The 144,179-nt window shown below is 41.4% G+C and overlaps 2 protein-coding genes across 5 annotated transcripts; both read right to left on the bottom strand.

Moving 5' to 3' along the window:
• Window positions 1-19,268: 19,268 nt before the first annotated feature.
• On the bottom strand, window positions 19,269-36,431 carry Irf4 (interferon regulatory factor 4). Its single transcript, XM_026398930.2, has 9 exons — window positions 36,401-36,431; window positions 34,787-35,065; window positions 33,456-33,642; window positions 32,534-32,622; window positions 31,725-31,869; window positions 29,562-29,669; window positions 25,725-26,078; window positions 21,854-21,966; window positions 19,269-19,412 (listed from the first exon to the last, which is right to left on the bottom strand). Exons 2-9 carry the CDS (start codon window positions 35,000-35,002, stop codon window positions 19,269-19,271), a joined length of 1,356 nt encoding a protein of 451 aa, XP_026254715.1. The 5' UTR covers window positions 35,003-35,065; window positions 36,401-36,431.
• A 20,470-nt stretch (window positions 36,432-56,901) lies between these two features.
• Window positions 56,902-136,333, bottom strand: Dusp22 (dual specificity phosphatase 22). Of its 4 annotated transcripts, XM_077801575.1 has the most exons (9): window positions 136,007-136,330; window positions 122,606-122,639; window positions 113,600-113,682; window positions 91,293-91,342; window positions 80,209-80,283; window positions 76,922-77,093; window positions 76,080-76,152; window positions 57,087-57,230; window positions 56,902-56,998 (listed from the first exon to the last, which is right to left on the bottom strand). In XM_077801575.1, exons 1-9 carry the CDS (start codon window positions 136,025-136,027, stop codon window positions 56,958-56,960), a joined length of 693 nt encoding a protein of 230 aa, XP_077657701.1. In that variant the 5' UTR covers window positions 136,028-136,330; the 3' UTR covers window positions 56,902-56,957. The 4 variants fall into 4 exon arrangements, with proteins under 4 accessions (XP_077657701.1, XP_077657702.1, XP_026254713.1 ...); XM_077801576.1 differs by lacking the exon at window positions 122,606-122,639 and having other exon boundaries at window positions 136,007-136,333; XM_026398928.2 differs by lacking the exons at window positions 56,902-56,998; window positions 57,087-57,230 and adding an exon at window positions 73,975-74,059 and having other exon boundaries at window positions 136,007-136,327.
• Between the last annotated feature and the right edge of the window lie 7,846 nt (window positions 136,334-144,179).

The raw sequence follows: 144,179 nt of genomic DNA, 5'->3' as shown, positions 1-144,179 counted from the left end.
TCTGCTCTGCTGCTTGGCAGCTTGACCTTTCTCCTGTGGTCTCTCTGTCTGCAGGCTGGGATGTGAGTGTAACCTCTGGTGGATGTGGTCACACCCACTGTCTCTTTCTCACTTCTTTGCAAACCCATGGCTGTTCCTGTGAGGGTGTGGTTTGAGGTAGCTCCTGGATTTGACACGGACTCCATGAAGCTAAAGGTGGAGCACTTCTCTGGAACTCTCCTTTGACCCACTCCACTGCCCTGCAGGTAGGACCCAGATGTGGAGCGTTACCTCTGCCATGGCTGCCTCAGTCCTGCATTTTTGTAACTTATTAGGAAAGATTCATATGGTCATGGCTCATGGTGGCAGCTCGCCGTGACTCTGAGATTGACTTAGAAAGCCCAATGCCTTGACATGGAGTCCAATGGACACCTGCTGGGAGTCAGCCATCTTTAAAACGTGTTTCTATGGGCATCTGGGCACAAAGTTAGATGGAGCAACCCCAGGCATCCCACACTGAGAATACAGCTCTGTTTGTGCTGTGCTGTGGGCAGGTCAATGGATTATCTCCCGACAGGAGCCAAGAGTGCACTGCTACTGGGGGGAAGACTCACTTTCTGGCATACGTGTTGCCCCAGGAGAGTTATAATGAAGCTCAACTCAAGAGCTTCACAAGATCATAGGGTTCCAATGGGGTATCCTGGGTCCTTGGAGATAGGCCCAGGAGCCCATCGACAGATATTCAACTCACAGGAAAGAAATGCCAGCACATGGAAGAGCCACCGTGGCCAGGGAAGGGCAAAGTTGGTGTCTGACACAGGAGACTGTCATCCATTCCATTTTCCCAGGTCCCCCATTTCTTTCCTGACATCTTTCATTCCTTTTTCTTCCCAAGCTCATTTCCTTCTTTACCCTCTGCCTTCCCATGTTTTATTTTTGTTGTTGTTATTTGTTTCCCTGTTAGTGGAGTTTTTTCATCCTATCTTTTAGTCTAGAAACTGATTTGTGTGTGGCTCCCCCAGTTGGACTGACAGTGCCATAGTGCGGCAATGCACTGTTGTGTAGGTTTTATACTGCACAACTCTAGGGTCACCATCCACACTGTAGTCACTGTATATGTGACTACATATATAAATATATGCGTATAGATAATAGTTATATATTTACCTAGAATGACTCTTTCTGGTTGTTAACGATAAAACTGCTTTAAGAAAAAGGTGACTTCATTTTGTTTGTACTAAAGTCCAGTCAGGCTAATCATGGTGCTGACTGTAATCAACCAGAAGAAAATTCTAGTTGTTTTAGAGTTTATGTCTTAGAGTAGTTTTAGGTTTATAGGAAAAAAAATATATGCAGAAAGTACAGCATGCTTCAGTGGCACTCTACCCAGTCCACGTGTTTCTTTAAACCTCAGGCTGTCATATCTAAGCCCCATCTCTGCTGCACAGGAGATTTTGAATGCATTTTTAAAAATTGAATCAGGTTACTAACTACTGGTGATTTCTACCAGCCTGTGGTCCTAAATTACCAAATGACAATCTGAGAAAGGATTTATTTCCCAGAAACCTTGGAAGGAATTTTTTATTATGTATTTAATTATTTATTTGGTACTGGAGATTTAACCCAGGAGCCTTTTACCGCTGAGCTACATCCCCAACCTTTTTTTAAATTTTTGTTTTATTTATTTTTAAAATTTTGAGACACAGTCTCACTGAGTTGCTTAGGGTCTTGCTAAATTGCTGAAGCTGATCTTAAACTTGTGATCCTCCTGTCTCAGCCTCCCAGCCTCTGGGATTACAGGCTTGTGCCACCATGTCCAGCTGGAAGGAAGTTTTGCTAATCAATTACACTACTTCTAACCGACAGTGAGAGATTTAGGCACTTACTGTGGGCCAGACATCAAGCAAGAGGCTTCCTGGACATCTTGGACTTTATAGGATTTTTTTTTTTTAATTCTCACATTTGATGGAATAGGTATTCACGTCCTCATTTAATGCTCAAGAAAACCTGGACTCCAGGAAGATAGGATATTGTCTCAAACCACAGAACCCAGGGCCACAACTCCTGACCTAAAGCTACATCAGTCCAGCACGGCATTCACAGGCCCCATGTGACCACTGAGCGCTGAGATATGGGCCAGTCTGCATTGAGAGATGCAGTCAGTGTGAAATACACACTCAGATTAGAACAAGGAAGAAAATAAAATGTCTCATCAGCAATTGTTTCGTATTGAGTATATGTGGAAAGGGCCATAGTGGCTTACATAGAATATATTATTAAAATGAATTCTGCTCATTTCTTTCTACTTTTTAAAATGTGGTTACTAGGAATTTTAAAGTCATGCATAGCACTGGTTCTATGGGGCAAACTAACTGCTAGGAGACCCCCAGAAAGAGTTCCATATTCTGAATGGGAAGAACATGATAGGGATGCCGAAGACAAGACCTCAGTCAGCCCTGGGGTCCTGGGCAGGCCCCTGTCCTTTTCTGTTCTTCAATTTTCTTTTTTAAGAAAGTGAAAGGATGCCCTGGGTAAATGGCAGGAAGCTTGCTCCCGACTCCCAGGCTTAGGCAAACCAAAGAGACATTGTGCCCTGCTTCTGGTCCTTCCTGAGAATATCCAGATAGGCCAGCGGTTTGCGGTTCGGAGATGTGACTGTCAATGAGGCAGATAACCCTTCTCTCAGGGTCATCTTAGAGGAGCTAATGTGATTGCTGTTCCTTTAGTCCCTGAGGGAGCGAAGTCCAGCCTTCACGGGGAGGATGCTTGGGATGAAGGAATCATCCTACATTGGTGCCAAGTGGCTTTGGTTCTCAGTGACTTTTAGGATGTTTCTCTTCTGCTCTTCATTTCTTTCTTGTGGTTTATTTCATCAACAGAGGACCTTGATGTAATCGGTTCCCTGTAATTTGGAGATAACATCTCTTTCACTAAATATAGAATACTGCCTGTATCAATGCATTTTACAGGCAGGCCCTATCTTGCATGGAAATTAAACAAGAGATTGGAATTACTAATAATGACATAACAGTGGAGTTTAAGAGGTCTAAATTAAGAGAATAACATCATTGGAATAAAGATGTAAAACAACAAATTAAACCCATTGCAACATTTTCCATTTGTTTCCAATCACAGATCTTCCAAAACAGTGCCCTGTCAATACACAGTCCTTTGCATGTTATCTTTGCTGCCTCAGTAAAAATATAGTTATTTAGAAAACAGCAAGGTCCGTACAATTAACACCTGGAGAATTGTCTGATGACAAGTGGTTTAAGAACAGGACACACAGTTTCCTTCCTGCAGTCCACACACCTCACTTGATGATGGCTGCTTTTCTTGGGATAAAGGACATAGGTCTGAGACCACTGTCTCCCCCACAAAGGTGTCATTTCAGTGTGACATCTATGGTACCAAATGAATTTTTCCTCAAGCTTGAGTGACATGCACACAAAAGAGAATAGATAAAATATTCAACCAGGCAGGTTAATGGAGCCACAGTGTGATGGTAGCAGCAAAGGGAGGTGGGGGAAGAGCCTACCATTTGGGTCATCTTTCGCTTGAATATTATTTTTCATTGATTCCTATTGCCTTTCCCTTAATGAGGTTAAAATGTTAGGTTTGGAGATGAGGAGGCTCTGCCAGAACAGGAGCATCAGGGACAGAGTATTTGAAGGGCTGCTCTGAGGGGAAGAATTTGCTGGGGCTTCCCTCTAGTGGGTGGAATTTCCTACCTAGGTGAAGCAGGTATATCAGCAGGTAGGGAACTCAAGTCTTTCCTCCCCCACCCCACTTTACCTGAGATTCTTGACCTATCAGACAAAAGCCCAGCTAGAATCCTTCCTCTTGGGCTGCTGAGTCTGCAGGAATGTGGCTATGTGTGAGCTGTGTGCACAGAGAATGAATGGGTGAGTGTTTCCTCCCAGCTGTGTGGCAGCATGGTCCCTAAATGACAGAAACAGCTCCAGGAACCTGCTCAGCATTTACCCTCTCCCAGAGGGTGCACAAACAGGGCCTCAGCTTCCCTTAGCTCCCCTTTTCAATGGCAAATATGGGTAAAGTTTATTGTGAACTTGCTCTGTGCTGGGTGCTGTGCAAAGCCCTTCCTTTGGTTCCGCTGACTAAGCCTGGGGCAGGGCACTTTGTATTCATGTCCCCATTCCCTGGAGTGGAAATGTAGCACACAAATTGCCCAGGCCCCATCTTACCATCACTGACTGCGTGGGCAACTCCGTGGCCCTGGAAGGCAGGGGCTGTAGGCCGGCCCCGCGCAGAAGCAGACACAGCTGCACTCCATCACCCCTGAGTCAGTCCTATGTTTGTGCTGGGACGGTGCAGGAGACTCAGCTGTTGCTCAGGAATCACACACAGTCCATGAAAGCCATGGCCAAAGCCAAAGGCGCAAGGAAAAGCCCACATTTAAGACACCTGAAGACTGTGGGAGATCAGACCCCTTCTCAGACCAAGTGTCAGCACCTGCATCCTGGTCAGTCCGGGAAGACGGCTGGAGAGGGGAGAAAGGGCTCGGAGTGTTGTGTGGGTGGCATGCTCCTTCTGGGCCACGCCAAAGAAGAGTGCTCAAGGTGAGACACATGCTCCTCTCCTTGGCCACTGGCTTATCTGAAAGTGGGAGAGGGGGACTGGAGGAACAGGCAGATGTAAGTGGCTGCAAAAGTGGACCCAGCAGAAGTCATGGGACCAGCCCCACAACAAGTACCTTGGGTAGGAACTATGAAGACAGATTCCCAGAGCTCTCTTCCCAAGCCCCAAACAAGGTCATGGTGACCTTCCTCCCTGCTCACCTGGGACTTATTTTATAGGCCAGCATTTGGGAGCCTGTGGTCAGCCAGGGTTCACCAAGGAAAGGCTGCGCTGCACTATCTCCTGAGAGCAAGGGTCCCTTGCCATCTCAGCCAGGCTTCCTCTCACCCAGAGACTCCAAAAGCAGCTAAAATCAGAAGTGGGAAGACCAGGAGTGAAACAGCAAACCAAACTCCACTCAGTGCTGTGCTGATAAGCATTTCACAACCAGCAGTCAGGAGGAGGAAGGGGGAAGCCCTGATTTGTGGTGGCTACTGATCTCAAGCTGCCCTGGTGACGCCACTGAACGCAGGACTGGAGACACAGGCAGTGGCTCAACACTTTCCCACCCAAAGGCTGTGTCTGCAAGCAGCCTCAAAGAAAGGGTGAGGTCCTATCATTGGCTACCACAGGGATGGAGCTGAAGGATGTTATGTTAAGTGCAATAAGCCAGGCACAGAAAGACAAGTCCCACATGACCTTACTCATATGTGGAATCTAACAAAGCCCATCTCACAGAAGTTGAGAATAGAGTGGTGGTTACCAGAGGCTGGGTAAGACGGGGGAGGCAGGCCTGGGGCAAGACTGGTCAAGGGGTACTCAGCTACAGTTACAGGAGAAATAAGTTCCCTTGTGCTTTATTACCCAATAGAGCAACTATAGATAATGTACCACATATTTCAAAAAAAGCTAGAAGAAAGGATTTTGAATGTTTCCATCACAAAGAAATGATAAATGTTTGGGTAGACAGATGTGCTTTTCCTGATTTGGACATTATTTCATGTATACATATATTGAAATATCACACGGACTCTGTAAATATGTATCGTTTGTGTCATTTAAAAAATTAAAATTAAAAAAATAGAGATAATAGTAAAATGTAATAAAAAACTTAGGAAGTCATGAGTATTTTGAGTTTGTTACTTGTGTTTCTAATATAATTGATTGTGTTTATATAATTTAATTTTTATAATGACTGTTGAATAGGTACTGATAAAGAGACTTATCTCCAACCCCTAGGGGGCCCTTCCTGATGCATGCTGCAACCGGGCAGGCAAGATGCAGCTGGGTCACAGTTATGTCCAGTATTTTGGCTGAGGGCATTTTATGTGGTCAGGCTCCTCCCGCTGTGTCCTCCCGGCCACACACACAGTGCAGAGCTCAGGGGCTCTTCCCACCGCAGAACAGGAGGCACCTGACACATGGGAAACCCTGCTTTGCAGCCATCTCTTTTTCTACCTGCAAAGAGTCCCCACTGGCACTGGGAGAGTTGCAAAGATGCACTCTAGGAAACAAATCCAGGAGTCTTCTGATTTCTGTTCAGCAGAACATGCTTCCAGAACTTCCACATGATGGCTTTCAGACCTTGGCCCCAAATGTTGTGCTTTGCCTAAGTCCATCTGCCCTGGGATCCTCTACCAGCCCCCTGTAAATCCACCCAACATGTCTCACTTATATCCAAGCTTCAGTCCCTCTTTGGAGCTACCTTTGTCCTCTCCAAAGGTCTTTCACTTCCCCTATGCACATCCCCACCAAGCAGGGCTCCCTTCTGTCCAGTGCCCCCCACAACCTCCCAGCCTTTCAGGTGTGAGGGTTTCCTGCTGTAGCTACCAGGAAAACTGGAGCCAATCGAAGCACCACTGTGGGAAGCCACAGAGCTGGAAGAAGCCTGAGAAGTTCCTCTGACACTTGCTACCTCTGCAGGAGGAGGTCAGCTGACACGCTGCCTGGAGAACAGCCCCACAGGGAGGGAAGGAGGCATTGGCGGGGTGGGGGGGGACCAAGAGCACCTTGACTGGAGCATGCTTTAGTCAACAGGCAAGGGAAGGGCTGACTCTGGCCCCTGGCTTAATAGGGGCCAGAGCAGTAAACCTGCAGCAGTAACCCCAGGGACGTGAACAGAGCAGGCATCAACACCACCACACTGGAGAGCCCCAAGACCTCAGTTGTCAGATGAGTAAAGGTCTGTTTTTCCCCTGACCAGAGCTTTTGCTTTTGCTGGTGGTGTTGGGCTCTAATTGCAAAGCGGTTATTCATCGTTTCTGGACTAGTGGGGACTTTTTTGCTGGGCTTACCCAGAACTTGCTGGCTGTGGCTCATGCGCTAGCCCAGGCCTGCAACAAGATGGGGCCCTGGGAAATCTTCCCTCTTCCGTGTTCAGGACAGGTAAGCAAAACTCACGTAATTCCATACCCAGTAGTGCTGTACCCTCCACAAACTGTTACACACTCTGCACCTCCTGTGAACCCTTTGGGAGCACGCTGATGAACTGGTTGGAGAGGAGTGGCATGGGGCCTGCCCAGGTCTTAGCTATCATGAGTCACAGCTGCCAAATACCTCCCACCCTGTGCCAATGGCAAATACTGGACGTTCCATTGAACTCAGGATGCAAAATTATGGGAAGGACAGAGCTTGTCTTGGAAGCCCCCTTTCTCCCACAATTGCCCCAGGATCCCTCCATTCACTACCCCACACTCAGTTTCCCTTGGACCATGCCCAACCTTCAGGGGACACCATTCATTCACCTTCTAACATCTCCCTGACAAAACTTGCCATCCTGAATGTTCACGATCCACCCAGTTCTCATTCAAATGCCTTTCCCTTCTCTACCTCGTAGCTGGGTTTTCCTTCAGTGCTTCAAAAGGGACTTTCTGAGGGCTCCTGCCTTCATCCTAAAGAGTAGGTGGAAAATAGAAAAAAAATTAGGGACTAAAGAGAGAATCTGGAATCAGGAGCAGGAGGGCATTAGTATTTCCCTGCTCCTCACCATAGTCTTTGAACAGAGCAAAGACCATACTCAGAGCTACAAACCTGCCCCTAATGAAGAGCACAAGCCAGTCTTCTCCATGCATGTTACATCCTTCAGTGGGAAAGAACTTGTTTAAGAAATTTCCTCCTTCTGTTATCCGTGTTGGTTACCACATCATAGTGATCACAGGCATGACTACAATGTCATAGTCTTTTGAGCCGGAAGGAACTGCAGATCACCCAGGCAGCCAGCCTGCCTCAGGAGACCCTGAATCAAGTGGTTGATAGGTCAAGGATATACACATACACAGGGGGAATGTTACTCATTCCACTGCTTTTCCCTTTTTCTTCAAAAGTAGAAGATAAAGGTATGTTTTTACCTCAATTTAAACATTTTTTTTTTCAAGTTTAATATTGGGTATGATGACTGAGGTCCTGAATGTCAAAATCCCATAAGTTGAGCCTCACTCCTACTTATGCCTGTGATGGGGAGAAGGCCACAGAGCTGCATCACACAAATGTCTAAAGCACCAGCAGGAGCAATGGAGCAACAAAGTAACCAGGTGGTGATTAAGCACTGTGCAAGATTGCCCAAGTCCATACAGGCATCCAGGAGACTAAATGTTGGAACGCCTCTGAATTGAGCATCTCAGCTTTAGTGTTTGCATTTCTTCTCTCTCTCTCTCTCTCTCTCTCTCTCTCTCTCTCTCTCTCTCTCTCCTTTTCTTTTTTGGTGAGGAAAAACGCTCTAACATGTAACCATTTACGAAGAAGCATCACATTTCAGCAATATGAACAACCCCAAAGTCCACATGTATGAATTCTCTCACTTGATGTTCCTTATCAGGATGGAAGGCAGAGTTTCCCACTGAGACTATGACATTGTAGAATGAAATCTAATTACTAGGTGTCAAAGAGGAATTTGCATGCATATGTGTATATGTGTGCACGTACACACACATGCACACACACATATACACACACACCACACACACACATATGTGTGTGTATGTGTGTATTTTGTACTGGGGATTGAACCCAGGAATGTTCTACCACTGAGTTGTATCCCCGGTACTTTTTATTTTTTATTTTGAGATGGAGTCTCACTAAGTTGCTGAGGCCCACCTTGAACTTGAAATCCTCCTACCTCAGCCTCCACAGTCACTGGGATTACAGGCTTGAGTCCTCACATCAGTTGGAGATATATTGTTATATTGACTGTTCGGAGAGAATGTTTCCTAAAGTGTAAATTCCTCCTTCTAGCTGAGGAGCTGACCACTGGAGCTGACCACTCACAGCCGGCCAGCCAGTGAAAACAGAATGAATAGTGAACACTCTGGTTTTATCTGACAGGGACCCTGCTTGGTCTTCATGTAGAGGATTCTCTTCTGGACCTGCATTTTTCATTTTGGCAATTTAATCCTTGAAACTTCTTCAAATTTTTCTTCTTTTAAAAAATGTATTATACATTACATCATCTTCATCAATAGAGTTTACATATTACTGATTAAAAGTAGAGGATAAAAATGGAAAAATATCTCTCAGAAGCCAATAATCAATTAAGAACTTCATTCTTCTTAATTAATCAAATTTTCCATTCTTTATTTAAAAGACCATGACTGCAAAGCACCATGGAAGACAAAGGCATCAATCTCTCCCCAAGGAATGGCATCCCTGCCACCTGTTAGAGTAGAAAGGATTTTAGATGGCACATCAATGGGTGTTTTATTTCAATTGTTATTCATTTAAAATGGATATCAGGAAATGCATATTATTTCAGGCATATCACACTTTGTAAAACAAATTACAAATTTTTATTGCTTAGGACGATGCTAAAGCAGATATTTAAATCTAAAAAGTGATCCAACTTTAAGGTCTCAAAGAATAATTCTTTTAAAAGTATTTTATGAATAATATTTTCAATAGTTAATAAATAAATCCATTTACTTTAATTATTAAGTAAATAATATTGTTGTACATTTTAATCACATAACGTTGAAATAAATAATTAAAAACAAAAGTTTTGGAGGCTGGATATATGTGACTAAAATGGAGAAGACACAATGAATAAGATAAGACTCTTACAATGAATACCAAGTTTTTACTAATAATAGCCAATATTTATAAAGCACTAACTATGCCCCATATGACTTCAGGACTTTCCTCACTAATCCTGACAAAAACCCTATGAAGTAGGTGGCCCATATTACAGGAGAAACTGAAGTGAAGTACAGAGAGTTTTATAGCAGGAATAGAACCCCTGGGGAGCACCAGCAGGGATCATATCACCTCCCCAACACAGGCTGCCTGGAAACCCTCAGGAAGAACTTAGTCCCTGCCTTCAGTGTGCCATCTAGAAGGTGTGAAATGCAATGTCAGTCTCGAGGATTGTGTCAAAGATTACATGAATAACACTAATTGTTAAAATATGTATTCATTTAACAGACGTCTTGTGAGGACCCACCATGTTCCTGACCCTCTGCTGGTCAAAGCATTTAGCATCCAATACATTTTTATTTAAAGCAGATTTAACTGAGCGTTAACCAGACCTTAATGCCTTCTCTCAATCCCTTGGTTCTTTTGCTCTCTTTGTAGAACAGTTCTGGGCTCTCTGTTTCTACTCTCAGACTCTTTCCCCATCTGAGTGGATTGACCTCTTTCCAAAGAGGCTGGGCATCTTAGCAAACCTGAGCTTGATGCTGAAGGCTGCTTACCAGCACACTGTCCATCTCTCTTGAGTCTCAGTCCCCTCAGCAACAGAGGAGAAGGCAGATTGGCATCAGAAACAAGAGATGAAGATTTGGAACCCAGAAACACCTGGATTAGAATCCTGATTTTTTTTTTTTTTTTTTAGTAGTTGTTCAGCCGTAGGCTAATACTTTGTTTCTGAGCTTCAGCTTCTTCACTTTATAAGTAAAGAATGAACGTATTTCCTTCTGGAGATGTCCTTCCCACAGCATCTGTCTCAGTACTTGCTCATTCCTGCACTAGCCCAGGAGTAGGGCTACAGAAGCTAGATCTCCTTGGAGACACACAGAAGATCATGGACACAGTGGATCTTCAGTAGATGTTTCTTAAATGAATTTTTTTTTTAAAAATTGTACTTCTTCTTTCTAGTTATACATGATAGTGGAATGTATTTTGACATATCATACATACATGAATTATAACTTCCTATTCTTGTGGTTGTACATGATGTGGAATTACACTGGTTTTTATATTCAGATAGAAACATAGAAAAGTTATGTCCAATGAATAAATACATTCTTTAAAGTCAATGTTCTTCAGAAAATAGCAAGTTTGGGTGAGTGTTTGAGTCAGCGATTTGCTGCTGTGAATAAATAGCCTGACCAGAACAATTGTAGAGGAGGATAAGTTTACTTAAGGGCTCAAGGTTTCAGAGGTCTCAGTCCATAGAAAGCTGATTCCATTCCTCGGAGCTTGAGGTGAGGCAGGGTATCATGGTGGAAGAGTGTGGCAGAGGGAAACAGCTCATGTGTTGATCAGGAAACAGAGAGAGGCCTCCACTTGCGGGATATAAATATGTACCCCAAAGCCACACCCTACCATTTCAATTACCGATCAGTTAATACCTATGGGGGATTAATTCACTGATTGGGTTAAGACTCTTATGACCCAATCTTTTCTCCTCTGAACCTTCTTGCATTTTCTCACATCCAAACCGGAACAGTGAGGATGTGGAGAAATTGGAGCAATTGTGTTCTGTTGGTGGCAGTGTACCATGGTGCACCATTAGGGAAAAGAGTGTGGTGGCTCCTTAAAAAAGTGACCTGTGCGCTCCAGCAATTTCACTTCTGAGTATGTAGTCCAATGGATCGTTAGTACGGTCTCAAAAAGGCTTCAAACACCTACCAGCAGCGTAATTTACAAGAGCCAAATATAGAAGCAACTTGATTGTTCATCAGTGGACGAATAGATAAACAAAATGTGGTCATGCATATAACCAAATATTATTCAGCCTGAAAAAGGAAGAAAATTCTGACACAGGCTACAACATAGATGAACCTTGAGGACATTATGCTGAGTAAAATAAGCCAGTCACAAAAGGACAAATACTGTATGATTCCACTCATATGAGGAACTTGGGGTAGTCAAATTCATAGAGACAGAAAGGTGGTGGCCATGAGATACAGGAGAGAGAGCACTGGAAAGTCGGTGCTTAATGGGTACAGAGTTTCAGTTTGGGAAGATGAGGAAGATCCAAAGGTGAATGGTGCTGATGGTTGCACGACACTAAGAATGCACATAATGACCCTTAACTGGGCACTGAAAAATCGTTAAGATGGCACATTTTATGTTATGCATATTTGCAAAGAAACTCAATGTTCCTGTCCTTCCTCTGTTTCCAAGCAAGTGCTGACATTAGCAGGAAGCGAAAGAGTGGGACCAGAAGCAAAGACTGGGCTAACAGAGGTAGAGAGAAATAAGGATGACGGAGGGAGTTCCCTGCATGGGGTGAGGGTGGATGAGGGAAATCTGCAGGCCCCAGAAGGTCCCCACATGAATGAGACTTCAGCTAGAAAACCAAGAGAGGGTTCATCTGCAATGTGCTAGCTCAGAGGACAGAGAATCCATCCTGGAAAAAAGATGAGCTAGCCATGATATCCATGGAGGAGAGGGCAGGGAAAAGCAATTAGGCCAAGGAAGAGAGGGAGGTCCCCTTAGCCTTTATCCCTTGGTCCCTCCCCCTCATGTTGCAGAGGAGGGTGACCCTGATTCCTGGGGACCCTATGAAAAAACCTAAGAAACTGGAAAAACACCAAAAAAAAATTTTAAAGGCACATACGAACATAGGAATATTACATTTGTGCTTTTTCCTCCCTTCCAGCAACAAAATCTGTGGTCAATGCAGAAATTTTGAAAAATACAAAAAAAAAAGACATACAAGAAAATTAAAAATCACTATATAACCTGAACATTCAGGGTTATAATTTATACTGTTGATGGTTCCTTTCAAAAGTTTTAGGCACAAATTTCATTAAACTTTTAAAATATGTATCATGTTGTTTTGAGACCTTTCTTTTCACTTAAAATAATATCTATTGTCCCATATCATAAAGTTCTTGTATATTGTGCAATTTTAATGGTCACTCAACCTTTCATTATATAGATGGACCCTCATTTAGCCAGTCTTCTTCTTGACACTGCTATCCATAAGAGAGTTCGACAGTTCCGTCATTTCCCATATATTTTTTTGTGTGTGGTGCTATAGACCAGGCACTGTTGCAGATACTAGGTGTATAATGTCAAACCTAGTTCCTGTCCTCAAGGAGTTTATAGTCAGAAGGACGAATAATAAACAACAAACAGACAATTCCAGTAAAGAATGACCAGTGCGATGCTACAGATGCAAGTTTGTACAAATCTAAGTACATAGCTACTAAGGGTTTGGATAACTATTCCCCAAAGGCTCACGTGTTGAAGGCCACCAGTCCCTGGCACTCTTGGGAGGTGGTGGGATCTTCAGGAGGCAGGCAGGCTGTTTTAGTTAGCTTTTTTTTTTTTTTGTCTCTGTGATCAAAATACCCAAGAACACTTATGGGAGGAAAAGTTTATTTTGGGCTCACAATTCCAGAGGTCTCAATTCATAGAAAGCTGATGCCATGGCTCTGGGCCCAAGGTGAGGCAGCACATCCTGGGGTGGAGGAAAGCACTTCACTCCATGGTGGTCAGGAAGCAGAGAGCAGACAGAGAAGGGGCCGCTGCCCCAGGGACACATCTCCTCCAGCCACACCCCACCTGCCTATAGTTCACACTCACTCTGCCCTTTCAATCTAGGATGATCTGATTAGGTTACAGCTCCCATAATCTAATTACAGGAGGCTTGGGGGGATACCTCATATTCAAACCACAACAAGGACCAAGTGGGAGGAAGTTAGGTCACTGGAGATGTGCCCTTCAAGTGGATATTGGGACCCTGCCCCTTCTTCCCTCTCTTTTTGCTTTCTGGTAGTCATGAGGTGAGCAGCTACTCTACTGCTCACTCCGTCCGTGTTATGCTGTCTTACCACAGGTCCAAGAGCAATGGGCAAACAATGGACTGAAACCTCTGAAACCATGAGCCAAAACAAACTTTTCTTTCTTATGAATTGATTCCCTCAAGTATTTTGTCATAGTGATGAAAAACTGACTAATAGCTCAAATTTTCAAGAAATATTCGTATTTTCTTTAACAATATAATTTTTATTTTAATCTCTATTCTACTAGAGTGATAGTTAAATTCATTTTGGATCCCTCTCCTTTTCTTGAGTTGGGAATAAGTTTTGTACAGCTTCTATAACACTGGGGCCTGTGTGTGTTTGTGTGTGTGTGTGTGTGTGCACCTTTATTTTGGAGAGATCTTCCCCTCCATTCTGTCTGTACTCAGACCTCACTCCCAGGGTCACTCCATGTAATACTCATTGGTCCACCTGAGCAACCAATGGGGTCACCCATCATTCTTCTGTGCCTGTCCCCTTCATAACCTGTGTTTCTCACCATTCCTTCCAACAAATTTTTCTCAGGTTCACTGTCCCTCAAGTCTTTTCCCGGGAATCAATGACGATCCTCCTATTAACAGGGAGAGGCTAGAACTTTCTCACTCATGACTTGTGAAGATTTCTCTTCTCTCCTCTGCTCTCCCCAGACTGTTTCTCTAGTCTCAGGAAGGAGACCAGGTGGGCACAATATTTGATGCCTGGGCCCCAAAGGCCCCAATGCATGGGGAGGAAGTGTAGGGACGGACAGAGTGGGGAAATTATTCCTTGATGCCTCAGAAATGTCATTCTTCATAGAGTGTATGCATGAGAACTGAAGAGATGCTTCTAGAAAGAGTGGACATACCAGCTGAGACTTCATAGAGAAGGGCACTAGCCAGGTGAGCAGATAGCAGCAGGGGAAGTCTCCCAGGGGAGGGGAGGGGACTTCTTCTGAGGACATCTGAGGACAGCCATTTGCCCATACATGGTCAGACTGGTGGAGCCAGAGTTTAAGGAAAGTAATATCCTGGATGCTCTCAAATACCATATAATTCATAGATACTGACTTAGAGGCTATCTGTTATGCTGGGTTAATTTAGGTATAACCTGTCCTAGAAAAAAAATGAGGTACCAACCCTCAGTGTTTTTCTGGCATAGATGAGCATTGCCCATGTGCTTGATATAAATGTATTGAATTGTCATGGCAACAACCGCTTGTAGAAGACTGAATACAACACAAACTGGCACTATAAAGAAAGGTGGAAAACACTGGTACCCAAAAGAGGCATAAATTACTTAAGAAGAAGCTCAAGGGTTCAAAATCCCTTGGAGACATTTTTTTAGATACTAGTAAGCAGTCAATATATTATTTGAAAAAATATCGCCCATGTATACTGGCTTGAGTCGTCCATATTTGTGGAGAAAATAGAGTCCCCCCCCAAAGTAGTGTAATAGTTTATTTTTCATTATTTCTTTTTGATTACCATTTAGCAAATTCAAAATTACCCCGATATTCAAAATTATCCTATGTCCAATCTATAAGCTCTCTGACAACTCCATGTGATCTTCAACTAGTATTTTTTTTTTTAAAAAAAATTGATACTGGTGATTGAACCCATGGGTGTTTTACCAATGGGCTACATCCCAGCCCTTTTATTTTTGTTATTTTGAGACAGGGTCTCACTATGGTGCTGGGGCTCTTGCTAAATTGTTTGAGGCTGGCCTCGAACTTGTGATCTTCCTGATTCTAACTCTTGAGTGGCCAGGATTACAGACATGTGTCACCATGCTCGGGCTGCAGCCTCGCTGCTTGGCAGTCTTCCTGTTAGACTGAAAGTGAGTGAGTCCAGAGGGGCCCAGCTACATAAGTAATGAACAATAAAGCCAAGAAAGGAGACTCCCATGCCCAGCTGCTCAGAGCAGAAGAAACTGCATCTGAGCTAAAAGGACCCCCCAAGGTACTCCATGTACTCCCAGAGCCTTTACCCATAGTGGTTAATCTATATGTCTTCCCCTTTAAGAACAACAATAACAACAACAACAACAAAAAAAAAAATCCGAGGAGTTTTGAATATAAAAGGAAACAAAAAACAAATTTCTGGGTCCTAGTGGACCCTTAAAAACATAGGTATAGGGAAGAGGAAGCAGATGCAAGGCAGGCAGGCAAAGTGTGATTTAAAACCTATAGCTTTTTTTTTTTTTTTTAACAAGCGGAGCACTTTGAGATCTGATTTCAGGGACACATACAACTACCAGGAAGGAAGTAGGCTGCTGAAACAGCCTTACTGAAAAGACCTAACAGAAGAAGGAAGTATTTAAAGAGCTGTCTTGATGAGTATTAATAACACACATGTCCCATAGCAGATTTTTTTTAAAAAAGTCTTTATTTATTGACTACTTAAGAACATGCCATTATCACACAATCAATATTTTTAAAAAGGAAATTTACATAAAAATTCATGAATATATATTTACAGAAATACAAGAAGGATTAACTTCTTTTTTTTTTTTTTTATTGGTCGTTCATAACATTACATAGTTCTTAATACATCATATTACACGGTTTGATTCAAGTGGATTATGAACTCCCGCTTTTACCCCGTATACAAATTGCTGTATCACATCAGTTACCCTTCCATTGATTGACATATTGCCTTTCTAGTGTCTGATGTATTCTGCTGTCTGTCCTATTGTCTACTATCCCCCCTCCCCTCCCCTCCCCTCCCCTCCCCTTTTCTCTCTCTACCCCTTCTACTGTAAATCATGTCTTCCATTTGTATTCTCTTGACTTACCCCTCCTTACCTCTTATATGACATTTTGTATAACCCTGAGGATCGCCTTCCATTTCCATGCAATTTCCCTTCTCACTCCCTTTCCCTCCCACCTCTCATCCCTGTTTAATGTACATCTTCTTCTCAAGCTCTTCGTCCCTACCCTGTCCTTGTTTACTCCCCTTATATCAAAGGAGTCATTTGGTATTTGTTTTTTAAAGATTGACTAGCTTCACTTAGCATAAAGGATTAACTTCTTGACCTTTTCTTTTCTCCTCCACATCTCCATTCTCTTCCCCTACATTTCCACTACATTCATGCACATATTCCATAAAGCAGTGAAAATAAATACCAGGAAAATTGACCTTTACTGCATTCACATCATAGGCTAGTCTGCAATACAAAAAAGAAATGTTGGTCCAAAACCTATATCCACAAGGCTTGATTCCTGGGCCAGGCAAAGAAGCAACTAGCCAGATGATGAGTATGGCATAGTAAATGCAAATAGTATGGGAGCCTTAATGCAACTTTAAAATGGATGCAGCCAACTACAAATAATTTAGGGAGATGGGTGATAAAAATAGAGACCTTAAGAAATCTCACTATATCAGTAAAGCATTTGCTGGTGGGGAAGAGAAAGACTGTCATTGGAGAGGAATAAAAAGGGATTTAAAACACATCATTTTTACTAAAACAGTAACTAATACCAAATATTATTATTATTATTATTATTATTTGGTATTAGTTACTGTTTTAGTAAAAAGATGCTGGGGTTCATACTCAATGACACGGCATGGCAAGGAATCCTCATTTGTGCCTTAGTCCAGGACCCACTTCTATCCAAACACAGACTGAGAGGATGGTTCAAGGTTTCTGTTTTAAAGGAGTCATTCACTTGGTTCTCTATAGTGTTCCAGAACACACTGTCCCGAAGTTTTACTAAACAAATGACACCCAAGAACAAGAAATACGATACAAACATGCACCAATGGGGCCTGAAGATTTCTTACTCTGCAATCCAGTGCTCTTTAGCACACAACAAGTATCTGAACCCTTTAACAGGGTCTTCCACTGAGGACAAACTAAATATATATATATATATATATATATATATATATATATATATATATATTTCACACAGCAATTAAAAATCCAGTATGTATTTCACTTGAGACAGAGTCTAAGGAGCTTCAGGGAGGTGCAGTGGGTTAAATATCATCCAGTGAGCAAGACCACAGGCTGGGTGCCCTGGAAAACAGCAGTTTCTAATTTTATTTCATATCCTCCTAGGATAATATATCCCAAAATACTATGCATCTATAAGATGTATAAATTGCTGCAGTTTGTGGAGCCTATATTGGCTGACCAACAAATCCTTGCTGTGGGGCTACTGAGATATCTTAAACCAAACTGAGGACATTGCACTGGAATCCCACAACGATTCTTAAGTTTATGTGTACTTATAGAAAACTGAAGTGTGTTGGAAGAATAAATTGAATTCTTCTTTGTGGCTCCTTCTAGGGAGGGGGATTTGGTTTGAAAAAAAAAAGCTTCTGTTTTTTCTTCTTCTAGATTGCTCACATTTTCTGTAGTTAATATGTATTGTTTTAGTACTAAAAATCCCTTTGTAAAAATTTTTAAAAATGCACCCCAATACTTGATTGCTTACTGAACTTGATAAATGCTATAATCTGTGTAACACAAGGGATACAGCAGGCATTTTATATGTTGTTGAATGAATTAAAAGACTAAACATTAGGGGAGGATTGGCACATTATTTGAGAACTATCAACTCTGAGCCTGGAAATAAAAGCAATTATTTTGTAGAAGGAGAAAAAAAATATTGGAGTACTTCAGTCTAATGAAAAAGCAAGAAAGTAAGGAGTGAAGTTTACAAAAGCAAGTGGGGATCTTTGGAATTCTCATTTAAAAAAAAAGTATTTAGAAAAATCTCAGTGATTTTAAGGCCTTGTCAAACTACTGTTGGCATGAGGAAGCATCTAATACACAAAATAAGCAGAAAGAGCCCACTGAGTCTGCAGTTATGTAATCAGTTGGTCGGGTGTCCTGACAAGTTCACAACCTGGGCCACTGGCTCCTCCTCCTTAGGATCGCCATGGATACTACCCAAGAGCCAAACAAAACAAACAAAAGAGGGGAAATGTCGTGGAGTTTTGAAAATGTGTCTTTTTTGGCAGTTAGATTATTAATAGTCTGCCTTTTTTCTTCTTCTTTAAGAAAAACGTTTAGCAATTTCTAAAGAATGAAATACAAAGAATAAAAAGACAAACTGAAAAAGAAATGTAATCTGTCATTATTACTAGAATGTAGGACAGACAAAAATCTCCCACCCAAGAGTAGCCCTAATGCTTTTTGTCTCAAGAAAATGGCAACAGAGACTACCAACTGGCTTCCAGGGGAAGCCGGGAGAGGAAGCAAATGTGATGCAGGGTGGAGCCCACCCTGAGAAGACCCCATGCAGATGGGGAGATGGGTCAGCCCAGAGCACTATGGCTCAGCCTCAGGCCAAGATTCTGGTCCATTCATTCAGCAATCATTTCCCATGATAATTACAGCTACTGCACACATGAATACACTTCTTGGGGGAGGGGGGAAGCGGTTAGAGTAGTCTCCAATTTAGACTTTATTTCCCTGAGAAATGATAGATTACTTAAGTGCTTTTCTCATAAGAATTGGTGGTTTGATGCTGAAATACAAGTTTTCTCAGTCTTCAAGTAAGAAGTAACCCAGCATTGAAGTAAATGTAAACACATTATTTGGTAATTTTCACAGTTATTGCCAATGATGACAGTCAATAGGAAAAATCTGCTTGTGGGATCTGGTAGATGCATAAGTGCATCTGTCAATCAGATACCGCTGGGTTGCTGTACATATTCTTGATGAGCTCAAAAGAAGAAAAGGGTGGTCCATCAGCTGTCCTTGTCAAAGCTTGGTACTTATCATGAAACAAACTTAGTTGTTTTGACAGTTTTTTCACTCCTGGATGGAGGAATGGCGGATAGATCTGTGGTAATCCTCTGGACTGCTAATGTGTTCTGGTAAATCATAGCCCCTTAGGAAATGTCCACTGTTCTGTTGAGCAAAATAATATAGTTGTCTGGCTAGCAGAGGTTCCACCTAATAAGATATTTAAAAAAATATTACTGAGATATTCGTTTTAACATCATGCAATTGGCTTATCATGAAATAACACTCAAATCCTAATGGTTAAATTCTAAATAAGTCTAAAGTTATATGCTATAACACATCAAAGCATTTCATATTTGGAGCTATCTGAATTTTTGTTAGTTCTTATATAGAGCAACATGTAAACAGAATCTACTTAGTTCTGGGTTTCAATTGAGACTAAAGTTAAAGATGATACTTTCGAATCAACTACACTTGCAATTTACAGATTTACATTTAAGAATGTACATTATCTGACAAAATAATCAAATTAATAAGTCAGGTAAATTTCAGGATAATGTAAGCTAGTGAATTTGTTTTTCCACCATTGCTCTTTGACAGTATGAAGGGATTATTCTGAATGACTTAAGATTTCATTTGAATAATTCTAAACCAAAGGTAAAGGAAAACAACAACAACAACAAAAAACAACAGCCGCAGACTGCCTTTATGGGAAAAGAGAGGCTAATTTGCCCCAGACTGACATAGTTTGGTTATTAGTGTGAATCATATTCACCAGAACAAAAGTCAATAGTCAGCTTTTCCTGACTTTATAGAATTTAAGATAAGATGAAAGCTCTCATCAATTTTGCTATTTTCTATTAAGTTGAACCATTTTGATATTTGCTATACAGTCACTTGCATAACTCCTTTGTAAGTAACTGAAATGAATTAAGTCCATAATCAAAAAGTAGATTCATGTATATCTTCCCTTTATGGGTCATACAGTACCATTTTGAGGGGTGTCTTGCCTGGGCAATCACCTACTCTAGGCCATTCCCTTCATACATCCTGCAAATCAGATCCATGTAGTATTTTAACATCTACTCTTTAAATGTTGCTTATCAAGGCCAGGTTTACTTATTTATTTATTAACACTCTCTATTGAAAACAAGAGATACTAGTGACTCTATCATTAGCATATCAATCACTGGAGATAATTCATGAGAAAATTCTAAAGTCTATGGGCTTATATTTCGGTTGGTTGGTTGGGTTTTACAATCAAGAAGGGAGATTCATATGTTCAGGATTAGAGGTGTATTACTTCAATTTCTTTTTCAGTACTGAGGATCAAACCCAATGCCTTGTACATGCTAGGCAAGCTCTCTACCCCGTGAGCTATACCCAGAGCCCTCAATTTTCAATACAAAATATCATCTCAGAGCTAAAAATTTCATCTGAATAGGTACTGTGGAATGTGACATTTTTCCTAGTAATATCTGGGTGTGTAGTAATGTAAGTTTTCATATTAAAGCATCTTAGTATTCAAGATGGTTTTCTATGATGAATGAATGTTAAATGCTATCTATAGAAACCTGTGTTCTTTTTTTATGAAAACAGTGTTTACTTGCCACAGTGGCACTCCTCTTGCTGTGTTAGAGCCCATAAAGAGGGATCGATCTACTTGGACTTCTTGAAAGATATACCCTCTTTCAAATAGCACATATTCATAATCAAATAATTCCTCCAAAATCTAGAAGTAAAGGAGCTTGGGCAACATTTGGAGGGGACCTACAAAATACACAAATGAAGTCCGTCATGGTGGCCCACGCCTGTAATCCCAGTAACCTGTAAGGCTGAGGCAGGATTGTGAGTTCAAAGCCAGCCTCAGTAACTTAATGAAGCCCTAAACAACTTATAGTGAGACCTATCTCAAAATAAAACATATTAGGGCTGGAGATGTGGCTCAAGCGGTAGCGTGCTCGCCTGGCATGCGTGTGGCCGGGGTTCGATCCTCAGCACCACATACAAACAAAGATGTTGTGCCTGCCAAAAACTAAAAATAAATAAATAAATAAAAGATTAAAATTCTCTCTCTCTCTCTTTCTTTAATAAATAAATAAATAAATAAATAAATAAATAAATAAAACATATTTAAAAAAGGGCTGGGCATGTGTCTCAGTGGTTAAGTGCCCTGGGTTCAATCTCTGGGACCTAAATAAGTAAAATTTAAAAGATATACAAATGAAAGAAAGCTTCCTAAATGGAGAAAAATTTCTCTCTCTAGGGAAGATCTACTAACCTGGCAGTATTTTTAAAGTCCTATTAGGCATGGAGAATTCTGAAGGGCAACTTTGAGTATCAATACTTTAAAACCCCTATAAAATGAGAGTATGACAATTTGAAAAAAAAGGAAAAAAAAAAGATGGGACAAGTGGAGCCCTTGGTCTGAGCTTTGTGCCCTGGTTCTGTGATGAGTGGGTCTCAAGGGTGGAAACAGCACGTGGTTCCTTGGGCTTTGCTGTGCACCGGACCATGCTTCCTCCTCTATTTTAAGGGTTCCACTTATTTTCCCAGGTGGTTTGACATTTACTTTTCAGATTTCTCTAAGTAGCACTTTGCCCTCAAGAACAGGAAAACTCGATTCAATGATGATGTAACTGCAGACTCACGTGGGCTGTGATGAGCTTCCTTTGCCTCTGAGGGTCTGGAAACTCCTCCCCGAAGCACAGGGTCACTTGGAATCTTGGCAGGGGACGGCCATGGTGCGCGAAGGCTTGCAGCTCTGAGAAACCCACAAAAGCAAACCAGGTTAAACAGGAAGTAAGGGCTTTCTGTGATTCTTCACTATGAGAAGAACAGTCACTCTTCATTTCCCTAAATAGGGTTCCTTATCATGCAGACTCCAGAAACAAAATCACATGTACAAGTTCACATATGTGTGGGTTTCGTCATTTTCCCTCCATTCTTTCAGGGGAACATGGCCTAAGCTGAAGAGCATTGCGGTGCAGCACCAAACCCATCAGGATGCAAGTGGTTGAAGAGAGGAGAGAAGGAGGGTGAAGAAGAAAATGAAATGTCATGAAAATGAAATGTCATGTTGAAGCAAAAGAATAATGTCTTATACAAAGAAGACAGTTTCATTTTAAAAAAAAAATCAGAATGTTTCAACATCCCAGAATTATTTTAAAAACTCATGCCTTGACTATGAAAGAGACATGAATCCAGTGTCTGTGCTACTGGTGACATCTCCGTGGCTCAGACACTTGCTAACAGCAGCTTGTCCCACTTGGCACTAGGTGTGAACCCCAAACTGTGGAACGCTGAGCAGACTTGAGCACCCCTTGAGGACAGAATGATAACTTGAAAAGGGCATGATGATGTTCCACTGGCCACCCCTCTTGTGGATATACATGTCCTGAAGCCACTGCTCCTATCTGAACAATATAAAACAGATAGGAACACTGTTGGAAAGACATGTGTCCAGGGTTGGGGTGTAGCTCACTGGTAGAGCACTTGCCTAGCATGTACAAGGGCCTGAGTTTGATCCCCAATTCAGCCAAATAAAAAAAAATTAAATGAAGAATTTTTAAAAAAGAAAAGACAGACATGCGTCAAATCATCCAGTCCCTGGCATTAACTCTTTTCCCCTTACCCAGACTCAAAGAAACACTCTAGAGTCTAATGTCATGTCTGAAAAAAAAAAAAGTGAATTTACACAGGAGCTGTTAAGGCTTCTGCAGAGCAGCAAAGCAATGCATCCTTATCAGATACACACCCTTAGGCCATGCCTTTCGGGACTGTCCCTAAGCAGGGTACAAATCCTGAATGGGTAGATATCAAAGATTTCCACTGCTCTCTGCAACTAAGGTTTCTAGCTAACTCACACAACTATTTTAACTTCCTGCTCTGTTTTTTTCCCCCTTTCTTCTTCCAGAATTCTAATCAAACTCAACTGACTTAGTCAGAATGTGTAAAACACATTCACACTGTTGTGGCCTGGGAGCACACCTACACAAGTTAATCAGAGTGGCAAGTTGGCATAATTCTCTGAAAAAGTCAGGCCTCAAATGATTGCTAATACAAGAATGTTCAGTGGGAATCCTTAATTATGCAGAAGCTAGTCTGCACAGCTGCAGTTTTAAAGTTCATAGCATCCTTCCTGAACCTCAGTGAACCTCAGAGGCTGCAGTGGACAAAAAGCACAGGCTTCTGTTACAAAGGAAGACAAAAAAAAAAAAAAAAAAAAAAGAACGATTCTTGCTCACAGATAAATACGAAATATGAAATTCTAGGCAAGAAAATTCACATCCTCAGGACACCCACTCACTCGACTCTTGCTCCAGCTTCTTATCTGTGGCCACCTCTCACCTGTCAGCTCTGACTCAAAGTGTACCTTACAGCTCACAGTGAAGACATTCCACCTCCCTAAAACAGGCATGGCAAGAGGAACCGAGAGAAGCATGTGCCATTTTTTTTCCAGGATGCCTTAATTAGAAAGCCCTCACCCTGGGGTAGCCTCTGAATCTAAAGATGCCAAGATCTGCAATCTCTTAGGAAAACCCAACCTAGGGAGCGCCAGCCTTCCAGGATACATGACCCTTCAGACTACAAGATGGACATAAGAGATAGACAGGTGCTTGTCAGTGGCTCATTGTATTTCCCCTGCCCATCACCATGAATACCATGCCAGACCCAAGACAGTGAGGATGGTCCAGCCTGGAGACATTTCTGCTCTTAGATCAAAGGGTATCCCAATCTCATGTGTCTTCTTCATCATCCCGCAGCTACCTCAGACAACCAGAGATGGTGCTTCCTCTTCCTTGTGTCCCACCTCTGTGGGAAGGGTGATTACCTAGGGATATATTTGTTTTGGGTACCAAAAAATAATCTGGATGGGTTTATACAAATTTGGGCCTCTTTAACAGAAAGGTCATGTAAATGGCACATAGGTGATATATATATATATGCTTATATGTACATATACACATATGTAAATTTTAATATATTTATATTTTAATATATGTCTTTACATATATATTTTTATATAAATTACATATACATTATATATACATATGTATATTTTTTTTTCAAGAGGCAGGTTCAGCATTTGGCAATCCACTACTTCTGAATAATATCCAAAGGAATGAAATCAGTATGTTGAATTCACTGCAGATTATTCATAATAGTCAAGATAGGGAATGACCTGTCCAACAGCAGATGGATAAAGAAAATGTGGCATACTTATACAAAAGAATACCATTCAAGCATAAAAAAAAGAATAAAATCCTGTCATTTGTGACAACATGGATATGCCTGGAGGAAATATTAAGTGAAATAAGCCGGGAACAGATAAGATCAAGAACCCCATGACCTCACCTATATGTAGAACCCCAAATAGCTGAACTTACAGGAGTAAAGAGTAGAATTGTGGTTCAGAAGCTGGGGGAGGGGAGGGAGATGGAGGTAAAAGGACACAAAATTTCAGTTAGGAGCCCTAAATTCAAGAGGTTCATCGTACAGCACCATGACAATAGTTAATTATGGTAGCTGAACTCTATCCTTTCCTGAGTTCAACTATTTTATATACAATGTACTTGAAGTTTTAAGTAGAATTCGCACCAGCAAAAAAATGACAGATATGTGAGGTACTATCTATGTTAATTGGCTCAATCTAGCCATTTTACAATGCGAAATATTTCAAAACAGTGGGCCAGGCAGGAGAGTCTGCTTGGTGAAAAGGGAGGCACTTTAAAAAACAAAGACATGAGGTATTTTGAAAGGGGGACCTAGTGGAAGAATAAGTTTAAGATAAGGTAAGAGAAGAACCATCAAGGAGTTGGCAAGCAGAGCAGCCCTCCTGTCCCCAAAGCATCCTCCATCTAGACAACAAATAGAACACTGTATGAGGTCCCCACAATGACATGTTCAATGATTTCCCAAAAATCCACCCAGGGCTATTTTAACTGACATGAAATCAAAACTAGGAAAAGAAAACACACTGGTTCTGGAAAATATGATTAGAAACACTCATGGGACAGAGAAAATACAAAACCTTCCCATCATTTCCCCCTTGACAAATCAATTCAGTACACTCCTATCCTTGGTCCCACCTGCAGGGCGGCATGTGCTTAAGGATGACACATCTCATAACCAAGAACAGTATGCTTCTAATCTTCACAGTTTTTTCTAGGAACCCGGAAACATCACCAATCAAGCTTATTAAGATCAACCCGGCCCCCCCAAAACGGAACCTTGTTAAGAGGTGACTACTTTTGAAAACCAAAACCCTGAGATATCAGCCTGAGCCACTGTCCACCTGGGCCTTCTCATCCAGACGTTCTTTGGCAATGAGGGGGACAGATGATAGAGGCAGAGAGGACCTGTGAACCAGTCAAGTCACCTATTCTGGAACAAAGCCCACTGGGCTCTGGGGCTAACAGGAAGAAGAACTCTGCTTGGGGTAGGAGGCACCTGTCATTTCTGACTCCTGCGGTCACATGCCACCACTACCTCCATTCTAGAAGACATAAAGTGCATTACCTGACAGAAACTGCTGCGTGTCAAAGAGCTTGCAGGTCTGATCTCTCTCCAGTTTGTTGGGCCGGTCGCTGCACAGTGCCAGGGGCCCGTCCCAGTAGATCCTGCTCTGGCATAGTCTTTTGGCATAAAGTCCATCTGGAGCCATCCAGAGGACCACACCCCTCTCCAGGTGGCTCAGCAGCTTCTCAATGTTCTTCCTCTGCCCATTGTCCTCTGGGTAGGGGAATAGGACCTGGTCCAGGTTGCTGGCATCGTAGGTGTGTCCGTGGGAGATCCTGCAGCCTTCAGGGCTAGAGGTGGTCAGCTCCTTTACCAGGATTTCCCGGTAGTACAGGCAGATATGCAGTCGACAGTCTGCGAACACAGAGCTCAGGAGTCAGTACTATCAGACCCACCAATCGACTTGCCCCAAACAAAGCATATTGGGTAGAATATGAGTCTCCCCAGATGTACCATGAACAAGTATATTTCAGGGTCAAGAATATCTAGGAAATGCTGCGTGTCTTTCTCTCATTGCTGGAGATTCCCGGTGAGCATGTTTTACTTAGAGAAGCCCTCAGAAAGACACCTACTTAATTTGTCTAACCCAGCAGCTTCCAAATATATGTGGTCATGGATTCTTTTTTATTTCAAGAGCTGGAGGAGCATATCCTTCATTAATTTTCTGCAAAATATGATTAAGTGATATCTGAAAGCCTCTCTGTTATGAAGTTACAAACTCTAGGCTGGTGATGCAGCTCAGGTTGCTTAGCATTTGAGAGAGACCCTAGGGTCAATTGCCAGAACCACAAAAATTAAAATATCTTAAAAGAAAGACTTACAAAAGTCATTTTTTTTAGATGAAGTTGATTATGATACTGATGACCATGTTTACATCTAAAATACTGAGTCATGTGTCACTGAAAGAGAGGAGGAGTTGAACAATATGTTTAATTTCTACTAGCAAAAACCAAACAAATGTTTGTTTGTGAGTGTGTGTGTGTGAATTTAAAAAAAAGCAATTACATCCAACATCTGAAACTTCCTAAATTATTAATATGACATTTTTTAGGTAAATATATATACATAGACACTTGGAAGCATCAGCAGGAAGGCCCTAAGTGTAGTGATTCCTAAGTGATAGAAGGTGATTTTCATTTTCTTTTTTTGTTTTTCTAATCTTGAAATTAGTTTTCTACAGTGGGTATGTACTTCTTTTATCATAGAATTAATTCTTGTGGCAAAAAAAAAAAGCATCTAGGCTGGGGAGGTAGCTCAGTGGTACAGCACTTGCCCAAAACACACAAGGCCCTGGATTCAATCCCCTGCACAGCAATTTTTTTTTTTAAAAAGGAATCAATGAAAAAAAAAATTCTCTAAGAGCCAACAGTTAATGTAAAATCTGCTTAAATTCCTCTATTCTTTGCATTTTTTAAAAAAGAACTCTAAATCTGTGTTTTTTGAAACTAAAAAATTAATTCATTTACAAAAGTTTTACTGCTTTCAGAACCCTCTTTAGAACACCACCCAAAAGGTTAAAGGACCCAGTTAGTTTTGCAAAGAGTTCCTTAAATAAAATATAAGAGGGCAACCCAGGCAGGAGACAGCTTCCCAGAGGTGACTGCCTGGGATTTAACAATGACTGGGATCATAGTTCTCTGATAAATGTATTCAAGGTTGATCATTAATCTGTATTATGCATACCAAGAAAAAAAAAGGAACCCACAAAACCCTCTTATTCCTCAAAGGTAGATTTTGATTCTTAACCCACGTCACTGTCTCTTCAATTTCTGCCACTGTAAACAGACTGAGTAAGGTGGTGCACGGATGAGAGTGGGTGTTGGCCATTGGAGGTGACTGGCAGGGCAGGTTTCATTTCATTTAATGTCATCAGAAATCACGGGGTGGCAGAGATATAAATAGCTGTTTATTTCCTACTCCTCAGGCACCCACACAAGTCTGAGGTGCTCAGAAAAAAATCTGAAAGACTCTAAAAACAAATACGACTCTTGCTGCTTAGAACTGGCTCCTCCGAAAGGGGATCCTCAGTTATTCATGAGCATCTCAGAAGAAAGGCACACACCTCCCTGAGAACTTCAGAACTGCAAGGAACTAGACAGTAACACTGCAGCTTTTCTGTGAACAAGGAAAGCGCCTCAACTCTGGTCTCCTGAATCTTTAGAAGTTCGTTTGTATTTTCTGTCACTGACTTTTAAAGATGTCAGAGGACAAGGTGAGAACCCTGAAGCTTAAGCTATTTATTTTTAATGTAAAAACAAATTCCATTTAAAAACAATTAAAATATTAAGTGCTGGAGAGGATGTGGGGAAAAGGGCACTCTTGTTCATTGCTGGTGGGACTGCAAATTGGTGCAGCCAATTTGGAAAGCAGTATGGAGATTTCTTGGAAAGCTGGGAATGGAACCACCATTTGACCCTGCTATTCCCCTTCTCGGTCTATTCCCTAAAGACCTAATAAGAGCATGCTACAGGGACACTGCTACATCGATGTTCATAGCAGCACAATTCACGATAGCAAGATTGTGGAATCAGCCTAGATGCCCTTCAATAGATGAATGGATTAAAAAAAATGTGGCATTTATACACAATGGAGTATTACTCTGCATTTAAAAATGACAAAATCATAGAATTTGGAGGGAAATGGATGGCATTAGAGCAGATTATGCTAAGTGAAGCTAGTCAATCTTTAAAAAACAAATACCAAATGACTCCTCTGATATAAGGGGAGGAAACAAGGACAGGGTAGGGACGAAGAGCTTGAGACGAAGATTTTCATTAACAGGGTTGAGAGGTGGGAGGGAAAGGAAACGAGAAGGGGAATCGCATGGAAATGGAAGGCGATCCTCAGGGTTATACAAAATGACATATAAGAGGAAAGGAGGGGTAAGACAAGATAATTCAAATGGAAGAAGTGATTTACAGTAGAAGGGGTAGAGAGAGAAAAGGGGAGGGGAGGGGAGGGGAGGGGGGATAGTAGAGAATAGGACAGACAGCAGAATACATCAGACACTAGAAAGGCAATATGTCAATCAATGGAAGGGTAACTGATGTGATACAGCAATCTGTATACGGGATAAAATTGGGAGTTCATAACTCATTTGAATCAAACTGTGAAATATGATGTATGAGGAACTATGTAATGTTTTGAACGACCAACAATAAAAAAAAATAAATAAAAATAAAGAATAAATGAACATAGACAAAGAGTCATGAAGCATCTTCCTTAAAGAGCTACATTCTCTGTGGTGTAGGAATTCTTTAGAAATGGAAGTTTACAAATCAGATTGAATCCGTATTTGTTTGGAAGTCCTATCAAAGTTCAGAGGAAGACCAAAATATGCATTCCTTCTGGACATACGAAGCATCATGAGACCAGGGGCTAGAACCAATGTCCTCAGGAAGCAAGTTAGGGACAACAAGTTTACAGCTAAACATAAAAGAAATTAACAGCTTTTTGAAATGAGAAGCTTTTATATTTCCTAAGAAAATGTTCTACATTGTGAGAATGTCAGCTGATAGGGGACTCTCAGTAAAGAAAAACAAGTATTTGCATATTCCTGGAAATTTGGAGAGGTGCCATTGGAGAAATCAAAATGCTTTCCATTCAACCTGTGTTTGGATCTGTATCAGAACGACAAGCTAGCTGGCTTTCTAATAATGTACCTTATTCACTTCAGTGTCCTCAATGTCTGGTGATAACATGTGTCCACATCTACTCCTGACTCAAGTGGGCCCAAACAAATGTCTAAATCCCCACCAAATCTACCCAAAGGTGAGTGGAGCCAGCAGCAGAGACTGGCCTCCTGCAGGTGCCTCCAAAACCCAACATTGCACTCACCTGAGAGCGCCAAGGCTTCAGCAGACCTTATGCTTGGCTCTATGGGGATTCCAGGAGCCTGGGACTCAGGTGGGGCACAAGCATAAAAGGTTCCTGTCACCTGGCAACCTGCATTTGCAAATAAAAATCAGATGTCTAAACACAGAGTCCAATAATTAGGACGCCACCTGAGTGTGCAATGGAGTATGGAATGGAGTCACCTTCTAACCCAAACCCAACAGGCTCAAAGCAAGCACCCTCTGATGCAGGGCACATACTCATGAGGCAAAGATAAGCCAAAGTCCAATCGAAAAAAAGCAAGTCAAAGGAGGTATGAGCCATTGTACAGCCTTGGAAGAAAACTCAGAGCTCTCCCTCTTATTCATAAACAGGGAAAGTGAGGCTCAGAAGGAGGTTAAAGGATTTGACCCTGTTCACAAAGCAAGTTCACGGCTGACTGAGAGATTAGGTCTGCCTAAGTTTTGATTACCAAAGACCCAATTAAAAACTAACAAATGTTTAGTTCATATTTATTTTACTAGCTACTTCTGGGTTCAGGAGAAAACTGAACCCATCTCCTGCCAGCCCAGTAGCAATGTGTCACATTAAAAACATATGGAGAAAGAATATGCTGGGATGGGGATGTAGCTCATTAGTACAGTGCTCTGTCACTGAGTAGATCCCAACACCACAGATACAAAGGGAAAAAAAATGAGAGAGAGAAAGAGAAAGAGTATGTCACAGAACCTAATTATGCTAGCACTTCAATTATTGTTACCCATGCTTAAAAATATGTCTAGACATTCCATTTTTTTTTTTGCCCAGTTCAAAACATTGCCTCGTGTTGCTATGCTTATTAGTTCAACAGAGTCTGATGCATTGGATACAAGTCTGAATTTCAGAAATCAGTTTAATGTTAGCCGATTCTTTACCTACAGTTTGAAAAATCAACCTTTGCTGAATATTACTCTTAGAAAGCCAATATAATCGAATCCCAAGTTTTTCTTTAAAGAACATGCTACTCAACAGACTTTATTCAGTACCAAAAGCCAAGAATGACTTGAACACACTTGGAAAAGCAGGGATGGAAAGACCAAATTGTAAAAGAGTAAATATTCCCAGAAAACACAAAAGGATCAGAGTGTGGACCCATCTCATGACTTCTACTTAAATAACTAACTCAAAAGTCCTAAAAGCTAGTATTTTGCTGCACTGAACATACTTTGTGAAATTTTCTCTGTACATAGCTAATGAGTGCTTCTGCTGAAAGATTTCACTTTTGATGCCTGAGGAAACCCTGTAGTCACAGGAACACATCTAATCCAAATTACACAAGTCTTTTGGGACCCAATACTAGGCAGGCTCCTGTAAAGACCCATTAGGTTTTTTGTTTGTTTGTTTGTTTTGTTTGTAGTGTTTATCTATTCCCTTCTTATTATCATTTTTAATACCAAGAACAGCTCCAACGAACATAATTACTCTTCAAGGGACACAGAGTAATCTCCCAGTGTCCCTGCAGAGGAGAGGATCTGGGCATGACTGTAGTATGCCCATTTTACAGATGGGTAAACAGAAACAGACTAGTGAGATTATGTGACCTCAGTCAGCTATGAGAAAATTCAGGAGGTGAGATGGCCAGAATCTATCCCTCCCCCTTTTTTTTTGCCTAAGCTTACAAATAAAACTTAAGGTTACTCAGGATGAAAAAAAAATTGTTAACCCATTAACCAGATAATTTAAAAATATATAGATGACCATTTTGATATATGACCTCCCCTGTCTTTTATACAAGGTTGGATTTGGGCTTAGGATATCTGACATTGAACACCAGCCCTTTACTCTTACTGAGTGACTTGGGCACATTATTTACATTCTACGAGTTTCCATGATCTTCTCTGTTAAAAAAGTGGGGGGGGGCAGTTTTTGATGCCTGGAATAATCTCTGGGGTATTTAAGGCCCCACATAGGGTTATGCCACATGGGTCCTGAAAAATCTGGTTCTGAGGAACTTAGCATCCTATAGGACAGAGAAACCCCCCCCCCCATCTGATACACGTGAAATCTTTCTAGCAATCTCTGAGAAGGGGAAAGCCCTATGGTGTTGCTCAGGACAACCACCCGGAATTCCCCATGGACACATGTCTAGGTCTGCTCTTCTGTCAGATGCCCTGGCACATGCCTTACCATTTTCACAAGCTGGGCCTTGCCAGTGATGGCTACGGGGACCAAACGTCATTGGACACTGATACGGGATTTCTGGGTGAGGCTGATCGGGGACATAATCCCTCCAGCTTCGATCATGGGGTGGCATCATGTAGTTATGAACCTGCTAAAGGAACACAAGAGGAGTTAAGATGAAAAACATTGGCATGGGAAAAGGGGGTGCTTTTATATCCTCCCAAACTCTCAGGGAACCCCTTCTTTGGCCAGCAGCCAACTCATTTTATCATTCGAAAAGACTGGAGTGAGCTGTTCATTACACTAGGTGGAAAACAGTCACAAAAGTTCAATAAGCACAATGAAGACAGTGTTGTAAAGCGATGATTTATCTAAGGCTTCATCATATGGTTAAGACTGGCACCAAAAATACTGCAAGGAAATTTGCCTTCTTTTACCCACCAAAGTGAAGAAAACAGAGCTGTAATTCAAATCAGGAAAGCCTACAGAGATCAGCTGCCCTGTGGTTTCACATGATAAAGCACAACTTCCAAAATCTTCAACTACTACAAAAGGTCTGGTTTCCAGAAGATTTGAGAATCAATAGAAGAAGCATATTCCAACAGACAAGACACACCCAAGCTCTCCTATTTAAACTAACTGGTAATCTAGGCTGTGTGGTGAGACATTCACTCAGCCACCAAGGAAATTTGTTTAGCTGTGGGACTTGTCAAGGAAAACATGAAGTCCTGCTGTTTTGTGTTTCTTCCCCTCTGTGTGGGGCCAACACACAGACCCAGGCTGGACTTCCAGAGACTTAGTGCCCTCCCCTGTACCTGGGCCGGGAGTGGGGTATAAGGTGCCGTCATGGGGTAGGGGTGGCTCATGGTCATCTGTGGGTCCTCCAGGGTGAGCTGCTTTGCTCCTGTGTGTTTGAGGAAAAGAGAAATGGTACAGAGTGAAAAAAGGAACTGATTCAACTAAACGTCAAATCTTGGAAAAATACCTGAGGCTTTAGTTCTTAGAATGCATAGCACACAGTGTTGACAAATAAGGCATTTTTAGCAATTCCTTTGGGCAGTTCATATTATTTGAACAGATGTCAACAAGATCTGACATACGTATGACAGGTAGAGAAATAAATGAGATCCATGTGCTAACATGCCTTGTGACCAGCTAAGGGGCTCTTCTGGTGAGATATATCCAAGGTGGGGTCATGATTTGTATAAACTGCAGATTTCTGGGCTCTGCTCTGGACACACTGGTCAGAATCTTGGAAAGAATTGTCCAGGAATCTGACTCAGTAAGTACCCCAGCTGACTATATTATCCTCCAAAAGTGGACCTTTTTATTACTGTAAGCAGTAACAATTTAAGGATGTTCCATATGCTTTCCTTTCTGGAAAATGCCACTTACCAAAGTCTATTAAGATAAGTAAAGTTTTAATGGGTCTTCAAGTTTGGAAATTTGGTTCATACTATAATTGAATGGACTAACTGATAAATACACAGTTGAAGTGTGTGCACACACATAATGTTACAGGGTTAGAGCCTGAGAAATTATTCCTTAGTAACATCACAGGGTTTTCAACTTATAACCCAGAGAACTTGGGGAAGGAGCCTGCTGGGCTTGACCATGGGACAGGAGGCAGCAGGCTATATAAAAGCAAAAATAGAAAGTGACCTTCAGAATGAAATTAAGGCATTATAAGTATCAGGCTGTCTCTATTCTGTGACCCAAATTCAGGAAAGCCCCTACCTTTTTTGGCTCCCTCAGGAACAATCCTGTACACTTTGTATGGGTCAGAGATATCCAGCTGGCTCCTCTCAACCAATTCCTCAAAGTCATTGCTCTTGTTCAAAGCGCATCGCAAACGTGTCTTCCAGGTAGGAGGGTCTGGTTTATCAATGCCTTCTCGGAACTTTCCTTTAAATAGAGCCCAAGCCTGGTGGGAAAGAATGAAGAGAATGAAAAGTCAATTTCTTTCTTTTTTTTTTTTTAAAGAATCTTTCTAAAAGAAAAAAAAATGTTGCTTAGTGCTTCAGATTTATACTGTTGCTCAAAATGTGAACGGTAATGACACCAGGTGTCCTCCAGGTAAAATATTCTCACCTAGAACCCTACCATTGTCAAATTGAAGGTGAGTGGTTTCAACATTTCTGGGTGTTTATAAAAGGTGGGATGAGGCTTGGAGGCCCCTGAAGCAAGTGTGGCTGAGATTAGGGACAGAGCTGTACCACAGGGTACATCTGGACAGTCACAAGGTCTGAAGTACTCTGTGAACAAATTCCCAGAGGAAGTCCCCTTCCCCTCCCTGCCCACAGGTGGGGGCTGGGTCTCACAGTTCACCGAGTAAAGTGCTCTAGGGGAAAGCAGTCATGAACAGGGGCACTCACACAGAAAGAAGGAGAGAGAGAGAGAGAGAGAGAGAGAGAGAGAGAGAGAGAGAGAGAGAGAGAGAGAGAAATTTCCAGAGTCTTAGAATAAAAGAGCCAGACAGAGATACCCTGAGACAGAAAGTGAGAAACAGAGATGGATGCATTCAAAGACAGCTAGAACCAGAGAGCAGAGACCAAAGGGGTGGGGGAGTGGGAACCAGAGAAACTCAGAGAGAAAAAAGTGAAACAGAGACAGAAAAACAGGGAGACAGATAAGAGCACCCACAGATGCACAGAGTCAGAGGCTTACACTGACCAAAGGAGACAGGGATTTGGAGATAGGGCCTGAGATTTGGATGAAAACAGAGGAAGTCACAGAGAAGCAACCCAAAGCCCTCTAAAGGCTGCCTCCTTCAAAGATATCCCTACTTCTGGAGCCCTCTGACTGACTCCCTGGGAATTGCTCATGCCACTTGCTCAGGATTGGGGCCAAGTTCCCCATTTAAGCAATCACCTGAGAACTTCAAAGCTCCAGCCACTTATCCCGCAGGGCTCATCCCATTCTGTCTCCCCTGCCAGTCCCTTTCTTTGAAAACCGCTGCACTGGGGCCACTGACTGGACTCCGGGCCAAAGACTCTGGATGGAATCCGGGGCCTCTTTGTCACCCCGCCCCCCCAAGCCTGCCCACAAGATTCCCGCGTTCAGGTGACCTTGAAGAGGGCGGCGTCCTCCTCGCGGTTATAGTCCTGCTTGCCCGCGTGCTTCCACGGGATACGGAAGATGCTCTTCTCTTCGTTCTCCCACACAAGCCCCGGGTACTTGCCGCTGTCGATTTGGTCAATCAGCCACTGGCGGAGTTTCCCGTTGCCGCAGCTCACCGCACTCATGCCGAACTCTCCACCTCGGCCGCCGCCCTCTAGGTTCATACCCAGTTTGCCGACCACCGCCCTGGAGCTCACCCAGAATTAGCCTCCCGTACTGGCTCCACGCTGCAGGGGAGAAGAAAGCTGCCCTTCAGTCACCGCTGCACAGCGCTCGGGCACCCAGTCCTGAACCCTTTTGGCAGTGACCACGCTGTGAAGCGCGTGCGTGCAATGTCAGTGTCACCCAAGTCCCCTAAGGTACCTTTGCGACAGGCCCCGGAGCATCCCCTTGGCGCGCACAGTTCTGCGGCTTCCTGAGCGCGCCCTCCGTGCAGCCCGTCTGCTCACCCCACCTCCCAGCACTCTATTAATTTAACTCATTTCACATCTCCAAAGCTCCCCAGGTACACAACTTTTCGTACGCTCCCAAATCCAGTGGCCACCAGTCTTGACACTGCGTTTGCCCGCTCACCTGTCATTTCCGCTGCTCTCTGCTCGCTCCCAAGCCATTTCCACCTCATTTTCCCCTTTTACTATTAGTTTCCACTCTTTTTTCACTCCATTCACACCCCCCTTGGTGGTTCCCATGCGCGGAGGACCTCGCACGTGGCTGTCCCGTGTTCGGGGTTTCCAGGTGCATAGCACCTACTTCTCCCGCCGCTCCACACCCCCACCCGGTTTTCTTCTCCCGCAACCTTTAACTCTGTCCTTTAAATAACCCTACCTCTCTTCAGCCAACCAGGATTAAGTGGGCCCTCTGAGCAACAAGTGAAGAGTGTGTACTATTGGAGGAGCGCAGCCCAGCAGCTGGAGATTCCCGCGCGTTGAGAGTCAGAACGCTACCCAAACCAGTGAGGGAGAGTTGGGACAAGAAGGGTCCCAGGGAAGGCGAGGCCGGCTCCTGTGCCTGGGCAGCGAAGGAGTGCACTGAGCAGGGGTTGAGGCGGTAACGCTCAGGCCTCCCAGCTGCCCAAATTTGGAGCTCCTCCTTCCTCCTCAGCCCGGTAGTTACACACTGACGGTAGTAGAGTTTGGGACCCTTAAGAATGAGATTCAGGGGAAGGAGCCAATAGGGTCAGGGGTTGTCCTCCCGCGGAGGAGCCTGCTGCTCCGTGTGGTTTCCTTTGACCGCTCGGCCTCAGCCATTCCTGGATCCCCGACAGTCCCGTTAGCTCGTCTGGTACCTCGCCTGGCATTTCCAGGGCGCAGGTCGGGCTGTCCAGCTAAGTGGCAGTGGGGTCCAGGATCTGAGGGAGCCCGCAGCAGGACAGGCAGTACAAACTCCCGGGGTCCCATGCAGATGGGGTGGGAATCTGAGCTCCCTAACTTGGCCCCGCTCCCTTCCCCCTCCAAAGCTGGGGTCCCCTGCGTAGCCTTGAGATGGAATCTGGGACTTCTAGTTTGTGTTCCCTGCCCTCTCAAGCCAGCCTCACACTTCTCTTGACCCACTCCAGTCCTTACCTCTCCCGGTACTAGGAGCTGAGGGCAGCGGTGTGTCCCAAGTTCAAGTGGTGAAACTAAGAGAGTGAGGTGAGAAAGAGGAACTTTATAGAGCTTGAAAGCCGCGCTGGGGGCGGGGCGGGGGCGGGGCGGAGGCGGGACGGGGGAGGCTCCGCCTGCGGCGCGGAGGGGGGCGCCTGGCTAACGGAGACCGAGCCCTGGAGGACAAGCCCCAGCTTCTGGATGGAGGCGAGGGGCAGCTGGTGACCCGGTTGGGGACTCTGGTGGCTCTCCGCGACCCTCTGCTCCTCTAGTCGGAGAGCGCACTTGGAGCCTGGAGCGTCCCATCTCTGGGACTGTCACTGCAGACCGTTTCCCGCGAAGGGCGAGGCGCGAAATGGGGATCTCACCTCCCCGCCAGGATCTGCCGCGAGTCCCGTCAATAACTAGTGACAACCAAACGGCAGCAATGTGGCTTGGGCGGGAAGTTGGGGGGGGGGGGAGTGTAGTAGTAGGAATTTGGTGAAAAGAGAACTTTTGTTTTCAGAGCAGGTAACAGGGTTGTCCACATACTGAAGACTGGAGTGAGGAGTGGAGGAGCATCTTTGTCAAGAGAGAACCCTGCCTCTCCGCGGTGTTGAGAGAACATCGCACTCTTTTAAAAGAAAATAGGAAATGGCCAGGATCCTTGGAGCCATAAACCGCGGTTCAAATACTGTGTACATCTTTGAAATGCCTGCATACTTTTTCGTCTATTAAACTGGTGAATTGAGGTGATTCAGACCATGCAAGACCCGCAAAGTTTCAATTACTATAACATGAAAGAGATGGCAGCATGCAGGGCGGGGGGGATCCCGAAGTATCCAAGTACCCACATAAAAATGATAAAGTTTAAACCTCAGCCTGGTGGAAAGCAGTTTAATAGTCGGGTATAAATACCCCAAATGAGAATAATATTTAAGTGGATCTAGGCTTTTACTTAATTTTCCAAGCTGTCTTTGATTTCCAAAACTCACTCCCTGAGCTTTCACCCACTGAACTTTCACCAGATTGTCTTGGATTCGCTGAGCATGTTTATTTACTTAGCATTTTCAGGTAAACCGTCAGATCTCCACTTTCTATATGATTTTAGATCACCACCACTCCAGGACAGTGTGCAACTTTTGAAAAGCTTTTGATTTCACTTATTTCTCAGTTTTTCTTTTAATCTTATATATTGGGTCAATGTCTCCTAACTGAAGCAAAAAGTAAGTTTAGGCCAGAGCAAGACTGGGAGGGAGGTACAGATAGATATGCTTTTTTTGTAAAACCAAAAGACTTTCTCAGAAATTTACAGGATGGCATGTTTTTATTTCACTCAAGTAAGTTTTCCATTATCAGAGTCTAGGTAATAAACAACAGGGTTTCATTCAAAGAAAAAATTCTGGTCATAACCTGTTTTGCTTCCTTTCTTCTTTCAGAATTATTCACCCACCAAATTTTTTTTTTTGAGTACCTACTATTTGTTAGGAATTATTATTAGGCACTTGGAACACCTCTGTGAACAAAGCTAAGATTGCTGCCTTCAGGTTGCATTACATTTTCATCAGTGAATTACCTTTTTCCAAAATATGCACTAACATACCAGACAGAAGGAGATCACTAAGGACAAAAACGGCAAAGTAGAGCTTTTGGCACTTTCCCACATGTGTGCTGTGCATTGGGCTTAGTCAGTTTCAATATGTTCCTCACTTATCCACATCCTCTGTTTTTAGAAGTTCACAACAGTCATTTGATGAGACTTTCTGAGACTCTACACAGCCACCTTCTTTAAAATGTGATTGCTAACCTTCAACGCCATCTTCTGGTTTACTTGTTTATCATATTGATCCCCTAGACTGGATTTTTTTTTTTTTTTTGATGATGATGAGGAGGAGGTGAATACAAAGTGTAAGCTATTTGAATCACTAAAACTCTTGATGTCCTCATTATCCCTGGAAGAGAGGATTGAATGACCAGATAGGTACTGCTAATTGCTCACCAAAGACTTACATATCCTAGTCATAGTTGAAACAAAAATATGACAGTTTTTTTTAGTTAGAGCTTCCTCTTACACTAACCTCCAAACTGAGACTTGAGAAAATCAACATGTTCCATAGTAAAAGACTAGACCTTTGTCTTCAAATGCAACAACTTGCTGAAAAACGAAAACAAATGGGAAAATCAGTTAATTAAATTTCTACCCCCAAACAAAGGCTGATTCTTATATTCCATAAGAAAGTTATTTCATTGAGTTATCCAGATGAAGTGCTGTTGAAAATAGAGCCTGATCAGAAAGGAATATTTCAATTTTCAATTCACATATATCTTAGACTGTAAGAGAAATGAATGTACCCAAATTCAACATTTAAAAAAGTCAACCTTTTAAAACTATACTCTCATGTGTAAGAAAAATACTTTAGAAAAAAAAATTAGACACATAAAAAATAAGTGATTGAGCTGATGGTGTGGCTCAGTGGTAGAGCACTTGTCTAGCATGTGCAAGACCCTGAGGTTCCATCCCCAGCACACACACACACACACACACACACACACACACAATTGGAATCTTGTTTTGGATAATATTATTTTCTCATTAATTTATTCTTTAAAAGGGAAGGGAATTAATAGTTAAAAACAACACAACTCTATTATTAAAAGAAATTTAAAGGACATTTTAATTTATTGTAAAAAATCATGAAAATACTAAAAATGTTCTGCTGTTTTAATAAATTCATACAGGGTAGTGTCTCCTCTAATGCTCTTTGGTGAGGCCTTGGATGGGTTACTTGTTCAGTGAGGGGGATATTGTTCCTGCTTCCGAGCAGTTTTATGGTATTAAAGTAATGCTTGCATAGTGCCTTATAGGTGTTCAACAAATCGGGACTATTATCACTTACATCATACTTCATCACTTGGGGAAGTGTCACAGAATTTATCTAATTTGATTCCCCCAATGGTATCTGCTTTGTGGGCAGGATGGCCAGGATTCAGCCCTGTTGAACAGATAAGGAAAGAGATCCTGAGAGCACAGAGGTCCAAGAGCTTGCCCAATAACTCAGCCCTGAGGAACTGTTCTTTCTGGGAGTACACAGCCATTTGGCTGTCCCTGGAGTTAATATTTCCCAACCAGCCTCTGAGTGCATGGGAAGTGGTATGTTTGTCCAGGCCTGGCACTCAGTGGTTCAGTTAGCATGGATAAGATTCCCTGTCTGTGAAGCAGAGGTTGCCAGGAGGTGACCACGGAACCCTCTTTCCACCCTAAATAATTTTCTTTCTGTACTAACTTGCAACCATTAATGGTTTCCTGGTGGCTTTATTGTTTATGATAAATTTGGAATAAGAAAAGCTGAATTTTTTTTTTAAAGCCACCGACCTAACCACTGGTCTTCACTTCATTCTTCTTCACGAAGCTATGTTCATTTTGAGGAAATTGGAGGAAACGGGTGCAGTTTCTCAACCACTCCCCTTAACTATTTAATCCTCTGATGGGGGAACAAAATCTAACCTTATAAGTTACTTATATAAGAGAGATGTTGAAATGGAACATTCTAAGATGAAATTACATGTTCAATGCTCTCACTACACACTTAGTTAAAAAAAATTGAGTTGAACGTTCTTTGTAAAGTGATGTACTCTTTGGTAATACTAATAAGATGTGTAAACCTGGATTTTTTTTTTCATAAAAAAACCTGTGTGTACTTTCCTAATATAATTTGCAAATGCTTTGAGTTTTTTTGATGAAGGAATTTGCAGAGCTCTAGCATTAAGCATTCCCAGAGCACAGGTTATTGAGAAGAGTTTGTGGACTCCTTTGGTGCACAGAGTTCAGGTGCATGTTTTTTTTCCTAAGCAGGGTATAACCCAGTCGGGGATTTTAATCAATTTTGAAATAAGAAGTCGCAAAGTCAAAAACACTAGGGCAATGGTGCCTCCTTTCTCCAGTGTTTACAAACAACTCACCATTCCCTTTTTGCCTCCTCTTGTTGTCAGCATTCTAAGAAGTCTCCCTGTAACACTCCTTTCTCTCTGAATCGTTATGTTCCCTACATAAGCAGTGACGTGGCTTTAAAGGAGGAACCACTTGATACTGCCAACTCTCTCCACCAAGCCAACAAAAATGCAAATGGTTTGCAATCACTTTGGGCAGTTTTCTGAAAACTGAAGCAATAGGTGAAAGGCAAATGGCTTTGTCTAATTTCACGCATTTGTAGCCGTGCACAACATCAATTTTTTTCTAAAAAAAAACTGTTTCTAAAAAAAAACTGTTTCTAAAAATCAACTGTTCTTTCAGCTAAGCATTGTGTATTATCACTGTCACACACACGGTGTTACTCCTGAGACTCTGAGGTACTTTGAGTACCCCAGAAAAGGGTACTCAGGAAAAGTTGAATTGTCCTGTGGTACCAAGACACCCCTGAGAATTGGGTGTGTATGTGTTAACGTCTAGCTCACTTGAGCTTTTCATGGAGACTCATCATTGCCCTGAGAATTCAGGATGACAAAGGAGGATCCATGTGGAACATCCCTGATTATTTGGCAAGAGAAAGGATTCAGGGAGAACCATGTGATGGTTTTTCAAGCTTGTGCTTGGAAGTGAGTTATGTCACCATAACTCATATTCCCCGGTAAGAAGGTAAGGAATTTAGCATGGGTGTGGTGGGAGTGAGAGTAATGGCCAAGAGTCCTGGGAGGACTGGGAGAAGAGGTGACAAACCCTCAGGGGCAGAAGATGGGTCACAGAGGAGGTGATAGAAGAGGACACCAGAGTATGGGTGGATATGGTGTAGTGAGGTTGGAGTCAGAGACTCCAGGCTCAGAGATTGGAGGGTATCACCAAGACTCAGCATAAAGAAATTAGGAAGAGGAGCAGGTTCGTGTGGGACTAGACAGGTGAAGTTTGAGAGGATCTTGCAACATCCTCATTGAATTAATTACTTATCCAGCAGGAATTTGAAAACAGAACTCTCTTGATCACCTTTGAATCATGGTTCCCAATAATAAGTTCTAAACACAAATGTGTTTAGATTCTCAGGTCATGCTTTTGGTGACAAGAATACAATGGGATCCTAGTCCCCTCTCAGCATCTCAGGGAGGCAGTAGCAGACTCTGAGATGGGGACTAGCTTGTACTTGTCAAATGTCTCTATCTGAGATGTTTGGGACCAGAAGTGTTTCAGATTTTAAATTTTGTTTCATATTTCGGAATATTTGCATACACATAATGAGTTTTCGTGGGGTTGGGAACTAAATCTAAACAGGAAATGCTTTGGTTTCCTATATGCCTTATACACAACACCTGAAGGTAATTTTATACATTTTAAAGTAATTTTTTCTTATAAAACAAAGTTTCATGGGGTAAAATTTTCTACTTGTAGCATCACTTTAGTGCTTCAAAAGGTTTGGATTTTGGATTTTAAGATTAGGGATGCTCAACCTGTATTATTAGGAAGTGCAAATACCTATGAAGTTAAGGGGAAGGAAGCAGTATTGGGCTTAGATAAGCCAAGAAGCAATGCTGAACCAAGAAGACTCAGTTACCACCACAGAGTTCTGGAGGTAGAATGACCCTACTGTACTTTCACTGACCAGTCACACCTACAGGCTGCTCCTGGAGGAGGTGTGAATTGAGAATGGTGGTTTTCTTCAGCTGGAGAAATATCCACAGAAGGCTGCCTGCCGAGAACCATCTCCCCAAATAATCTCAGTCTCTGGGGGAATTAGTCTTTCAGTCCCAAATTGGGATCCGAGTAGTGTCGGACACCCGCATCTAAGACTCTCCCTCCAGAATAGGGTTGCCAATTTTAGCAAACAAAATTGTGGATCTCCCAATTAGATTTGAATTTCAGATAAACATTATATATAATGTTTTGGAAATTAAGAAAATTGTACCTCATTAAACTTTGTTTTATAAGAAAAATCACTTTAAAATGTATAAAATTACCTTCAGGTGTTGTGTACAAGGTGTATATGAAACCAAAGCATTTTCTGTTTAGATTTAGTTCTCAGCACCAAGATAACTCATTATGTATATGCAAACATTATATATAATGTGTATGTGTGTATATATATGTATACACATTTGTATAAATATGTTCCATTCAGTATTTGGAAAGCACTTATACTAGAGAAACAATTCATTGGTTTTTCTGAGACTCAAACCTTGGATGTTTTTAGATTCCACATAGAGTAAGATATGAATGTGTCCTCTAAAAGTTCATGAGTTGGAAACTAAATTTCCAAATTAAGGTATTAATGGTATTTGAAGGGGGTGCCATTGGAAAGCAATTAGGATTAGATAAAGACCATGCATGATGGATTTAGAGGAATTATAAGAACAAGAAGACCGACCTGAGCTGCAGCTTGCTCTATTTGACCATGCAATGCCTTCTGCCATGTTATAATGCACCAAGAAAGCCCTCACCAGATGCCAGCACCATGCTTTTGGGCTCCTCAGCCTTTAAGACCATGAATTAAATAAACCTTTATTCTTTTAAAATTACCCAGTCTGTTGTATTCATTTATACAAACAGAAAACAAATGAAGACATCTGGCGACCTGTCCCGGAGAAAACAGAAGAGGAAGGTCAGTGGAACAGAATACAGCCCTGGCCCCTGTAGCTGGTCTTGGGGCCCCAACTGAAACTCATTAAGGACCTCCTCTTCTCTACTTTCTAGAGTCTTCCACCTTTAACCAGTGCCATGGTTTGATAGGGGTGAGTGTGTTCCCCCAGTGTTCTTGTGCTGGAAGTCTGGACTTCAGTGTGGTCAGGTTGGAAGTGGTATGACATTTAAGAGGTGGGGCCTAATGTAAGAGAATTAGGTCAGGAAGGAGCTGCACTTGGAAGGAATTGATGCAGTTCTTGTGGGCCTCTGAGTTGTTGTTACGACAGGGTTTTGATCAAAGACCAGCTCCTGCCTGGTTTGTGGCTTCCTGTGTGATCTTTCCCTCTTATATGTATCCCTGCCACTGTGATGCCGTCTACCGCAAGTTGCTTACCAGAACAGAGTTGGTGCTGGCGCCAGCCCTTGAACCTCCAAAAACATAAACTAAATAAACTTTCTTTATAAAGTATCCAGCTACAGGTGTTTTGTGGTCTCAGTGAAAACTGAGCTAGTACAGCCAGCATTTGTCTCTGCGGGACCAGCAGCAAGACCCAAGCCTTCAACCTTGCAAGAGCTGAACTCCTGGTCACCAATCCCTTCCTGATTTAAAAGTTCTGCACTCCCACTTACTATTTTCTATCAATACTGCACAAGGGAAAACTAAGGGGTGCCCAGTGGATCACCAGGCCTTGCCACATGGTAAAACAACCCCATATCCCCTGATGATCAAGGTCCTGAGGGTGCCTTCTCCCAGCCAGCTCCCACCTAAGGAGCCTCTCAGATGCCTGCCTTAGCTTCTAGTCCAGTGGCACCCTCTTTGTGTCTCTTAGAACCAGAACACAAATTCCCCAGAGGCTTCTGGCAAGGATGTTAAATGGGACAACTCATTCCTCCATGGCTCTCTGAACTGTAGATCCTACTGAGGATGATTACATTGTGAAGATTTTTGATTCAGTGTAAGCTGCATCCTCCCATCCCTTCTCCTGCCACCTGGGCTGGCTGTTGCACCTATGCCCTGATGTTCGTGGGCCTCTGTTTTCTCATACTTCTGAGAGATATGGAGCTGCGTGTTGCCAGCATCTCCAATGGTCTTGCTGGATGAATATATAATGCTGTGTCCCAAGAGTGTGGTCACACAGTGATCCTCTGTTATGTCAATCTAGAACCCAGTCCCATGAGGGCTCTCCAGGATTCTACGGACACATCTAGGCAGCAACAGATGCTCCTGTACTTCTGATGGCGTTACATCTGGATAATAAACACATCAAAAGTTAAAAATATCAAAAATCAAAATGCACTGATACACCTAACCTGCCAAACATCCTAGCTTACCAAAAAACACACTGTAGAGTGTTGGCTGTTTCCCTTTGTGATCGAGGGCCTGACTGGGGGCTGCCCAGCATGAGGAAGAGGATTATATTAGATGTGGCTAGATCAGGAAAAGATCCAAGTTCAAAATTCAAAATACAGTTTTCTTTTCTTTTCTTTTTTTTTTTTTTTCATACCAGTGTAAAGAGTTTATTCAAATGCATCTCATTACATCATCTCTGAAGCATTTTGCTCCAGCAAGTAAAAAAGCTGGACCATGAGGGATTCTGTATTCTAAACAAAGTTATTTCCTGTTACCACCATTCAGAGCTATGTGGACCCCAGGATCCCTCCCAATGAAGGAGAGGAGAAGGAATCAAGATGGGAAAGAGGCTGGTTTGGAATGTATTTTCCTCTTTTGATCTTTGGTTTGCAATGTTCAATGTTTTGAGATAACTGTAGTGCAGCAAATAAATTTTTCTTATGCACAATATCTAATGACACCCTGTTTGAACTGAATTCCTTCAATAGCAAATATTGGTTCAGCAGTACATGCCACTTTCCCATGCCCCAGGGACAATAGATTTTGTGACTGTCATTTGTCCCCAAAAGGGATCATCCTCTCTGATGAAAAAAATAATAATAAACAACATCTTTTAGGATTTTTTTTAGTTGAGAGTTACATCTCAGAAAAGTAAATAAATGATACTATAATATTTTCTTCCAAGTTCCAACCAAAAAATCACATTCACAACAAAATAATAAGAAACTAGGATCTGGTATGCACCAATTAATAGCTTGTTTCTGTTCTTCAGAAGTATTATATAAATAAAAATTACTTTTCTTTTTTGGAAGGCATTCTAGAATACTCCCCGGAGAAAAGATTGGATTAGCAAATGAAAATCTTTTTCTCATCCCAAATTCAAATGGGACTTACATATTTTGGGAACGTTAAAAGATAAACTTAGGTGCATTAAAATTTTAACTCACTTGCCATCAAGACTCATCAATAATAAAGTAAATTCAGAAACATCATAACTAGGGAAAAAATCTGAATTTACTTGGGCACATAAGGATTCATAAATTAAGCAGTGCCAGGCCATAGCTGCTCAGGTCTCCAAGACCAGCTTAAGGAAAAACTTTTACAAGATGCTGTAAAAGAAAGACAAAGAAACAGTTTTCTAAAGTCAGAAAATAAGAAGTCAAGCCATTGTTAGTTGGGGACCCCTTTTCTTCCTGGGCATTCATAACATGACCCCAGCTGCACCATCTTGTAAGTTGACCCTGGCTGTTGGCCTAGAGGCCAGCCAGGAGGATTGAGGGGGCAGATGCAGTTGACTTGAAGGAGAAACCTCTGCATCTTCTTCAAACACAGCCTTTAAAAGGAGGGTGAGAAAGTTCAGAGACTTCCTGGGATTCCCACACCCTCTTCAGCCAAGGGAATGAGCCCTTCTTTCCCCAGGGCTACCTGGGCAACGTTTCCCAGTGTCCTCTTAGGACCTTGTGCAGGGTTTGTCTTATCTGTGCAATTCATTGGCTTCTTTCTTTTCTTTTTCTTTCTTTCTTTCTTCTTCTTTTTTTTTTTTTGCTAGCATTGAGACATAGTTTATTAATGTACAGCTTCCCCCACATCAGGACACAGAAAGAAAAACTGCTAAAACAGTCACTTTAAAAATTATGACTCTCACATCTGATTCTTTATTAATCTTTATGAAAAGAAACTGTCCACTTAAGGTGACATTGAGCCCTCCTAGGAAGAAAGTCAAAGTATAATTATTTTTTTTTCACTCCAAAGTATTATTAGCCCCCACAAGGTTGGAGCAGACTGAAAGTTACTTTCCATAATCAGGGGCTTTTATGTTTTAAAAATTAAATTTAGGGCTGGTGTTGTAGCTCAGTGGTAGAGCGCTTGCCTGGCATGTGTGAGGCCCTGGGTTGGATCCTCAGCACCACATATAAATGAATAAATAAATAGACGATCCATTGACGACTAAAATATTTTTTAAAAATTAAATTTATTCTTATCTGATACATAAAAAGATAAAAATTATACATGTTAATGGAGTACCATGTGATATTTTGATAAATGCACACATGGTATAATTGCTTCTTTTAGGCCAGTGCTGCTGAGACCTATGGCATATGAAGGGCCAGCCTCATTTGAGTTCATTGCACCTCTCAGTGAGATAAGAGGAGAAAAAGACCCCGTCATTGTTTGGTAGAACCATGCATGAGACTGCTGAGAGTTTACAAAGAAAACGTATCATGCATGAGAAGTGACATTTCAGCAGGGCTTCTCCAGGCAGGTCAGGGTGGAAAAAAATCCCAGGAAGTGACCTCAGGCAACAAATGACATACAGGTCAGCAAACCAGGGACTACTCTAGATTCTGGGTTCTGGAGTTACCCCTTTGGCTGCTTGAAGAGGATTCATGGGGAACATTTTAGAGTGAGAACTGTTAAGTCATGCTTGCTCCATGTTTGTGCTACTGTGGAACATAAATGTTTTTAGCAAGAGAGTTGTGACATTTATTTCAATTTCAATATTAGCTGTTTCATAAAACAATCCTCTTTCAACTTCCCTCCATACATATTTTTAAAACCATGGACATGTTTTAAAAGTCTGAACATACAGATTCTTTTTGATGTTCTAAGAATCTCTTTTATGAATCAAGCTGATTTTTTTCCTCTTTCAGAAGCATGAGGGGATTGCTCAGGACAAGTCGGACAGCAATTATATTTGGGAAGGAGCTTAAATTTATGATTTCCATCGCTCTGTAAAAATACCAACATCCATGGAAATGAATATCCTTATAAGTTTGATGTGGAATTCCTGCTTTGGATCTTTGACCTCCTGTGGAGGGATCGCTCTTATAGAGCTTTCCAGGGTTTTTTTCCCCCCTTGGGGTTGAGGGGTGGGGTTGGCCCCACAGTCAGTTGGGCATGGCAGTGCCCACAGACTCATACAGTCATACAAGCCTGGACATTTCTTGGGCGAAAACACAGCATGAATTCTGTCCCTCTCCTTTGGATATGGGACCTGCTCTTTAGATGTGGTCTGACTTTGGATGGGAATCTCTGCCCTTCCTTATCTCACAGGACAGGCATGGTACACATTCTCCTACTCTATACCTGACCTCTAGCTGTAACCTGGAGGCAATGCCAGCCCTCAGTTCTGATGCTTCAATGAGACATTATAATGCATTCAACCATCGTTTCCTCCATAATTTTTTCCCTATTATTACCATGTGGGAAAGTGAAGCAGATTTTATGATTTCATTTTAGAGATGCTTATTAAGATTAATGAGGTTACTTAGAGTCAGAGGTCAACAGAACCTGCGGGGGAGTGAGGAGAGTCGTGGTCACTTGCCTTGAGGGTTGTCCTGCACCCCTCAGCCCCTCTGAGGTACCCAGCCAGGATCTGTCCCTTTCCACTTTTCTCCTCTTCCCTCACTCAGGTTGATCCTGAAGAAGCACGTCCAAGTGGACATGGCCTGGCTGGTGCCTGAGCACTCCAGCCTTGGCCTGCCAGCTTGGATCCTATTCTCTTGGTTTCCTCCCTTACTCTTTGCAATCCACAGTAGCCTGTGCCTTTGCCCTAACTGCTTCTCAGCTCCACCTCCCTTGCCTATGGAGAAGACTGACACAATGACATGTGACCATCCAGCTTCTCCCCTCTCCCTCTCCCAGTCTCAGAGAAGACTTCTGCCTCTACCTTCAGTTAATCCTAAAGGCCAAAGGGGTGAGCGAAGGAAAGATGGAGGGCATCGTACAATGCTTATTCCGTCTATCTCTCTGACCCATTGCAGAGTCAGACCCAGGTGCTCAGCAAGACTTGAGTTTTGGTGTCACCTAGCCATTTCTCAGTTTCAGAGTTCTGAAAGGATATAAACAGAGTACGAAGACCAGTGGCGGTACACTGGTACCTGGGGGCATGGACACATATGCTATTGAGGGCATTCAGTTCTCCGGGAGAGTTTAGACATTGCACTAATTTTTTTTTTGGCATTCTCAAAAGGAATATGTTATTATAAGCTGTTTGTCATAAATGATACCAAGAAGCACCAAATAATGGCTTTAAGAGGTCAATTCTGTTGAAATGTCTTGAGCTGTCCAGTGAAAGCCGAACTTGGGAGCACCTTGGCTGTCCTCTCACTCCATCACTTGTTGATTCCGTTGTGTGGTGGGGCAATTTCTCATTACCTGGGATCATCTGCAGGGAAGCTCTTTGTTGAGCTCCAGCTCACTGGAGGTCCTCAGCAATTACTGAAGGACACTAGGTCCTTCATCTTGTTCCTACTGAAATTTCCCTTATGGAGCTCTGAAGCTACCTTCTGAAATTCCCTTTCTATGAGAGTCTCCAGACCAACTAAGGAACTTGTACTTGATTGGCATGACATTGGCTCTTCAACACCACAGTGATCGTATTTCCTTGAGGTTCCCAGCCTGAGATTGGGATTCCGTCTGTGGAGTCTGCAATCTGCATTTCCCATCAAACAGCCAGGAGATTTCAATTCGGGGGAGTCTGAGGACCACACCTTAAGAACAACACAGTTGGAAGAGAAGGAGCACCTTAAAACTTTCCCAGTTTGAAGGGACACACCCAAACCTGAGTCTTGAAAAATATAACTTTGCAGAGGTGCTTGGCTGGACTGGAGAGAGAGAGCTAGAATGACAAGGTGCGATGAGGGTGGGGGGAAAGCCTTGGAACTTATAGAAGGCACTGTCAAGGGGAAGCAAGACCTCAGACATGCCAGGGACTGCTGTGCCATCACCAGATGCAGAAAGGAAATGCTGACGGAGGGTGAGCTTAAGATACATAGATGGCTTGACTCGGGGAACTTGGGTTTGCTGTGCCAGATGAACATTTAGGTGGATAGTTCTGTTTAAAAAACAAAAACAAAAACAGAGAAGTTCACTTCCCGAGGAAGTTAGGTGGGTGGCCCAGGCCTAGGTGATGGGATCTGGTGTCTGAGCACCTGGAGGGAACACAGGAATGCTGAATTGTCTTGAACATAGTGGATATTGTGGTGAGCAGCAGGCTTCTCTTTTTCCCTGCCCCTGTCTTGTCAGGTTGAGGCCAGGAGGAGGTCAGGAGGAACTAGGTTTCCTCTGACCATGGACTCTGATCACTTCCCTCCCAGCAGGTTTATTCAGCACGGTCTGGAGTCACCCCGGGTGGGAACAGCCAAGGTGACTTCCTTTTGAAGCCTGCAGCAAGCTGCTGCACACAGGAAGGAAATGCTTCATGTACCATGCCCCTCACAACAGAGGGGAGAGGGGAGAAGACCTCAGAGAGGGAAAAAGATCAGGGGCTAGTTTTGCACAGGTGGAGCACCCACACAGGATACTGGGAAACTTGCTAGGAGTGCAAGCACTCTTAGGAGCATTCTTCTCCCCAGCTGTTTTTTTGACATATTAAGCCATACACTCTGGAAGGAAGGAGCCGGAAGGCTTGTATTCAGCCTGGAACCTGTTTCCATCACTGAGGAATGCCCTGGGGGAGGCCAGAGGACTCTCCATAAGAGCCAGATCCCCTCTGGATTAGCTTTTGGTGGTAAAACTGCAAACCTGATGTCGGGTCTGCAGCTACGTGGGACTCTCTTCACGGATCTTCAATAGTGTCTCATATAATCTGGCAAGGAAGTGAAGTAGGCAGTATAAGTCCATTTTAGAGATGAACATGTTGAGGTCTAGGAGATTGCTAGAATTACCCAAAGTCAACAGAACCATCTGGGGAGTGAGGAGAGTCTGTCCCATGCATCATCAAGAAATGAACCCAATATGACCAATATGGAAAAACAGGTCCACTTCCTTAATAATCACCCCACTTGGAAGCCTGTTTGCTCCCTGACTTCCTTCAGGTCTTCATTCGAAGGCCACTTCACGTGGGGGGCCTTCTGGTGCCCATAACACTCACACATTGCATGGACCTTAATTTTTCTGAGTAGCATCAATCACTGATCACATTTTACTCCTGTCATTTGGGGGTGTGTGTTTTGTCTCCTCTCTGCTCCCTCTTGCTTTGATTCTCTTGCTCTCTGGCATCACCAGCACTAGGACGGCATCTGAACATATTAGTTGCTCAATAAATGTTTTTTAAGTTAAAAAAAATAAGTGAGTGCCTATTCATTAAAATGAAGCAAATTCACACCCATTTAAATGAGAACACACACAAAAAAAACAATTGTGTGGATGAGATAAATATATTCCTTCAAAAGAGCAAGTGGACACCCTGGTTCAAAGATATTCATCTCCACATTGGTTACTGTAACTCTTAGAAATAATTTAAATATTGAATCATGGGGGAACCACTAAATACACATTGGTATATTCGCACAGTTGGAAAATCATATGTATGAAAATTTTTGTTAATTTGGGGGGAAACGCTTATGATATGAGGTTCTGGCAAGACTGCAGATGTAAAATTGCATGCATGATATGATCTTAACTCTGAGAAAAACGTATAAGAGTTAGGGAAATCCCCAATACGTTACCAGCATGTGTGGTGGGGCTACACAGTATTTATATAAATAATTCTTATCTCTATTTTTCCTGAATTTAATGCTCCTTTGGGGGTCTAAACATACATTATTATGAAAACCACAGACATTTTCTTAAGAACAGAAAATTAACACACAGCAGGATTAACTAATCATATTGATTGATGTCAAAATCTGAGGACCATGCCTCTTTTCTTTTCTTTTGACTGTGGACAGAACCTGCCAGGGTCACTCTGCCACTACATCCCCAGCCACTCAACTCAGTTTGTTGGCAAACTGCAGAGAAGCCAACCTGATGTCTGGTATTTTTTTTTTTTTTTTTAAATTTTGAGATAGGGTCTTACTAAATTGCTGAGGCTGGCCTGGAATTTGTGATCCTCCTGCCTCAGCCTGCTGATTCCATGGAATTTCAGGTGTGTGCCTCACGCCTGGCTAGGGCAATGCCTCTTGGCCTTCGCTTTTATTCAATTTTATTCACTCTTCCTGTTTATTTTGGGATTGATGTCTTAATGCTAATTACTTCTATTTTCACATGAATGTCTCTTTCTGGGTGGCTTGAAATCTGACTTTGGATGATTGAAGCTCTTAGCAGGGAGACATAGACCCCCCATTGTCAAAATTTGAAGCCAACATACTAGGCTAGGTGCTGGGGGAAATACAAGCATATCAGAGCATGGTTCCTCCCCTCAATAAATTTTCATCTGAGTGGCTCCGGTGCTCTGGTCTTTACCTTTACCAAAACCACCAGAGACATTCTCCAGGCAAAAATCCAAGGGCCTCCATCCCTTTTTTGAGCCCCTGGGACTCTCACTACCTCTGTTTCTCTCCAGACATCTCTCCAAGAATGGTATTTTGGATGTCCTACACCCAGAGCATTCACAATTTGTTGGGCATCGGACTGATCTCCTTTCCTTCTCTTTGGAATTTTCTAGGCCTTGCTGTGCTGTTGCGTCACTCTCAAGGATGGAAAGATTTTCTTTTCATGATACCAGTTGTCCTCATAACCTTGAGTTCAGTGGCCTGTGAACTCTCTCCCCACAACCTCATTGATGTATTGACCTCTACCTATCTCTACTCCTAAAGAGTTTGCTATAGCAGTGACAGGACTCTTTCCAGCCCAGTCTTATTTAGCCACAACTTCCTCTTTTGGACTGGTCCTCTCTGACCCACTCAACCTCTACTGGGTTGCCCCAAGTTTAGAACTCAGAGTGTAGATAATACTGTGGGCATTTAAAAAAGGTAGTTTCCATCCAAGCTGAAATATATTTTTTTTTCTGTAATGTAACTAATATCTAAAAATAGCATAGTAGGATTACCCATCGATTTCCTCCGATAAATTTTCCTTTTAAAAATGTTTATTTTTAAATTGGTAAAAGTTGTATATATTTATGATGTTAGTGAGCTTTCCATCATTGTGACCAAGTGTCTGAGATAATCAACTTAAAAGGAGGAAAAGTACATTTTGGCTCATGGTATCAGCTGATGACCACTTGGCTTCACTGGCTTTTGGGCCTGCAGTGGCATTGTGTATCATGGCAGGAGCACATGGCAGTGGAGGCTTGTTTGCCTCATGGTACCTGGGAGGTAGAGAGGGACAAAGATGAGAAACTGGGGGTCCAACTGTCCCCTTCAAGGGCATGCTTTCAATGACCTACCATATTCCCATGAGGCCCCACCTTCTAAAGGTTCCAGCACCTATACAGTGCCACAGGCTGCCAACCAAGTCTTTGACATATGGGCCTTTGGGGACACTTCCAAACCATAGTTTTTAATGTTTTGATATATTGACACATAGTGGAATGGCTAAGTTAATCACAATACATATGACCTCACATGTTCACTGTTTGTGGTAAAAACATTTAAAATCGTCTACTCTGATCAATGTTCAAGGATATGATTAATTGTCATTAATTTTAGTTACCACATTGTTCAAGAGATCTGTTGTCTAACTGAAATCTAACTGAGATCTAATCTGAAATTTTGTATCCTTTGACCAACAACCTTCAGCCTGGGATGTTTTTAGACTCCACGGAGGAGTACTTGTCTTTCTGTGCCTGGCTTATTTCACTTAGCACAATGTCCTTCAGGTTCATCCAGGTTGTTGAAATTACTGGACTTCATTTTCCTCTGGTTGTGCTTTCTAATCTTTGGTTTGTGTATTGTTAACTGTATTTACTGTGCTGTGAAATAGAACACCAGAACTAACTCCTAACTCTCCTAACTGAAATTTTGTATCCTTTGATCTACCTATCCCCACTTCCCTGCCCCCAGCCTCAGAGAGCCACCATTCTATTCTCTACTTCTATGAGTTCAACTATTTAAGATTCCACATACCAGTAAGATCATGTGGTATTGATCTTTCTGTGCTTGGTTTATGTCGTTTGACATATTGTCCTTAAGGTTTGTCCATGTTGTCACAAATGACAAGTTTTTAATTTTTTTTAAAGGCTGCATATTTTCTTCATTTACTCATCCATTAATGGAAATTTAGTTTGATTCTATATCTTGGACATTGCAATTAATACATAAATAAACATTGGCATGCAGATAGTTCTTCACATAGTGATTTCGTTGGCTATATCAATAATCCATCAGGGATTCCTTTTTTCTTTTTCTTTTTTTTTTTTTTGGCAGGGGGGTGGAATACTGGGGATTGAACCCAGGGGTGCTTTACCACTGAGCTTCATCCCCAGCCCTTATTCTTTTTTACTTTGAGACAGGGTCTCACTAAATTGCTGAGGGCTTTTCTAAGTTGCTGAGGCTGGCCTTGAACTTGTAATCCTGCCTCAGTCTCTTTAGTTTCTGGGATTCCGGGCATGCAACATTGTCTTGTTCATCGACAGTGGCTGAATTCAGATATTTCTTCCTCGTCCACTCACTATCATTCCAGTGAACTTAGAGGTAGGTTTTATGTGGTTCTCCAGCTTTCCACATGATACTCCACTCCTGCTAGGGCTTAAGAGTATCCCATTATTCCAACACCTATCATTCTGGTTTTTTTTTTAGGAGAGCAGATCACTAGACATTTTTTTTCATGGTTTCTCTGATTGTTTCTCAATCTCTCCTTGTCTTTTGTGCCCTTGAGTCTTGATAGTACTAGCCAGTTACTTTGCAGAATGTCTCTGAGTTTGGGTTTGTCTGATATTTTCAGAAATCCACTGAAGTGATATTGTGTCCTCCTGTGTGCATCACATCCAGGGCATGTGATGCTAACAGGCCCTATTTGTGGTGCTGTTTCTCTCTCTCTCTCTCTCTCTCTCTCTCTCTCTCTCTCTCTCTCTCTCTCTCGTACTGAGCCACATCCACAACCCTATTTTTCTTATTTTGTTTAGAGACAGGTTCTCACTTAGTTGCTTAGCACCTTGCTTTTGCTGAGGCTGGCTTTGAACTCTTGATCCTCCTGCCTTAGCCTCCCCAGCCGCTGGGATTACAGGCATGTGCCACTGCACCCTGCGTGTTGTGCTGTTTCTGGAATCAACCCTTTCTCCATGAAATCCATCCTTAGGTTTTCGAATCTTGTTCATAATCACCACGGTCTTTCAGTCACCACATTGTGGTGGAGGTGCTGGCCCCAGAGAGCAAGGAGCTTCCTTTCCTTGTCTGGACAGAGCAATAGCCACTCAGGCCAGAAGAGCATCTGACCCAGATTAGGAGCTCATGGATATTCTCAGCAAAATGGACTTACTTCTGTCTCCTTTGGTTTTCCTTTATCGTTTAGCAAGAAGAATTTTGGAGAGTGGCCAGGGAAGAAACTGATGACTTTGAAGCAATTCTAGCTTCTGCCAGCCTGGGGAGCCTGAAACCAGGAATCAAAACTCTGTCCTTATTTTTCTAAAAATAGCTCTTCAGGAAACAGGATTCAGGAGAGCCTGGCCACAGAAATGAATGCTTCCACAGGCAGCCAGGAATCGGGGACAGTACCTGGGGCAATTCAGTAAGGTTTTCAGCATTAAGCTTGACACTCAATGTGCAGCACTGACCGGAATTCTGAAGGCTTCATTGGCATGCATTTATTAAATTTATAAAGAAACATTTGAGGGCCAGGCAGTGAACTGCTCAGCAGGGTCATCAAATGCATTTCTTTAAGCATTTGGAGTCGGTTTGACTCTGAACAGCAATGTGAGAAGCATCACATTGTTGTTGAATAGTGCTACCCTAAAATAAAGTACTTGAAAAATGTATTCAGTTATTTTATCTTTGGCAAAACCTTCTAACTAACCAAGGTTTTAAGAAATACAGCCTGAGTGATATGAGATATGCTATAATGATCTCTCCATTTGCCATTACTGAGTTGTTAAAACCAGGAGATTCACCATTTAGATTCACAAAGATTTAGGAAATGTGACATAATAAAGTTTTGCAAATACTGGTCCTTTATGCTTCCTAAGAAAAGTCAAAGTTTTCTTCTGTGTTTTATAAAACTGTCAACTGCCAATCCTGGCTCTGAGTCATTTTGGGACATGAGAACTTAGAAATCCAGTTGAGATTTTGGCTTACCTTTGGAAGTTCATGAGAAAAAGCAGAGTTTAAAATCAGGCTCCGCTGAGCTCCAGTGTCAGCTCTGCCCACTGCAAACTGTGCTTCCTCAGGCAACCATTTAATCTTTCAGCCTTCATCCCTCATCTGTTAAATGTGATAGTAATCTTCACTTACCTCTTCTTTATTAAGCACCTTCTATGTGCCACGGTCTGTGTTAGGTCCCAGACAGATGCAACAGATGAATTCCATTCTCTCACTGACTTTACATTTTTTTTTTTTATGCTGAGAATGGAACTCCAGGCCTTGCCTATGCTAGACAAGTGCACAGTCAGTGAGCAGTACTCTCAGACCATGTCAGTGTGGACAAATGGATGCTTATATTATTCTAAAAAATAAGAATCCAATACTATTTTATTTATACCTTTATTTATTTCTTTGCAGAATTTCCCTCAGCTCTCAGGCTGACTCTGTCCTTCTGAGAGGTTTGCATCTTTTATTGAATGTGCTCTTCTCTTCTGACTCCCCAGATGGGGAGATAAGGATTAAACAAGCTCCACCTAAGGAGACTGACTTAACCGGGCCCCTGGTGATGAGGGAGAGAGGCTTATGGGGTTGGGGTGGAAAGTGCAAAGGGGAGATGGCACGGTGCCTTTGAGGAACTGAAAGAAGGATGCAGGCTGAGAGCTGGTGGGGCATGTGGCTGGAGGAGGGCTGAGAAGGGCAGATGCTACTGTGAGGGGTTTGAGTCAAGTGAGCTCAGATGCATTTTAGGGGAACTGAAGCCATTCAGGGTTTTCAACAGGGATGGTTTTAGGATTAAAGAGGTAACACCTAGTACTGGGTTTGCCACATAGGAGGTATTAAATAAAGGGTAGCTGCTGCTGTTTCTGGCACTACTGCTATTGCTCTTTCCAACTGTCTACTGCCACTACTGCTACTGCCGCTACTGCTGCTCCTTTGCTATTTTTCAATTACTGCTTCTCTGATCACTACTTTACTACTCTTGCTACTGCTTCTACTGCTACCAGCACTATAACTGCTGCTACTGCCACCCAAACTACTATTACTTACTACTTCTTTTGTATCTTTGTAAGTAGCCCCTTCTTGAAAAGCTGGCATCAAAGTTCTTTTGAAGTGAGCTCTTTGCATATCTGAAGACCACAAACGGAATCCCAGCCATTCCAGAACCTCTCTGCTAATTTATAGGAAAGTTGTTCAGACTCACATGCAGTGTGTAGAGGAGTTTTGGGAGATTGCTGGAGGGCTTCCCATCCTATAGGAAGCTATGATTTGGAGAAGACAGGCTTAGACCTGTAGCCAACCATATGCCATGACTTCGCATAAGCATTAGTTACCTGTTATCATGCCAGTCTTTGGTTCATGAAAATGTATTTCAACCCAAGTACCTTAGATTGGTAAATAAACACCTACTGAAGCCCTGCCTCATGTTAGGCACTATTTTAGGGTACAGTAGAATAAGGTGGCTCTGGCCACCTCAGAGCTTGTATCCGTGTGAGCAGAGTATGCAAAGGGTCTCCAAAAGGATATATCAGCCATTTATCTTTATTTGTCTAAATTTAAAATGTTAAAAAGTAAGCTGATGGGGCTGGGGATGTGGCTCAAGCGGTAGGGCGTGCGCCTGGTATGCGTGCATCCCGGGTTCGATCCTCAGCACCACATACAAACAAAGATGTTGTGTCCGCCAAGAACTAAAAAAAAAAAAAAAAAAAAAAGTAAGCTGAAGCAATCCTTAGCCTGGAGACGAACAGGGGCCCCACATGGGTGTCTGTGAGGTACCATGTGCTCCACAGGAGGTTCCTGAAGGCAGGGGGGCTCCTGAAGCCAAGACCCGGATATGGGATCTTCCTTGGTGACTGCCGCAGCCCACTGGAGACGGACACCATAAATGGATTTGTGGATTCTGATATTCAGTCGACAATCCTGAAATGAACAATTGGTAACACAACAGTGAATGTAAGAGAATACTAATATAAAGCATAGGAAAGTGAGCGAATAGCAGAGCTGAATGTTGTCCTCCTTGTCAGCCTCCTTTAAGACCAACATGCAGTGTGGAGCAGATCTGATAAAAAATTAGCCCCCTACATCTGAAATTCTCAAAACAGCTTTTTGAAATGTGGATTTCCATCCTCTGTCATCAGTATTGAACCTCGGATCCGATGTGTATTTTGCCCTAAGGTATTAACTAATGATATCAGCTCTAATTCAGGGGATGCCAAGTAGCAGCTTAAATCCCCCCAGCCACCCATGGAACTGTGTTATGTAGCAGTTTGGAGTATGCAGACTTAATCACCCAAACCCTGCACTCACTGAGTGAATGACTTATTCCATAAAATTTATGGCAGGTGCCATGTTGGAAGTTGGGAGTACTTAGATGAATAAGACTCCATTACCACCTTCAAAAATGGAGTGCAATCTCTCTCTCTCTCTCTCTCTCTCTCTCTCTCTCTCTCTCTCTCTCTCTGGTTGAGACCTGACTCCACCATTTCTGACTATGTGACCCTGAGAAAGTTTCCCAGCAGTCTGAGAGTGAAAATAATCAACTGGAAGCTAATGTGTAATATGTGATATCTAATGCTGTCAGCCAGTGGGCTGGTGCATCTTTTTCCAAAGGGTTGGCTCACTCTGATGGAATAAAAATGAGATGGATTTCCCTTCCTTTCAGCACTCATAAAAAGTATCTTCTAAGGATAATATAATGAAGGTTAAAACGTTCTTGTCAAAATGCTTTGTGCAGGAGCTAACTCAAGCTAATTAACATATGCATTACCTTACCTACTTACTATTTTTTTTTGTTATAAGATCCCTTAATATCTACTCAGCATTTTTAAAGTACATTGTTATTAACTATGGTAACTATGATGTACAATAAATCTCTTAAACATGATCCATGGTGTGTACATATTTCAAAACATTATGATGAATACTATAAATAAATAGAATTTTATTTGTCAATTAAAAACAAAAAATAATAATATACTATGCTCTTTGGTAGGAAAGATAGTATGTAACAGGGTAGCAGGTCCTCTCATGTGGGAAACTGACAAAGGCTACATGCCTAATGAGATTTTGCCATTTAGGACTGACATTTCTTTTCCTGGTTGCACTTGAGGTAATTGTATTCCTCCAAAGTTGAGACAAACATTTCCTTGGTGCCAGAGTCTCATTAAATCCCATTAAAAAATAACAGTAAAATTCAGATATTATTACCCTAATACAAACATGATTACATGACTGGTGTGATTCTACATCATGCTCAACCAGAAGAATGAGAAATTATACTCCATTTATGTATGATGTGTCAAAATGCATTCTACTGTCATGTAAAATTAATTAGGACAAATAAAAAAATTTAAAAGTAACAGTAATTAAAACCATTTTATTTAAAAAAATAAAATGTCTCCAAAGAAGATCCAAGAATGAGAAGAGAGTCATAGACGGAATCCTGGATAAGTGAAGAGCATCTTGGGGCTGTGAGACCAGTCCCACCAGGGAATGTAGATGAGGTCAGAGGATGGGGATATGGCTTTGGGGTACAATCTAAAGGTAACAGCTTCCTACTGAATATTCCTATTAAGAGATGAGGTCTCCATCAAAAGCAAACTTTTGGGGTGAGCTGGGGACCTCTTTCATGGAGAAACGGACCCATTCTTGAGAGGAACATAAAATGAAGACCAAGTCCTCCTCCCAGGGATTCTGGGAATTTCACCCATTAACCAATTCTGAGGTGGAAGACAACACTGAGATATTTCTCAGAACACTTTCGTCTCACTACCACCTCCCTCAACTAAAAATCAAAATGCTTATTCGTAGGATAGTTTAGAAGAAAGAAGGGGAAAAAGAGCATTCGATCTCTTTCTTTTAATGAGAGAGTGAGTGAGAGAGAAAGGGAAGGAGGGAGGGAGAGAAATATTAAGTGGAAAGGCATAATTCTCTGTTCTCTGTTGTGTGAACAGCAGTCTATCTAATCTGTATTTTCTGCAGTGCATTTAAATGTGCAATATTTTGTCCCATAGTGGTACTTGTGAAAAATTATCTAAAGAAGAAAATCACTTAGATTTGCAAAGAAGACTGCATGTAGTGTCCATGGGAGCACAATACCTAACACTAGCTCTGCAGCTCCCCAACCTCATTCTTGTTTTCTCTCTTCCCACTACCAGGTAAGTGTCCCTAGGACAGGGTTTTGCTGATACATTTGTGAGATACAGAAGACACAGAGCAGGCAATCAGTTAACATTTGTTGAAACAATGAATGATACTGAAAAACAATGGCTCCAACTTCAAAGTCTAAAAAAGAGAATACTGATAAAATATATCATGGTTATGAATCAATGTGCCATTATAATGATGATCTAGAATTAGATGTACTGTCAACGCACACTGTTGAGTGCAAACAAACTTCTGTGTTGCAGTATCTAAGTAGTGATATCATTTATATAAAATTGTGTCTATCTGTGTAATCTGCTCAGACCCACAGCAAGAGGAATATTGACAAGATTTTAAGATTAGATATCTCTAGGTTAATAAGTGTATTTTATATACATATATCCTATTTCAGCAATGAGCATATGTTTTTTTTTCTTTCAGAAAAAAAGTTCTGATTTTATATTAATAAAGACAGGAAGAGAGAAGTGGGAAGGATTCAATATTTCAGGGTCCCATGCTTCAAATTCAGGTCGGGCACACGATTGCCCTGGAAAGACTGGGTTGAAATATCTATGTGTGGAGGCCCATCTTTGTAAAGCCAAAGTAGACTTTTTGTACTACTTCTGTCTTTGGTGTTTGGATTCAGAGAAAGCTTGGTTTCAGTCCAGACTCTAGTACTTAATCAGCAGTAAGGGTCTAAGCAAATGATTAAGCTTCTCTGAGTGGAGGATTTTCTAACTGTAACACAGACTAAACATCCATCTGGCCGAAATGGGTTATAATTCTGAGCCGTGTGTGTGTGTGTGTGTGTGTGTGTGTGTGTGTGTGTGTGTGTGTGCGGGTGTCTGTATGCACACATGATGTGTGTTTCGTGCATGTGCGTGGCGTGTGCGTATTGTCCTCGGTAACCTCCACCATGCATTTATGATGTGGCTTGCTGTTAGTGCAGACAGGAGGGATGATAAAAGGAAATTAAATGCAACAGAGCTACCAGGAACCATCTTCTCTCCCAGTAGCACATTCTCCTCCAGGAAACCGGTTCTTCCTCTTCTGTCATTGCTTGAGCCTCATGAGGCTGAGGCAGAGCTGCCTACTGGAGCAAAAGAGGGGTCAAAGTGAGGAGAAGCTGCCTGGGGCAGCTGAAATACTACTGTTTATTTGTCAAATTCCCAAAGGTCCCCTCTGCCAAGTACAGTTTACCAACTCACATCATATCAGTCTCCTCTTACGTTATTAAGCTCCAAACAGAGCGCTTTGTTGCTAATTCATCATGGCACAAAGCTCCAAAGAACTGAGATAGAATTCCACCTCTTGGCACTGCAGCCACCCCTAGAGGAAAAAAAAAATCTGAGTGTCTGGCAAGTCCCTGATCTCAGAGAAAACAAAATATTTTAATTATGGTTGATTTTTTCTTACTCTCAGAGGGGTCTTATATTGTGCCAAATGCTGGGTGATAAGAACTTCTTTAGTTTTTTTTTTTTTTTGATCTGTTTTCTTTCAAACTCTATCCTTGTGTAAACTTTATTCCTTCGCATTAAGATTAGTTTAGTGGATTCAGAATTCTGAAATTGATCTGGTAGAACAAAAATGGAGTGAAGAACATTGTTTCACATAGACTATAAAGATCATGTGGCAATTTGTTGCCTAACAGATGGGATGTACTTTATTGAATGCCTTTATAATCCTTTAGATGCTTCCAACTGTTGTTGAACCTTCCTGGATCTCAGCCAGTGCCAGACTATAGCACTTTTTCTTTCTCTATTACTAAATTTCAAAACTGGGTTGTTTTAAAGTCTCAACTGGGAAAGAAGAGTTTTACTTCCTTTTTCTATCTTTTTGATGGACAGTGTATACTATCAAAAATATTTTAGGAGATTCCAGAATTTATCCAAATGGTAAAAAAAGTCATCAATTTCATGAGTTTGTATTTGAAATTTACATAAAAATCAGACAAAACCCCCAATACTATGACATGCAGCACACTCAAAGGGAAAGTTCATACCTTGTGCCACTTGATTTTAAACAGGTACCCACAATGTGAGTGGTAATTCAGTAAAGTCTAACCCCATTTTCTCAACCTTAGCACTACTGACATTTGTGCCAGTTAATTCTCTGTGTGGGGACAGTCCTGTGTACTTCAGAATGTTCAACAGCACCCTGTCCTCTATATAAAAGATGCCAGTAGCGGCCCCCATCCCAGGTGTGACACCAAAAATGTCTCCAGACATTGCCACATGTCCCCTGGGGGCACAATCAGCCCCAGGGGAGAACCTCTGGTCCAACCCATTAGTGTTCAGTCCTCAATTCCAGTAAAAAACAAGCTAGACTATTCAATATAAAAGAAATAAATGCTGATACATGCTATGGCATGGCAAATCTTTCAAAAACTTTATGCTGGATGAAGGAAGCCAGACAGGAAATTCTACATGCTATATGATTCCATTTACATACAATATCCTGAAAGACAAATCTACAGAGACAGAAAGGAAATTAATGGTTGTCTCTGCTGGAAGTGGGAATGGAAATTAACTGCAAGGGGTAGGGACAATCTTACTGAGGCAATAAAAAGTATTTTGAAACCAGATTTTTGGGGATGTCTGTACTCATGATAGATTTACTAGAAATCATTTAATTTGCCCATCACTGATGGGTAAATTTTATGGTCTTTAAATTTTACCTGAATAAAGCTGTTCTTGAAAAAAAAAAAAACATGAAACAGGAAGTTGAGAATGTATTGCAGGAGAACCAAAGTAGGAGATTAAACCAATTCCAGTGTTTTCCTTAATGAAATCATCTGAAAACAGTCAGATCATATTCCCCACATTTTATATAGTCAAATGACCGTTGAAACAAACCATGTTTTTGCTGGTCAGACAGCTGCAATGTCTGTTAGCACCTGATGCAACCCAACGGGCTGTTTAATTAGTTCTGGTATGTATCTTTCTATGGAAAATAATGTGTATGCATGGCCACTCATGTTCAACATGGTCAGGAAAGTGTCAGGCAATCGGCCTGGGCATGTCTTACAGTCGATGTTTTCTGTTAGGATATAAATTAGTTCACATCAATGATGCGACATGCCAAGTCGCATGAGATATAAAGAAGAAAATGGTTAGAAACCACTCAGAATTCCCCATTGCCCACTCAAACCTCAATAATAGCAAGAAAAAAAATTTTTTTTTCTCTTTCTCTCTCTTTGGTTTGCATTAAATGACAGCTGCTGCTATTATTCAGAGAAATTCTAGGGACTGTCTTAGTGTAAATGGGACAGCACATGTCTTCTGGGAGAATGCTCAGCTGATGTTAATGTACTGTGAAAGCATGCACTGTTTAGATAGAGACCTTGTAATCCTCAGAGTACTTGAGACCTGTCCAAGGGTCAGGGATGCTAGTGGATTGTGTGAGTGTGTGTGTGTGTGTGTGTGTGTGTGTGTATTCCTGGTGTGGGGGTGAAGGCTTCTCCCAGCCATGTTGTAAACACTAACCCGACTGAATGCACAACCCTAAGTGAGGGAACAATTGACATTTCTAGAATCTTCAGTCTGAAGGAGTTCAGCAAAGTGAGAAGTGCATTAGAAATTGGGGCTTTGGAAGACAAGTTATCCCAAGATGTCAATCTAGTAAAGTTCTGAGCAAAGAAAGATAATGATAGCAAATTTATTCCCTCCCTTTAGTTGAAAACTACAAGGACTATGAAGAGAGGAGGTTATTCAAAAAATTCCAATTTCCCACAGAAGCCACACAAAGACACTTTCTTCATTTAATGGTTATGACTTGGTGAACGGAGGCCTGGAGGGGTTATCCTAGATCTATCTGAGCAGGTAGGCAGCCAGGGAGGAAACCAACCTTACCCAGTTCCTGGTAAAACTCAGGGAAAACAAATGAAGTTTCGTGTAACTCAGATCAGGCCCAACTTGAAAACTGGAGGTTGAGGGCAGGAAGGTGCTGATCTGCTTGATTAAATCCCACCAGTTTCCTAGAAAACGTTGTGTAGAACATTGTCTTTGGTTTTCGCTCATATATGTTGAAAGACTGCCAATACAACAAAGTTTCTCCTACACATATTCTGTAAAGTGTACACACTGCATTTCGTATGATTTGGGCCACAGACATACTTTAGAAACGTGGATCTCAAAATATGGCTATGAGAAGAATGTGACATCACTAAAGAAGATTCAGTATTGTCCCCCTTTACCTTGAAGGTTGCAAATTAATAAATATAAACTCCAGAAGTCATTTTGAAAAGTTTTCACATATGGCCAGTTGTCAAGTGCCATTATCAGATTATTTATGTTTGCAACAAAGAAAAATTCTGGGCCAAGGAATGAGAGGCTGGCTAATTTCCAAAGTATCAAGTTTCCTTTTACTCTATAGTTTCCTGCTTTCTAACCTTCAGTATGGACCTATAGAAACCAGAGGTGGGGGTGGGGGTGGTTGTCCACTGACTCAACATAAACCTAGTTTATTCCAGCTAAGAAAGCCAGAGGCATGTTTGCCCGTTTTCTTAGTCATTTTCTCTTTAAAATGGTTGTTGTCATAACTAGATTTCAGATGGGCCATTGCTTTTGTTCTACTCAAACTTTTGAAAAGTCAATTCTTTTCATAGATTTCAGAGTTGTTTTTTTTTTTTAAGTTTTGTAAGAAAGCATTCTTATTTCTGGGGTAATGGGATATTGACCATGATCTTACAAGTATCAGTGATTCTGCATTAGACTGAATTGGTCAGAATTGTATTTTGTTTTTTTACTGGTGCATTATAATTATACATTAAAGCTGGATTCATTCATTATGCCATATTCATACATGCACTTATCCTAACTACATTTCTTAGAACACATGATTCAATGCTGACCTGTCTAACCATGGTTGTGGCAGTGGGTTGACCCAGTCTTCCTGGGTGGTGGTCCCTGGGAGCACTTTAGTCACCCTCTGAATGAGAAATGTGCTCTCAGTCAAAGTCCTGACCCAGATCACATCCTCCCTTCCTTCTTTCCACTCTCCCATGTAGTTTCTACCAAGAGCATTGCTTCTTTTTGGCACATTTGCATCTTGGTCTTATTCTTGTCTCTTCCAGCAATGTTCTTTCCAGATAGACCCATGTCTATCTTGTGGCCTCTATTTTAATTGAGATGTCAACTGTTGGCTTAACCAGAAATTACTTCTATTTCAGATGCACAATTCAAGTCTACAAACCTCAAAGATGATTTCAGTTGCAAAGTCCGGCAGCCTTAAGACATTTCCTTGAGGAAAGAAATTTCTGCCATAAATGTATTATGTGGTGGATTAGTTAAATGCATAAATGCATAAACCCTTGGTAAAGGCATAAATGCATAATCCCTTGCATAAATGTATTACCCCTCATGGATTAGTTAACTGGGTTCCTCCACTATTCATTTCTGTTTACTAACTTATAAATTAGTCCATTTGGAACTAACTATGTCATATGATAATGTTGCATCAAACTTTGTAGTACTTCCAAATTATTTTGGCAGGTTGTCTTTGTTTTTCTCACACGAAGAGCTTGTTGTCCATCAGTGCCAATGTGGTGCAAAGCAAATAACTCTGGATTAGGGGTCAAACCCAAATGATTGATCTGGTTCTGCTAACAATGGGTAATAGATAACTTGAAGGCTTGTTGGGGAAAAGAATTGATACCTGAGAAAGTTCCTTATAAATGAAAAATACTTTTAAAAATAATACATAATTGACCAAATAAAAGTAATTTTCTGGATTCTAAAGTGAACTTATTTTATTTTGAAGGAAAAACAAATTTTTGTAATCCCCAAAAGAAGCTTTTAGACTAAAAATCTAGAGGGTCTGGCTTATTTTTTAAAGAAACCTACAGAAAAAAAATATTGCAAATTTAAACAGATTTATGTACCTAACTGCTATGTGTGGCACTTCAGTGGGATCAGAGGCACTGTGAGATCTGAGACAGAAGTTGTTGTGGGTGTTCTGTGTTGGCTTGGGGACAATGGTGCAAGGTGCTCAGTGTTAGCTCAGATCTTTTGTAGAGCAGTGTGGAAGCCCAGAATCATAAGTCATATATCTCTAAAAGAAATGTTGCTTCACACTCCTGTGTCAACTGGTACGGTGAACTTTGTTCAGAGCTGGTTTCACAGCAAACCATCAACATCAAGTTCTTCTGAGAAATGAGAGTGAAGTGTGAGAAAGGCAGTGAATGAAACAATCAAGAAAACAGACAAGGCCATCAGATAGAAAGTGTATGGATCTGAGTGAAGAGTGACAAGAATACGGTCAACGTGAATGCAAGAAATTAGATAGTAGAACTGGGGTGCAGTGGTGCATACCTATCATCCCAGAGGCTCGGGAGGCTGAAGCAGGATTGCAAGTTCAAAGCCAGCCTCAGCAACTTAGTGAAGCCCTAAGAAACTTAGCAAAACACTGTCTCTAAATAAAATATTAAAAAAAGGACTGGGGATGTGGCTCAGTGGTGGGCTCAATCCCTAGTGCCAAAACAAAAAATAAAATAAAGAAATAGACAATAGATAATAATTTAAAAATCCAAGCCAGAGGAAGGTAGGGGAAGCCAGAACTGGCTCTGATTGGGGATGCAGAAGTAACTGACAGACATAGTTAGTGCAGCTAGCCTTTCATCTGACCCTCTTGGTATGGGCATGGGATCAGCTAGGTGGAAGTCTGGTTCATAGTGAGGGCTGTTGATAATTTTGATTTACTGATTTAAATATAGAAAAAGGAAATGAATATTTTTATAAAGCAAAATAAAACTAGAATTCTGGTGAAAAGGTTTGATAAATAGAAAGTTTAAGAAGCTGGGGCTGGGGCTGTAGTTCAGTGGTAGAGTGCCCACCTTTCATGTGTGAGGCACTGGGTTCAATCCTCAGCACCACATAAAAATAAATATATTATATTACATTGTGTCCAACTGCTACTAAAAAGATGTTTTAAAAAAGCTGAGGTTCATTTCCAAAATAATTTTAAATAATTGTACATATTTAGGCAGTAAACATGATATTTTGATGCAAGTATACAACTAGCAATGATCAAATTGGAGTAATTAGGATTTTCATCTCTTCAAACATTTATCATTATGTCTTTGTTTTGGGAAGCTTAGAATTCCTCTCCTCTAGTTCTTTATATCACAAGTTGCTGTAAACTGTAGTCACCCCACTGTGCTGGAGAACATGAAAATTTATATTCTCCTATCTATTAAAGAATGATTGACCAACCTCCCCTATCTCCCCTCTGCTCTCCTCCCTAGCCTCTGGTGATCACTATTATACTTTTCTATGAGATCAGCAAAGTTTCCTGAACTCAGGAAAAACAAAGCAGCGTTACCATCCAGGGTTCTCAAAATAACCAAGGAATTTTCAAATGAAAGGAACATGTGAAAAGTCAGAGCATCTTTTTGATTTTTTTCACTTCTGCCTCTGTAGAAACAACAAAGTGGAACCATTTGGCTGGGTCTCAGGAGTTTGGGAACTCTGATAAAATCGAATTAGAATAGGGAGATGGTGCACTGGAAAAATCATCAATCAGCTCAGCTGGACTTCCAGTGTGTCCAATAATTCCTGAGAAAGATGGGGTTGATAGAGAAAGAAGAAAGCAAAGTATGCAAAAGTTTGTTTTGTTTTTCATGAAGGAGCCTAGAAACAAAGAGGTATGGCTAGTATGCTTGACATCCAGCTATGGGACAATCAATAATGATCATGAAATGAAATAAATGATAAGAGACAGAAAGAAAATGCAGGCAGCAAAATTTTTTTTTAAACTTCATTATTATGCCCATAAATAAAAAAAATTAATATTATGAAGCTAAGTATCTATTTCAGTAGCAGAGTGCTTGCCTAGCATGAATGAGGCCCTGGGTTCTATCCCTGGCATCACAATAAATAAATAAGCAAATAAATTAATAAACACATATACAGTAAGAGAGGAAAAAATCATATACTAATACTTGTAAATTACAATAATATATATTTTGAAAAAATGGAGGAAATATTTGTTGGTTACATTAATGAATAATTACGATTTCTGTTTCTGAGCCTAATATTTTGAAATTTATCAATTATTTTGTCAAACTGAACTTCTTACGCCAGGTTTTCCAATCTCTTTTTATTCATTGATCAAACTAAACTTTTGTTTCATTGCAAAGAGTTTCTTTCACTTTAAGCTACAGATACACAGTAGTTAGGATAGGAAGAGATCTGGAGACTTTTCAGTCTCATTTCTCAACCCATTCTATAATAACATGTGTATGTTTTGGGGTGATTAGTTCTAGTGGCTTTCCAATACTTTTACAGTCAAAAAAAAAACTTTGAAAACAGGTAAACACTCTAAGTGTTCACCTAGCAAGCTGGAATTGAAGTCTCTTACTTGTTGACTATTTTCAATCTAGTCTCAGAACTGTTTACTCTGGAATTGGGTAAAGCATTTTAGGCAGCTCTGCCTGTGGGATGCACTGTGGAGACATCTCTCTGCAAGGTCTCTGTGTGGCAGCAGATGCCCTTAGAGAGCTGCCAGCCATGTTGCTGGGCACTGAAAGCTTTGTGGGTCCCCTGAGCTCTGGTTTCTTCAGGGCCTGCTTTGCTTGCCAGCCCAGGCCACTCCCCTGGGACTCCTGACCACCCCCAAACAAGGTGGGGACTCAAGCCAGTGTGTCTGCCCCTAGGTTCTTTGAAAGGTCAGTTTTTGCTGGGAGCAGCCATGGAGCTGGTGAGAGGAGGAGGGATGGAGCTGTGGTCTTCTTCCTACTCCTGTCACAGATGTGGCCCCCCATAGGTCCACGAGAACCCTGAATTCACTCTGGGTGTGTGTTTTTACTTGCATGTAGTCTACACCCAGAATGCTCTTGGCCCTTCATCCAATTTTACCATCTCCTGCCCAGAGCACCTACTGCTGAGCATCTGTGGTCCCCTCTGCCTATACTTTGTTTTCTGCTCATACTTTTTCTAGGAGCATTTGCTCCTAGAAAATTTGGGAGTGGCTGCTTTCTCTCTCCACCTTGATTACAAAGCCTTTGAGGACAGAGCTGTCCTGTTTAATTGTTCTTTTCCCTGGACGCAATCTACAGGGTGTCAATGGGTCATGGGCCTGGTGGAACTGTAGGCTACTCCTTCCTTGATTCATGGTGGGGTAGGAGTCTCATGAGGGCTCAGTTCGTAGCAGATGTTTGGGCTTTACCCAACCTACACCACCTTACCTTGGAGGGTAATCTCTCCACACAGGCCACTAGGGAAAGCACAGATGACTGGGGCCACATGGGAGTGAAGATCTCTAGAACGCTTTCTGAAGATGAAAGCAGTGAGTCACAGGCAGAGTACCAAATAGCCAGTTTCTGAGACAAATGGGTAGGACAGCTCAGATTCCCCACTCAGACCTGTTTTTAGTATCAACCTCTGAAGCTCTGATGCTTCTTGGAAGCTGGTGGCACTTCCTCTGTCCTGTCACTAAGTCCCAGGCCCCACCCATGGCTGAGGGCCAGAATTTCCTGCATGTAAGGCAACTGCCAGCTCTGTGATCTTTGTCCCTGGGGGCCAAGACTCCCCCAGGATGGACAGGAGGACACAGGACTTGATTACAAAGCCTTTGAGGACACAGCTGTCCTGCTTAATTATTCTTTTCCCTGGGAGCAATCTACAGGGTGCCAATGACTGGCCCTTCTTTGTAGCCTCCTCTGGCAGCATCATCACACTTCTTAAGGACCCCCTGGCCAGGTCCTGCTGGCACCCTCCCACAGGTCAGTTCTTACTGCGCTGCTCCGGTGACATAATCTTGCAGCCCTGTCCCTTGGCCAAAGGGGTCTGAAGGAGTCCTGCCAGACTCTGGTTGCTTCAGCATCCACTGTTGATTTCCTTGCCTCTGGTCCTTGACAAGTCATTTGAGTTCTTTGAGCTAAACTGTTTCCTGCCAGGACCCTGGTACCAGATTGTGGAAAACATACTATCTTAGTTTTGCCTTCTTGGACTAGCACAGCAAGCCTCCAAGCTTAGGCAAATACCCTGCTGAATGGTTTGGGACTCTTAACCTTGCATAACAATGGAGTGTGGGGACAGAAAGCCAACTGCTGATGTGGGTGGAGGCAATTCTGTTTTCCTTCTAGGGCATCCTTTGCAGTCTGGAATGACTAGCATTTCATTAGTTTTGCCCGCCCTACCCCGCAGTACTAGCATTTCCAAAGGATTGGGGGAATTTTAGGTGCAACTTGTCTGGGAAGTCACACTGCTTATATTCTAATTCTAACTTGGCCACTTTCTGGCTGTGAGACTAGAATTCAATTTCTTCATCTGTTATATGAGAATAATAGTAAAACTTGTCTTTCAAGATTGCTGTGAGGATGTGATTTCAAAAGAACACGTTTTTTAGTGTCCACTCTTGTGATCTATTAAGTGCTCAATGACTTGGTGGTGACTGTCCTGCCATCTAGACAAGAGGTTTTTGGAATCAGACACTTAAAATGCCATTTAGGAAGTCTGGCCCAGGCCACATCATTGTGCCACCAGATACAGTGCCCTCTGCCCCTTCCATACCTTCTAGGGAGTTTCATTTATGGCAGACTGGAGTAGAAGTTCCCCACATGAGTGGGTTGCCTCCTCTGGGACTTTCCCAAGGTATTCCAGAGAACTGGAACCAAACCAGACCTCAGCCATGCATGTCTGGCATGTGACTCCCAGGCTCACCTAGTCACCATTTAGGGCCTTGGGTCTCTCATCTGCTAAGAAACCATCCCCAAACTGTACCCTCAGGACCTGCACCTCCCACTCCTGGGTAGGAAGGAGACAATGGGAAGGGGCCCTGAAAAGCAGAGAACAGGCCCCTAAGCTATGGGACAGTGACCGCCACAGTGTGAAATGGTCGCAGTCCACTTTGCAGGACTCCTTTCAGACACACCTGCATCAGCCAAGAGCTGCAGCACAAATAGCAGAGCCATGTTCCTCTCTCTTCTCGTACCTTTCTGCCTTTTCCTCTGTAACCACCTCAGGGCAGCTTATCCCCAAACCAAGAAGAATCCCAACAGCTGACCCCTGACATATGACAGGCCTCCCTGAAGACTCCTGTTCTGAGAAAGCTGGGGGCCACTTGGGCCTGGTGCTGTGAAATACACACCCTTTGCAAAGCAGAAGGTGACATTTTTCTAATGCACATGTAGAGGCCTTCTGATTCTTATTGTCTAAAAAGGCTCCCTGTTGGTGTTTTGGGGAAACCCAGAGCTGGTCAGCAAATAGCAAACCTGCTCACCAGCAAGCACCATGCCTGTTTGTGCCAGCTTCACCACTCCTGGGGGTGGGTGCGAAGGCTGAGGGCAGGGCCATTGGATAGTAAATGGAGAGAGGGCCTACAATCTTATTTCTGGCATGTTCCATGCACCTGGCTGCCTGTTACTAAAGTGCAGTCTGGACGGCTGAGCAACAAATGGCAGGGCCCCTGTAAGCTTCTGTGGCTCCGTGGGCTAAGCTAGGAAGTTGGCAAAATGGTATGATCACCACTGTTGCCAAACACTGTCCCAAAAAACATTATTCCTTGAATATCCCAAAAGAATAAACCTCTCACCCTGAAAACCCTTGCCATCTGGTTTTCTTAAGTCCTTTGTCCACAGGACATGTCCAAGTATGATCCCAACCAAAACTTCTCTTCTACTAATCCAGGCTCTAAGTCATTAGCCACTACCATTAGAATATTGAACTGCCCTGTACTTTCAGGCATCTGCTAAAATAGCTCTTTTGACGTCCCAACTCTAATAACCGAACTTGAAGATTCAGGAAAGTTAACTGTGAACTACTAACTCTTATGATCAACAGTTTGCATAGAGATCTGAAGCCAACATAAACCCCAACTTGCAGATGTTCAAACATGCGCTGGCAATTCTTTCCCCATATGGAAAGTGACACGGGCTCAGCACTTGCAACCTGTCGGAAGTTAATACAGCTGGTTGAGCCTGAGCTGCAAAATAGGACACTAATTGTGATACTGGTAGAAATGACACTGAAATAATTATGTCCTACTATTTGCTGTCACAAAACTCAAAAGCCTCAAGCAGGGGTTGGGAAACAAGAAAGTGAGGCCTCTAGCCCTTTCTGCAAGATGAGACACTGCCAGTGTGTGACCCTCTTCAACCCTGGATTGTGTCTTGGTGCATCTGAGGACAAGGAGACTGCACTGAGTCAAAGAAGGGCATAAAGCTTCCAAGTGACAAGTGACAGGCTTTTTAAGTTTCTTTCTTTCTTTTCTTTTGTTTCATCCTTTCTCTGGGCAATAAAAAGGAAAGGGAAGAGGAACCACCCTCTGCAGTCTTGGTGATTTCTTGTTAAGTACATATATAAATACAAGTGTGTTGAAAGCATGTTCTCAATAAAATTATTAATAACTCTGGGAGGAGCCATATGATGTAGGATGGCAGGGGTGTGGCTCTTGGTGTGTTCCTTATTTCTGTGATTGGAGGCTGGCATGCAGAAGAGCACTTGATGACCACCTCTGGCTGTGGAATGTGGGCTCAGATATCTCCTTGTGTGCTGCCAGGTACCTGCTGTCTAAGCCACCCAAGTGTCTAGGTACTTGACTGAGCTCAGCATGCTCTGAGGCACGGCACATGTGACTCCCCTGGAAGCTAAGAAGTTCTTTGAGATAATAATAATAATAAACAAACAATAAAACACATGTGCACACACACCTCCGTCACCAAAGTCCATAGCTGTTTCTGTGGATGAGTGATATGAAGTATCCCAGAAGTGGAAATTGGGTTCCCTGGCACATAGAAACTAGACAGCACTCAATAAAATTTAAAGGGCCTCTAGCAGGATCCCCTAGTAAGGGAAAAGTGTAAACTCAAGTTTAAAGGGGGATGCTCCAAAAAATGTGACTTAAGTGTCCCAATTCCCTTGGGTAGAGTCCACGAACAGGGGTGGTCTGCCTAGGACACAGGAAAGGCAGTTTCAGGAAGCAAGCAGGAGAGGGATGGGGTGGTGGAGACACCATGGGTGGCACATGTTTCTTTGGCTGTGGCAATAGCACTCTTGCCTGGGGACATGGCCAGATCAGGACAAAGCCCTTAGCTCTCAAACTCTTGTCTGCATACCTCTGGTATGGTATGGTGTGCTTTTGCCATGATAAAGTTAGATTTGAAAAAAAATGTTCCCTACACAATACTCAAGGGATACACTGATTTCCCAAAAGTTCTGATGAGAGGAAGAGATACAGCCTTTCCAGGGGATTAAATTAGTCTTTGCAAAACTAGCATTTTCTCCTCCCCAATAAATTAAGAACTTTTGAAATTTGAATTCTACATTAATTTTCATGAACCTAGCCCTTGGGACTGTGTTCCAGGTGCCTGAACAGTCTTAACTCAGTGGCCCTGAATGGGACTCAGTCAGGTCATTCTTTTAACATTTTCCTCACACCTAACTTAATGAAGGCAGAGGCACACATACCCTCATGCAGCACTGGAAGATGCTGATACAAAAGAACAACTGCATTGGCACTCTGATCCCAGAGAGTAGACAGGCCACTAAGCCTTCATGGCTCTACAGTCACCATGAGTACTTGACTGTCCCCCCTCCACCTCCCTCCTCTCAAGTCCATTTGTCTGCTTGGCCATCTCCATTTACCATGACTGGTTCAAGACAGTTGTTTGTATTCTTTCAAGTTAAAAGCTGAGCATCAAATTAGAATAGCAAATAATGTGTGGCAAATGTTCATGAAATAGTTGGGCTTGTGTATTCCTATGTTAAATGCAGTATTCCAGGGTTCTCACTCTGCTCAGGCAAAGCATAACTTCAATTTCTTTAACCCTGCATTGAGGATCAATTTTTCGTTGTGTCTGTTGTGTGTGTGCACGCATTTTCAGTGCTGGGGAATGAATCCAGGGCCTTGAGCACTGGTTAGGTAAGTGGTTTCCAACTGAGCTACTCCCCCTGTCCAAGGATCAATTTTTCTGCTATGGAGACATTGATTTGTCTTTCCTAGTCTCTACTGTACTATCTACTGGAGGAAAACAGCCTCTGAACTGAGCCAGTAGCAGGTTCAATCTTGCTTTGTTAGCCTTCATAGAAACCCATGTGATCTTCAAGCTCCAACAAAGGAAGAATGCCTTGCACATGATGTTGAACTTGGTTAAGTTGCCCTTTATTAACAAAAATGTGTAGGTTTTGGTAAATTCCACTGTGGAGAACACAAACCATGGGATAAAACATACATCAAGAGACATTTCCCAAGCTGGGGAATTTAAGAACATGAGGAAAGAGTTCACACTGCACAATCCCCTGGTACTGGCTTCCTCCTTGAGTAGTTGTTCATGAGAAACAATTTACAATTCCTAAACAGTAACCAAAACAGTGCAAGAGGGCTCTTGAGATAGTTGTATGGGCGTCAAAAGTCAGGTTAAAAAAACAGACACAGAAGTGGAGTTTTGGTAAAAATATTTTCTTTTGCTAAATAATCTCACAGTTCTCAACGTATTACAACATTACACATGTATGCAAGTTTACAAAACCACTGTTGGACACTTAAAAATAAACTCTATGTTGCTTTTCTTTTTGGCAGCACCAGCCTAAACTTTGCAATATTTCAGAAACTTCAGGTACATTACAGTCTTCTGAGAAAGGCCCAATACTTCAGAATTCCTGGAGTGGCTGTGGAGAAAGAACATTACTGGCAACAAATATAAAAACAATTCAAAACCTAAAGGAATATATGTGGTCATTCATAAATGTTTACACATATTTAACCATTCACTCTAATAGCCTTAATATTTTTCTGTCCTTTCATTGAGGTGCTGGGGATCAAACCCAATGTTTCATACATGCTAGGCAACTGCTATACCACTGAGTTACATCCTTAGCCCTCTTAAATGCATTTTCTGTTAGCATATTTACATTTCTTTTGGTTTACAGAAAAAAATATACTCAACAGGCAAATTGTTTTAGCTGAAGAAATGATTCTAGGGCCACATTTCCCTTTTTGGTTGCACATCTGGGGCCTGTACATGTGCACTGTCAGAGACTTTGTTTTCCTTGGTCCCCAAAGAGCTCACCTTTCACATACCCTCTACATGAACAGGAAAATTGCTCTTCTTATTCAGGAGCTCTTTTTGTGGTGGAATTCGGAGAACCCAGGTTGCAACATCTTTTTAGGGAGAGATTGAGTATATTTTTTCCTGTGGCTCTGCGTGCTTAAGAAATTTAAGTTGGTATAAAGGATTGACCACTGAGTTGGGCACAGCATTCCAGGATGCCTGTTGCCTGGCTGCAAACTGTGGGTGCTCTCACAGCCTGAATGTGGAACTTTGCCCTTCAGAAAGCATTATGGGAACCCAAGTAAAAAATTTAAGCAGCTCAATGATATTGATGTCTTCCCCTTTGGCTTCAAAAGCAATCAGAACTGAACATTTTGAATTATGAGGCAGAATTCACTGGATTAACACAAACACACACCAAAACTTTTCAAACATTATTTAATGAGGTAGCTGAGATCAAAGATCAAATCCACAGCATACACCAAGGAACTTAATAAATGATCAGGCATTTTGAAATGCAAACATCTACAGTGTCTAACAAATATTCTTCCTTTCCATTTCCTGTAGGTACATGCAAACCTTGAGAAAGGCCCTGCAAAGTGAGAACAGCAAGGCTGGGAGTGCATGAAGCTGGACAGGAGGAGACAGGAAGGGCCCAACAATGTATGCCAAGTTTGGCTGATGTACTCCTGCTCATCATGGAATTCAATCAAGGTCAGTCTTACATGGAACAAACATCACTTAGAACCCAGACACATGATGGGTGGCCTTGACTTGAGGCAGCAAGGAGTACAGGGCCTGGTGCACTTATACTAAGCTTGAGGCAATACTGAGTATGCCCTCCACCCCCCAACACCTTCCAGGGTCCCTGGAGCCACCTTCCCTCAGGAGGGGTCTGGGCCCCATCTTTCCCTACTATCCCATCCCAGGTTCTGGGAGAGGCTATTGCTTTCAGCTGCTCATCCCCTGAGTTCTCAACCTCTGCTCCCAGGCATAGAATATCTTCCATGCTGCTTGCTGAGAAGCTTTTCAGAAGTCAAATTCAAATGCCTTCCATTTGGAGCCAAAGGGAAAGGTGGCCATGCCAATCCTGGCAGCGTGAATTTTATGACTCCCAGCAATACGAACATTCAGAGCTCACCCACGTAGACACATTCACCTGCACACACCCTCACACAATGCATACCCTTCTACACGCTCACAGGCATACACTCTCACATGTTCTTAAGTGTTGTACATATGCACTCACTGACAAGTGCACACGTTGTGTGTGTGAGCCCAGTAGCATCCCAGGTACAGCAAGCTCAGGTGAGGCCATGATCCAAGGTCAGGGGGAAAGGTGGGTGATGTAAAAGGACTCGGGACTGGGTGGGGTCACTGGGGAAAGAGCCCTGAGCTGTCCACTTTGCAGTGGTCATTCACTTTGCAGTCCTTGGAGGAAGTAGCCAGCACACCAGCACACCACAGGGAGCCTGCAGGCAACCCGGAAGACAAGCAGCAGGAAGGAAGGCACCAGATCCCTCTGTGTTAGGTTTCTGTGGTATAGTTATTGTAGGCCAGGGGAGGCAGGGCCGAAAAGCTGCTCCACCGCCTGGTGCCAGGTTGGGACTCCACACGCCCTTGCTCTTTATATTTACCCAGAATGTTTTTGGCTTCTTCTGCATCCCGCAAAGGATTCTCCCCATATTCTTCCTTCAGCCACTGCCGATACTGTAGAAATTGGAAATAAATTTGAAATGTCACACACCTGCATTCACCGTGACTTTCACCTGTTACTTAATGGTCGAGATGATGGCACACATAAACAGGGAAATCAAAGGGCACTGGGTAATCACAGCTAACAGAAATAACTGTTCCTTCAAGGTTTGGGCCTGAGGACATAAAAATAAGTCAGACCAATGCATCTACTTGACAGACTTGGATGGAGCAGTTACTGTCTGTTGCTGAGGGTTCCTTACAAGAAACAAGTGTCTTCATGCTATCTGTTTAATACTGGCAGCCAAGATTAAATTGCTGAATCCAGAAGAAAAACATGGAGAATTTTTACAATTCAGTAATTTTATAAAGAAGAACCTAAAATCTGAGTTTACATGATTAGTGGTGAACAATATTCCCTACTACCCTCTCCTGGCTAAATACATCTTTAAAAACTTAAAGGCTAAATGAATTAAAAGCAAAAAAGAAAAGCAAGCAAGCAAAGCAAATGAAGAAAATGATACTTCACTGAAAGGAAGAGGAACATGCTAATATTAGGAGTACCAGGCGTAAGGAAAATGACAAGGGATATAAGACCCCTATGGCTGTAGCTGGGGCACAATGGATTGGTGACAACTTCCGTGGGGATAAAGGTGAGCACCCTTGAACCCAATATCCTCTGTGGGCCTCTTCAGTTCCAACCTTCTTGATTCTGGGACTGAAGGAATTGTCCCAGGGCAGTTGCCTGCATCTGAAAAGCCTTGTGCAAATGAGCATTACTTACCTGGTGGACTTCATGTTTCTCAAACTCCTGGAGCTGCCTCTGGAAGCCCAGATTGGGGTTGGCACAGGATCTCCCTGCACGCACAGTGTGCAGGGCATCCTCCCAGCCAAAGTCCGTGACGGTCATGATATAAGCAATCACCAGCGTCACACTCCTGGAGACCCCAGCCAAGCTGCAGAATGGAGAGGGTCATGAGTGCAAGGGCAGTTTTGGAACCATGGGTCTGTCACCCAACCCATTTTGGGGCTGGGGATTCAGAGCATCTCATTTTAGGGAGTCTTCCTGCTTTGGATTACACATGGACAGCATGAAAGTACGTTACCAGGAAATCCTTTGGAAACATAACAGTTTCCGCCTACTCTGTGCCACTAGATCTCAGGCATCCTTTAAACATTTTGGCCTCATGCTTCATTGATTTTCTATAGGATAGAGCTACAGACACTTCTACCTTATGATGTTCAATTGCTCCTGATCCTCTTCTCAGACACTTCCTATTTTTTTGGTCAAATAAAATAACTCAAATATACCAAGGGGACTTGAGGCTTCCTGGACCTGTGGAACAAGTCCATTTATAAACTGCATTAGTTTAGAATGTGTCATGGTTTTTAAAAATCTGGTTTGGTTTTCTTAGCGACATGAGGGATAAAACTGATTTTTAGAACCCATGAAATCCAGAAGCCCTTAGAAAATCTTACTTTTGTATTTTTCTTGATATAATTGAGCAGAATACTAGAGCAGGCACACTGCAAGTGCTCTGGGGCCTGGGGTCAGATGCTCTGTGGCACTAACGGTCAACTCCAGCAGGCTAAGTAAGGAAACTATTATGGTTTGGATCTGGGATGTCTTCCAAAAGCTCATATTAAAAACATGATCCGTAGTGTAGCCAGGTTCACAGGCACTGATTGGATCATGTGGGCTCTGACCTCATCAGTGAATTAATTCACATGATAGATTAATCCACTGGTAGCTGGATGGACTACTGAGAGGTAGGACTTAGTTGGAAGAAGCAGGTTACCGAGGGCATGCCTGGAGGGGTTTATTTTCTCCGGGACCCCTTCCTCTCCCTCTCTCTGTTTCTAGGTTGACATAAGCAGAACACTTTCCTCTGTTGGGCCCTTCTGCCATGATACTTCTGCCGGGAAGCTGGCCAACCGTGGACTGAATCCTCTTAAACTGAGAGCTAAAATAAACTTTTCCTCCTCTCAGTTGTTCTTGTCTAGTATTCTGGTCACAGTGGCACAAAGTTGACTAACATAGAGACCAATTTAAAATACATATGCAAATTAAGGCAACCATAGAAAAGTTGTGCTTTGACAGACTTAGAGTGTTCCAGCAACGGTTTAAGATTGGGAAGTCTAGCAAATGTCTCATTTTTAGAAAAGCCTTATAATTAGATGTATATGGTGGTGTTAAATATGAATTTCTAGACTATCTGGCCAATACATATTTAAATAATAATAACATAATTAATAATAATAATAATAATAACACCACTACCTTACTCCTAAGTAGTAGTTCTTTATATAAGGACTTTATATAAAAAACACTAAGGGAGTTTTACAAAAATAAACCCTCGTAGCAAGGCTATAACCCTGAATATCTGAATTCACCAGGAGCATGGAAAAGCCCAGGGGTTGGAATTTCAGAACTCCCCTTTATTTTACCTCCAAATGCACTCATAGGTGCTTTAAAGTCAAATGTAACTGAACATAAAAAACAACCATTTGTATGTGTCACATTTCCTACTCTTTTAAAAAGTGAAATGAAAAATCACACTATTTCAAAGTTGTATAAATTGGCAGAACACCACTCTTGAAGTCACTGAAATAGCTCATTCCCCGACCAGCCTTCAGAACACATTGCAGTTGTCTTAAGTGGCTTCTCTGGCTATCATGCATGGGTTCTCTCGGTCCTGACAGGGCTGCCACCAACCTTAGTAGCAACACTCCCAGGAGTTGGCTTCACATTTTCAAAGAGTTTTGCACTGCAAGGGTGGCTGTTTTGGGCGAAATCAAAAAAGATTGTTGTGCTTTAAGATAATTAATGCCACACCTTATTCAAAGGGAAAGGGGGCAGGTCCAGCCTGCACCTTCATAGACAACAGAGCCCTGCATCCAGAATGTTGACTACTAGTTCCCCAGACAAATTAGCTATTACCATGATTACTACTGGTAACACAAATGACATTCCCCTGAGAACTTACCATGTACCAGACACAATATTTGCCAGGCATAAGACCAAGAGTTTTATATGCATTCTCTGGGTTGAGTATGTAGAGTAACTTTCTTTTCACAGTATGTATATGTGTGCATAGTTGTCTCTTGGTGTCCATGGGACACTGTTTCCAGGACACACCCCAGATACCAAAATGCTCAAGTCCCTTATACAAAATGGCATAATATTTGCATAGAACCCACACATATCCTCCTTCATACTTTACATCTTCTCTGGATTATAATGTAGAAATACAACATAAAGGCTATGTCAATAGTGGTATTTCTTAAGGAATAATGACAAGAACAAAAAGTCTGTACATGTTTCATATAGAGGCAACATTTTCTTTTCCTGAATGATTTTGATTCATGGTGGGTTGAATCATGAATTCAGAATCCATGGATAGGGTGCATCAACACTGTTTCTTTCTTTCTCTCTCTCTCTCTCTCCCCCCACCATCTCTATAAAATATAGAAGAGTGTAGGTAGATAGTTGTCAATAAACTAATTCTGAGTCTATTTAGATTGTTTCAAAGAAAAGTAGTAAGCCAAACACTCTTAAAAGCCCCAGGCTGTAAATGGAGAGGAAATGGCCATATTGGTGTTACAGTAATACATTACTAAACACCCACATTTGCAATCAAAATTCTCTAGGAAGAAACAGTGCTTTGAAAAGGTCACTGAGGTTTCAGGGATGAACCTACAGAATGGGTAGTTGTCTCTTGGTGTCCATGGGACACTGTTTCCAGGAGGCCGTTCTGATGAAATGTTAAGACACAGGCTAGCAAAAAACAGTGTCTGTTGACTAGTAACCCTCACAGTCCCTATAGAAATCCTCACAGTGAGTAAAATGGAAAACAACAAAAAGAAAAGCAAAACCAGGTAGGGTTTTGTTGAAACAAAAACAGGCAATGACTAATGCATATCTGGGAGAGGTGGAATGTATGTTTGAGACTCTGGGTTTAGGAAAAAACATTAGGAGATGAAATAATCACACAGAGAAAGACACTCATGAGACATCAAGCTAAGCAGAAAATACTAAGTAAGGTATTATTCAGAAAGAAACATACGTACCAGTGCACCAGACAGCCCTCACCTTGGAGTCTGCACTCATGAATGAATTTAATACTTTCTTTGAAATGTCGTGTCCTAGGCACAGGATAAAAAAGAGAAAGAGAGAGAGAAGTGACATAGACTTTACTCAACATATAATGAAAAGAAAAAACCACCTAACACCTTTCTGAAAGAGCTCAAGAGTCCTACACCTTCAAAACCTGGTCAACTATCTGAGACCAGGGCTGCCTGAGCCTTAGAATGGGTCACAGGCATGCTGAAGTCTGGGGAAGGCTGCCCATGGTGTGGAATTTTTAGAATTTCTCTACAGAACATCCATGAAACACAAAGTTGTCATTTACTGGTAGTTCTGCTCAGCCTGCTATGTTCAATCCAAATCAACAGCTCAACCAGGGACCTTCATGCTGGCTGTGAATGCAGTAGAGCCAAGTGAACTTGATAAGGAAGGCGTCCAGGCCGTGTGTTCCCTGTCCTAGAAGATAGTTTACTTGTGACAACCTGAGAAGCCTAAAAGCATCCTCCCACAATGGACTGTCCAGATTTTGGTAGTTCTGTCTGTCTGTCACTGGACAGCTATGGGGAAATGGAAATTTCACCTCTGATCCCTGCTCTGCCATTCCCTGTAGCTTGGGGAATGCAACTCAGAGATTAGGCATGACCCCTCAACGGGGTGGATCGGGTCATGTGTATCAACCTATTCTGAAATTCTAAATGATTATTAATGCCACAATCCTTCCTTCTTCTGACCCTCAGATTTTTGGGCCATCCCTTTCACTAGTCACTTATTCAGCTCCTAACTGTTGAGGAAGTGCCTATTTATACGTCCTTGCTCACAGGCATGGGCCGCTCCTTTCTGAGCAGCTTTTCAGAGGTCAAGTTCAAATGCTGGGTTGTTTGAGATACAAATATGGGGACCCACTTTGATGAGTTCCCAACTGGTGTGTGTGTGCCCTATACTACATGTACAGCATTCTGGACTGAGCTGTGGCCTAACTGCAGGTACTCCAGTGGACCAAGTACCTGCTTTTAAAGTACATTCTATCTTTGACTGGCTTCTACAGCAGTAAAACACCAAAAGCTACCCATGAACTAAATACATTTCCATTTAAACACCGAGTACTGACTATCTGCCTGGGATGCTGTTAAGCTTCAAGACATTCAGTGACAAATAAGATGATGTTTCTGACTGCTGAATTAGAGGGCAAGTGCAATGAATCAGAACAGGAAGCTCAGGTGTGGTGTAACAACTCTCAGCTACTAACTACAGAAGAAACCCAAAAGCCTCACTGGAGGTGCTCACTGAGATGGGGATGGATGGGAGGTAGAAGACATTTTAAACCTGCACACATACATACATAAGGAACCCAGGCACCCATGTTCTGTCCACAACCAAAGTGTTGCTTCAGGTGGAAAGTCCAAGTAGGCTAACCCAAAGATTCCAGACTCTTACCTGAAGGGTCTAAATAGCATGACACTGCAAGATCAGCTTTCCATAAGTGTCCTAAAGACAAATGCTCCCAGAATATAAATTTATCAAGTGACTCAGAATTGCAACATTTCCCCAAACACTGGCTTTGTACACAGCAGGCAAGAAAGCATTCTTGCTCTAATCTTGAAATCTGAAGTTTTAGTACTGAGAGACCTCAGAGGAGCCAGGCAGCAAAACTGAGTGCAAAGAGGGGTGAAATGGGGCGCTGGGCTTCCCACTGTGGGCTGCAGGAGGGAGGGAAGGCTTGGTGCTGATAGAGCTTCCTATCTCTCAAGCAAAACCAGCCACTGAGAGGTGACAGTGAAGCATTCTGATCTGGAAGTACTGGATATGTGGCAAGACATGGCCAGTTGCCCTGGTTGTGGGGGACAGCAAAGAGCTCAGGCCTGGGGAATGGCCTAGTTTCCCCTAGCTACGGCAATGGAGAAGGAAAGGGAAGGCTACATGTACGTGGTGATTTCTGGAAAAGTGTTCCCTTCCTGATGAAAGGAAATTAATCGATCTTTACCTCTAGTTTCTTGCCAGGGAACGGCAAGAACCATGCTCAAGGTTGTATCACCACCTGTGACCACAGTGACAACTCCCCAGAGTGAAAGGACAGCAGGATGGAAAGGCCAGACTCCTAGAGGACATCCAGGGTCTGCTGCCCAGGCCTGGGAGTACTACTAGCAGGCTTCCTAGCAAAGGCCTCTATCCCTGAGGACACAGTTTTCTACTTATGGCTAAATACACTCTCCCTGATAACAGCAACTAATTTATAAAACTCTGGGACAATTTGTGTAGTCTAGAAGTAGCTCCCAGGTTATTCAGATTCCAGGGCTCTCTCTTTTTTATTTTATTTATTTAAAAAAATAAATGACAGTGGAATGCATTACAATTCTTATTAAACATATACAGCACAATTTTTCATATTTCTGGTTGTATATAAAGTATGTTGACACCAATTTGTGTCTCCATACATGTACTTTGGATAATGATGTCTATCACATTCCACCATCCTTGCTAATCCCCTGCCCCCTCTCTTCCCCTCTCACCCCTCTGCCCTATCTAGAGTTCATCTATTCCTCCCATGCTCTCCCTCCCTACCCCACTATGAGTCAGCCTCCTTATATCAGAGAAACATTTGGCATTTGTTTTTTTGGAATTGGCTAACTTCACTTAGCATTATGTTCTCCAACATTATCCATTTACCTGCAAATGCCATGTTTTTATTCTCTTTTATTGCTCAGTAAAATTGCATTGTGTATATATGCCACATTATTTTATCCATTCTTATACTGATGGGCATCTAGATTGGTTCCACAGTTTAGCTATTGTGAATTGTGCTGCTATAAACATTGATGTGGCTGTGTCCCTGTAGTATGCTGATTTTAATCCTTTGGGTATAGACCGAGGAATGGGATAGCTGGGTCAAATGGTGGTTCCATTCCCAGATTTTCAAGGAATCTCCATACTGCTTTCCATAATAGTTGCACCAATTTGCAGTCCCACCAGCAATGTAGGAGTGTACCGTTTTCCCAACATCCTCGACAACTCTTCTTGTTGCTTGTCTTCATAACAGCTGCCATTCTGACTGGAGTGAGATATCTTGGAGTAGTTTTGATTTGCATTTCTCTAATTGCTAGAGATGATGAACACTTTTTCATATATTTTTTGATTGATTGTATATCCTCTTCTGAGAAGTGTCTGTTCAGTTCCTTGGCCCATTTATTGATTGGGTTATTTGTTTTTTTTGGTGCTTAGCTTTTTGAGTTCTTTATATATCCTAGAGATTAGTGCTCTATCTGATGTGTGATGGGTAAAGATTTGCTCCCAAGATGTAGGCTCTCTGTTCACCTCACAGATTTTTTCTTTTGCCGAGAAAAACTTTTTAGTTTGAATCCATCCCATTTATTGATTCTTGGTCTTAATTCTTATGCTATAGGAGTCTTATTAAGGAAGTTAGGGCCTAATACCACATGATGAAGATCAGGACCTACTTTTTCTTCTAATAGACGCAGAGACTGGTTGAGTGCAGGGGGTGGCCAGGGAAGGCATGTTCCTTTGTCCACCAGGTTGTCCACACTGTGACCCCCAAGAGATCCTCACACAGCTGTAACCTCTGATCTTGCTTATTATTGTGGGGTCTCTTCCCGTTTGGGGAGCATTGGGTCTGTGAGCACTGGCAGCCAAAATAGCAAAAGCAAATCTAGAAATGATGACAACTACCTGGATGAATGAGTAAACCACAGAGCCCTTCAGAAAACACTGTGAAGACACAAGTTAGTAGAGACCCTCTCTGATCCAGAGCAGGACTTGGAGTCTTGGAAACATGCCTGGTTGGGGCTCATCAAGGTCTTACAAAGAGAATAACTAAATCTCTTTACTGAAGGCTCAAAGTAGGACAACTTGTTTTTACCCCTGTACATTGCAAACCACAGGTATGATGAAATCAGGCTTCCTACAGATTATGCTATTGATCCTCCACCTTTAAAATAAGGGAAGGCTGTGCTCAGCTGGGGAATATCCAAACCTACCCTGAGTCCAGAACAGGTGAGCAAAGAAACCTAGGAAGCAGAGGGGAGATGTTCCCCACTCCTGGCTCCCTGCTGGTTCTTTCCTCCTTCTGGTCTGCCCATAACAAGGGTTAAATACAAGACAACCCATGGTATATGGCTCCCATCCACCACTCTGTTGGGGGGAAAGGGCTGCTCACAGTCTCAATCCAGGGGTATGAATAAAACCCCTGAGGGGGACTGCTCAGAGCCCCACTGTGAAACTTGACTCATGCACATAACTAGGCACGAGGCCAAGTTTGGCAGACATTGCTAGAAATGCCTTTTCCAGGAAAAGCCAGGAGGCAGGCAAGCTCACTGGTATAAAACTGTGTGCTGCTGACAGTATGCGGTGGGTGTGGGGGGGTTTATTTCCAGGGAAGCCAATGACATAAGCCCAAGCTCTGGTCATTAGACACCCTCCACAGTGGGAAATACCCACGGCCTGGGTTCTTCTATTGCTCAACTCCGATTTGAAGCAGAAGCACAAATCTGAGGCACCATGCCACCGTGAGCTATTTCAATGAAGGCAAGTTCCCTATTCTTGTTCTTTATTTGATTGCAGTTAACCTTTGCTTCCATACAAAGACATGTTATAAGCTCTGTATGCAGAAAATAAGCTAAGAACATCCAGAAGGAAGCATGACTTCCAGGTGTGTTACACTTACCCACAGCACCTTGGTGTCATCATGCCCTGCTTCTGCTGACAGACCTGGGAGGACACCTTAGTGAGTGGCAGGAGTGTGTCCACAGACAGGTGGCCTCTATGTGGACTCAGCAAACAGCCCAGCAGCAGCCAACTGTCCCCCTTCCAGCTCAATGACCAGTGGCACTCACCCCCCATCTCTTTGCATCAGACAACAAAGTCAGTGACCAAATGGGCCTTTCTGACCTTCTGAGAGTTCAAGAAGGACAGTGGATGGCTCTCATAAACCACATCAGAGGATTCTCATTTTCAAAGCCAATAATTACTTCTTGCTCCAAGAGCGTGAGATTTGGAGGCTATGATCCCCATGGTAGGACAGGAAACAGTCAGGTCCTACTCACAAGAACTTTGCTTGCTGCAGTGGGAGCCCAGGGATCTGGCTGAGACCTTGAATGACAGCTAGTTTACCACAGAACTAGTGGTACCAGACTAGGCTATATTGATAGTGAAGACTACAGGAAGGCAGGCTGCGCCCCCTTCTCTTCAACTGAATATGAATGTGTGTCTTCAACTGAATATGAATGTGTGTGTGTGTGTGTGTGTGTATGTAGAGGAAAGTATACAAATGAAAGCAATAGAGAAAATTCCAGGAAAGGCAAACGCATGCGTGTATGTATGTGTGTGTGTATATATATATATATATATATATATATTTTTTTTTTTTTTCCTCAGAGTGGAATGTTAAAAAAGAAAAAAGAGGAAGCAAATGGGTAAGCTGTTTATCTGGGCTCAGATTCTGGAAGGTGGGTCACAGATCAGAGCTGCTTCCTCCTGGGGTAAACTTATTCCAGGCTCCCCGGAACTACCTTGGCCCACCTTCCAGCTGAAACTCTGCAGGTGAAGCCCTCAAATTCCCCTCATCCCAGAAGCAGCAGGAGAAGATTCCTTACCATACAGATATAGTGAGGCTGCTCTATCAATCCACAGCATTAAACACAGAGAAGTAACCCACATCTATATCAATGATTCCCTGACTTTTATATCTCATATAATGTCAACATAAAAAAAAAGGTGAAAAATAGCTCAGGCATAGGGCATGTATCTAGCATGAGTGAGTCCATGGGTTCAATTCCCAGTACCAAAGGGGGGAAAGTGTACACACACACACACACACACACACACACACACACACACGTATTTTGGGGGATGCATATGCCATGTATTTTTATTTTGCCAGATCAGGTCATTTTAGAAGTAAACTTGACAAACAAAATAAATATATTCCTAAACAACTCCCTACCAATTACTGTATCATTTCAAATAGGAATAATTCAACACCAAAAAATAAGGACATAGCCTAAGACTAAATGTTCTTTGGGTTAATAAATAAGGTCATATGAGAGACTATTATACCTTTTCCAGAGTTCTCATTTTTTCCTTGACCAGGAGAATGCTACTTTGTGGGCTGGCAAAGTCCTCAGGAATTGTCTGAAAACAAGATCCCAGTAGCCTAAGGGCTCATCTAGTTCTGAACTTACAGAATTACTCTTTAATAATTAACGTAAATAAAAAAGTAAATGAAAGAAAAAGGGAGTTGGAAATATACATAGTATCAGTTAAACTAAAGAAAACATAGACAAAAAGATAGGGAGGTAGACTAAGGGCAAAGAAGTTTCCTGATGTTTTAAATAGAAGCTCTCTGTACTGCTAATGCTTCTACTCTCCACAAAAACCTCAAGAAATTTAGAGACCTGCTCAATTCTCAAACCACTGAATGTTACAAAGACTACTGTAATGATGCAACCTATGGACTCTATAGCCTGGTAAACACCAAACTCCCTTGGACTTGACAGAGGAGGAAGAAAGAGATGTTATTTATATAGTAATTACCAGTTTAATATATACTGAAATAACAATGAGCAAATACAGGTTAATATACACTCAACCATTCACTCTCAAATTACATAAACACTCTTTACTTGAGTAGATAGAAGGTATAATCTAGTTTTTGGAAATGCTTAGTGTTTAACGAAAAACACTTTTGCTTATATCATCTTGCTTAATACTATAAAAATCCTGTGAGTTAAGCATTTTGTCGATGAGAGAAGTTAAGAAGACTTACTTATAAAAACCCAGAGAGAAAGCAAAAGCAAATGTATATTTCCAAAAGCTTAAATTCACTAACCCCTCAACACATGCCACTCGGGGAGCATGCAGCGTGTGCATTTGTCACCCACTTGAGGATGTCTCTAATTAAAACAAAATCATACAAAAACACCATACTGGGTCTGTGGGGCTATTAGGATGTTGAAAACTTGAACTTTTACATTTCCTGAGTTGGCAAGACTAGGTGGTTGGGGGAACTGAGCTAAAATTTTATTTTAATGTTATCTCAAAACAGGTTTCTGCATTTTGAGTTCCTGGAAGATCAAAGAGGGAGATTCTTGAGGATTAAGGCCAAGGCAAACAGCTGACCTTTTTGGGCAGTTTGTAGCAACTGACTGTCAAGTGACAGCAGTCAGTTTCAAAGGTCACATATCTCTTATTAAGCATACCAGCCATAATTCCTGTTGGTTTAGAGATTTGTAGGGTAAGATTTAGAATACAAAATTATATTCAAAGTTGGAATAATATTTTAAATTGATATATAAGTTTAAAACAATATGCAATATGGTCTTCCAGAATTTATTTTTTTCACTGAATAGAGGAACTCTTAGGCATCAGAAATGCAAGGTGGCTAGACTAAAGAGCTACTATTTCTAATTGTTTAGGTTCCCCAGAGCAGGCTTTACAAGTGACAGACATAATTTCTCTGGTTTTTGTTATATAGAACATTAAGAATATTTGTTTCCTGACCATCCACATTGGATAATAATACAGAAAGTGAAGGTTCATTATTACCTCCTAATACTTGGTGAATAATAAATCCAGTATACTCTAAATGATTAGATCACAGAGAGTCTGTGATTCTGCCAAGCATTAACTTTAGGTTAATCTTTGATTATATCATGAAAACATTCTCACTGCTATCATTTGAGTGGGTCCCCTGCAAATTCATGTGTTGGAACCTTAATTATTTAGTATAGCAGTGTTGGAAGGCGGGGCTTGGTGGGAGGTGTTTGAGTGATAGGGACAGCACCCTCAAGAATGGATTAATGCTTTTTTTTTTCCCCCCACAGGAATGGGTTTTAGGTATCACAAAAGTCTGACCCTCTTTTTTCTTTTCTGAACATACTTGCTTGTCCTTCCTCCTTCTGCCATGTTATGAAAGCAACACAAGCCTTCACCAGCGACGGTGGCCCAATCTTGGATTTCCAGACTCCAGAACCATAAGCCAAAATAAACCTCTTTTCTGTATAAATTACCCAGTCTCAGATATTCTGTTATAACAATAGAAAACAGACCTAAGACTCTCATCATTAAAAAAATGCAATGCTTCCCAGTGGAACACTTAAAATAGGTAAAGCAAAATCAAGGTATTTGATAGGCTGTCTTTGAACAAACCATATATACTTTGAAGTTCCAAACTGAACTTCACAATCTCCACATAACTTCAATACAGTAATAACATTTAGAACTACGGATATTAGGGTGTCCAAAGCCTTCCCTATGCGTAAGCTCTGCAGTTACCAGTGGACTAACAGCAAAAGTTTCCCTAAAGAGCCATACAAGTTCCTATAAGCAAGACTCTCAGTTGTAGGCTGTCCAGCTTTCCCCACTTTGATGAATTATGGTCTTGACTTCCTTTTGCAGCCCAAACAGAAGTTGTACTACTGTTGGACTTCACAAGAAACAGCAATGTGAACATATTCTCTGCCCTTCAGCTCCAAATATTGTGCTCGAGCACCACATTGCCCTGAGCCTCCTGAACTAGGTAGATTCCAGTCACACTTTGATCCAGGTACAGGAAAAGGGTTAAGAGGAGAACCACCAGGCTTCACAGGACTGCTTTACATATTTGGGTTATAAAAGTGCTGATTTAACCTTATGAGTAGTCCTTAAAGCCCAGGGATGACCGTGTTTGAGCTAGTTTTGTTAGAATATTTGCACTGATCCATGAGACCCTGGAACTTAAAGAGGAAGCTGTTGTATCCTTTTGTCTCTTTTGTCTTTCCATATAAGCATATCTTCTGAGCAATGAATAGGCTTCCTGGGCACCAAAGCTTGTTATTTCAACAATCTTTTCCGTAACTCTCAAGATACGTTAATACGCCTTAAGTAGAAACATACCCTTATTTTTTAAAGTGCCTTGAGTTCATGGAGAATATATTTACATACATATGCTGATCTCAAATCTTAAAGGAAGGCATTTTTCCAATGGGAGAAACTGAGGTGTAGATGAGTTAAAATGACTGGCCTGAGATAAATGAAACTGGTTTTAGATCTTTGGACATCTGGGTCTATTCTTACTTGTCTAAACTGCAGAACCTTCAATGCTTAAATACGATCATTGTCTGGGACCTTGAAGATAGCGCTCAGCACCTAACAAAGTTGATATCCTGGGGCAGCAGGACAGTTGGGCATCTGCCCTGACAACTGATTGACCCTGAACAGGTTATAATTTGATTTTGTAGAATCAAATTTCTTATCACCTATTGACAAGTTCAGCAGTATGGCAAAATCTTGGTTCAAGATAAGAGTAAAACAACCATTCTAAAAATAATCACCAAAACATGGGCAGAAGAATGCTGTGGGCTTCGGAGAAAGGCAGTGGCTCACTTCCTTCCGTACAGACCAGGCCCTTCCAACCACTTCTGTTTCTTGACACGACTAGTAACCAGGGAAGTTCTTTAACACTTCTCCTCCTTCTAGGCCCAGCCTACTACTTTGTTTTCCTAGTAAAATACCTCCTCCACTATCTTCAATATTAAAGATTCACTTTTCTGTGAGCATCAAGAGTCAGTGTGGAAACCTCCTACCTACTGAGTCCTTTCCTGGTTGAACTCTATGCCACCTGTTCACTGCCCTGCCACCTCACCCTTCCCCACGTCAACCTGTCTGACTCTAGCCCTGTATTTTCTTCAAACAGGTAGATCTCACAAAATTCTTATATATTTTTTTTGCTCTCCTATAGTGAAAACTCAAGGTGGAATGATGTTCCAGCCTCTGAAGATTTTCAGAAAGGCCAGTCACTTTGGACAGGTAACACGAGTATGTGTTGTATACTACTGATATGTAGGATGTGCATGCATTAGCACTCAGGAGCTAAGAGGGATGAATTCTAACAAGGTTGTGAACCCCTTAAACTCCCAAACATGACCAGAGCTTATAACTTTCCTTAAAATGCAATAGTATGTAATTCATTGTGCATTTGACCTCCAGTGTCTGGCACTGGGCCAGTCTGAGAATCAGTGCCTGGGTTTTCTCTTAGCCATGCTTGCTTGGCATGGCTAAGAACTTCTGTACCCAGCCTGTCATCCTGCAAGGGAAACATCCATGCTTCAGGATACTATACTCTATTGCCTGCCAAGTCTTTTCTGGGGTCAGTTCTGGGCAGCCAAGGGTTAATGTTACAGCCATAACTGCTGTGGGTCTCTGGATCCCTACCCCTTCCCTGCCGAAGCCTGGTAATATTACTACTCCTCACATGACTATTGTTATCTGGAAAGGGTCGCAATTGTGAATCTTTCTTTATAGGTACAAACAGGGTCAAAATGACATCAAAGATTTCCTCAGCTGTAAAGAAATAGAGGACTGGATTTTCCTAAATTGGAAAGATCTATTCACCCAACTTGGATGGGCTTTAGATGTATGCTATTCCACATGGTGGCTACTATCCCATGTGGCTATTGAGCATTTGAAATGAAGATAGTTCAAGATGAGATGAACTGTTAATGTAAAAGTGCATATCAGAGGCTTGAGACCAAGTACAATAAAATAATACAAAAAATCTCATAAACTTTTTGTACTGAGAACATATTAAAATGCTCACATTTCAGATAGATTGAGTTAATTAAAATATATAATTAGAATTAATGTTGCCTATGTCTTTTTGCTTTTTAAAATATTGTTTCTGGGAAGTTTAAAATCACTCGTGTGGCTTGCATTTGTGTTCCAGTGGCTCACATTTGATTTCTATTGGACAGCTCTGCTCCAGGCAAAACTCCGAACTTTGAAAGTTTATTTTTTATTGGTGCATTACAATTATATATAATACCAGGGGTTTGCTTTTAGAGAAAAGACGAATGTACTGAAGATTTGGTTTCAGGTATCCTTTTTAAAAATTAGACCCTTCTTGTGGACATCTCATCCATCAAACAGTCAGCTAGAACTCTGCAGGCTGGCTTATTACTTCTTCTCTGGGACAAAGTTGTGTAGGGTCCCCTGGGCTCTCACAGTCCTTTACTTATTTGATTTTATAGCCCAGTATTCATTTTCAATATCTCCAGATAATACAGAAAAGTGAAAAACTTACAGGTTTTGAGATGGTGAATCTGCTGCTGGAATGCACAGGTATTTAACTCCCTGTAAAATGATAAAATATAAATAAAAATGAAAATATTATAGTCAGTGTATAAAATATTTGAATAAACTATAGCTATTTACTCAGCCAAAAAATTAAAAAAAAATAAAAAGGAGAAGTTTTTCATTCATCTTTTGTTGCCAAGGAACTAGAGAAAAACTAATTAAAGTTCCTGGTTCTTTTCTGTGGTTTTGCTTATAAATATGGTCTAGTTTGCAAACAGCTTGTAGGTTTAGACAAAATTCAAAGGGTTTCAAAAAAGTGAAAACTGAGTACTTTTCAGTAAGTGTCAACAAGTTTCAAAATTATCATCTTACATACTAGTACACATATTCCACATTTCCTATATATGTCATTTAGGATCTTGAAAATCCAAAAAGGAAGCACTGTTAGTCAAAACTTTAGCACAATGGCTAAAAAGTGTAGTGTCATGTTATAGCTTTCTATGTTAATTTTAGTATCATGACAGCTACAATTTCGCCAATAGGAGTTTTAGATCCTTGAAATAATTTGCTTTATTTTGCTTGTTTTCCAGAACAGTAACTTTGGGTACCAAACTAACATTTTTCTTTAAAAATAATGGCCTATTTTGAAACAAACAAACTAACAGATTAAAAAAAACAAATGAACTTCAACCCTATAAAATAAAAAAAGAGTTTATGTAAATTTGTACTATAAAAATCATGATAAATTTGAGGTTTATCAAAAGCCAGTCTCACCTCTCTGTCAGAGGGATTACTGACGTGACAGTTCAAGAGGTCTTTAATATCGAGTAAAAATATAAAATATAAAAATCTCAGTAATTTTTGCAGAAGAATATGTCTAAAGAGTTAGATGAATCATTTTTAAACCCTCCTCTTGTAATTGCCTAATCTCACAGAATATTGTCATGCGTCTCAGAAAATAAGGGGAAAAACCAGAAATTAGAAAAATAACCAATAAAAGAGAATACACAAAGGACAGATATATAGAATGGCGATATAGGCAACCCCAAGTTCCTCAGAAGATTGGTAATTTTTCATTGAACTCTCTTAACTCCTATCATTAGGAATTTATGTGCTGTATTTACTAATAATAGTCTTAGAAGGAACAATTTGATCCATACTTTGCTAGTTCCTTACAGTATGACTTTTCCAATACAGGGTGGGGAATTCCGTTCCCTATCTCCCCTGATGCTTAGGATCAAGGCACACAATCAGTTTTCATTGATCTGACACACAGGAGATGGACTTGGAATTAGTGGGCTGCAGAGCTCATTGGGCTGCTGTGTGATAAGGTCTGGGATCCTTCTGGAACTTTAGTTTACAGCCTGTTTCTTCAGCTCTGCTGAGCATTCCTTAAGCTTTCAACCATTTCTTAATAAACCCCTTCCTGCTAAAACTGGCTCATATTGGAATCTGCCCTGAGAGATGCAACGCTTCCTATCTCCCACAATTAGGAGAGGTGAGAAAATAACTTTTTCCCTGCATAGTTTCTACATATGTTTTTTTCAGCTTTGAAGAAACAATCAAATAATTTAATCATGATTTGAAGATAAAAGCATTACCAATCATGTAGCCAATCATTATATATTCCAGTAAAGGCTTCCTGAGTTCTTGAAGAAGATGAATGTAACTGCTGCTTATCCAAATGGAAACATTTTATCTGAGATAAAATGGACTTTTAGCTTGCCAAAGGTCGTACTTAATGATCAGATGGCAGAAGAGGAAAGGGAAGCAGTACATTACCCCTCTCTGAGCTTTCATTTGTCACACTCCACACCCAGCCTCCTTCTGTCGCTGTCCTTATTTTTTCCTGGACTCTCTGGGGGCTGTGTTTTGCTGGGAATGTCTCACATTCTAAAGCCCCTCCAAACCTAGATAGGTATTATGCTGTGATGGAAGGGGCAAGACTATTAAAAAGGAAATGCTACTGAAAGAGAAAAAAAAAAGTCATTTCACTCCTTACTTCCATGGAGGCCAAACAAGTGTGTTGGTCTAGATATATACTCTGATCATTTTCTACAGCCACCATTGAAATGACTCACTGATTTTTTTTTTTTTTAAGTGAGAGTTGGCAGTTGGATCCAATCCAGGAGCTTGTGAAATTCATTCCTCCCACACACTTCCTCCGACCTCCATACTTCCAGAGGGACAAGAGGATTCTCAAGTGTCCACCTCCCCTGCTACTGCCATCTGCAGTCTCAGCAACTTCAACAGAGAAAGGGCTCCAAAAGAATGCCCTGTAATAATGAAAATGCCTGCCTGTCCCAAATGTCAACAAACAACCACCTCATTCAAGTAGAATCTACAATCAGTCCAGTTTTGTATTGCGAGGAAAGAAATAATGAAGGAAAGAAGAAACTGGACTGAGGTAGGTTAAATAGCTCTTGCCTATTAAGATCAGTTACTGTAAATGCCAACAGCAGGATGAGTAGAAAGCACTGTGCTTCTTTTAGGCACATTCCCTTAGCTGCTGCCTGGTATACCAAAGGACAAAACATTGGCCCCACAAAGCAGGAGAGCCCTGTCAGGGGGCAGGAGAATCTGCTAATCATAGGAAGATGACAAAAGGTATTATCCCTTGGGAGGCACAGAGGATGAGGAGGCAACTTTTGGCTGTGTTGGGCCCCTCACCTGCACAGCTGAGAAGAACAAGTTGACAGTTACAGCTTCCTATCTGTGCAACTCTGTTACAAAGTTTGGGGACCCGCTGCTGTTAAGGCAGGATGGAGAACATAAAACTAAAGATTGAGTTTTCTCCAAGACAGAATAACAAGAACAATAATAAACTTCCCTAGAATGATGCCTGCCACATAGGTGCTCACTAAAGGTCTGCTGAGTCCTGAGACCAAGGTGAAAATCAATTCCCACAAAGATCACACTATGTGAATAGTTCTAGGGAAGAAAATACTGTCAAATACCCATTCCTTAATCCCGGGATCACAGAAATGGAAAAGCTGGGTTTGGGGCCACACTAGGCAAGTAAAGGGCATGTTTTCTTTTCTTTTCTTTTTTGGTACTGGGGGTTGAACCCAGGGAGCTTAACCATAGCACCACATCCCCAACCCTTTTTATTTATATTTTTAAATTTTGAGACAGGGTCTTGCTAAGTTGCTGAGGCTAGCCTTGAATCTGTGATCCTCCTGCCTCAGTCTCCCAAATGCTGGGATTATAGGTTTGCAATACTGTGCTTGGCCAAAAGCATGTTTTCTATACACACACCAGTGACACTAGCCCACCTCCTGTGTACTCCAACGGGGATGTGAACCACTCACTGTGATCTACAATAAGTATGCAAATTCAGCCACAGAAGGAGTCAAACTGTCAAAAAGGTTCAGCTGCTTGCTGCCCAAGAACATCTATTTATCTTGGCTTAGTCATTAACAAAGCAACATCTCTTAAAGGCCACAGACTACAGAACTCAAGCTACCTAAAAAAGGCATCAGATGCCTGCACATGTGCACAATTAATGACTGTTAGTTACTAATTCAGAAAGCAGCACACGGACCCCAGGACCATAAAAAAGCTGGACTCATTTAAAATTACCCTGGTACTAATGAGTGCAGTTGCACAAAAGTTTTCATGTGATGTGGAACAGCTATTTTTCTAATATGACTTATACAAAGGACTGCTCCCTGGTGGTGATATTTGTAGAAAGACAATGAATAGGGGTAGGATATGTTTGGTTAAATCACAAAAATTATAGCAAACTCATGGATTAAAAAAATGTATACAAACTTTAGAACAATCTGAAAACATTGGAATAAAAATAGCAATGTTTCCAGGGGCATAGCATTTACTGCACAGTATTCATTTCCTTACATTACCTCTAAATATTTTTAAAAACATAAAAATGAAATTGGTTATCTTCTCCCTTGAAATTAAAATTGTAAATAAATAAAAACTCAGCACTTTCCATGAAGTTTCAAAAAAGTGAACTGGTAAAAGTCAACTAACATTAAATTTTATGGAACTATCAGATGTCTTTATGGCTTTTCAATGCACAAGGCTTGTTTTGTATTGCACTGAATACAAAAAACAAGTTCAGTTAATAGAAAGGGCCCTGTCAATGCTCTAAGACTGTCATGATTGCTGTGGTAGACAAAGAAAGAGCAGCTGTTAATTTCTTTGGACTACATGGCCTTTTGAGTGGCTTAACATTTCCAGAGAACTCCAGCAACACTGATGAGGTGGGCACTAGAGGGAGAAAAAGGGGGAACAATTTTAAAAAGTCGCTATCTACTTCAAGGTAACCTCATTTTGTACTGAATATTCATTATACCAAAACATCACATCAATCAGTATGAAAACACACAGGATAAAGAATTAGGAAAGCACTGAAAAGAAGTAAAAGGGTTAGGAGCTATTTGCCAAGGAAAGCTTTCTGGCGACATTTTTGTGTTTAGGGTTTTTAAAGACATAACAGACATCACTGGGCTGAGAAGAAGTTCAGACAGTATTCTAGAAGCTCTACGTGAACCAAAGATCAACGCTGTCCATGGCCACGTTCTTTAAAGCTTTAATATTTTTCAGTTTTCTGTTTCAGTGATTATAGTAACCACCAAAAGTAAAGTTCTGGCCCTTTCTTTGGGTCTGAAACTAAAGACTACACTTAAAACGATACATAGGAACAAACTTGAAAAGCAGGGCTGAGATTCTGATTGCAATACTAGAAAAGAGATCAAACTCTCGCTTGTTTCAAGTACAATTTCTAAAATTCACTGTTTCTCTCTTTATGAAACATCGTAAGAGTCTTTTGAAGAATTCAGTTGACATTCTACTTTCAAAAAGAAAATCCAGCCCTCCCCCAGGAAGGCTAATTAAAGCCAGCTATGGAGTAGATCTTTGTCTCATCATTTGTAGCAATGTGGATGGAACTGGCAGACAGTATACTGAATGAAGTAAGTCAGGGGCAAGAAAAGGCCTGCATGATCTTACACATGGAAGCAAAGAGTAGAATAATAGTTCCCAGAGCCTGGGAAAGATGTGGGGGAAGAGGTAATGGAGAAAGGATGATAAGGGGTACAGGGGTACAGTTGGATAGGAGGAATCACTTTAAAGCTCTACAACACAGTAGGATAAGGATGGTTGGACATATTATATTTCAAAGCATCTAGTAGAGTACATTTTAACTCTTGGTGTTACCAACATTAAGAATAAATGTCAGAGATGATTATCCTCATCTGATATATTGTATATATGTCATGAAATGTCACACTGTACTCCATAAGTATCTGTACTTATTGTGTGTCTATTTAAAAAAAAAGACTACAACTGTATCCCTACAGAAGAAAATTCAAAATATAAGTAGGAGAGTAAGTTCCCAAAGGGGCCAGAACCAGGACCGTTCATGCAGTGGAAAAGTTATTTTAGTTGCTAACAAAAATATCATGATTAGAACCCTTGGTTTCTCATCTTAGCCCACCCAGTACCAGACACAGCATAAACAAATCCAAAGTGGTTCCTCCAACAGAGATCATCTTTTCTTTGACAAATAAGTCCATTTAGGAAGTGTTGAGCTGGCCTTTGTAGTTTGCACACATATACCTGTACACATGTGTATACACACACACACATACACACAAACTCTGCTACTTCTGATTATCAAACACCCATGAATGAGTTGAGTGGAACAAGCAAGAGAACCTATCAAGTTCTGATTTTACCAAATTCCCAAGAAGCTGGCTCCCAAAGAGAAAAATTGAAAACAAAATTTAAATTTGGACTATCTTCATCTGATCAGAAGGTAGACCACACTGTTACAAAAACACAAAAAGAAAGGCTTCTTCCATTGGGGACAACCATTTATAAAACTTTTTTTTTTTTAATTGTGGCAGAACACACATAAACTTAACATACTGATTATTTTTTTATTATTATTTTTTTAGACGTAGTCACACAATGCTACCCAGACTGGACTCAAGTAATCCTCCTGGACTCAAGTAATCCTCCTGCCTCAGCCTTCTAAGTAGCTGGGACTATAGGCATGTATGGTTGAGCCCAATTACCATCTTGATCATTGTCATGGAATTAAGTACATCCGTGTGGTTGTACAAACATCATCACTATCTATCTAACTCCAAACTGTCTCATCTTTCAAAACTGGAACTCTGTACTCAGTCAACTAATTCCCCATTCTTCCTATTCACAGTCCTTACAACTACCCTCTCCTTTCTGTCTGTAAATCTGGCTACTTCTGCACTTGTATCTAAACCTACTGGTAAGTAAACGCTAAAAAAAACTTAGCCTGGACTCTTGAAAGTCACAGATCCAAGAGATGGCAACTGCTGACTTGAAATTGCTCTTGTAGGCTGTATGTTGTATGTTGGATCATCTCAGTCTCCTTTACACAGGCTTCTCACAGGCTTTTCTTTGAGTGTGTCTCTATTCCAGAGAAGGCTTATGAGGACTGCCACTTCACATATGTGTATGGGAGTCAAACACAGTACCTGGCCCTTGCATTTTGATTACTGTTTCTCCTCAAAATTTAAGAATTAACATACAGCATATAACATTTGTAGAAACATTAAAAGTGAAGAGTAGAAGTCCAAATCATATCTCTAGAAGATTACATTCAAAAAGCACATATGTATGCCTTTGGACCGAGACACAGAAGACAGCATAAAAAAAATAAATAGGTAACATAAAGGAGGTGAGATTCTGGCCTCCTCTTTTATTAACATTACCACAGCAAAATTCTCAAAGAAATTACTGTAGATAATTATCACTGAAGATAAATATGGTCCTGTTGTTATGCGACGTAATACATTTTAAGCCTAGATTCTAAACTGAAGAGGCATTTATTTTCTTAAAGTACCCATTTGCCCCTGATTCTTCCTGCATGCACTAAATTTAGGTAGCGGTGCTACAAATAACAACTTCCAAGAAATCTGTGGTCCTTGGTGGGGTGGGGAGTGGGTAGGAAGGTCAGAGTGGACAGACAAGATTTAGCCTTGGGCTTGATTTTGTGAGACAAAATGCAAATAAGAAGCCTCCTACACCTGCTGGCTTCTTTCAGGTTAGTCAAAAATCGACATACATTTGACTCGGCAGATCAACAGATGAGAACTCAATGTTTATTTTTGTTCAAGGTATTTCAATGAAAAAGCTAAAGTGGGCCTCATCAGCACATAGGAGTTCCTTCAGCCAACGTGGAGAGGGTTATGGGGAGGTATAGAGAGGAGATTCACACCATCTCCATCTCACCACCGAAAGCCTCTGCTGTAATTTCGGTTCGGTGTAAGGACCTGCTGATGTACACAATTGTGACTCATGAAAACTGGGGCCAGTTTCAGCAGACATTTCAAACCAAAGCAGTCTGCATATCACTTCACGCAGGTTACTGCTATATAATCATATAAAAAAATGGCCATGAATCAGCAGATAGATCACTAATTGACTCTTCAGGAGTGTTCTATGAATATCATTAAGGAAAACATTCTCTCTGTAAAAGATAAATATTTCAATGGGTCATGTGCAGATACAACATATTCAGTGGTTCTTCCTTATCTGAAAAATGAAGACATTTCATCTTCAAAGTCCTTTTCTACTTGTCTACAAGCCCCTTTCCTAACCTCTACCTGTGTGCTCTCTGTCCTTAGCTCCAGGGACACTGGGCTGTTTGTGAGTGTCTCCAAATGTTCTGTACTTTACTGCCACCCCTGAGTTCCTATAGTTTCATCTGTCTAGAATAACCTCCTCCTTAGGACTCATCCCAATGGCTGTTCCTTATTAAAACCATCCCTAATGTACTGGTTCCCCTCACCTTCTGAGCCTCTATTTCCTGCAAAGAGCCCAGCTCTCTATTCTGAATGTCAGATGATATCACCTTTACACAGGTACCATGGTCCAGCACAGGGGTCCAGGACTGCTTGTGAATGGCCAATGTCTTCAACAGACCTCCCCAAACTTGGAATGGCCAGGTCCTATGGTAATTATATTTCTACTGGTCTCCTAGCTCTTATAGATCATTAGTAAATGCTTGCTACTGAGGGAAGCATTTGCCTGAGAGGACAGGTATATTTTTAGAATTTTAAAACTTATGGCCACCCACCCATTGTGCCCTAAAAGTGTTGCTCCTAAGCTGACTGAGGTACCTGCAGTAGGCTGCAGAGTAACAACAGCAGTCTTAGAAGGCCTAAGCAGCCTCCTTACCTCTATTACCCACTGTCAATGGTCCCAGCAGCACGTGGTGAGAGGGATCACTAACAATGCAAAATCATAACACGTAAATTCCAGGTTAAAATTCTTGGACATTTTCAGGACTGCATTAAACTAGGGACAACATAGCCCCAAGGCTCAAGCCTGGCCTGAGCTTCTGTGAGCATGCCTACTCAGTCACAGAGGTTTCTCTAGCTACCTGTCAGGGAAGCCTGGGTGGGTAAACCAAGGCTGTGTTTACTGAGGCATAGTCATACCCTCCTATTATGTGTCCCCTCAATGTCTCAAAACCTTATTTCCTGGGCCTTGACAGACAAAACTATGCTGAGTCCTTGTCTAGAGATTCCCATCTCACAAAGTCATTCTGATGACTTGAAGTCCATTTTGCACATCTTATTTTCTTCCCATTTAAATGTTTTCTGACAGAGAACACTGGTTTCTTAGAAAGCCTCCTCATTAATCAAGAGCTGTGCTAGGGTCTCTTCCTTGCTCTGCTAGAAGAAGAGAGAGAGTGGGATTTCTCTTGAATATAGGACTTTTTAAAACAAGAAATGAGATTCAATATGTAAAAACTCTAATTGTAATGCCAGTACACAGTAGGTGCAATAAACTGTTGATGGCAGGCCTGTGGTCAATGGCTCACCCTCAATGGCAGTCTTCTCTGCTCAGTTACCATCAAATGCAGTATCACAGAGACTGGGCTGAGTGAACACCAGCTGTATCTCCATGAGTACATATGTCTGAGCCAGGCTCACCTTCTCAACTCTTTATGCCAGGGGTTATTTTTTCCTCTTTTGCAGATGACTAAACCAATGAGGTATCAGGTGCCATTGCTTGTGACAGAAGAATAACTCAACTGCGGTGTGAGTTAGTGGCTTTGCAGGTGGCCTTTTGTCTTCAGGCTTGGACATGATGTGCAGCACTGAGGAAATGCTTTCTAATAGCTTTCATGACCCCTGAGCCTAACTCCATGTCCTTTGTCTGGGATCAGACCCCAGCAATGTTTGTTTTGGGAATAAGGCAAATGCTGACGGGCATGGTGCTACCCTCAAGGACTGGTCAGTCCTCCAAAGGTAGGGCTCAGGATCATGATGTGCACAGCCCAGAGGTGGTGAAGGTACAAGCATGGGCAGCACAGAAGGGCCATGGAAGCTCTTGTCAGAAAACAAGCCCAGGGGCTGGTAGGATGGGGAGAAGAGTCTCACAATGTGGTGAAATGAACTAAAGAGCCTGTACTTCTGCTCTCCATGGCAATGTCTGATGTTAACACATAGCAGATGTGAACTGGAGAGCTGGTTCATTCTACTTAAGAACCAGCATTCCAGAGCCAGGTGCGGTGGTGCACACTTAGAATTCCAGCAATTCAGGCTGAGGCAGAAGGATCACAAGTTCAAGGCCAGACTCAGCAACTTACCCTGTCTCTCAATTAAAAACAAGTAAAAAAGGCTGGGGATGTGGCTCAGTGGTTGAGCACCTCTCAGTGGTTCAGTTCAATTCCTGGTACCAAAAGGAAAAAAAAAGGAAGAATGAACCAGTGTTCCAGAGCCTTCTCTCTCAGGGCGGCACTTCGTCACACCCCCTCCCTAGGCCTGCCATGGTGGAACAATCTAACAGGCTATTTTTATTTTGACAGCTGCATCCTCTTGCACTGCAGCACAGAAGGAAGCCCCAGGCCACTCTGGTCAGAGCACATGTGGGAAAACACAAAGGTAGAAACAGCCTCAGCTACCAAGGAGGCCAGAGGCCCCTCATTGCGGTCAGCAGGGTCTCAGGATGACCAGTGGAAATCATCAATTGTGATGCCACCACACATGCAGGAATAACAGACAGGAAACTTCAGGTTAATGTAAAAATAAGACAATACAAAAACACAACATGTGGGAATGTGATTCCTACTTTGTTAGGATGAGGATTGGATATGGGATGCTCCCCCTAAAGTTCCTGTGTTAATGCAGGAATGTTCTGAGGTGCAATGATTAGATTATGAGAGATGTGACCTAATCAGTGCTTCCTAGTTTGAATGAACTAACTGGGTGATAACTGAAGGTAGGTGGAGTGACTGGGGGCATGTCCCCGAAGGGTGCATCTTCTCTGCTATCCTTTCCTTACACACTCTCTCTGCTTTCTGGTCACCATGAGTGGAGCACCACTCCTCTGCTATACCCTTCCACCATGATGTTATACCTTAGCATAAGCCCAGAGCAATGGAGTAGGCCGACCATGGACTGATACCTCTGAAGCCATGAGCCTAAATAAATTTTTCTTCCTGTAAGTTGTTCTTGGGAGGTATTTTGGTCATAGCAATGAAAAGGTGACTAACACAGGCTTCTTAAAATTTCTTTAGGGCACAGGGCTCGACTATTCCCTAATATTGTTTAAACTGACAATCCTTTAGAGTGATTTGGAACTGCCTTCCACTTAGGTGCTGTGGAGCTGGTCTCATGGACGAAGTATTTCATGAGTAGGCAAATTCAGTTTGTAACCACTCCACTATTGCTAGTCTCTGCCTCCTTTGTGGATAGCCTGAAATGACTTATGGACTACTCTGCCTAGGAACAGTTTCTAAGCCAAATGTCTGGGCTCAGCTTTGTTCTTCTGAGATGCCTCGCCCCAGAATTACAAAGTAACAGGCAGCCTATCTCCTTGCAGCTGTTCTAGGATGACAAAGGACAGTCCACTCGCCACTTTCCATATATCCACCCCTTGGTTCTGGTAGTGGCTGTGATTCTCACCAAAGGGGTTACAGGCCTTGTGGATCATCTCCCTTTAGTTGGGGAAAAATCTGGGTCAAGGGAAAGAGAGTCTAATTAGAATTCAGACACACCTATTTTTTTTCCCTAGCTCAGCACTGAAAGCTACCTATGATTGCTTGCTGGAACTTTCACCACACATTTCATTTCTTTCCCATCATAGAAGAGGGTAAAAGGTAGCTGACAATGCTCCTGCAGTGATCAAGGTTGAAACTTGACATCTGCCCTAGTTGTGGTGATAACTGAAAGGAGAGAAATAATTTCTCAATTCAAACCCATCCTTTCCCTGAAAACACACACATACAGATCTCCAGAACATCCCAGAGAATCAGACCAAAGAGAGGAGAACACATTTCACAAAGTAGTTAGGACACAGCTTGTTAACTTGGCTTGCACTGAGATGATGAAACCAGCTAGGTGCTATTGCTTTACTCTCAGAATTTTAAATAAGGCTGATCACTTCCCTTGCAGGTGTGGCAGGTCCACCTGCATTGCCTACCCGGCAATGAATTATTAAGAGCACCTGAAAACAGATTTGCTTAAACCAATCTCCAGTAAACCAGGCTACATTTAAATCACTTTTCTTATAGCTAAAAACAAAGCAGTGCCCATATTGACTTTTAAACCTGCTTTGGCTCTTAACCAACTGACCATCTTTGATTTCCCATTCAAACTTCTGCTTTCTGACTTGGACCTTCCACTCAAGGAGCCTGTGACCCATGGAATCCTTTTGGGGATACCATCCTACATCTCCACAATGCTTGGGCTTCTCCTGCTAGTTGGCCAGCCAAAGACTTGGCTTGGCCTCCTACTCTTATAAACTGTTCCTTGGCAGAGGAGTTCATAGGTCACTGCTGACTACTCTGGCCTTAGAAGGAGGCAGAGAAAAGCAATGCTGGCATAGTCACAAACGAAATTTGCTACTTTGTGAAATACCTTTTCCAGACCTAGACTTGGAGCCAGAAACACACTTTCCCTCCACGGATTCTCTCCTTGGGTTGTTTCCACAAAACTAAGCCATTCTTCCCTTTGAAATTCCTTTAACAAAAATCATGTCCCCTACTGAATCTTGCCATATTTGCTTTTTATGTCACTTTTAGCCCCTAAAGCAGCCACACATGAAGGATCCCTTTGGTTAGGAGTGATGACCAGGGCACCTCAGAGTCTCACCTTGGGGTAAAACACAACACAACTCTGAACTTTGCTGGTGCTCCTGCAGAGAACCACAAGGACTACATGCTGAGGAGTAGAGATGAACTAAAATGCACAAGGAGTTAATAGGAATGATAAAGATGCATCCATCTCACAATGTAAATGTGGTGAGTGGTGAGATCTTGTGCTAACATGTTTTGAAAGCATTTACCACAACACTATGTAAAAGCAAGATGGGATTATGATGCCGTTGTCATCTCCTGATCATGCTGTCTTAGCATTTCTTACATGATTTTATTTAAATCCAAGGGCCTGGCTGCATATATACACTGATAATTCTCAAGTCTTTATATCCAGTCTGAGTCCTGGACTGAACTCACCCTCTGGGCACTCACATCCATAGTGGCACAGCTGTCTGTTCTATCAGTCCCTCAAGCTGTAACCTCAGACATTCTGAAATCTCTGCTGCTTCATCCCCCACATCTAATTTCTAGCTAATTTCTATTCATTCCACCTGAGAAATGACTGTCTATATTTCAAAGCTGTTTTATGGGGTGCCTAGAGGTTGATGGCATTACAGCATCACAATGGGTTCTCTTTCATTTATGTGGTTTCCCTTTTTACCCCAATGATTTTTTTCTTTTGCTTATACTTCTGTTGTATTTATTAAAACTATCACTATGCCCTCTTTCTTTTGGTTCATGTTTTTGCTGCACAATCTTTACCCATCCTTTTCCTTTTAAATATTGTTTTGTTATTTTGTGGATTTTCTTCTAGGGGGGAAAACCCACTCCTCAGGGTCCCAGTTCAAACTCTCATCATTTCTAATCAGTTCTATAGCAAAAACTTCCCAGTGATCTCTGGGATATCCATCTCTTTCACTACATTCCATTTCCAAGTAAAGATCCTGGAAACGCAGTTGGAATGTGTCTCCTGACTTTGTGTATAAATCTTGGATGAGTCTCCACTTCCCACATGATAAAGCTCAGACTCCTCAGCATGACAAATAAGACCTTTCCTAATCTGCTCTGAGCCTGCTTTTCCAGCCTGGCAACCCTGAATACCTGCTCCATTTTAGGAGAGCTAGGACACACCTTGCTTTTTGCATACCCTGTGCATTAGTACACTCTATCCTTCTGCATGCCCCATGTCACTGAATGTCATGTATTCTTTACTCTTTGACATCCCCAACTCCAATTGTCTCTTGTTGCAATGACTATTGAGCACACTTGTATTACCATTTAGGACCACATAAAATTGTCACTTCTTTGGTGAAGCTTTGCTGGCTACCATTGCCTCCTGGGTTCCCTGGAGAACTCTGCATCTGGTGTGCATTTGAAACTTTGCTATTTTAAGATTTTATGTACCTGTTTACTTATTGGAAGGTCTCTTGTTCTCTTCAAATTTTATCCTTAATTCTTGCTGCAAGGTAGGTGCTCAATAAATGTCAGCTTAATCTGGAGGAATAACTTCCAATTTAGCCAAAAGAAGAAAGGAAGATAGTATTACTTTTGCCCCATTATACAGACCACCCTCTCCAATCTACCATCAGAAGGACCTCCTTGGAGCATCTCTTATGGCTCCAGGGCTTATTCTCATTTCCGGGCTTGCTTGAAGGGCTGCTCATTCTGGACACATCTTTCTTCCTCCTTCCCACTTGGTCAAACTATACTAGTACTATGAAGCTGCTTCGACACATTGGGCTTTATAGTCTTCCCCAGCCCACGGGAATTTAGATCTGTGTAGACTGGCAGAGCTCTTACCATCTGGGCCACATGTTTCAACACTTATGTGCAACCTTGATGCAACCAGTTTGAAAACAGATAGAGGAGGCTGCATGGTACATGGTTCTCCCAAAATCTTGGTCTGAAGATCTTGGCTGATCTTGCTTACCTGTGTATTCTCCACTGAGGATTGGAGGGACACAAACCAGGCAAGTCCACTCTATGAACACAGTCCTTGCACACATCTATTTAGAACCCAATCATACACAAGCGTCAGGAGAAGAGGGACAAGAAGGGAGCTTAGCAAGAAATACTCAAGAATCTGGGACTTAGTTGTATAAGCTATTCCCAATTTCTGGAAGAATTCAGGCAGAGGTACAAGGTATTTCTTTGTATTATTTCTTACAATTTCATATGAACCTACAGTTATCTTAAAATTAAAAGTTAAAGATGCACTCAAAAAAGAAAAAAAAGAAAATGAGATTTGAAAGAAAAATCTAGAAAGAGTATTCAAGTGTGAGGAGATACTGGTCAGTGAGTAAGAACACTAAAGACAAGGTCCATAGAGGAAACACTGGGGCCAACAGAAGGTGAAGGTAGAGTTCTTTCATTTATAGACAGAAACAAAATAGCTTCCTCTCTAGAAATCAACTCAGTACTAGAAAATTTCAGTCCTTCAGGTCTATTTGTGCTGCAGTACTTCTAGAACTCTATTTGCAAGTGAGTTGGTGGTAGAAGTGCTGTCAGGCAGATGGAAGTGCCTCTCAGGCACTTGACTGCCCACACACAAGGAACTTGGAGACAGCTTGATTCTAGAAAGAGCGATTACGAGGCAGTTTTCGATACCCACCATGATCATTTCTATTTGAGTCATATCTATTTAAGTCTGGGGTTGGCTTCAAACAAATTTGCCTTGACACATGAAAGCTGATGCAAGCTTGGGTAGAGCTGGTATCACTGATTCTTGGGTGACATCAAAGAGATTTTCCTAGAGAAGTGAAAACAACTGAGGTTTTCTGGAAACAACTACCAATCTGAAAACCATTCCAGGTCAAACAATGACTTGTTTCAAAGGTCCTGGATTTCACTAGCAACTTTATAGCAGGTTGTTTTTGCAGTGCCAGTGAGATAAATAAAATCAGCCATTTTGGAGGAACCAGTGGCCATTCCAAGTAGGAAATCTTGCTTAATGCTTCAAGTTGCATCACTAGGGGAATGTGTGAATTCTAAAAGAAGGAAATAAATTCATTCTGATGTCCAATCAATACAGAAAAACGGCAGCATACTAATGTTGAAAATAGTCTATACTATTAAAGATGTGTCTTATTCCTTTAAAGAGTAAGATGACCTAAATGACATAATTACTTTGAACCTGTTAACCATAGACCACAAGGATATAGCATGTCATGCATCACATATGAATTCACGAGACACAAACCACACTGATCATTACTTTTTGCTGAATAGGTGGGTTGGCTCCAACTCTTTGTTATTATGAACAGAGATATTTGTATACTTCTATGCGTACAAGATGTGGGCTTTGGGTGGTTTATCCTCCTTGTGCTAGAAAAAATAGTGGCACATGGTTCAGGCAGGAAGAGCTTCTGGGTCCTGAGACCCCAAAGACTGATGTGGTCACCAAGGAGAGAGAGACAGAGACCGAGAAGAAGGTGATAGGTCTGAACTGAAGGTCGGCCTGCATGGCTGCCAGAGGAGGAGCACTGGCCAGAATGTGAATCTCTGTGACCTGAATGTTCTCTCGGCTTCTCATGACTCGACAACAAGTTCCATGAAGTCTGAGATAATGTCTCCAACATCTCTGCCCCAACCTCAGGCACGGAGACTTGAGCATGGCAAATCCTCTTTTAATTGTTTATGTCTTAGATGAATGGTCCTCCTCATAGGACCAACCTTCTAATACAACCAAAGGCAGCTGAAGTACTCTATAGAGATCAATTCAAATCACAGAAGCTTCACTGGGGATTCTGGGTTGCACTAATTTAGTAAATGATCATTCTGAACTAGACACCAATGCAACTCTATAAAACTGGATATCCAACTATGCCAATGCTTCCTGGCAAACAAGGAACCACACAAACAGCCCATGTATGGGAGGCTGCTTCATTAATTACTCGTGGTTAATTAACCATCCTTTTTTCCCCACTCTTTTTATTGCTTTAAATTTTACAAGTCAGCTATTTTTATTGCTTCTTTTTAGTTAGTTACACATAAGGATTCATTTTGACATAATTTTTAAAAAGTATAGAATATAGTTTGCTCAAATTCAGTCCCCAGTATTTCTCCTTTCCCTCATCTCCTCCCGAACTGAGTGGGAAGGAGAAGGGATTGGATAAGGGAAGAACGGAAGAATGACTCTAACCTAACTTCCATATATATATTTATTCATTCCGCTTTCGTACTTCTGATGAGCCACAGTAATTAAAGATGTGATATCTTGCTTTGGAATGGAGCTAAACACCCACAGAGCTCTCATTCTTCAGCAAGCATCCACAGAGGGGAGCTGGATGTGCTGGGCCTGAGCTGAATGCTGTTGGAACCAAAGAAACCCCACTTGTGGCTACTTATATGTGGAATTGAAAAAAAAAAAAAACAACTTGTAGAGTGATGATTACTGGAAGTTGAGATGTGGGGGAAGAGGGTGGACAAAGGGAGACCATAGACCATATTTGAGATTAGAGCACACTGTATGCATGTGACATACCACACTGAACCCCACTGATGTGTGCAATTATTACATGATAATAAAAAGTTTAAAAAACAGGAAGGGAAGGAAGAAAGAAGGAGGAATTGAAGCCTATTTCTTATACTTCAAACACTACTTAGCATCTGGTTCTGATTTGCTTTATATTTGGGCAGCCAACAAAATTTTAAGAGCAATGGTAAGGATCAATGGAGGGACACATGACAGAGGGACCGAAAGCATCAACAAAGGGTGAAAACACAGGACTATCCAAGCCCAATGGGCATCTCATCTCAGTGAGTTTCCTCATGAATAAACAGGTAAATGAAGACAGCAGTGCAGACACAGAGAAAACAATATGTTTCAAAACGAGGAGAAGTGGCCAACTACAAACAAGACTGAGAAAATCAAATTCTGGGAGCAAATGTCTCAAAAAAATGTCTTTAGTGTTAAAGGATATATAAAGCAGAATCAAGAATAAATGTCTGCCTATGAAAACACCCTTCTCTTCAAAAATACACATATACACTTAAATGGTTTAAATATAAAAACTACACCTAAAATAGAAAATACCTAAGTCAAATCCTAGCTCATAAAATCTACCTGGTATATATAATATTCTCATTTGCATACATGTGTACATTTTTTCTCCATTGAATCCAACAATATGCATCATTTCAAAATCAAAATTCTTTTGTGTTACCAACCATGGGAAGAAATGAGAATACTTTTAAAGTATTTTTGTTAATAATGAAAAAAAATAGTTTTGTTTCCTGCAGGTGGTCTGGTTAAATACAAAGAATGAAAAATGAAACAAACTCTGAAATTTTTACATTAGAAAGACAGAGGTGTTTCTTTTTTCAGGGGAAGGGAGAAACCTTTCATTGCTCAGTATTACTTCCTCAGCACCTACAAACAATATCAGGTTTCTGATTTTAAAAATCACCATTTCTGAGATAGGAGTTTTCACCCCTGCTAAAATCTACAATAAACAGTAGATGCTGAAGACACCTGTTCACATCTGTTCTCCAAAATTAGGAAATAGTTCTGAGTAAACAAAAGAAATTCTTTGGCCAAGTCCTAGGCAGGGAAAAGAACTAACAAGGTATTTTATACCCCTGAATATTACAATTACAAATCTGGATCTTTGTATTTGAAATGAACACATGTGTCAATGATTTTTTTTTCCTATAGTGAGCCAGTAACATATGCTCCAAAGTTTTGATACCAAAATACAGTCCCAAAGGATTATGTCTGGCAGGAAGATCCTTGCCTTTGTAGTGAGAAGGCCTCGGGTTCCAGCACTGACTCTTCCAGGCATTAGCAATGATGTGTTACCCAGAAGAGTTATACCACGAAGGAACCTGGACAACATCATCTGCCTTGCTGGGCTCAGAATCCTTGGAAAATCATTAAGATTGTGGTGAGGAGTCAAGGCCATCCAGAGGAAGTCACATGCTGACTTTTTCTACCAGCCTTCTTTTGGCTATAATATCACAAAACAAACTTTCTGATTTCCTAGTCATCACTAAAGGTCCAGTCAAATGTATGCTCACTACAAATAGCCTCAAATTCATGCACAGAAGAGGGACCTTGTTCTCTGGGCTTCTATTCTACTCTCTTCCTATTTGACTTGCCAGCTGCCTTCTCTCACTGGACTGTAATGATCATGAATGTTTATAAAACAACCAGGATATATATATATATATATATATATATATATATCTTGTTTCTACACCAAGGGCTCTGCCAGGGCAGAGAGTGGAAAAAAATCACTACTGTTATCTTGAGCACCTGTCCCTAGGCCTGGCATTAATAGGAGCTTAAGAAAGTCCTGTGCTGCTGATGGTACCAGTAAACTAGCACTTTCATACACTGCTAGTAAGAGCACAAATGGTGCAACTCTAAAGCTAATCTGGCAATACAGCTGTCAGAAGCATCAGCCATGTTAGGCATGGTGGCACATGCTTATAATCCCAGAGGCTCGGGAGGCTGAGCCAGGAGGATTGCGAGTTCAAAGCCAGCCTCAGCAACTTAGCAAGACCCTGTTTCAAGATTAAAAAATAAAATATAGGGCTGGGGATGTGGCTCAGTGGTTAAGCACCCCTGGGTTTTATCCCAAAACTAAAAAAAAAAAAAAAAAGAAAGAAAGAAAAAAAAGAAAAAGAAAGAAAGAAAAATAAGAAGAAGCATTAGCCATACCAAGAGGGGACTGAGGCCGGGAGGCATGAAGGAAAATTCTAGTCTGGGAGACAAGACTGAGCTTCCCACCCTCTGATCAGCTGTGGGATCTTGGCAATTCCCTCCACATTTCCCAAGTGTAGGTTTTTTTGCCCACACAATGATGGAGTCAGATGATAATCTTGCATTCTATCCATAGCAAGTTCTCAAAACAGAATGAGGAAAACAATATGGAAAGATGTTGATCTTTACCAAGATAGCCTCAGCTGGCAACAAGGTCCTCTACTCTCATTGCTTGAGCTTTGGGAGATGTATGGCATTCCTCTGAGCAAGTATGCACCTGGGAGGCTCACCCTAACTCCAGGGGTAGCAGGTCCTTGGCCTAATATTACCTCTTCCTGCTCCCCATGATCTGTAGTCCATGATATCTTAGTAGGTGGTCACACAAACATGCAAAACATAAATTGGACCCTTGCTCAGAAAGACATGATAAATACATGTCTACAACACAAATCTTTTGAAGCTTTGTTCTGTCAACACTGCTATGAAATTTCCAGATTAAAAATAAATATAATAAGATGGGCAATGTTGGTGTGTTCAATTCCCTTAATTTATTTTTCCTTAAAGAAGCATATCCTGGGCCCACTGTTCAACAGCCTATTCTTTTTTTAGTACTGGGGATTGAACCCAGGGCACTTGACCACCGAGCCACATCCTCTGCCCTAGTTTGTATTTTATTTAGAGACAGGGTCTCACTGAGTTGCTTAGTGCCTTGCTTTTGCTGAGGCTGGCTTTGAACTCGTGATCCTCCCATCTCAGCCCCTGAGATTACAGGTGTGTACCACCATAGCCGGCTCAATAGCCTATCCTTTGAGAATACTGAAAACCTCTGATCTGTTTCCTCATTTCTAGAAACCAAATTCAATATGCCTATCCTCTCTTGCTTAGCTGCCCTTGCAATAGAATTAGACCTAAAGATTCTAAAAGCCTTGAAAATTGATACAAAGTTCCCTAGAGCTTTAAAACTCATTGAAATATAAGTTGGAAATGAACCAAGGAAGCATCTACAGTGAAGTGCTCAATGCCTACCTTCCTGGCAGCAAGGATCCTGACCCTGCTACATGGACGTAACAGCCCTCAAATCCTTCCATTTTAGATGGTACCCACCTCTCCACTTTATTCCCATCCCCAGACTACAGCTGCCCAAAGTAAATTAGGGGCCATTCAGTAAACAAGCTTGGTTTTGAAGATTTCATAAAATGAAGGGGGGCTAGCTCTTTCCTCTCCCACACCTGTTCCTCAACCATCATTTAGGGTCCCCTACCAGGCAAGGGGATCAACTCACCCCCTATACTCTCCCCTCACACCTCCGTCCCTACCCTATTTCCCCTCCCACAGCGTAGACCTATGGAAGAATAAAACCCCTCTGTGAATTCCCTACCAGCTCCGACAATGTCCTAGACTCATTTTAGGCTGACTCATGAACTGAATTTAAAATTTTAGACAGAGGATTGTTGAACAAAGCTCTGAAACCTCTGAGACTCTGTACTCTTATGGGCACATCAGCTCAAATAACTTTTAGTGCCCTGGTTTCCCCATGTGTGCAGGAATAGAGATTATTGATGACTTTTAAAATAACATATTCAAGAATTACCTGTGATGTTAAAAATAAATATAATAAGATGGGCATTGTTTAAATCTTTTATGCTACAGTATAACCCTTAATAAATATGAAATCACATGGAAAAAGTTACTATAAGGTTAAGGTAACAATAGTGCCCAAAGAATGCAATAAGATGTTTCTAAGTAAAAGCCATCACAGAAGGGTCACATAACCCTTCCCTTCCTCCCTTCTTCCTTCTCTCCCTCAATCCTTTCCCACCCCCTTCTTTCTTTTTCAAGGCAGAATTTTTATCATTATAGACAATATATCCAGGGAATAAAAAAGATTCTGTAGTGACTGATGAAGAAACATAGTTTGCCCACAGCTCTGAGGTTTTATGCAAACAGTGGTCTCTTTGTACCTACTTGTTTCATTCTCCAGTTGTGGTTTCTATGTGTAGAAGGTAGAGGTGGGACAGATACGGGCGGGAGCTACCTCATTTCTAACACTCCAAGACCTTGTACCTTACAGAGAACTAACAATGTGGAGAGATTTAAGGGCCACGGCCACATGATGTGTTCTATAAGATGGAGTATGAAGTGGCAAGGCAGGCCTGGTGGGTGAGGGTAGGAAGCTTCTATGTAATTTGTTAAAATAAAGGAAACCTCAAGTCTCCTTTTGTGTTTTAAGAGGAAATCAATCAAGACCAGTTTGTAGTTTAACTTGGCCATAGATTGGCTATATTTTAAACAGCAATGATTATTATTGGTTTTAAAAATACAGTAATTATTTTCAAAGAAATGTTGACTTAAAAAAAAAGTTTTTCTGTTGCTTCTGATAAAATCATGCTCCAAATAAACTTTTTAAACTTTAGCAAAAAAAATTATGAGCTAAAACAACAGAAGGAAGTACAGCTCCCAGATCTGGAGGGATGTCCTGAGGTTTGTTTACCATCTATGATTGGTTCTCTGGTACAATATTGTTTAATAGAATCATCTATCATTCTATATCCTTGTTTGATTTAGCTTGTTGTACACTAACCAAAATCTGCCAGCTCTAATGGCTAAAGAAAATAGATAAATTTAACATAAATATTATTACCTACTCTTGTACAATATGAATTTCAATAAAAACAGCTTGAACCAGGATTATTTCTTTCAGAACAAAGCACCCCTCCCTTTCCAACACCCCACCCTAAAATAGAAAAACACACACATCACAACCATACATGCATTATTTTCTAAAAAGAGGCAACTTGGGCTGTGTCAAGGCTAACAAACAGAAATAGATTTTACTCCTGGCCAACAGCTCAAACCATCCATCAGGGTAAATTGAAGATGTTTTTGGAATTAGTGTACAAACAGACACGCCCTATTTACCCAAAACGGTAAAACATGACAATTTCCACACTAACAGTCTCCATCCCAGAGTAGTGCTGGAAAATTATCAGGGACAATTTACTTTCCACTGTCTTTTACTCCTGAATGCAAATAGAAGATCCTTGAGTTTACAAGGGGGTGGGGGTAGGAGTGAATAATAAACTTTAATTCTTGTGGATTCTAAAACCAGAAATAATTTTGAAAGAATAAAAATAGATTTTATTTTATTTCTTTACTTTTGTTCCTGTGGTGTTGGGAATCAAACAGAGGGCCTTGGGTATGTTACGCAAGCTCTCCATCACTGAGCTACATCTGTGTCTTGAAAATGGATTTTAAATGTCCTTAAAATCCAGAGGGAAATGGAGCCTCAGTTTAATTTTTTGGCATTTAACCAAGAAAGCCAAACCAGCAATACAGCAGGAGTACAATCAGAAAGAAGGACACACCCTTCCACCAGGCCACAGGCCGAACATAAACATAAACTTGCACTGAGCCCAAAATTAATACCACCAGCAATCACAGGAGCACACTCATGTTGGAAAGAATACAGCTGCCTTCATTAATGTCATATGCAGAATACAAATGCATGCACGGGCTCTCACAGAACATATACAAGGTTCTCTCTTACCTCCAACATGGGCCGGGCACTATCGTGGACAGATAGAATATGTGTCACCTTGTTCTTGCTCAATTGCTCTGCATCTCTTGCATCTGTCATCCAAGAAAGGGGATGGACAATTTAATATTCTCTGCAAATTAATTACAACACAACATGACGTGCACATTTCTTTCTTGAAATTTCATAATTGACCCTATCTAGAACAATGAAATGGAAGGAATTTAGGGCTACTACTTTATGAATTTTGCCTAAATTTATTTCTGACTGGCATATCTTTTGATCCAAAGTGTTGCTCTAAAACTTAAAATGTATTTAAATTAATAAACATTACGATCATGATGGCTGTTGTTCAAAAGAAGTCATTTTATGAGGTCATTTTATAGTCAGCGTGTATAAGCCACTCATCCTCAGGTCAGTCTTTTTACATGAGACATGTAAAAATAAAGATGTTTAAAATATTTAAAAGCCCAATTACCTTTTAATGATTAGTGCTCTAACTTGAAACTAAATACTAAAGATCACTTACAAGACAGAGGAACCTTCTAGGTATTTCTTGACCCTGACATCAAAAGCAGGGAAAAGTCTAGACTGAGGTAAGTCTGTGGTTTGGTTATACATCTATATTCACTTCCAAGCAAAGGGAAAAATGGAACATATTTTAGAAATTCCAAACAAAATTGTCTATCAGTTGTCAATGGACTATTAAGTTATCTGCATATGAATCTAAAGAGACATCAAAATTATATTCCCTTCTCATACTCTTACCTGTAGAAAAGACCCAATGACATGATTCTCCAAATTAAAACCCTCTGCTAGTTTACAAAAATGAGGAGCCAGCAAAAAAAAGGAGGAAAAAAGTCAGCTTTCTTGAGCCTTTGGCCTGGCCGAGTTCTTCAAAAGATACAGGTTCAAAGGGATTTAACGGCAAATGCTTTATTATTACGTTTCTGGAGAACATTTCATGGCATGGGGAAATGCTCAGGATATAATGTTAAGCCAGGAGAAAAATCAATAATCAAACTATAAATATAGTATACCAAATCTGTAATGCCCAATTTGTAAAAACATGTAAGGATAAACACACACATGGTGCTGAACTGATAACAGGTTTATTAAGAGACAGAATTTACCAGTTTTCTTTTCCTTCTGTAAGGTGTGTGTATTCTGCACAAGCGGTTCTAAGAGTTCAACATGCCCCAAACTAGTTGGTAGACTTGTTAGAAAGGCAGATTCCTGGGATCCAATTAAGTTCTAGGTCTACAGTGGAACTAAGAAGTTTTCACTTCTAACGGGCTTTGAGGATGAAGCAGAAATTTAAGAGATGCTCTTCCAAATACTCAGCAAGGTCAGGAAAAAGCCCTTAAAAGTAATAGTACAATATTGGTTTATATTTACTATCTTCATTGTTTAACTATATTGAGCTTCAAATTTCAATATGCACAGTACTGTTTCCATCACACATATGGGGACACAATTCTAGCCCCCAGCCACTACCACAAGTTGGGATATTAGCCAGATTAATTTTAAATTAGACGGTACTATACAGTTTGTATTTGGAAGGTTCCCCCAATGGCCCTTGTGTTAAAGGATTGACCCTCGGCTTGGTGCTACTGGAAGGTGATGGAAACTTTGGGAGGTGGAGCCTGGTAGCGAGATGTTTTAGGTTGCTGGGGTTGTGACATTGAAAGGGACTGGTGAGACACTAGCCTCTTCCTCTCTTTATTTTTCTTCCCAGCTGCCATAACATCAGCAGCTTCCTGTATCATGCATTCCTATTACAATGTGTTACTTTAACAAGGGCCCCCAAAGCAATGGGTCAACAACCACAAACTGAAACTTCCAAAATGGTGAGCCAAAACAACATGGTAAGTTGACTGCCTATTATATTTATCATAGTAACAGAAAGCTGACTAACACAGGCAGGAACAGGAATCCTTTAGGAACCCACAGGCAGCTGGTTCCCACATTCATACTAAAATGCATTTCGCCAATCATTGCCAATATGTGTATTTTTAGATAAGTAGTGAAACAAGATAAATTGGAGCTTTTGAAGCCCACAGACAATGTAGCCAAATGGGAACAGCCTGATGAAGCAGGCTCATATGATGGTCTTCTCCAGGGTTCTCCCAGATTCTAATTCTTCCAGCATTTGAATCTTAACAACCAATATTTATTTAAATGTATGATGGGCCTGCCATATCCAAGGGTTTCACATTCTGCAATATCAGATAAAAAATTTGAAAAAAAACTGCATCTATATTGAACACATATAGACTTTATTAGTCATTATTCCCTAAACAACACAGAATAACAACTATTTGCATAGCATTTATATTGTATTAGGTATCATAGGTAATCTAGAAGTAATTTTAAAATATACAAAAAGATATGTGTAGGTTATATGCAAATGCTATGGAATTTTATATAAGGAATGTGAGCATCCACAAATTTTGGTATCCACAGGGGATCCTGGAACCAATCCTCAGAAGATATGGAGTGAAGACTATGCTTTTTTTTCTTTTTATAATAGCTTTACGGAGATATAATTCACATGCCATAAAAATTCACCTTTCTAAAAGTGTACAGTGTGATGATTTTTAGTACATTCACAGAGTTGTGAAACCAGCACTACACAACTAATCTCATAATCATAATCTAAATATAATTTTATAATATAGATTAAGATTTTTAAAAGGTGGTTTAGGGATAATGTTATACAGATGTGAATACAGAACCCAATCAATACCACATACAAACCATGGACTACAGAAAAGGGAAGTGACCTGACCCAGGCCGATTCAGCTCTCCTGCTGCCTGCTTTATCTCACTCAGTGCTATCTGCACAGGTGCACTACTTTGAAATTACCTTTTCCCATAGTCAAAGGCTCCATCCATGAACTTGGGAGTCACTCAACACTGCTAGAGGATGACAATGGGCTTTTCATTCCTTTTTTCAAATTTAGTTTTTGATACATACAAACATACAAATTGTACATATGAATGGGGTGTCATTTGATCTTTTGATGCATGTATATGTTGTAAAATATTTAAATCAGATTAAACATATTAACTCAAACATCTATTTTATTTTATGATGAATACTTTCAAAATAATTTTTTCTAGCTTTTTGAAAGATACAATACATTATCATTACCAACAGTCACCCTGCTATGTGACAGCACAACAGAACTTCTTGCTCCTATCTAACTGTAACTTAGTGCCCACTGACCAACATTTCTCCATGCCTCCTCCCAAGATCTTGTCTTCTTACTGACATCAAATCATTGGTTTCTCTGGGTGGCAACCTAGGGCCATACGGATTGGTCATGAACACAGCTGTTAGGCTCAAAATGTAGCCACTAGTGTGCACCAGCCTGCGTATGCACAAGCCTGTAAGTTTCCAGCAGCCCTCCAATTAACAGCATGGTATCAGAAATGTGGATTCCCAGGCCCATCTCAGATCTACTCTGTGATTAAAATTTGTACTTTAATAAGAACCCCAGTTCCTGTGTGCCTTGCAACCAAGACCTGGAGGGCATGGAGTGAGTGACCTTTGACCTCTTGCCAATGGAGCCCAACATGGAGTGTTGGTATGTACTATTTCTACAAGCTACTCAGAGTCACTTGGAATAAAAAAAGCAACAAGTTCATAACCAACAGGAAAGTTAGAGGTTAGAATTCACATGTTAAAAAAAAATCTAGAGGGACATTAGCCACAGGTGTCTCAGGATATGGGGTTATTGAGAAGTCTCATCTTCTTTAGTATTGTTCAATCATGTTTGGATTTGTTGATCTGTTTTACTAATTGGCACACATTACTTTTATAATTAGGAAAAATAAAACTTTAAAAATATTGTTCCCAAGTATAAATGTGTTAATAAGTAACATGAACAGCCAATTACTCAGAGATAATTTCTAACCAAATTCTTTTCTCCTGTCTGCCAAGACCTCTCTGGGCCCTTGGACTGTTTCGTACTCCTGCCTTTGTTTACCCTGGAGGCTTCTATGACTTCTGAAGAAACAAATACCTTCTTTGCATAAAGTGAGCACTGAAATAGTAATGTCCACCAGTTTTGTCCCCTCTGGGTTGTCTATTCCTCACCTGGCACGGAAGGCCCCATGGATACTGGTAAGACCTTACTGGGGTATCAGGGAGCTTATCTGAAGACTCTGTACTCAAAAGGGCGAAGTGACTCCACATGCTTCCTTAGGAAGGGGAATTACAGCTCTTGTTCTTAGGCTGATAACGAAAATGAGCAGGGGCAGCCTGTCCTAAGGTATGGGGAATGCCAGAGTGGCCATGGAAAACGAGCTAGTCTGGCAAAAGGCAAGCAGAACCATCTCTGAATAAAATTTAACAAAACTATATTGGGGCATGCATTAGAAATCACCCCTCTCAACACACCCTCTAGAAAAATGGGTGTTTGGGGAGGAAAAACTTCTGGAGCACTTGCCACTCTACTTCAGAGACTCCAGGGTCAGGGGAAGTAGAGCCTGCACCCTCTGCTCTGCTCCGAGCCCAGGCCACATGCTGAATCATTTCCCAAACAACCTTCCACTCTTGTTTTATGTTCTACTTCCTAATGAGAAATTAATTTAAAGACATCTAGAGTTTTGAGTTATAACTTCTAGAGTTATGAAATTGGTGTAGGTGGTGTCAAAGTTAAGCCAGACACTTTCCAACCTGGAGTGGGAACTGAGACGGGGCAGTCCACCTGCTCTCATCTTGACCACACCCTGGCTCTGACGCTTTCTGGTGCTGACCTTGGAAACACTTTTCTATGCCTCATTTTCCTCATCTGTAAAGGAGGGACAATGGTAAGAGTACCCACCTTAAAGGACTGCTGTAAGGACTAAATGATAGAACAAGGCTTAGAACAGTGCCTGATATGTGGTAAACATATGGTCATTTTTATCATCTGCAAAGGGTTGGATGTGGTTTGTGCCTCAAGGGTTTATGCACTAGAAGCTTGATCCCCATTGTGGTGTTGCTAAGAGATGAGCTTAGTAGAAGGTAATCAGATTTGCTCTCAGAGGGGATTAATTCTGGGTTTGAGGAGTGAGTTAGTTCTCCTAAGAGCAAGCTGTTATAAAGTGGGGCCTCCCCACATTCTTGGACCCTCTGTGCATACCCAGTTTCCTTTCTGATTTCTCTACCATATTGTGAGAATGCTGGTGTCATGCAATTGGTCCTCCAGAACCGTGAACTGAATAAATTTGTTTTCTTTATAATGTATCCAAGCCAGAGCAGTGTTGCATGCCTGTAAGCCCAGTGACTTGGGAGGCTGAGGAAGGAGGACTGCGCAAATTTGAGGCCAGCCTTAGCAACTTAGCAAGGCCCTAAGCAACTTTGTTACACGCTGTCTGTAAAATAAAATAAAATAAAAGGCTCAGTGGCTAAGCGCCCCTGGGTTTAGTTCCTGGTACATAAGTAAGTAAGTAAATAAGTAAGTAAGTAGGTAAATAAATAAATAAATTCCACAGTCTAATATACTACCACTTTTATTATTCCATGGGTCTCAATCTGTGACACCTCTGAATGTTTTCAAATCCACACTGGCTGCAAAGACATTCAAATCCAGGTTAACCTGACAGAAGACCAGCTCAGACTCAAATGCAGTTATTGGCTCACTCAACTTTGTCTGAACCAATGGGACCCACTACCTGATACAGTCTGTATCACCAGCAGACACAGAACTGAAGCTCTGTGACCTTGAACATGAACTCCATGCATAGCACCCCCCCCACACACACACAGTGAATAGCTTGTTCCCACCCTTCTAGATTTTTGTGGACATCTTCGAACAATGAGGGCTTTCTTTGTCAGCTGACATCTACATTTGCCTGTGCCAAGTTGTGAGGAAGCAGTGAACCCCACCCACTAGCCCAGGCAGGAGTGGTTCTTTCTCGATGCCACTCCCTGCCTTTCCTCCTGACACCTGGGCAGAACTGGCTGCTGCAATGGAGGGCTCCCAGCAAATCCTCCAAGACCTGGCTCCGAGGGCTGGGTTTGAGGTGGAAAATCACCAGGTGTTGGAAAACTGTGATTCGATGCAAAATTGGAGAAAGAGAAGGAAAAAAAAGGGAATTGAAGATAATATGTAGGAGATCCCACTGGAAGGACAGAGAGTATTAAGGAAGGGAGCAGGTATGGACAAAAGGAAGGAAGAAAGGAGAAGGTGGAGTGGAGGAGTGGGAGGGAAGGAGATGGGGCAGGAAAGAGGAGTGACTAGTTTTCTTCATACATTTCTATACTTCTTGTTGTATTACACTAGGTTTACTGTATTTATAATTTAAAAGGAAGGGTAAGTGACTAAATGAGACACCATACTAATGCATAGATAATAACTGGGTTCATTTTCTTGGAGCAAGAAAAGAGTCCACGTTCTCCCCTGGGCTTCCACCCTTGCTCACTCACACTGCCCAGTTGTCCGCTACAGATACGCCAAGGTGTCCATACTTTATGAGCATCTATATTATTCTCAAGACAGTGACAACCTGAAGTGTGGTACACTTTACAGATGGGAGTGAAAATTTCCTTCACCAGGCACCAGACGCTGAGCTAATAGCATGACTGTGCTGTCTGGCTCGGCTTCACCAGGATGGCCCATGAGACTGATGTCACCGTCCCACCCTGCATGCCCAGACTATATAATTCATCTGTGGACATGTCACTGGCTGTGAGTAGAGGGGTACCCAGCATTCTAAGGCAAGCCACCTGACATCTCTCTGCACTCTGCAGACCCCTTCCTGTTCCCTACCTGTCCCTGGACTCTGAATATCCTTGGATGAGAACACCTGCCTACATCCACAGGGCCAGCTTTCAACAAGCAGCAGAATGAATAGGTTAATTCACAGCACTATAGAGATGAAGCACAACTTTTCTCTCCTGCTTCTTGCCAATGCACTGCACTAACATTCCTTTGTTTTACTTTTTTGAGGGACAGGGATCTAACTCAGGGCTTCACACTCACTGGGCAAGTGCTCTACCGTGAGCTAAACTATGCCCTTTATTCCTTTGTTTTAGGTAAGCTTCAAGCCTGGTATTTAATAAGTATTTGGTGAATTACTGACTGAATACAACACAATCACATACTAATAAGAACAACTGAAGGCACCGGCAAAGGATCCAACACTTGAACAGGGAGAGGTGTGCTTAGAATAAGACTCTTAATAGGTAAAACCCCAAGCGAGAACCCCGAAACTGTAAAGGATTCCTGTGTCATTGAATACTTAACAACACAATATGGATTTTAGTATAAAGGAGTTTCAAACATTTTCTTAATGCTGTGCGTGGCGTATCCCTCTAAAAGAAGATAGCTTTCTATGAGTCAGGTTAAAATTCTGATATACTGTTGACAGAAGTACTAAATTTGGTCTGTGTTTATTTAAAATTTTCATTTGCAAACGTACCTAGGAATTTTAAGAACATAGCCTAAACTCTGTTCTCAAACCTACAGATGACCCCCATGAAAGCAGTTAATAGTAGCTCACTAAATAACTCTCTAAAGATATTTGCTCGGTTAATGTATCCCACCAGGCAACCAGCCTGGCTACCACAAAGTACTCACTGCTTTTTTCAGAACTACTGAGCTTACTAATTTAGGAACTCCAGTACTATTTTTAACATGTTCTAGTAGTAATTAGCAGCTGTCAGCTCCTTGTGCTCAATTCTTTTTGAGACTGATGAGGGGTACTAGAGTCCTACAGCAGGGTAGAAAGGGAAATAAACGTTATTCGGAGAAATCATAAAGACTGCACCATCAGCCTGAACCTGAACTCACAAATTTAAGTAGCAGCCAGAAAACAGGAGCAGTTTTTTTTTTTTTTCCTTTTTTGTCTTCCTAGGGATTGAACCCAGGGCCTTCTGCATACAAGGCAAACACTCTACCAACTGAACTATATCCCCGGCCCTGAAAACAGGAGCAGTTTTGATTCTGCTTATCTTCCGGCTTATTGGGGGAAGGAGAACTGGCCTCATATGATCAGATTTGGCGCTTCCAACCCAAAACAGGTGTGGACTTGTCTGATTTTCCTAGGTTCATCCATCCTGTTAAGTGTACCTCATCTCAGTGCTAAGGAACCAGTGTTTTCACTTACCCAAACTCAAATGTCACAGAGCAGAAGGCCCAGTCCCCTCCCTAGAAGCCCACCATCTGCTTGGTTCTGTGGATGAGTCAAAAATAGTCAACAGTTGATTGAAAATCAATAAATACTGAATAATCAGCAAAGAAATGTGTGGGAGGTCAATTCCAGCAAAACTGCCACTCATGTTTCCCAGATGATTTTTTTTTTTAAAAACATGCCTCTGAGATTTATTATCCATAGCTCGAAAATAAAAGTAATAAAGGATTTATTTAAATAAGCTACATTGCTGCTAAATGTGCCTGTTGCTCACTAACTTCGATAATAATATTCCAGGAAGGGCAGAGTTAAGAGGAGGATCCAAGGTCAAGTTGGCATCTACACAGTCCCACACCACTCAGTGAGCCTTGGCCAAGGAGTCAGGACATGGGTGCAAATGATGGCTACTTCCAGGACAGGTGTGTGTAGACAGTTTACACCTTGCCTGCCAATCATATTATGAGGAGTCTAAAAATGATCTTTTAGAAAGTGAACTTATTTTTGATGGAAACAATATAATGGTCTACCAACAGATGAATAGAAAACAAAATGTGGTCTTTCTACACAATGGAATATTATTCAGTCTTTAAAAAGAGGGAAATTCTGACACTTGCTACCATGTGTGTGGACTCAGGACATTACCCTCAGTGAAATATGCCAGTTATAGGACAACTACAGCTTGATTCACACTGCTAAGGACTGGGGAGGGGAAATAGGAAATTTGTGTTTAATGGGTGCAGAGTTTCAACTTGGGAAGAGGAGAAAGTTCTGGAAATGGAGAGTCATGATGGTTACACAACCAGCCGAGTGAATGTAGCTAATGCCACTGACTTGTTCACTTAAAAATTGTTAAGATGGCAGATTTTCTCAATAATTAAAAAGAGAACTCACCTTTGAAGTTGCCGATGTACAGGCCAGGCAAGATCTAGGAGAGAGACACAGGAAGTGAGTGTCGTAGACCCCAAGAAGACAGTGTTGTACAGAGGTGGAGCCCTCACCTGCGCTGTGAGACCCAGTACAGCCTGGTATGTCACCTGCCACACCCACTTCCTAGAAACACTCCTGACAGAGGGCATAGGGGACCCCACACTCTCAGCTCTAGCCTCCAGACTGTTAGCTGTCAGCTCCTTGTGCTCAATTCTTTTTGAGGCTGATTAGGGGTACTAGAGTCCTAGTAACCAGGACTACTAGGGTAGAAAGGGAAATAAACATTATTCAGAGAAATCATAAAGACTGCACCAACCCTCTGAACATGAGCTTACAAATTCAAACAGCAGTTTTTTTCTGCTGGAGGTCACAGCAGGACGCAGGCCAGGTTAGCTCTGTAGCTAAGAACTATGAAACAATATCTCAGAGGAAGACACCAGTTCCATTTCTAAGGAGCTCAACATTTGACAGGTTTTTCTTGAAACACAGTCTTTAGGATTCTCCTGGGAGGAAGGGTGGAGTAGGTTTTTCATCATGCCTGCTTTCAAACATAAGAACAATGCAAGTTCATCTTGGAGACTGACCAAGCTAATGTTCTCTGGCAGCTCTTGGAGGCCGAGAGCTCTTCCATGTGTGAACTTTGATTCCCCAGGGCCTTTCCTATCTTTATTAGGATGTGATATTAGATATTAAAGGCCATCACATGGCTCTTTTGGCTAATGGTGAGAAGAACTCCCTCTGACCAAACTTTAGTCAGGCTCCTTTGAGCCCTTTTCTCTACCAGACCTTGTCCTTGGCGCATGGAGTCCAGGGGGGGACAAAGAATTCTGAAAATAAGCCAGTCTAAGGAGAATCCCCTGACCAATGACCTTCACCAAGCTCCTTTTCCTCAATTCTTAATATCTAATCAGGTTTCTTTTAGAAATTTTCCATCCACTTCCTTGCCCTGCTCCTCAACTTTAAATCCCCACTTGCCCTATATTATTGGAAGTTGAGTTCAATCTCTCCCCTTGTTGTAATAGTCCTGAATAAAGTCCTCCCTGCCATTTTTAATAAGGGTCAGAATGATTTTTCCTTCTAGATGTGATTGCAGATGGCTCCATCTTCATGGAATTGACGTTATAAGCATGTTTGCAGGCCCGATGTCTCAAAATGCTATCACAACAGCCAGAGGGTCAATGTTTTATTAGTTCCTGTTATGACACTGGGGATACAAGTCTGACTAAAAGATACACAGTCCTGTCCTCAAGGAGCTTATCCCACAGGAAAGGCAGAGGTGCCCTGATCATTTGGGGGTCACAGAAGACTTTCAGGAGGCATAACACTCAGGGGATCTGCTGTCCAAGAGAAACAGGCCAGGAGAGAAGGAGGGACTAGTAGGGGAGCAGTGGAATAGCCTGAAGGAGGAAGTCTATTCTCTATGGGAGGAAATGGCTGGATAGCAGGGAGGGCTGGTCCTATGCTGCTGAGACTGCGGTGATTGGACATTTTCAGGGTTGTAGCTTAAGTGCCATGAAATGAAACACCACTAAGATGTTTAAAATGCATGGAACTGTTAGAAGATCTTAAGTGTTTTTACTTAATGTATCTTGGAAATGTCATGCAAAAAAATGAAAGGTAAAATCATGTGTATAGTACATGCTTTTACTACCATGCTCGCCTCTGTGCAGGGGATCCTGGGGGGTCAGAAATCTGGGAAGGCAATTTTTGCATTTTTGTTTAAAATTTCCCATAAGGTTTAGATGCTCTAATCATGTACATGCATTACTTCAGTTTACCCTTTGTTTTCTAGGTAGGCAAAAGGGATTTCTGGGGAAAAGATTATGGCACACTTTTGCTTTCTTTTTTTTTTTTTGTACTCCCACTACCTTCTCTACTAAACATAACTAATATATTTTACATTATTTTTAAAATAAAAGAAGCAATGAGATCAGATCATCTCTGCCCTCTAATGTTCTAGAGCCAACACTTTATAACTCCTAAATCCACCTATGGGAACTCAGCTCTAGTCCTCATCTTCAACTCCTGCTGGACTCTCCGAAACAGCTTATTATTTTCCCATTACTATTATCAATTTCTCCTGCCCCTTGATTGTGCCACCTTCTTCCAGTCATCTTGAATGGAAAGCCCCCCACCCCAACCATCATGGACCCTCTGTCTTGCTTCTCAATTTCCTTCCAGTGGGTGAAGAAGATCCTCACTTCCCTCTCTTCTGAGCCCAAATCCAGATCTCTAATTTATACATGGGCTACAGCAGTGGCCACTGAACTTATTCTCTGTCACACAGAATTAATTTTTGAAAGTCAAATTCTTACTGGGTTATTTTCCAGGTAAAAATGTTCAGTAACAATCCCTCTGCTAAGAAAACAATGGGCAAACATTTCAAATAAAAATTCAACATGGTTTCCATAGTATGTTCGTCACTTCAAAACACCTGGGATAAACATCTAAAAGAGGGAAGATTTATTTTGGCTCATGGTTTCAGAGGTTTCAGTCCATGGTCACTTGGCCCCATTGCTTTGGGCCTGTGATGGCACAGTACCTCATGGTGGGAAGCGACTGGTAGAGGAGGACTGTTTACATCATGGCAGCATGGAGGGAAATGGGCTACGATCCCAAGGTTCCCTTCCAAGACACACCTGACTTCCCTCCACTAGAGCCATCCTTCTAAAGGTTCCACCACCTCCCAACAGCTCCACAGATGGCAGTCATGCCTAGTGTGTAGGCATGGCAACCATGCCTAGCATGTAGGCATTTAAGATCTGAGCCATAAAACACAAGGTGGTTCCAAACCACCTCTGAAACTCCCCTTCTTTGCAATCTACAACCAAGCCAGGTAATCCTCATTTTTCTAAAATCCTTGTCCCACCTTGCTCTATCATCTTTTCTTTTTCTCTCAGTATTTTCCCTAAACAGAGAAGACATCCTCTGTGTTTAGGGTCCCTCATCCCTTGAGTATGCTCAAAAAAATCACAAAGCCTATAAAGTACATTTACTTTCTTTTATTGGTTTCTCAGGCTCTGAAGCCCTTTCCTGTTTGGTGAACCCTCCTCCCCACGTTCCCACAGCAAGCTTGGTGGGAAGCAAAGCCTCTTACTACAGAGGCTGTAAGTACCAGACACCTGCTCATATAAGACTTTGCAGCTCTGGCATGGACACAAGACCTGAGTGCGGACCATAAAAGGCCTGTTGCAAACCATAAATCTGGGGACAACTTGAGCATCTTCTTTGGCAGCAGAAGGTATGTGCTGTTGGCACACTGAGCACCTTGTGGCTACAGCATGGGCATTTTGGGCAGCCCCCAAAATGCTCTCATCTAACCACTTACAGGATCTTTCTAGGAAGGGCAGCCCCTATATCTGCTTTTCCTCACTTCTTGGCCATCTGCCCTGTTCTACCTAAGGCAGCTGCATCTGGAACCTGTTGCTTATAACCAGGTCCTTTATGTGGACTTTTAATCAAGAAAAATGGCACAAATGCAGAAATGCAAGCCAAAACTTGAGGCAAGTCACAGGCACAGCACAGTCATTCCCGTCCTACCTTGGCTAACAAATGTACAACTGCCCTGCAAGGAATAGCTCAAATGGCACTCTAGGATGCTGAATATCACAAGGATAGGAGATTCCACCCTCCTCTGGACTTCACTCAAGTCTTGTTTAGCATTTACTTCTTTCTTATTTTTTTGTTAATTTCTCTTATCTTTGGTTGTATACTCAGTATATTTACACCAATTCGTGTCTTCTTACATGTACTTTGGATAATGATGTCTATCACATTCCACCATCCTTGCTAACCCCTGCCCCCTCCCTTCCCCTCCCACCCCTCTGCCCTATCTACAGTTCATCTATTCCTCCCATGTTCCCCTTCCCTACCCCACTATGAATCAGCCTCCTTATATCAAAGAAAACATTTAGCATTTGGTTTTTTGAGATGGGCTAACTTCAGTTAGCATCATCTTCTCTAACTCCATCTGTTTATTGCAAATGCCATGATATTATTCTCTTTTATTATGTGTAATATTCCATTGTGTATATGTGTCACATTTTTTGAATCCATTAATTTATTGAATGGCATCTAGGTTGGTTCCACAGTTTAACTATTGTACTGATACAAACATTGATGCGGCTGTGTCCCTGTAGTATGCTGTTTTTAAGTCCTTTGAGTATAGACCGAGGAGAGGGATAGCTGGGTCAAATGGTGGTTCCATTCCCAGATTTCCAAGGAATCTTCATACTGCTTTCCATATTGGCTGCACCAATTTGCAGTCCCACCAGCCGTGTATGAGTGTACCTTTCCCCTTATATCCTCACCAACACTTATTGTTTAATGTCTTCATAATAGCTGCCATTCTGACTGGAATGAGATAAAATCTTACTGTAGTTTTGATTTGCATTCCTCTAATTGCTAGCGATGATGAACATTTACTGTAGACCAATGGTACAGAATAGAGGATACAGAGACCAACCCAGAAAATTACAATTATCTTATGTTAGATAAAGGCGCCAAAAACATGCATTAGAGAAAAGATAGCCTCTTCAACAAATGGTGATGGGAAAACTGAAAATCCATATGCAACAAAATGAAATTAAACCCCTATCTCTCACCATTCACACAACTCAACTCAAAGTGGATCAAGGACCTAGAAATAAAACCAGAGACCCTGCGCCTAATAGAAGAAAAAGTAGGCCCTAATTTCCATCATGTGGGATTAGGCCCCAACTTCCTTAATAAGACTCCTGTGGTGCAAGAAGTAAAATCAAGAATCAATAAAATGGGATGGACTCAAACTAAAAAGTTTCTTCTAAGCAAAATAAATAGTCTGTGAGGTGCATACAGAGCTTACATCTTGGGAGCAAATCTTTACCCCTTACACATCAGTTATAGCACTAATCTCTAGGGTATATAAAGAACTTAAAAAGCTAAGCACCAAAAAAAAAAAATAAAAACAAAAACAAAAAAACCACAAAATATCCCAATCAATAAATGGGCCAAGGACATGAACAGACACTTCTCAGAAGATGATATACAATCAATCAATAAATATATGAAAAAATGTTCATCATTGCTAGCATTTACTTCTTTTCCTCAACAAATTATTTGTTGCTCTTTTAATGAAGTACCTTTGCTCAACTTCTCAAAATTCCCCTCTGAATTACTCTAACAACCTCCCTAGTGCTTACTACTGGACCTGTCCTTCCAGAGAATTTCTCAAATAATCTCCTTGGTATAAAGCTGGTTGTGTGACTTCAGCTTAAATCCTCTTATGGCCCCGGGTAGCTTTCAGCATGACATATAAATTCTACACTTTGGCAGCATTGAGACCTTTCAGGATTAAGCATAATTTTGTCTTTAGCCTCAGGCCCAACCCCAGTGCCTTCTCCAATCTCACCTATATCTGAAGAGGTGACCATGGTACAATAGCTAATGTGGCCACACAGAGACACAGGCTGGAGCCCCCAAGTGTACTGGTATCCAGTTTTATGGGAAACAGCCCAATTTTTGAAAAACAAAAAGTTTTAAAAAATAATTTACATAGTGGGTTGAACAAAAATAAATCCACCTCTGTGAGCTGGCTACGGCCCATGATCATCTAGCCTACGATCGATTGCAGGTATCATACTTGTAAACAGAGTAGTCATTCAGTTATCCCTGAAGGATTGGTTCCAGGATATCCCAAGAATGACAAAATTGGGTCCCTTATATGAAATGGCATAGTATTTGCATATAACCTATGCATATTCTTCTATATACTTTATATCATCTCTAGATTACTTAAAATACCTAACACAATGTAAATGCTATGTAAGTAGTTGTTATGCCGTATTGTTTAGAAAATAGTGTTAAGAAAAAAAAAAAAAAACCTCTGCACATATATAGTATAAAAGAAACCTTCACAGGCCTAACCACATAGTACAAGAATGAGAGATGAGGAGTACAAAGCTCAAATGAAAGTGTGTAACACAGCAGGAGGCTACAGCACCCTAGGCCTAAGCACTGCTTCACCTGTAAGAATTCGGTGTGTACTCATCATACTGTAAATTCAAGTTTTGCTTTTTTGGAACTTTCTGGAATTTGTTTTTCAAATTTTTTCAATCTGTGGTTAGTTCAATATGTGGATATAGAACCCACAGGAAATGAGGGTTGACTGTATTTTTTTCTAAATGTGATTGGTTCTCTGCTGGATAGGTACTCAAATAAATGCTTCTTTAATGAACAAATGAACAAATAAACAATATCAAGAGGGTAGAATGAGATGAAGCTAGAAAAAGAAGGAACATAAAACATGATGACTGATAAAGCCTGATGTGAGCTTAGTCAGAGAGAACAAATGTTGTCTGTCTCTGCCTTGGTTGGGTTTCCCGGTAGGAAACAGTGACCAGCAACATCAGTAGCTCTGGGGATGGTATGGGAACAAGCAGGGACCCAAAGGAGTGCTGAAGCAGAGTATCAGCAGACAGAAAGTCTGGAAAGAAGAAGCAACTAACTAAAAATATTCTAAAATTGGTATTTTACATGCATTTAAAATAATTTCAAATAATACAAAGAAAGAACAGAGTTGAGTCAGTCAACTTTTAATTCAATTTTTTTTTTCAGATCACAAGAGCAACCTAGAATTTCAAGGGCTAAAAAGAGAAAGCAAATTGTTCATCCCTCTTTTTGTAGCCAGATTTTGGTTCTCCTCCATACAGAATTACAAAGCAAGATCAGGGAAGGCTGGCTGCCAGCAAACTAAATAAAAAGTCCATCAACAGTTAAACTTCTACACCAGTCAGTTTCATAATTCAAGCTTGAAACTCAAAAAATCTGAGCCTTCACTTTCCTGATGTTATTATTGTGGGTAATCTGAGTATAGAGAGTAAGAAAATGAAATAAATGAAAGAATTTTTGGTCAGAAATATGGCTTATAGAGGTGACTGGGAAGGAATGGAGTGCTCATTTGGGACAATAATACTAACCCATCAATGCACAGAGAATCTGAATGCAAGCTGGAAGTGAGAAAAAACAGAGCAAGAGTGAAATCATTATTCTTCCAAATGCCTCCAAAAGGTCACCACCTCTCAGCAACATTATAGTGGGGACCACGACTCAACATGACTTTTGGTAAGGACAAATCATATTTAAACCATTGCAGGGTACATGTCTTGTTCTCTGATGGGTCTCCCAAAACTTGCCCTAGCATATGTCACACTAAGAAGTGAATTAACACACCAGAGAGGAACAGGCTGTCTTGCATTCTATGGGTTCAAAAAGATTCCTGTTTTCTGTTGCAAGGCTATTTGGGCACAGGTAATGAAAGAAAGATCCTCCTGTGGAAACACTGTGAGATCACAGTGAAGACTCCCAGTGGTGGTGGAAGGCTAATCGTGATCAAGAACCTTCTCACCCACACATTACACTGCATGAACACTGGTCACACAGAAACACAAAAATCCAAATCCTGAGCCACAAAAAAATACTTACGTCCAAAATAATAAGGCAGGAAATATTTTGAGTTTATTTTTAAACATTTCTCTTAGTTTTCCAGGATGCTGTGGAATTTAAGAACACCACCCAAACAGATATAAGAGATAAATTCCTGGTCAAACAGCCAGCAAAAGGATATGAGAGCAGGTTGGGAGCGGAATCTTAATTCTTCCTAGGTCAGAAAGGACTTTCTGGGTTTCAAAGCCAAGGATGATGGGGGAAAACTTTGGTGGATTCCCTGAAGGGTTAAAATGTCACAGAGACTTTCTTAATGCCATTTGGCATGGGCCTAACCAGTATGCTTTTATAAGGGAAAGAATCTGAGAATACCCTTGTGTGCCCTTACAGCATTGCTTCAAATATCAGTTCTGTCATTGTGAAATAAAAATATAACATTAAAAGGGGAAAAGAGAAAGCATTCAGCAGGCGGTGCAGAGGACAGAGGACAGAGATCACCATTGTGGAGTCTTTGGTCCATCAGTTCTGAGCTGTGGCTGTGTGTTCAGCTCCTGTAAAGGGGCTCCTCTGTAAGCTGCCTAGAACTTGAGCAATGGAGTCTTAACGTCTTTCATATTTATTTCCCACTACAGGATCTTGCATGTACCTTGACAATAGCAGGTATTCATAATTTGATGAATAGATGAATGGACAGATGAATGAATTATGAAGGCAGCCAAGTCACTTGCTTCCAGATGGAAATAGCAGCATTAAGTTACACAAAGACACTAGACATTCTATCCCCCACCCCACCTCCATACAAAAACAATGCTCCTCAAACTTTAAAGCTCTAGTCTACCTATTAACGATCATCCAGTTCTAGATCACACAGACCTCTGGAGATTCTGAGACAGAGAACACTAGAGTACTAGTTTTTAACTTTGGACAAGTTTGTACCCCAGGGATATCTGTCAATGTCTGGAGACATTTTTTTGTTGTGGGGGGAGGATGTGACCGTCATCTATCTGGACATAGTCTGCGATGCTGCTAGGCTTCCTATAATGTACAGGATAGTCCCCACAACAAATATGTACGCAGCCCAAAATGTCAACAGTGCAGTTGTTGAGGAATCCTCCTCTATGCCTAGGGGTACCCATTCTCCTTGAATTACGATCCTTTCCCTTTCTAAAGTGGAAAGAGCCATCTAAAACAGGTGTTCATCATATCCAAGGCCTGATGCCATCACCGTGACCATTGATAGGAAAAAATCCAAGAAACCAATAATAGGGCATATTTTTCACTTTACAATTTGTAAAAATGCCTTCTAATAAATTTTCATTTGCTTCTCCCAAGAACTTACGTAGAAATTAGGAAAGGTAACATTACATTCCTTTTAGAGCAAATAAGGAGTCTAGATTAAGCTAACCACAAAGGTCTTTCAGTTGTAAACATCTATGAATTCAGGAGGGAAAAGAAAGCGAAGCTCAGAAATGTTAAGTGACTTGTTCAAGATCACATGAATGAATCAGCAGAGTGGCAGAGATGTCTCAGATCAGACTTTTTGATAGCTCTGCCCTTCTAAGTGAGCTTTTCAAGGAAAACTTACCCACTAATTGCAAATTGGCCTCCCATCACCATGAGCAAGCTTTCCATGAAATACCAGGACAAAAGGGGGAAAAAAAAGAACAGAAGAAAGACCAGTGGATAGACAAAGGGGATGGAGGAAAGGGAGGAGGAATGAGGGATGGGATAGGGAAAGGCAGTGAAATGAATCTGACGTAACTTTCCTATGTACATGTATGAATATACCACAGTGAATTTCATCATCAGGTATGTCCACAAGATACTAATTTAAAAAAAAAAGTTTAATAGCAGAAAGATCAGTAGAATAGAGGAAAGGGAACAGGCGGTGGGAAGAAGGGAGGTAAAGCACTGGGGAGTGAATTAGAACAAAGTATATCCCATACTTTTATTTTATTTTATTTTTTAGTTTGTCGATGGACCTTTATTTTATTTATTTGTATGTGGTGCTGAGAAACAAACTCAGTGTCTCACACATACTAGGCAAGTGCTCTGCCAATGAGCAACAACCCCAGTCCACATGCTTTTATAATTATGTCAAAATTAATCCTAGTGTCATGTGTAACTAAAAAGAACCAATTAAAAAAAAACACAGGACAACATCCATTCCCACCAGATAGGACACTTTCAGAGAACACAAAAGAGGGGGGAAGGAAGAAGCCACCAGACCAGGCAGTTCAATGTGTGATGAGCTGAACTATGGCAGTCAGTGGAGGACAAGCTGTAGAGCCACAGGGTCCTCACATTCTGCCCTAGGAAAAGGCTTCCACACACTTTTAGTTCATTATTAAGGCTGATTGAGACAAAGGTATGCACATAAGAAGCATTAGGCTTCTCTGATGTAATGCTCATCTACAGAGGCCAGATTTTAGCTTTGCTTTGTTTTAAATTGGGTATTATAGTACTTAAAGACTAATGAAATGACAGTGAGGATAGTTTAGTGTGTGGGACCTCCCCCAAAAGATGTGGGGGGCTCAGACTCTTTGAGATAACTTTGAATCAACTAAGAGTTTTCAAAGTCTCTATAGAAACATGACGTTTGCAGGCCATAGCCTACGTAATTTAACACTAGTCTTACTAGATACTTTCACACCCTTTTATCAAAATCAGACGTGAAGGAAGAGAGGAGAAGACTTGTTTTGTGATTAATTTGAAACTATGGGGATCTTTTCAGGGTTTTTTTTTTTTTTTAGGAACTTTAGAAATTGCTTGGGATGAAGTGGTGCTGTAGCTCAAAGGAAAGACTTGTACTGTCTTTGAAAATCAGTGGAAACTGGGGACCAAACCCGGTTCTACCACTATTTTGCATTAGGTCTTAGTCATTCTACCTTAGTCATTCTATTCTTAGTCTCTATTTCCCAATCTGTACAAACAGGATAAGATGACCTGACCTCATAGGTTCCTGTGAGGCTTAGATTTTATACAGTACAGGCACAGGACATGAGATTCAAAACATAATATACCAAACTGCTATGTTGCCTATCTTTATTTCCTTGTTATCTTTAATTGACCAGAATATAGAAGCCCATTCCCCTCACATCCTCTGAATAGTCCACAGGAAGCTGGGACATACTGATGGAAATCTATCACAGGGACATGAAATATACAATAAGAACTGCTATCCGCAGGGCAGTCAGTCAAATCTGCGTTGTTTAATTAATACACCTTCTTTAGCCAAGGAGGAGCAATTTGTATGAGATAAGAAAGAAATGTTGTCCCAGGAACCTCAGCATACCCACAAACTCCAAGTTATGCTTTTAGTTCTTTTATTTACACATGTTCTTTAAAAAGCATTTCTATGGTTAGCATCTTCCATTGATTCTAATAATCAATCGTTCTTTTGTTTTTTTACAGTTGGGGAAAACAGGAAGTCTCATTACAAGTTACAAAGTGATAGGTGGAAAAGTTCTAGTTAAGTCTTAATTGTTGCCTTCCAACAATTTTCTTTGCCATTAACTAACCTTGTAATATTGGATAATTCTTTCTGATCTCAAGTTAAGTATGTTCATCTGGGAGATCCTTTCCTGGACTGAAAGCCCCATTTTAGGTTTCTATAAAAAGATCTACTTTCCCCACTCTCCTGAAATTGTCTATCTTGGAACTGACAGTCCCCTTACCTTTTATGTGTTCTTTCTCTCTGACACACACATTCATACACCTAGCAACCTGTGTTGTACAAAAGAGTAGCCACTGAGCACTTAAAATGTGGCTAGTCTCCAAAGAGATATTTCAGACATAGCATATGTTAAAAGACTTTGTAGGAAAAAAATGTAAAATATTCCACGTATAATTTTATACACTGGTTACATGTTAAAATGACAATATTTTAATATATTCAGTTACATAAAATATATTAGTAAAATTAATTTTATGTTTCTTTTTATTTTTAATGTGACTATTAGAAAATTTTAAATCACATAGTTCATGTTATATTTCTATTGGACAAGTACTGGTCTATGTTAAAGGTTCTAGGAAGGAACTCTGTCTCTGTCACTTGCACGGGGACTCCTTTCCCAACTAGCACAATACCTGTTGCCTATTAAGTACACAATCAATATGTGTTTATTAATAAATTCTCTAAACCTCTCTCTACATATGTTTCTCCATTCTATATTGGAAATGGTGTCTTTGTTTAAATCCAAAATAATGATAATAAAGAAGAAATTACTCCCCTTGAAAGGTTAAAAAAATTAATATTGCTGAAAGGTATGGAATTAGTTTTGATCCCTTGGGCAATCACTGTATTTCTAAATAAGTCTTTGAAATATAATATAAAATATTACAAATTAAATACAGAAAGATGTTGAGAGGGAACAACCTTAGTGGGAAAAACTCTAGAAACAAACTTATGGAAAGCCGAGGTAGCCCCACAATCAATGGGAAGGTAAATGGGTACCTCAAACATGTGATGGATATCTTTACTGTTTTAATTTTAAAAGCAGAAAGCTCATGGTGTTGATAGATTCCGGTGCTAATGGAAACACAATGTAAGTATTTATCCGAGAGAGAGTGTCTGTTTCCAAACTTGATCACTTGCCAAACAAAGAAGTGTGAATAAAAAATCGAGTCGCCAAAATATCTCAGTGAGTGATATGCAGGCACAAAACACAGTTCTGTCATGAACTGGATCTCCAGGACACAACAGACTTGATGAGGACAGGTGAAAAGGGTCTGGTAGGTACACAGGACTCCATCGGCTACACTTTTCCTTCCCTGTCTTGAGTCCCCACTTCCACATTACCAATGAAAGAACCAAACCACTATTGACCCCAATGCTGAGATAAACAAAAGAGAGAAAAGAGAGAAAAAGCAAGCAAGCCACCTTGTTGTACCCACCAAATATGGAAGCTGAATATCTGAAGATGTGAGTAAGTGGAACACAAAGGAGGAAGAAAAACAGAACGTTAGACACTAATTTTACCAAGACCATATCAAAGACCTGGAAAGACGTCCTTGTCCTGTTGAGGGCTTCTTAAAGTCTTGTCAGACTTTCCTTTAAGCCATCAAGTACCACATCACAAAACCTTTAACCTTGAGACCGACATGAATATACCCAGGTAACTCTTTAAGCAAGAGCTGGAATCTGGCACCTTCGGATGACAGGAAAGAAAAGAGTCACCTGGGAATGGGGTTGTGAGGAAACGGTGAGGACTTGGACAGAGAAAGCAACACTGATTTTCTAGAAGCATCCGTAAGCACAAGCAGACAGCCAACAGGTTGCCCTTGGAGCAAAAGCCACATCACCTAGGGACAGATCAACTATGAATGTTTTGTCAGCCGTTATTTAAAACCAGCTCAGTTTTTAGGCCTTTATCAACTTCTCTGTAGACCAGGAAAAGAAAAGAAAAAAGAAAGGAAAAAAAAAAAAAAACCTTATCTGTACATAAGAAAAAAAATGGGGGGAGAAAAGAGGAAATTACAGAACAGAGGACACCCATGTACACCAGTTTACGAATGATGTGGGTGGTGAAGCTTCAAGAACCCAATTCGGGAGCGGAGGGGAGGGGAGAAGAAACCACATCCAGTCGGAGCTCAGCTGAGATCTCAGCAGAACAAGTGTCAACGCTTTTAAAGGGCACAGCGTGTTTCAGCCACAAAACGCTTCGGCTGGCGCAGCAGGCGGTGGGGGGCTGCTTACCCGGAAGCCGGCCGCGGGTGGGGTGGGGGAACACCCCAGAAACACCGACGGCGATCGCGTCCCCCACCACGCCCTCCCTCTGCCCGCCACAGGAAAGGTGCGTCTGGTGTTAACGTCGCGGGTCCCGAGAGGCAGGTGGCCAGCGCCCTTCACCTTGGCGCGGACCCCGGCGACCCAAACACCCGCGGGAAGGGAGGCCGAAAAGTCGAGGCAGAAACAGCACAAACGACGTAAAGACACGTTACCTTGTTCATCCCATTCCCCATGGTGGCTGAATGCGAACTCTAGCACCCTTGGCAATGTGGTCGCAGGCTCACTAATGGCATATTACAGCGGGAGGGAGGAGCAGGTAGGGCGGGGGCAGAGGCGCTCGGGAGGGAGTTAGTGCTGGCTGTATAAACAACAATAACAATGACTGTCGTCCGGGTCCGCCCGGGAGACCCGACGCGCGCTAGGGATCGAGCATGGATGGCAGGGCTTTCCGCTCAGCCGCCCCGGAACTTCCCAGCGCGAGCAGGGCAGAAGCGCCCGCGGCTTTGCCGGGAAATGGTCTCGCTTTGCCGGTCCCCGCCCCCGTGCGCAGTCGGCTGGCGGAACGCGCGCCCCGCCGCGCGCACCCTGGGACTTGTAGTTGGATTCCCGGCGGCCGCGCCCCGCCCGCCCCCGCCGACCGCGGCTGCTCTGCGGCGGACCGGGAGGAGCAGGGGAGAAGGCTCCGTGGCTGCAGCGCGGAGACCAGCGCGCACGCGCAATATGAGTCCAAGCTCCGGGAGGCGGTAGTCAAGCTGGCCTAGGGGTACGCGCAGGCGCTGTACGCCCTATGTCAAGGAGGTCACTCTGTGGTCCGGAGTCCCCAAATCCCGCCCTGGCCTTTTCCCCTGGGACAACTTTGAGGGGGCTGTTACCAGCAGTCGCTGCCTTGCCTGCCTGGTGAATCAGGTGCTAATCAGAGCCCTAGTCTTCGGGGCTCCCCTATCTGGGGTTTCTGAGTGTGTGACAGATTTAGGCTGGGGCATTCCTGTGGCCCTGCCCCACCCACCACACCGAGAAGGCTAGCCCGCTGGGGAGTGGTGGGCTAGGTGACTCACCTCTGGGGAGGCATGACCTCTCTATTTGGGGGAGCAAATGGCCAGGGACCTCATACCTCTAGGCTTTAGATGTGTCTCTTCATCAGTGTAACTTGGCTCTAATAGGCGCCTAGGTATGTTGATATATGTGGTTGCTTTCTAGAAGCCCCATCATTGCTGAACAACATAGCATTGGGGTTTTGTCTGGAATGGATCACTTTCTAACCTGAAGAATTGTTTGGGGGTATTTTATCTTACTAAATTATTACCAAATTACTAAATTATTAATTAAGTTCCTTTCTGGGCATAGAATACTCAAGCCAGGGGTTTCTTGGTTTCATTTTTTATCCTTGCTATGACTACATATAGCAGGTACTTAAAAAATTATTTGATGAGTGAACACTACTATCAAACTAACTAGTTCACTGCTGACTCATTTAATTGGCCCCTCCTTGTTTATGGAGCTGCTCGCTCTGGCCTCCTGTGTGTTCCTTAGACCTGTCAGCTTTGATCCTGTCCAGGGACTTGTGTTGTGCTGTACTCTCTACCCAGACATCTTGGTCTCCTGCTCTTTGTGTAGCAGCCTCTTGTCTTTGAGGTCTTAGCCCAAATGTCATCTCATCAAAGAGGCTTTTCCTGACCTCTCAGTTTAAAGGTGAGCCTCCAGTTGTGATCACAGTACTCTATGATATTTTCTTTATAGCATTTAATATGATTAGAAATGATCATATTTGTTTTCTTACTTTTTTATCAGTCTCCTCGCACAAAATAGGGAGTAGTAAATATTTGTCAAATAAATTAATGAACTCTTGTAGGCTGAAAGAACAAAAGTGATATTGTGAAGATTGGTAACATTTTTAAGAAAAGCATACAGACTCCATCTGCTTTTTCTTTGCTTGTACACCACATCTCTGGGCAACAAAAGGTACCAGAACACCATGTGTAGGAAACCCCACTCAATGTGCACTTGCATTGTTTCTAATAGGCCACATGGGACGCGGCCAGGCTGTGCCCTTTCTGCCCCTTACTCTAGGATTGTTCCTTTCCTATCACCTTCACTTCCTGTTTTCCCTTCTGCCTCCCACTCAGTAGCTGAACAGCCTGCCTCTATCTGCTCTGTACCACACCATCATTGTGTCTTTATTTTTACCGACCTTTTGCTTAGGGAGAGCACAGCATAGTTAGTGAACTACCCAGGAAATCCCAAGGCTCACCTCCATTTCTAACTCTCAGAATAATCTTGGGCAAAATGATCAATTTTCTGAGCCAGCTTTTTAAAAATTTTTAAAATGAGAGCATTGAACTGTGAATTTTTGAAGGTTCTCTACAGCAATCAGCCAACTGCTTTTATTTCCCTCCAAGGTCCTTGGGCTGTTGTTTCCAGTAGAAAGATGAATTTTCAGAGTACCCCCGGTTCATAAGGTGGCACTTGCCCATAAATGACAAGTCCATACCCAAGTTTTCTTCTGTCATTCATTTGTAACATTTCTTTTCTTATTCATATTTACCTGATAAACTTATTTCTCCAGCTCAGATCATCTGCTTGACAATTCCTCAGAACCTATCTCCCACCAGTCAAAATCAGCCCTCAGTATGGCTGCATTCAATATGGCTCTAGAAGGTCCACATACCCAGAGCTCATCTCAAATTTCCTAATTTTTCTTTTTATTTAAGTAGGAAAAGAGAAGACAATTAATACCATAAGTTGAAAGAGTCATAGTTTTAAACATTTTATTTTTAAATTTAATCTTATTCTTTAATTTTGAGGTATTCTTCTCAAGACTCTCTCTTTGCTCCCTTCCATCCTAACCCTAGAGCCCAACACCACTTCTCATCACAAGACAATATAAACATAAATTTTTCATCTCTTGCTATTCTAAGAATTTTCTCTCTCTAGCTACCGATTATAGAAAGAAGAAAAGGAAGGAAACTGGTAAACAACGATAACGTGTTTCATATCCAAAGCAGAATCTGTTAATTCATTTGTGTTCTCATAAAAAATTCCAAGTGCTACTTCTACTCCATTTACAGATTTTATTTTCCTTTTCTTTCCTGTCACTTCCAGTTTCTCATCCCTGCCACCATCACATATATTGCCAATAACTCCCAAACAAAAGTGAAGCTTTCATGTGTATACAATAAACAATGCCCGCAAGTCATGGGAACCAGCTGGGTCCGTACTTGCACATGGTTAAGGATAATTGAGGAGTAGCATATTTAGTGAGCAATCATTGAACTTTAAGGTAGAGATGAGTAAAAGCCCACAAGCAGAAGTTGAACCATTAGAGTCAGCCAAATCATTAGAGGTGTTAGTGATGATTTCAGAGAATTGAGATAAACCGCTGTTGAAGTGAGAAGTAGTTATGCAATCTTTCTTAGTCTCTTGAATATACTATAATCCAGGGTTTCATTACTTCAGGACTACTGACATTTGGGGTTGGATGACTTTTGATTTGGGGGACTGTCCTGTGCATCATAAAATGTCTAGAAGCATCTCTGGCTTCTACTCACTTCCTTCCAGTAGCACTCCATTGGTTATGACAATCTAGAGAGAAAAATACTCCCCACAACTATCATCTGTATTATAGGCTACAGGGATGGGATGTATTATGAATGAAATATATTTGCCCCATCTCAAAAAATTTTTTCTCAGCAAAAGAAACAATCTGTGAGGTGAATAGAGAGCCTACATCTTGGGAGCAAATCTTTATTCCTCACCCATTAGAGCACTAATCACTAGGATATATAAAGAACTCAAAAAGCTGAGCACAAAAAAAAAAAAAATCAATAAATGGGCCAAGGACCTGAACAGACATTTCTCAGAAGATGATATACAATCAGTCAACAAATATAGGAAAAATGTTCATCATCACTAGCAATTAGAGAAATGCAAATCAAAAACACTCGAAGACAAACAACAATAAGTTTTGGCGAGGATGTGGGGAAAAAGGCACACTCATTTACTGCTGATGGGACTGCAAATTGGTGCAACCAATATGGAAAGCAGTATGGAAATTTCTTGGAAAACTGGGAATGGAACACCATTTGACCCAGCTATCCCTCTCCTCAGTGTATACCCAGAGGACTTAAAAACATCGTGCTACAGGGATACAGCCACATGGGTGTTTATAGCAGCACAATTCACAATAGCTAAACTGTGGAACCAACCTAGATGCCCTTCAATAGATGAATGGACAAAAAAAATGTGGCATATATACACAATGGAATATTACTTAGCAATAAAAGAAAATAAAATCATGGCATTTGCAGGTAAATGGATGGAGTTAGAGCAGATAATGCTAAGTGAAGTTAGCCCATCTCTAAAAAACAAAAAACAAATGCGGAATGTTTTCTTTGATATAAGAAGGCTGATTCATAGTGGGATAAGAAGAGGAAACATGAGAGGAATAGACAAACTCTAGATAGAGCAGAGGGGAGAGAGGGAAAGAGAGGAGACATGGGGTGATTAATGATGGTGGAATTTGATGACCATTATTATCCAAAGTACAGGTATGAAGACACGAATTAATGTGAATATACTTTGTATACAACAAGAGATATGAAAAATTGTGCTCTATATGTGCAATAAGAATCGTAATGCATTCCGCTGTCATATATAAATTACAGTTAAATCTATCCTAATAGATCACATTCATTCTCTGCAGATTTGTAAGGCCACCTTGTGAAATAAGAACAAATTATGAACAAGAAGCTACAATGATTGGCCATTACACAAGCCATGATTTTCTCCATGATCTTGTGTAGAAAGAAAGAATAAAGACATGGGATATATTAAATAAGCTAAACTCAGAAAGTCAAGAGTCAAATCCCCCATTATGTATAATTATAGTACATCAATAAAAAAATAGCAATGACAAAGGATTTCACAACCAATGCATTAATTTAATGATAAAAGCATTAATTTAATGATAAAAATACATGTTCAAAGGGCATTCTATGTGTATTAAAGATCATTAAAAACACTTTAACTTTTAAACTTGATGAATTATGAATGGTGAAGACATACCACTTTGAACTTTCAATGTCAGGGATTTTAACATTGGGTAATCCACTTTTAAATATTTAATAATGATTATTTTTACATTATTTTACAACTTAACTTACTCATTAGTACATGGACAATTATTTCACTTTCAAAACATTTTTTAGTGAATTAAAAATACCATCATGCTCAGTTACTGTATAAATAACTGAATTTACAATATCCCATGACTCTCTCTTAAAACCATTCACATTCTTCAATGATTTTAATGAATAGTACTTATTCCAATTCAATAAAAATGAATTAGAATGAAAAAAACCAAGAAATTAAAATGAGGAGCTAATCTAGTCAAAGCATGGCTTAAAAGTAAAAGAAAGCTAGATTTATGCTATGTCCAGGTACAAATGTACCGCAAAGAATCCTGATTATATATATAATTATAATATACTAAATAAAATAATGATAACAATAGAAGGGAAATCAATAGATTAGAGCAAGTGGGTTTGGGGAAGGAAGATATTTTCCCTAATTCAAATATCAGGATATTATTAATTCAGCTGTTTTTGGTAACTGAGCATGATAGTACTTTAATTCACTAAAATTCCCTTCAAAAGTGAAGGTACTGGGAAAGGAAATTGAGCAAACAATGTGCATTAATGAATATGGCATAACAAATCACACTATTATATATGAATATAATGTACCAATAAAAATTAATTAATAAAAAGAAAGGTAGATCCCGTAAATTGTGGGAAGTAGAAACAAGGTGGAATCTAGAACCACAGAAGCAAAAACACAAAACATTTTCTCTTTTGCTAGCATTGCCCAGTTAGAAGATACTCAGTTGACTACTGGGTCATGAAGAACAGCCTGATCATGAGTTTGGCCCCTGTGATGTGTGTCCTCAACCTTTAAAAGGCCATCAATTTTCATAACTCTAAGCAGTCGTATAAACTTGGCTTCTACCTTTCACTTTTAAAAAATTTATTTTATTTATTTATTTTTTAAATGATTTTAAAAATTTATATATGACAGCAAAATGCATTACAATTCTTATTACACATATAGAGCACAATTTTTTCATATCTCTGGTTGCATACAAAGTATATTCAAGCTTGGGGAACTCAGATCTCAGGGTACAGAGATTGGAAGAGTTGGGGATCAGGGAAGAAGAGCAAGTGGAATAGATATCTAGGTGAGTAAGTAGGGCAGAGAGACAGTGTTGGAGAATCTAGGGGAAGGTAAGTGGAGAGATGCTATCACACATTTAGTTGGGAGTTTGATCAACTGTTGACATGTAGGGTTCCTGGGAGGGTTGGCAGAGGCTTTTAGGAATAAAAGCATGAGGCAGATTTTAAAACAATATCATGAGCTTGTCACAGGGGCACATGCCTATAATCCCAGTGATCTGGGAGGCCAAGCCTGGAGAATTGCAAGTTCAAGGTTAGTCTCAGCAACTTAACAAGACCCTCAGCAACTTAGTGAGACCCTGTTTCAAAGTAAAAAAATAAAATGGACTGGGCATGTAGCTCAGTGGCAAAGAAACCTCCTCGGTTATAAAATTAGTACCATAAATAAATAAATAAATAAATAAATAAAGTGTCATGCAAAGACAGAGCCCTTGATCCTAACCCTGAATAGAAGGTGATATGCTTATCCTCCTACATGTCATAACAGGTATGCCTGTGTATTGTGAGTACAGCCAGGTTTTTGCAAAAAAAAAAAATGTAGCTTCATGAAGGGAGGGATAATTTTTAAAATATGATTGTTTGTTTTATTGGTTTTGGTACTAGGGCTTGAACTGAGGGCCGCGTGTGGTAAGCACATGATCTGCCACTGAGCCTCCCCGCCAGCCCTATGGATGAGTTATTATCACTCTTAGAATCTAGCACCTGAGATAATTCCTAATATGTGAGGAATCAGTTAAATGTTTATTAAGGAATGCAGCACAGCTGGGAGGTTGTTGAATTTGTCCATGTATGAGGCCCAAAAGTAATTCATGCTTTTATATGCCGGCTACTCTATCAACTCTGCAGCTATCTTTTATTTTCTAGATCAATGTTTCTACCTTCCATGTGGGGTGGCTATGTGATCTAGAAGTGACCAAAGTTCTAGTCTTTCATTTTTGAAACAGTGCATGAGAGAAAGAGAGAGGGAGAGAGAGAGAGAGGGAGGGAGAGAGGGAGAGAGGGAGAAGAAGGGAGGGAGAAGGGTGAGAGGGAGGTTGGTTGAGAGAGAGAGAGGGAGTCTTTGCAAACAGTGCTTTTACATATTGCTGAAATCTGCTGCTTGGTCTGCAGCTGTAGCTGTAGATAGCAGAATCTACTACTTCCTGTGGTTCTGCCCCTTGGCATCATGCTGTTATTTGAGATTTGATTACGGAACCATGCCTGGTTTATGCACATCCATCTTGTGAATTGCCTGTGGTTATTTTTCTTGTCTGGAATGGTTTGACATGATCCATATTCTTTCCTTTCTCTGTCAAGGAAGGTCTACCCAAGGCAACAAAGTAGATCCTTTAAAACTTTCATGGTTTAAAATACAAACACCCCCAACTAACAAAATCTGAACCCCTCATATATTCTTAGCCTCAGTAGTATGAACCTCCTTTCCTTAGTATCTGACAAGACTGGTGTAAGACCCAACTTGGGTCTTGTTTTTCCACCCTAGCTCACCTGGGCATAAGGAGACACACCCAAGAGCACTTGCCAGCTCCCTTCTCTATAGTCCTCTAGTCACATTCTCCAAATCTTCATAAAACCCTATGATTATGTGAACTATTGCAGCGTAGAGTTGGATAGCCCCTAAGTGTCCTTGGTCAGAGGATGTCATCCTTCTATACTTATTGCACCTGCACAGCCAGTTGCCTTCTCTGAGGCTCACTTCTGCTTCTTCAAATGCCTGCAGAGGCCAGGGGGCAACCCAGAAGTCAAGACAGCAAGGGAAGCCCCAGCTCAAAGCAATGACTGGGCAAGGCAAGCCCTCTTCAGAGGTCCTTACTTTGGAGTTACTTTGGAGTTCTTCCCTAGAGGAGGGCTTATTGTTGGTTTTGCTTGATTTTGTTATTCACTTTTCTATGTGAAACCAAAATTGGACTGGAACCGAAGATACTAAAAAATGTCTGGATAGGGGCTGGAGGGAGCAGGGGATTTCCTAAGAGAATGGAATGTCCCAAGAGAAACTTCACTACTGTGAGAGGGGAAGTCCATTTAGTATGACATAACACTGTTGTTATTGAACATTCTGTTGGGTTTTACATTTATTAATAGCTATTGTTATTTTGATTAGTTATTCATCATTAAAACCCCCGTGAATTATGAGAAAATCATCACACAAATGCTGGACAAT

This window comes from Urocitellus parryii, chromosome 8, assembly GCF_045843805.1.
Source record: "Urocitellus parryii isolate mUroPar1 chromosome 8, mUroPar1.hap1, whole genome shotgun sequence".
In the NCBI taxonomy this organism is placed as follows: Eukaryota; Metazoa; Chordata; class Mammalia; order Rodentia; family Sciuridae; genus Urocitellus; species Urocitellus parryii.
This window is presented reverse-complemented; position numbering and strand designations above follow the sequence as displayed.

Coding starts and splice junctions, on each gene's coding strand:
- Dusp22 (XM_077801575.1), bottom strand. CDS start 136,027: ATGGGGAATGGGATGAACAAG. Junction 91,343..113,599: donor GTGCCCGGCCCATGTTGGAG/GTAAGAGAGAAC, acceptor ATCATTTTACAG/GGAGTTAAATACCTGTGCAT. Junction 76,153..76,921: donor AGAAACATGAAGTCCACCAG/GTAAGTAATGCT, acceptor CAATTTCTACAG/TATCGGCAGTGGCTGAAGGA.
- Irf4 (XM_026398930.2), bottom strand. CDS start 35,002: ATGAACCTAGAGGGCGGCGGCCGAGGTGGAGAGTTCGGCATGAGTGCG. Junction 32,623..33,455: donor TCCTGAGGGAGCCAAAAAAG/GTAGGGGCTTTC, acceptor TCAAACACACAG/GAGCAAAGCAGCTCACCCTG. Junction 26,079..29,561: donor TGAAGCCTTGGCGCTCTCAG/GTGAGTGCAATG, acceptor CTGTGTTCGCAG/ACTGTCGACTGCATATCTGC.